Below are 144,179 nucleotides of genomic sequence, written 5' to 3' on the forward strand. Positions count from 1 at the left end.
TTGTTACCATTGGGGTGGTGGTTGTTGTTGTTGGGGTTGCTGTTGTTGTTGTTGTTGCGGTTGTTGTTGTGGTTGTTGCTTGGGCGGTATGTCTGGGCAGGGGGCTTGTTGTATCTTGAGGCAAATCCTCCAGTTGAGCTGTTGCGGTACTTCTGGGCGTTGTTGGGTCCATTCTGGTTCATCATCCGGCGCTTGCGGTTCTCATTGGCTTGCTGCAGTTTGCCTTCCATCTGGATGGCTGAGTCCACCAGGGCTTCGAGGTCAGCAAACGGAATGTTCACTAACACAGTTTGCATCTCATCGTGCAGTCCGTTCAGAAATCTTTCCTTCCTCTTCTCGTTGGTGTCGGTTTCATCCGGGGCGTACCTTGACAGAGTGAGGAACCTGTCGCGGTATTCCACCACGGACATTCTTCCTTGCTTGAGTTCACGGAACTCGTCTCTCATCTTCTTGATCAGTCCTTGAGGCATGTGATACTTGCTAAACTTTAGCTTGAAGTCTTCCCAGTTCATTATTTGTCCGGCACTCTTTGCGGGGGCACTCGTCCACCAGGCTCTGGCAGGTCCTGATAGGTAGTGGGTGGCAAACAGTATTTTTTCTGCGGCTTCCACTCCCGCAACTTCAAGGTTGTTCTCCATGGTCTAGAGCCAGTCATCAGCGTCAAGTGGCTCTTCAGTCTTGCTGAACATCGGAGGGTTGGTGTTCTGAAAATTCTTCAGCTTCGATCCAGGGTGATCATGGTTTCCATGGCCGTGATTGTTCTGAGCGATCTGCTGCAGTGCGGCAATGTTGGCTTGTCGTTCAGCTCTCTCGGCTTCGCGGTCTTCCATCATCATCTGGATCATCTGCATCATTGCGTCTTGGTTGGCGCTGCGGGTTGGTGGGGCCATCTGATCATTGGGGTAAATGATAAGATAAGAGGGAAATTTCTATGGTTTGTTTGAGTTAAAGTTCACAAAGTTTCAAAACTTGAGTAGTGTTGAGGGGGTACAATCAACAACACTTTTTCATTCATACCAAACATCCCACATTACAAAGCTAACACACCGTTGGTTTTAAAAACCATTCATCGCTCTACGATACAAGGCGATCCTGATACAAACTCACACCTACACATGTGATCAAGTGAAACTACTACTCACTATCCACATCTATCGGGGTGTGGTTATCTTCTCCGGCTTCCAGAAACTCGTAGTCTTCCAGATCAGTGTTCTCATTTTCTTCAAAATCCTCATCCTCACTCAGGAAGGCTTCTCCTCCCTGAAGGTCTTCACCTTCCTCTTCCATCTCAGTCAGCTGGTCCTCTTGGGCCTTGACAGTTGCCTCCAAGGATACTATCTTTGTGCGGAGGCGCTCAATGGTAGCGTCCTTCTTGGCACGCTGTTTGCGGAGTGTCTTGCGCTCATAAGCAAGGATCCTGACGGTATCAGTCTGCCGCGCTAGGTGGGCGCGAATCTGGTTGGCGTAGACGCAATAGTTGTCCAGCTCCTTCTGGGTGTCGTGCAACATAACATCCAGGTGTTCCACGTGATTCTTCAGCTCCGGGTGGGGTGACAGTGCCCTGGGTCCTCCGATGGAGTCATGCCTTGCAAAGTGAGCAAACCGAGTCCCATACAGCTCAGTCACATGCTGCCCACACAGACGGGCAAGTGCTTCCTGCATGGCTCTAGCTAGTCCATCTAGCCAGTTGCTTTCCATGACAGAGAAATGGATCCTCATAGAAATAGGAGACTCCCTCTTGCCTCTGAGATCCGCAGTGATAACCCACTGCAGTTCCCTTCCGGGCTGGTGGTCCATTTGAGTTCCAAGGAACTCCGGGTGCGGGCGTCCGAGATACTCAGACAAAGCGTCTAAGTCCTGCTCGAAGCTCATGTTGCCACCATTCCCCAACCGGTAAAACTTGGTGTTGTGGGGCAACACCATCTGAAAGAGAATTGGATGAGTAAGTTAGAGATGTGAACAAGTGTGGCAAAATTTTATGTAGATTCATAAGGAAGAGTCTGGCTTCTTATTTCAACAAGATCTCAAAGAGAAGAAAGTGACTAAGTTTTTCAGAAATATTCACTTCATTTGTTTTTGAAACTAGGTTTTGTAGACGTCCATTCTAACTAGGTCTCCTAAGGTCAACAATGGCTCTGATACCAAGTTGTCAACACCCAGATTTTTAAGTCCAGATGCCTATTATGCCATGCATCGCAATCCCAGGAATATTGTTTTTGCGAGACATAATAGATTGATATCACAACACATCATTCATTACAACACATAATCGTCTTACCACAAAGGATCACATGATCCAGTCTTAATACAACATAGTGGATCTAGAGATCCAATTACAAAACACATATAGCGGAAGCGAAGTAGCGGTTTTGGTCCATCTGTTCCACAGGCAACTGTTGACGTCAGGAGTAGTCCTAGTTATCATAGACGTCCTGCTATCCATCTTCCTCGTACTGCTATTCTCCTTCATAGTCTGGCCATTTGAATAGCCAGGGACAAAGCCATGAGTACTTTAAAGTACTCGCAAACTAATACTAATGTAAGCACTATCAACTATAGTAAGGGGGTGCTAAGCTCTAAGTTTATTTGCATAAATCCAATTTTAGTTCAAAAACATTTAAGAAAAGCCTCTTCATTTGCTAACTAACTCAAGTGGGAACATTAGTGTCATTCCCACAACTCTGTTGTGATTCAAGTCAAATTCACCTTTCACCTTTCAAGTTCAAGTCATAAGTCACATGGCACATTTTTGAAAATGATCTGATGACGGAACAGTATGGCCTTTCCAACCGTCCATAACCGTGGACGCGGCTATTCGAATAGTTTTACACTCTGCAGAGGTTGCACACTTGTGCCACAACATTTGATTACATCCGTCAGGGATAACCCTGAATAATCGTAACTCAGTACGCGGATCATCAACCTAACCTTTCACTGACATATCCTAGTATAGGCACCTCTCCCCATGAGCTTGGCCTCCCAGTGAAGACAGACAGTCAGCCTGGGAACTGCACAGGGCTTGGGCCGTACATTCACCTCATTTCACGTCATTTCTCATCTTCTTTTGTTGTAGAGGCAGCTTTCGGCATAACCCCGATGACGCTTGTTTAGAGGGAACCCATACTAACACACATAAACTTCCGGTTAAGCCCTACCCATAATCAGGTATTGTGGGGGTACTTGTAAATTGGAATGGTATCGCATCCGAACCCAACCATCAGTTTTTGTAAAGTTCACCTTGTCATTCACCAGTCATATTCACTTTCAAAATCTTTCAATAGAATGACTCATCATTCCAAGGTTTTCAATATCATTTCATTTCACATGTTCCCATCTAGAGTAGTCAATTTTATTTGTTAGCACTAGCAACTAGTCATGAGGGGTGCTAACTAGCTTATAGCTTTCTAGGCTAAGTTTGATGCTCTTGTTCTACTCTATATCTATACCAAGTGAATCATGAATCAAAAAGTAACTTTGATAAATCAAAACCAATAAAGCTTGTAAAGTAAAAACTTGGGATAGGACCATTAAGCATAAAGTGAAATGTGGTGATGTCTTGCTCTTGTAGAGCTTTGCACTTTGCAAGAATATTAGCTTGCCTTGGTTGGCGTACTGATCAAAGTGGTCTTCTTCTCCTTGGAAGTAGACCTCATCCTCCTCTTGATACTCCTCGGTACTAGCGTCTAAAAACGAATACGATACATACCATCACCACACAAAGCTTAAATACTGGGCTAAGCACACACATGAGTCACACAAGCTAAACTAACAACACACATGCTTATTATGTTGGTTGTTTTTATTGTATTCTTTAAGAAAAATAATTTCCTCTCATTATGAATATTACTTAGTGTTTCCATTTAATTCTTGAGAGAAATCATTTCCTCTCATTGAATCTTGTTAAGATTTAATCTCCTCAAATAATACTATATGACCTAGGTTGACCAAAGTCAACCTCTTCACAATTATCACTTGGGAAAATGATTTAAATGAGGTGATGCACCTCATGCATTTTAATAACACATGGTAATGATTTAATATCACCAACTAATTCAATATGAGATTTAATTGACCATGGTCTCTACCTCCTGTTGAATTAGTTGAGACAAGATTTAAATGAGAGAGAAGCTCTCATACATTTTAAATAATTAATCTTGTATATTTAAAATGAACTAGAAATAGTCATAGGGCCATTTTTAAACTAGGCCATTATCATACAAACAACTATGTCATATTTTTATATATTCTGATAGATAATGTGAAATATGACTTTTGAGAGTTGGAATCATCTTAAAAGCATTTTTATTTAATTTTTAATAATTATTTGAAGTTGCAAAAGGCCCTGCTTTGTTATTTTTATCACATTTATTCTACATATAATCTAGAGTTCAGATCAGTGTAGTTTTTTAGATAATTTAACAAGCTTTCCAAATATATAAAATTTGTCAAATTTGGTTTGGTGGATTTTGTTTTATTTAAATTTGAAAACAGCATGTGTGAGTAATTCAGGAAATTCGAAAATCACGTTTGAATTAATGGGCTTAGGCGGGAAAGTGAAACGGACTGCACAGGGGAAAAAGAGGTGGGCCGGCCCAGTAGTGCGTCTAGCGCAGCGGGCCGCCTGACGAATGGGGGCCACACGTCAGTGGGTTTTACTCAGCGAAACGGTACGCGTAATGTGAGCGGTTGGATTAGAAGTGGATCGAACGAACGACAAGCGTCGTCGTCTCCGGCGAGAGAGGAGGTCACTGGCGGCGACGGTGGGGGGTCGGAGACTCACTGGCGGCGCGGCGATGGTCGGAGAGGGGTTGCGGCGAGGTTGTCGACGATGGTGAAGCAGATGGAAGCAGCGGCGACGCCTGGGGTGCACTGCAACGGCGGCGCCCTTCTCAGCACCTCCGCGGGCACCGAGCTTCAAATTCCGGCGAGGCAGCGACGAATGTGGAGGGGGAAGTGGCTAGGAGTGCTCAGTAGTGAGAGGGAGGAGTGGTGGTGTGGCGACGCGGGTAGACGACGTCCTGGCGATGACGTGAAGCGTGATTGCGTTGAAAACGAGGGACTGGCTCGTGCGTGAGCTTGACGGGAGCTTGCAGGGCCGTGGCGGACATCGGTGAAGTGGGCGTCGTCTACGGTGTTCCCGCGGGCCAATGGTGGTGTCTGGGCGGTGCACGGTGACGTCGTGAAGCGGTTGGCGCAGAGAGCAAGGGCGGAGGTGACGTGAGCTGGTGGGGCGACGTGTGCTCTGGGCGTGCCCGTGGCGCTCGCCGTGCACGCTCTGGCGCGTGCGTGCACGCCTGGGCACGTCTGGGCGTCACGTTTTCTGGCCAGTGCGGTGCACGAATTCGTCGAGGCTGGTGTCCAGATTGATCAGGGGAGTGTGGAGCACACGTATGACATGGTGGTGCATGCTGGAGTTGACCAGAGGAAGAAAGGGCATGAGCACATCCATGCCATGCCACGGCATGGCATGTTCTGGTACAAATGGTGACGATGCCATGGCTCTCTCCTTGTCTGGGGTGCTTGGCATAGCTCAGTGTGGTCAGAGAGGTAGCAAGGATGACATAGGGTCGATGGGGGAGGCTAAGAACTGTTGGACATTGCAATGTCCCGAGTTGGCAGATTGGTGCTCACCACCTGTTCGATGAAATGGCCGCAAGAAACCTTTTTGCAAATTTTTGAATGAATTTTGGTGGGTTGCATTCATATATTATTTGCAGTTGTTTGGTGGTGCTGGTGGTCAATTTTGAAGTGATTTGCAAAAAATCAAAATGCATGTGATCTTGCATATGCTTCAAGGTCCTCACTTTGGTTAATTATATCTTTGAATCCAATGAGAGTTTGCAGAGGAGTTCTTGAGCAAAGTTGTTCACTTTTATGTTGTCTTGGATGAGGTGCAAAGAGTTGGCAAAGTTTAGTTTAGAAATCTTCCAAAACAGGGGCTCAAAGAGGGCATCAGGCTAAGATTTGCCATTTTGACCATAATTGTATGTGAGCTCAAATTGGTTTCAAATTTGATTTGATTTGAGTTTCTTTGATTCCAAAAGTGTTAATAAGTGTCTAGTAACCAGAAAAGAAAAGCAGAATTGCACGGGGCTGCGCGTGGGGTAGAGAGGAGCGCGGGGCGCTGAAGTGCTTGAGAGCTGCCCATGGGGGTCTTTATATAGTCTCTAGGCAGGAGGCAAATTACTTATCGTGGCGGTGTGGGACTAAACAGAAAAGAAAAATGCGGGGGCGACCTACGTGCGCGGGGCGAGCACTGGCTCACGCGGAGGCGGGGCTCGCTGGGCCGGGGCGGCCTGGGACGGTGCGGCCGTGCGGGCTGGCCGGGCTGGCCAGGGGGGCGTTGGGCAGGGGCAGGGCGAGCTGGGCCGAGCGGTGCTGGCTACCGCGCGGGCGGCGCTGGCTACTGGGCCGGTCGGCGCTGGATGCTGGGCCGGTCAGCTCGGCTGGCCTGCCCGATTCTATTTATTTTTTTACTGAAATTGAAAATACACTTTGGGGCTTTAAAAAAATCAGAAAAATGCAAATAAGGTACAGTTGGATTCATTATGAAAAATACTTCAATATGTGACTAAATTTGGAACAAAAATATAAACTTTATAAAACCAAAATTTGACATACATATCTATGTGGCTATATTTCCTTTTTAGGGTTTAATGTTTTCTCAAATAAAATATTTTATAAGTTTCAAAAATCTCCGAACAAAATAGAGTATTGTTAGAAAATATTTTGAAACTAAGGTTTATGAAAACTACTATATTTTTGCAACAACCCTTTTAATATCCATTTGTGAAAATAAAATATACATTTGGCCTATATTGCTACTTAGTCATTATTTTGCAAATATAATTTTCTAGGGTTTTGTTTTCTAGTAATACAAATCCATTATGAATTTGAAAAATTTGAAATCAAGGATATGTTTGATTTTGAAAATACTTTAAAACCACAACTCTTTGAAAACACTATTTTAGAATTAACTTGTAAATAACTTTAAAAAGTTTTAATTCTTTGTGAATTTTCAATCAAGTTCACACAATCAAACATTAAAATTATTTTTATTTTTCATTCCAAAATTTAGAAAATTTCGGGATGTGATAGACTACCACCCTTAAAAGAAATCTCGTCCTCGAGATTTGAGAAAGGCTAGAAAGAAAAGGTTTTGGGTTCAGGTCTTCCAGTAGGTTCATACTCACTATTGCTTCTTTTTCGAACATCTCCGAGGAAATTTCGAAAGTTAACATTGGGCTTTGAAAACGTTACACTACACCATATGTGGTCATACCATCAATGGTATCCATTCTTATGAGAGTACTCATCCCATGGGTATTATCTTTTACACGACTATACTCAAGGGGAACTCCTTGTGATTCCTTCTCCAAATACCATCTCATGTGGCATCTGGTGTAAATCCATAATCCAAGGGTATGGCTTCTACCACCATTAAAAGCAACTTTTGTTAGGTAGTCTTAGGTCTTGGGTTTAGGCTAAGCTTATCTTGGATATGACTTGGCATTGGGTCATGGTTTGAAACACCTATGGCATATGGCTTCTGAGTTAAAATCCAATAGGCGAACGTTTATTCACCTATAGTGAACAACATATCTCTTCAAGGTGAGTCAATAGGTTTCCTTCATAGTAGGGCTTCTAATCCAAATGGTTGCTTGAACTAATTTTGATACTGATGGGTCACTCCTTGGATCAATCAGATTACTTCAAGGCATCCTTCATTTTCTTACTTGTCGGTGTCCTCGACGGTCTTCCGCTATTCTTCATCTAGTAGTTGGATGTTCATTCTTCTTGTAATCCTACGCTTGGCAGCACTTGCCTACTATAAGGGTATAATATTTATCCACCCTAAGGTTTAGGCTTATTCGTCGACATCTCTTTTGTAGGTATGTCTCTCTAGATTCGTAAAGTCTATATTACGAAAGCGAATAATAAGAGTAGTAGGAATGGTGATCAATCCATCCTGCACCCAAATCATTACTCCGTAATTGATTTATTGAATCTCGTATTCTAACACTTGGTCAACCTCACAAGTTTGATAAAAATTTCCATGGAGAATTGAATCAATGTTTCAATCCCCATTATTAAATTGTTTTCAAAATAGTTCTATCGATTCCTAACTAGGGTTTCGCGTATCTCGCACTCTATACTTCTTCATCTTGATAGGAAACATCTAGGTTGGTTTCACTAATGTTGTCTTCATGGCGAGTTGCCGAGAAAACATTCTCTGGGTTGGGTGTAGATGAGAATAGATAGAAAGGTCTAAAGAAGATTTCCTACCCAAACACATCAGATCAAGGCAAAACATCTTACAAACAACATCTAACAAGCATCAAGCAATATGTTTCAAACATAAACAAATTAGTATGGTCATACCTCAATTTGGTATGATCAATATTTTGTTACTTTATCGTTGATTCGCTAAAAGAGAACTAATGGTGGTCTAGTCTATTTCTATACTGGATGCATCAAGTTTCTATTCTAGTCTTTCGGTGTATCTTCGTGTGTTGTGCAGTCTGCATCAAAGTCTTCCTTCAAGATCTTCATTGGTCTTCCATGAAACACTTCTTGCGGAGTCAAAGAATATCACATGAAGCAACAGTCCCTCACTCCAGGCACAAGGTCATCATCGGTCCTTGTTGATAGTTTTGATAAAGTGGTCATCTAAAGTGAGAGGAAAACAATTTTGAAGATGGAATAGATGAGAATACAAGAGGTTCACAAAATAAACATCTTTTTAATTGAAATAGGATTAGACAAAATTTTCATCCTAGGGTCTTCCTATTTATAATCCAAACCTAGGGTCTCGATCCTACAGGCAACACTATGCTCTGATACCATTCTGTAGCACCCTACCTTTTAATAAAGGCAAGATACGTGTGTATAGTGCTATTCCCGGGATCACTGATAGCACACACATTACAAAATATAGTAATCATTGCAATAGTATCAAATTACTACATCGTTGATCCAGAGGGTATAGTAAAACCTTACAAATTGCATAGTCACATGGACTAGCTCAACAATGTTCAGAACAAACACAGCGGAATGTAATTCATCAATGAGCCTTCATCATCTTCATGTGCCACAGGCAGTCATGTTGGAATGTAGACTCGAGATCCTACCACGTACTTCTCCTCAGAAAATCCTGCACGTTTGAATATGCAGCCCCACGAATGGAGGTCAGTACAATGATGTACTGGCAAATGACACTTATATGGTGGCAGTTTTTAGGCATGACTATCTACATGATATTTGGCTAGTGGAGTTTAGGAAAATTTGCATAAAGCCAATTTTATCCTACATTTTATTTAAAACAAAACTTTTGTAAAACTTGTAATGTTGTCATAAACAGTACCATGGTTACATCTCCCAGGTACCATTCGACAGTTGCTACTCAAATTTTAACTCATTCAGAAAAGGTGATGAGATTCTTCCGTACATTCCCTGCCTAGAAAGCTCAAATTGTCCATAACCGGAGACACGGCTAAGATCTTAGGTTTAACTCTCGAGAGGTTACGCTCTTTACCCACAATTCACAACCAAGCCTTTTTGCCAAAATTCTTCTTCTTCATTAAGGCCAGGACGAGGTCACTACAAAGCTTTTCCTTAGTAGCCCCTCCACCTACCGGATCCGCCCGTACCCAAAACTCCTCCCACTGGCGGTACCCTAGGCGAGGTTTCCCACTAAGTACTTAGCCAAGGCAGAGCCCATATTGTATTGTGGTTGCACTGGAAGCTATCTAACACATGGACGACATAATAATCTCTTTAATCCTGGGTGGCAACCACTATTCAACCGCGCGCTCTCAGGCACCCACCCGTCCACTGGTCCATCCCCAGGGATCGGAGCCCTGAGCAGCCGCCTACCACTCAACCAATCCACCCAGGTGATTCATTAAGGTTGTTAATTTTAATTCTCAATACTCACAATAAAAAACAATCAAAAATAGCAGTGTCATTTTGTTATTGCTAGGCACACTAAGAATACTAGCAAGGGTTCATGCATGGCTACACACTACTAGGATTGATAAGCATAGCATAATTTTCGAAAACAAAATCCTACCATGCATTCTAGTTTCAAAAACACTAATGCATAATTAAAATAAGTAGGATTTGAATGTCACTTGCCTTTTTGGTAGTCGAAGCGCGTTCACTTCTCTTAATCAAAACACGTCGCTCTTCACACGAACTATAAGATAAATATAGCACAACATAAACACACCATTCAACAACAACAACCAAATCAAACAAGACAACAATCGATAATCGCTCTATGGTACTAAGGTATGGCATGAGGTTTGGCTTGCAAGATATGAATTGGAGATATTGAATGGATGGGTCAAATACTTGAAAAAGGAAATGATTATCTAAGTCAAGTGCTTAGAAGAAAAATGATTGATAAGAACTTATGGTCAATGGTTGTTTTCTACTCAAGATTGGGTAATTGAAATGATCCATGTGATGAGATTACATGAGTCTCAAATGACGCAACTCAAAATACTATTTGGTAAAGTGTGACAACACTTACTAAGATAGTATGAGTTACACATAGGCTTGGGTATGGATTTTTGATATGTTGAATTACTCAATTAACTCATTTTAAATTTAATAGTTCAATATAATCCAATAAGATTAAGTGAGCACGAGGTTGAATATGTATGAACGATATTTAGAATATGATGGTGGCTGCTTCGACTCTAGATTTCCTTGGACAAAGGGATTAACTTGGACCAGGGTTGGATTTGGAAGATATGGTCATATCAAAGTTTTAGATTTTTCTTTCAAGCATTCAACTAGTCTCAAATGCAATTGACATAGTGTGACAACACTTATCAATGTAGCATAAGATCACACCTAGCATTGAGTATGAACTAATGGTATATTGAACTACTCAAACAGCACATTTGAAGTTGAGTAGTTCATACTAAGTGGAAGGGTTGAATGTCATGAGGTTATATAGGCATGAATGATATCGGGATTTGATTCAAGGAGCCTAATGGATAACAAAGGTTCATTACATGTGATATGGGGTAGAGTATCTCCACCCTATTAAAGCAAGGTAAAAATATAAACTTGGACAAGTCACACTTTACTCAAACAACTCAATTGTTATTTGAATTTTGAACTAGATAACCCGGGGTAAGCTATGCATTATCTTTGAACATGATAAAGAATTATAACTAGTCCTAGAAGATGGGTATGATCATAAGGATCAATTTGGCTAAAGGAACTATGTTGAAACCAGTTATGGTACTGCACTTCTCATGAAAAGTCATTAGAAGAAGTTTTTCAGATGGAAGAACTTTCTACATGGAAGTTGTAGAGAATTCCATTACAAGCGTATCGCCAAAAGAATCTCTCGAAAAAAGTTTATAGGATTTATTTTGGAGACAATGTTGCGGATCAAAGGGATACCGCGAAAATAAAGTGGGCGAAACTGCCACGCAAAATGTCTAACATGATCTACGTGATTTGCTGATTCCAACGGTATAGGGTTTGTCGAAATCCGATGGATAGAACTTAAGATATGAATTTTACAAAACTAGACATAATTGGTTATAGTTCTAATGATGTACGAAAAGTTGTCCGAACAGGTTGCTCGGATGGAAAAACTTCGTACATGAAAGTTGTAGAGACTCTAATTACAAACTTAACGAAACAACTACTATTCTAAACGAAGGTGTGGATCTAAGAAAATAAAATTAAGAACTTACGCATAACAATCTACATAAAAAGGGCGGAAATAGAATTATTACCGAACGAGATGCGTCGGGTCGCCGTTTCCCAAATAACGTTGCGGATGTTACGTCGCAAATAGCTGCGTCGCCAGAAAAGAAAAGCAGAATTGCGCGGGGCTGCGCGTGGGGTAGAGAGGAGCGCGGGGCGCTGAAGTGCTTGAGAGCTGCCCATGGGGGTCTTTATATAGTCTCTAGGCTGGAGGCAAATTACTTACCGTGGCGGTGTGGGACTAAAAGAAAAGCAAAAGGCGGGGGCGACCTGCGTGCGCGGGGCGAGCGCTGGCTCACGCGGAGGCGGGGGTCGATGGGCCGGGGCGGCCTGGGACGGTGCGGGCGTGCGGGGCTGGCTGGGCCAGGCTGGGGGCGTTGGGCAGGGGCAGGGCGAGCTGGGCCGAGCGGTGCTGGCTGCCGCGCGGGCGGCGCTGGCTGCTGGGCCGGTCGGCTCGGCTGGCCTGCCCGATTCTGTTTATTTTTTTACTGAAATTGAAAATACACTTTGGGGCTTTAAAAAAAAATCAGAAAAATGCAAATAAGGTACCGTTGGATTCGTTATGAAAAATACTTCAATATGTGACTAAATTTGGAACAAAAATATAAACTTTATAAAACCAAAATTTGACATACATATCTATGTGGCTATATGCCTTTTTAGGGTTTAATGTTTTCTCAAATAAAATATTTTATAAGTTTAAAAAATCTCCGAACAAAATAGAGTATTGTTAGAAAATATTTTGAAACTAAGGTTTATGAAAACTACTATATTTTGCAACAACCCTTTTAATATCCATTTGTGAAAATAAAATATACATTTGGCCTATATTGCTACTTAGTCATTATTTTGCAAATAGAGTTTTCTAGGGTTTTGTTTTACTAATACAAATCCATTAAGAATTTGAAAAATTTGAAATCATGGATATGTTAGATTTTGAAAATACTTTAAAACCACAAGTCTTTGAAAACACTATTTTAGAATTAACTTGTAAATAACTTTAAAAAGTTTTAATTCTTTGTGAATTTTCAATCAAGTTCACACAATCAAACATTAAAATTATTTTTATTTTTCATTCCAAAATTTAGAAAATTTCGGGATGTGACATGCTGCCCGATTGTGGCACCGTCAAGATATTCTACGCGCTTTTGAAAGCAGCAAGTGATCGTCTACATCCACCACGAGATTTATCTCGTTAACGCTTAGTGATCTTCGAGGGTATGTTGATCTTCACCTCGTTGCTACCATCTACTAGATTAGATCTTGGCTTGTTATTCGTTCTTGCGGTAGGAATTTTTTTTTCTATGCTACGAATCCCAACAGTAGATGTGCTTCCTTTTAGAACAGTCGAGCTACCGCGTCGGTGTTTTTTTCGTTGCTCGGATTGGTTCAGTGTCCGCCTCTGTGCGACATTTTTTCAAACGATCAGCAGGCCTATTCAATTTGTTAGCTATCTAAAGGTATAATAGATGCCCCTCCATGGGGCTTTCACAGCGGCTAGTCGATTCTGGCCTTTGGATCGAGCTCTTAGTGTGCATCTCACCCATTGATTTGCGGTAAGACGGTTTTACCCAGGTGAGAAGTGAGTCGCTAATTGCTCCACGTACTTGTTATTGTACCCACTTGTCCACGCCTCTCAGCAATAGATGCCTTTCATTTTTGCTAGTCCCACTTGTCAGCCACACTTGCATAGTTTTATTGTGTAGCTGTGGGGTATGTGAGTATTGGACCAGTAAAAAATATCCCTCCACACCCGCTGCTCACCCAATCCCCTTCCATCGCTCCCCCTCACCAAATCCCCTACCGCGTTCCTCCCCAATCACATCCCACGTTCTCCTTCCAAACCCTAGCCGCCATCAGCCTACGACCTGCTCGCCCGAGGTGAAACCATGGGGAAAACCGCGGCCAGCCTCCTCCTCATGCCCCTCCTCCTCCGCTGACTCGCCTCTCCCTCCTCCTCACGCCCCTCACACTTCCACCTCCGCGCATCCACAGTCCGGTCGTCATAACAACGAGAGCAACAACAGCATGCCATGGGCCAAACGGTTGATGCGGGAGACAAGTGACGCTGCAAGGAGGAGAAGCATGTGGAGGCAGAGGCGTAGGAGGTGCAGCAGGTGGAGGCAGAGGCGTAGGAGGTGCAGCAGGTGGAGGCCGTGGGTGGAACTATGGTGGAAGGAAGAGATAAACAAGAAGATCGCCTCCCGAGCCCTCTCCACCCCCTCTCCCGCAAGCCCACCAAGGCCGTCCTCGACAAGTGCAAATCAACCCTCAAGGCATGTCCTTCTCCATTTCGTTGATCTGTAGCCCTCTTAGTGTATGTATATATCACCACTGGATCCCATTGATTGTGATCACGTTTTTGTTCAGGATCCTCTCATGATGTAAAAGTAGGTTTTCCCTAATCATGAATCCATGGGTCAACCGAAGGTTATCTTTTCTTTTGTTCTGATTTGTCTCATCCTCTCTCTTTTACTAACCATAATTTCTCATATTTTTTCCGTGTACACGATTTTGTATATATGACTATAATGTGTTCATGAAAATCTAATCAGTCTCTACAATTTACTCAATAATTCTTTACTTCTGAAATTTAGCTCCAGTTAAGAATCACTTGGCTGCAGAGTATCTTGGTTATGGGCCTGGTATATGACTGAAAATATTTGAGATAAGATTCAGTACATGCATTTAGTGGCCTGCAAACTATATAGCCATATATTTCAGGCCGTTGTATTTCTTTTAACTAAACAAGAGCACATTGCTTTTTTTACTGTTTATGGTCACTTTCATCACATGAAAATTTCTTTATTTCATGTTAGTCTCTTGTATTTATGATTTATGACCCAAATATGCTCATGAACTTTGACTGGCATTCATGATTTTTCAGTATTATTTCTGTCATACAAAGTATTCAGGTTCTTTTGATTATTGTTTACTTTGAATTGGATTTTGTTGGACAGGTTGGGAGAGTCGGTGCCCATCACCCAGATTCCTTTGCTTGTTATAGAGTATGAGCCACCAAGGTTTGTTTCACACGCCATCTCATATCTTAGTGCCTATACTACATGCTTAGGATGATGTAATATCGTAGAACAAGATACTCATCATTTAACAGCAGTGCCAGATCTTTAAAACTGAAGAATCGTTACTCTGGGTTGATGATGTGGCTAGAGTTGGCTATCTTGATTAAATAAGGTATAATGTCATCTCATATCTCGCACTGCTCATACTCACCATATATATGTTTTGAATGATCCTTGACCTTCTGAGATATACTTGATGGTGTTGATTTTCTTAGAGCTCAAAACAGAGTAACCAAACATAAGATTCGCCAGAATGCATACAAAACAATATATGGGCATAATATGCTTTGATGTTCATCTGGTTTGTGTCCTAAAACATAAATTGGTCATCTATACAACACTTTACACATCTGCTAGCCATGCCGAGGGAGCGCGAGCACATGGCAACATAGAAGCTCATGTATTTTCATCGCCTCGTGTGTCTCTAAAATTTGTTAATTCCTACTGCAGCTACAACTTGCACTGTAAGAATAATCATACAGATGTGATTTACTTATGATTGAACTAATCTAGCTTGGTTATCTATTTAATTTATGTTTGGTCAGCCATTTCTTTGATTTTATTATTGTCTCACCTTGGTTATTTTCATATCAGCATTTTGAGAAGGAAAAAGCTGTCTATATAATGGGTGTACCAAAATGGAGTTCACGGTTCAGCTAAACTGATGTTTTTGCTAGATGTGCATCCATTGATGGATCTTACCTGATGGCCTGGCTAGATAGCTAGGTTGGTTCCACTTGAAGTGAAGGTAGAAAAAAGTAGAAAACAAGTGAATTCTGAATTGGGAGATGCACGGTTATGGTTCAGGTCATTTTGCCACTGAAGATTAGGTAGACCACTTGACACAGACGCATCTTTCTTTTGTATAGGATAATAATAGGTTTTTTTGTCTGATAATGATTTAATGCATTTGAGCTCTCTTCTCAGCTGCAATCTGCTCAATGCTAAAAGACTAATCAGGCATGGTCAAGGAAAAGTGTAAGGAATACATTCTTAACTGTTGATTTACTAATTCTTGTTTCTACCACATGCAGTTGTATGGCGGTGGCTTCCTGGTTCAGAATCTCATGGTACAAAGGCAATTTTAACCCTTTGGAACATGTGACGTTATGCAAGGCACAATAGTGATACTTGATTCCACTTAGAAGCTGACCTACCTATAATCATTTTATGGTACAGCATGGTTGACCTCTATGTTTTTTTTTCTATTTGTAATGCTACACATCTCACTAATTGTGTTATCATGTAAGCATCAAAGTTCCCATCTTGATGGAACTGCTCTTACATTCCCTGGAGAAATGACAATTGCTGGGAGATGAAACCTGATTAGAATCGTAATTACTTTTCTTATAGGCTAGCTAAGCATCATTTAAAATATTGTTCTTGCATTAAATTTTGATTCTTTATTTCTAGAAATTTATTCTTTATTTCTAGAAATTCCCCGAAGAAATGACATGTCCCTATGGGATTCATTCTTTATTTCTAGAAATTTATTTATGGCGAAGCATGGATTCTTCTCTCATCCATCTAGCACACCTGGATGGACTTGCAAGCAGCAGAAGATACTTCTCTGAATGGCAATTGATCCTTCAAAGTAGCAGTGTTACTTTCACAAGATATGTTTTTACTGCACAGTAGTTCTCTATTGGGGCTTAGGCCTCTCTTTGGTTCATGTAATTTAATATTTGATCCGCACAGAGTGCTATTGTCATTCCATTTATGAATTTACTATTTCTAAATGAATCCACCCTAAGACATTCCGAGTTTTTGTTGAACATTCAGATCTATTCTGAATGTCATTTGGTCACGCAACACAGTTTTGAAGGTTCTCACAACCATTACTCATCAGTTTCCAGGTGAAGAAGTAGTTATTCCGGAATTTCTTGACTATCACATTATTTGGTGCTGTTGGGACAATGATATCCGTCTTCACGATATGTTATGGTTGATCAAAACAATTTCTTTAGAAATTCCGACCAGGTAGTATAAGATGTTGTTATGCCAGAGGTAAATAGTTATATGCATCACCGTAATGTTCATCGATGCATGCATCCAGAGTTTGGTAGATCGAACGTGTAGGTTGGCGATTTATGGTCGCATAATTTTTGTTAGTACATAATTTCTATTCTTCAGATTCTTGCTCAGCGCTTGCGACTCTACCTTTTTTCACAGGTACCCTGCACTTCTAATAACATAACCAGAGCTGGAAACTTTCTTTAGTCACTGGCCGTTTGGAGTCCTGGCTGTGAGAGCTCCAACCTGTTTGTTTTTGCAAGTCCTATTTATCTATGCATACAAGATGTTCGGAAAAAATCCAAGCGTTTTCATATATAGGTGACACTTCTGACTTCCCATTTGCAAAAATATCTTGCTCTTTATCTGAATGGATGGCCTTTGGCCACTTTATCTTCGATCGGTTTTTATTATCATTGCTCAACATTTCACGTGTCTTCTCCTATTAGTGGTGGTGAACCAAAGAAACCATTTAGAACTACATAGCAGTAAAAAAAGGAGAGGAGTGAAAATAGTTAGGATCTAGGCCTGATTATATTGAGATGTCAAGAAATAATCTTTCAGCCTGCACAACAGATACTAAAATGTCAATTTACCTGGCTGATTTCTTCCTTCTATTGCAGTACAAAGTAGTACAATTGTGCTACCAATTTTAGATATGCACTGAAACTTATGCTTTTCAATTTCAGAGACTAATTGAGATTGAGTATGAACGAAGAGTTCATGTCATATCATACATGCTTTTCTGAATATAACTAAACCTATGTGTTCTAACCTGTCTGAACTCATGCTTTTCTGAATATAACTGAACCTTTGTGTTGTAACTGACTTCCCTATCTTTTAAGTTGCAAATCTGCACCCCCTCCTCCATTTCAGTGACATAGTAGATGTTTACTTCTATTAGAAAAACATAAGGAATTTGCCCAGTGCCATACGCAGGTAGTTGGAACTCTTTTGTAACTGTTTTTAGCACTACCGACTGGTTTTATGTGCCATATGCATGTTGTTAGAACTTGGTGTTGGAGATATGCCCAAGAGGCAATAATAAAAGTGGTTATTATATATCTTTATGTTTATGATAAATGTTTATATACCATGCTATAATTGTATTAACTGAAACGTTGATACATGTGTGTTATGTAAACAAACAAATGAGTCCCTAGTAAGCCTCTTAACTAGCTTGTTGATTAATAGATGATTAGTTTCATAATCATGAACATTGGATGTTATTAATGACAAGGTTATATCATTATATGAATGATGTAATGGACACACCCAATTAAGCGTAGCATAAGATCACGTCATTAAGTTATTTGCTATAAGCTTTCGATACATAGTTACCTAGTCTTTATGACCATGAGATCATGTAAATCACTTATACCGGAAAGGTACTTTGATTACATCAAACGCCACTGCGTAAATGGGTGGTTATAAAGGTGGGATTAAGTATCCGGAAAGTATGAGTTGAGGCATATGGATCAACAGTGGGATTTGTCCATCCCGATGACGGATAGATATACTCTGGGCCCTCTCGGTGGAATGTCGTCTAATGTCTTGCAAGCATATGAATAAGTTCATAAGAGACCACATACCACGGTACGAGTAAAGAGTACTTGTCAGGAGACGAGGTTGAACAAGGTATAGAGTGATACCGATGATCAAACCTCGGACAAGTAAAATATCGCGTGACAAAGGGAATTGATATCGTATGTGAATGGTTCATTCGATCACTAAGTCATCGTTGAATGTGTGGGAGCCATTATGGATCTCCAGATCTCGCTATTGGTTATTGGTCGGAGTGAGTACTCAACCATGTCCGCATAGTTCGCGAACCGTAGGGTGACACACTTAAAGTTGGATGTTGAAATGGTAGAACTTGAATATGGAATGGAGTTCGAATATTTGTTCGGAGTCCCGGATGAGATCCCGGACATCACGAGGAGTTCCGGAATGGTCCGGAGAATAAGATTCATATATAGGATGTCATTTTATGTGTTTGAAAATGATTCGGAAGGTTCTATGGAAGGTTCTAGAAGGTTCTAGAAAACTCCAGAAGAAACCACTAAGGAAGGAGGAGTCTCGGAGGGACTCCACCTCCCATGGCCGGCCAACCCTAAGGGGGAGGAGTCCCAAGTGGACTCCCCAAAGGGGGCCGGCCACCCCCCCACATGGAAGGGGGGAATCCCACCTCAAGTGGGATTCCCACCTTGGGTAGGTTTCCCTATCACATGGAAGGTTTTGGGTTCGGGTCTTATTCGGAGACTTGTAGTCCAACACTTGGGGCTTCCACCTATATAATGAGGGACCAAGGGGAGGGGGCAGGCCACCCAAACACCACAAGGTGGCCGCACCCCATAGTGGCCGGCGCCCCCCTCTCCCAAACCCTAGCCGCCCCACCTCCTCCACCTCTTCCGCAACGCTTAGCGAAGCTCCGCCGGAGTTCTCCATCGCCACCGCCACCACGCCGTCGTGCTGCCGGATTCAAGGAGGAGCTACTACTTCCGCTGCCCGCTGGAACGGGGAGAAGGATGTCGTCTTCATCAACAACCGAACGTGTGACCGAGTATGGAGGTGCTGCCCGTTCGTGGCGCCGTGATCAAGATCTTCTACGCGCTTTTGCAAGCGGCAAGTGAACGTCTACCGCAGCAACAAGAGCCTCCTCTTGTAGGCTTTGGAATCTCTTCAAGGGTGAGACTCGATAATCCCCTCGTTGCTACCGTCTTCTAGATTGCATCTTGGCTTGGATTTCGTGTTCGCGGTAGGAAATTTTTTGTTTTCTATGCTACGTTATCCTACAGTGGTATCAGAGCCGTGTCTATGCATAGATGGTTGCACGAGTAGAACACAATGGTTTTGTGGGCGTTGATGCTTTTGTTGTCTTTAGTTTGAGTACTTTGCATCTTTGTGGCATAGTGGGATGAAGCGGCTCGGGCTAACTTTACATGACCGCGTTCATGAGATTTGCTCCACGCTCGACATGCAACTTGTATTGCATAAGTGGCTTTGCGGGTGTCTGTCTCTCCTACTATAGTGAAGATTCAATTTACTCTTCTATTGACAACACTAGTATCACCGTTGTGGTTGATGTTCGTAGGTAGATTGGATCTTACTCGAAAACCCTAAACCACGTAAAATATGCAAACCAAATTAGAGAACGTCTAACTTGTTTTTGCAGGGTTTGGTGATGTGATATGGCCATAATGTGATGATGACTATGTATGAGATGATCATTATTGTATTGTAGCAACCGGCAGGAGCCTTATGGTTGTTTTTAAATTTCATGTTGAGTAGTATTTCAAAGTAGTTGTAATAGTTGCTACATGGAGGACGATCATGAAGACGGCGCCATTGACCTTGGTGCTTCGCCGACGATGATGGAGATCATGCCCGTTGATGATGGAGATCATGTCCGTGCTTTGGAGATGAAGATCAAAGGCGCAAAGACAAAAGGGCCATATCATATCACATATGAACTGCATGTGATGTTAATCCTTTTATGCATCTTATTTTGCTTAGATCGCGACGGTAGCATTATAAGATGATCCCTCTCACTAAAATATCAAGACAATAAAGTGTTCATCCTTAGTAGCACCGTTGCCAAGACTTGTCGTTTCGAAGCATCTCGTGATGATCGGGTGTGATAGAATCAACAAGTGCATACAACGGGTGCAAGCCAGTTTTGCACATGCGGATACTAAGGTGGCCTTGACGAGCCTAGCATGTACAGACATGGTCTCGGAACACGTGATACCGAAAGGTAGAGCATGAATCATATGATTGATATGATGAACACTTTGAGTGTTCGCCATTGAAGTTACATCTTGTCTCGTGATGATCGGACTTGGTGTGGTGGATTTGGTTCGTGTGATCACTAAGACAATGCGAGGGATATTGTTTTGAGTGGGAGTTCACCTAGTTTTTAATTATATTGAATTAAAATTTGAACTCAATTTGTCATAAACATTAGTCTAAACTATTGCAAATATGTTGTAGATATGGCGTCCCCAATCAATTTTAACCAGTTCCTAGAGAAAGAAAAGCTTAAGAGCAACGGTAGCAACTTCACCGACTGGTTCCGTCATGTGAGGATCTTCCTCAATGGCGGAAATCTGCAATATGTGCTTGATGCACCGCTAGGTGACCCTCCTGCAGAAACTGAAACCGATGAAGTAAAGAATGTTTACGCGACTCGGAAAACTCGGTACTCTCAAGTTCAGTGTGCCATCTTATGCAGTCTGGAAGCCGATCTTCAAAAACGTTTTGAGCACCACAATCCACATGAGTTAGTCAATGAGTTATCTTTGAGACTCATGCGGCCGTGGAATGCTATGAAGCATCGAAACACTTCTTCAGCTGCATGATGGAAGAAGGCAGCTCCGTTAGTGAGCACATGCTCGCCATGACCGGGCATGCGAAGAAACTCAGTGACTTGGGAATAGTGATTCCTAACAGACTGGGGATTAATCGTGTCCTTCAATCACTGCCACCTAGTTACAAGAACTTTGTGATGAATTACAATATGCAGAACATGAACAAAGAGTTACCTGAACTCTTCGCCATGCTAAAATCTGCTGAGATTGAAATTAAGAAAGAGCACCAAGTGTTGATGGTCAACAAGACCACCAGCTTCAAGAAACAGGGCAAGTCTAAAGGCAAGAACAAGAAGAGTGGCAAGAAAGCTGCCACGCCTCCTGTGAAACCTAAGACTGGCCCTAAGCCTGATGCTGAGTACTATTACTGCAAGGAGAAGGGACACTGGAAGCGTAATTGCTCCAAGTATTTGGCGGATCTGAAAAGCGGCCTTGTCAAGAAGAAGAAAGAAGGTATATCTGATATACATGTTATAGATGTTTATCTTACTGGTTCTCGTACTAGTACCTGGGTATTTGATACTGGTTCGGTTGCTCATATTTGTAACTCGAAACAGGAACTAAAGAATAAACGAAGACTACTAAAGGATGAAGTGACCATGCGCGTTGGAAATGGATCCAAAGTCGATGTGATCGCTGTCGGCACACTTCCTCTACATCTACCTTCGGGATTAGTTTTAAGCCTCAATAATTGTTATTTTGTACCCGCGTTAAGCATGAACATTATATCTGGATCTTGTTTAATGCAAGACGGTTATTCATTCAAGTCTGAGAATAATAGTTGTTCTATTTTTATGAATAATATCTTTTATGGTCGAGCACCTGAAAAGAATGGCATATTTCTATTAGATCTCGATAGTAGTGATACACATATACATAACATTGATGCTAAGTGAATTAAATTGAATGATAATTCTACTTATATGTGGCACTGTCGTCTTGGTCATATTGGAGTGAAACGCATGAAGAAACTCCATACCGATGGATTACTTGAATCACTTGACTTTGAGTCACTTGATAGATGCGAAGCATGTCTAATGGGAAAAATGACTAAGACTCCATTCTCTGGTATTATGGAGCGAGCTACAGACTTGTTGGAAATCATACATACCGATGTGTGCGGACCAATGAGTGTAGCCTCGCGCGGTGGTTATCATTATGTTCTAACCTTCACAGATGATTTGAGTAGATATGGGTATATCTATTTAATGAAACATAAATCTGAAACTTTCGAGAAGTTTAAGGAATTTCAAAGTGAAGTAGAAAATCAACGTAACAAGAAGATTAAATTTCTACGATCTGATCGCGGAGGTGAATATCTGAGTTATGAGTTTGGCATGCATTTAAAGAAATGCGGAATACTTTCACAATTGACACCGCGGGGAACACCACAACGAAACGGTGTGTCCGAACGTCGTAATCGAACTCTCTTAGATATGGTTCGTTCTATGATGTCTCTTACTGATTTGCCGTTATCATTTTGGAGTTATGCATTAGAGACAGCCGCATTCACTTTAAATAGAGCACCATCAAAATCCGTTGAAACGACGCCGTATGAATTATGGTTTAATAAGAAACCTAAGCTGCCGTTCCTAAAAGTTTGGGGTTGCGAAGCCTATGTAAAAAAGTTACAACCGGACAAGCTAGAACCCAAAGCGGAGAAATGCGTCTTCATAGGATACCCTAAGGAAACTATAGGGTACACTTTCTATCACAGATCCGAAGGCAAGATCTTTGTTGCTAAGAACGGAACCTTTCTTGAGAAAGAATTTCTCACTAAAGAAGTGACTGGAAGAAAAGTAGAACTCGATGAGATTGATGAATCTTCACTCGTTGATCAGAGTAGCGCAGTACCGGAAGTTGTTCCTGTGCCGCCTACACCGGCAACAGAGGAAGCTAATGATAATGATCATGAAACTTCGAACGAGATAGCTACTAAACCTCGCAGATCGACAAGGGAACGTCAAAACGGCAATAGCTGCATTTTTCGATTATGAGATTTGGCAGATGGATGTCAAAACGGCATTCCTTAATGGAGACATTGAGGAAGAGTTGTATATGGTACAACCCAAAGGTTTTGTCGATCCTAAAAATGCTGAAAAAGTATGCAAACTTCAGCGTTCAATCTATGGACTGAAGCAAGCATCGAGAAGTTGGAACCGACGCTTTGATAAGGTGATCAAAGACTTCAGGTTTATACAGTGTCATGGAGAGGCCTGTATTTACAAGAAAGTGAGTGGGAGCTCTGTAGCATTCCTGATATTATATGTAGATGACATATTATTGATTGGGAATGATATAGAACTATTAAGCAGTGTAAAGGGTTATTTGAATAATAGTTTTTCAATGAAAGACCTTGGTGAAGCATCATATATATTAGGCATCAAGATTTATAGAGATAGATCAAAACGTCTAATAGGGCTATCACAGAGTACATACCTGGACAAGATTCTAAAGAAGTTTAGAATGGACGAAAGTAAGAAAGGATTCTTACCTATGTTACCAGGCAAGGTCTTGAGTAAGACTCAAGGTCCGGCTACGGCAGAAGAAATAGAAAGGATGAGTCAGATCCCCTATGCCTCGGAAGTAGGCTCTATCATGTATGCCATGCTATGTCCAAGACCGGATATATCACATGCTGTTAGTTTGACTAGCAGATATCAAAGTGATCCAGGAATGGAACACTGGACAACGGTCAAGAATATCCTGAAGTACTTGAAAAGAACTAAGGATATGTTTCTTTGTTATGGAGGTGACCAAGAGCTCGTTGTAATAAGTTACACCGATGCAAGTTGGAACACTGATCCTGATGACTCTAAGTCACAATCTGGGTACGTGTTTATATTGAATGGTGCTGCAGTAAGCTGGGCAAGCTCGAAGCAGTGCACGGTGGCGAAATCCTCAACAGAATCGGAGTACATAGCGGCTTCAGAAGCTTCATCAGAAGCGGTATGGATGAAGAGGTTCATTGTAGAGCTCGGTGTGGTTCCTAGTGCATTGGACCCACTAGTCATCTACTGTGACAACATGGGTGCCATCGCCAATGCACAAGAACCAAGGTCACACAAGAGGCTGAAGCATATCAAGCTGCGTTATCATTCGATTCGCGAGTACATCGAAGATGGAGAAGTAAAGATTTGCAAAGTACACACTGATCTGAATGTAGCAGATCCGTTGACTAAAGCTCTCCCAAGGGTAAAGCATGACCAACACCAGAATGCCATGGGTGTTAGGTACCTTACAATGTAATCTAGATTATTGACTCTAGTGCAAGTGGGAGACTGTTGGAGATATGCCCAAGAGGCAATAATAAAAGTGGTTATTATATATCTTTATGTTTATGATAAATGTTTATATACCATGCTATAATTGTATTAACTGAAACATTGATACATGTGTGTTATGTAAACAAACAAATGAGTCCCTAGTAAGCCTCTTAACTAGCTTGTTGATTAATAGATGATTAGTTTCATAATCATGAACATTGGATGTTATTAATGACAAGGTTATATCATTATATGAATGATGTAATGGACACACCCAATTAAGCGTAGCATAAGATCACGTCATTAAGTTATTTGCTATAAGCTTTCGATACATAGTTACCTAGTCCTTATGACCATGAGATCATGTAAATCACTTATAACGGAAAGGTACTTTGATTACATCAAACACCACTGCGTAAATGGGTGGTTATAAAGGTGGGATTAAGTATCCGAAAAGTATGAGTTGAGGCATATGGATCAACAGTGGGATTTGTCCATCCCGATGACGGATAGATATACTCTGGGCCCTCTCGGTGGAATGTCGTCTAATGTCTTGCAAGCATATGAATAAGTTCATAAGAGACCACATACCACGGTACGAGTAAAGAGTACTTGTCAGGAGACGAGGTTGAACAAGGTATAGAGTGATACCGATGATCAAACCTCGGACAAGTAAAATATCGCGTGACAAAGGGAATTGGTATCGTATGTGAATGGTTCATTCGATCACTAAGTCATCGTTGAATGTGTGGGAGCCATTATGGATCTCCAGATCCCGCTATTGGTTATTGGTCGGAGTGAGTACTCAACCATGTCCGCATAGTTCGCGAACCGTAGGGTGACACACTTAAAGATGGATGTTGAAATGGTAGAACTTGAATATGGAATGGAGTTCGAATATTTGTTCGGAGTCCCGGATGAGATCCCGGACATCACGAGGAGTTCCGGAATGGTCCGGAGAATAAGATTCATATATAGGATGTCATTTTATGTGTTTGAAAATGATTCGGAAGGTTCTATGGAAGGTTCTAGAAGGTTCTAGAAAACTCCGGAAGAAACCACTAAGGAAGGAGGAGTCCCGGAGGGACTCCACCTCCCATGGCCGGCCAACCCTAAGGGGGAGGAGTCCCAAGTGGACTCCCCAAAGGGGGCCGGCCACCCCCCCCCACATGGAAGGGGGGAATCCCACCTCAAGTGGGATTCCCACCTTGGGTAGGTTTCCCTATCACATGGAAGGTTTTGGGTTCGGGTCTTATTCGGAGACTTGTAGTCCAACACTTGGGGCTTCCACCTATATAATGAGGGACCAAGGGGAGGGGGCAGGCCACCCAAACACCACAAGGTGGCCGCACCCCATAGTGGCCGGCGCCCCCCTCTCCCAAACCCTAGCCGCCCCACCTCCTCCACCTCTCCCGCAACGCTTAGCGAAGCTCCGCCGGAGTTCTCCATCGCCACCGCCACCACGCCGTCGTGCTGCCGGATTCAAGGAGGAGCTACTACTTCCGCTGCCCGCTGGAACGGGGAGAAGGACGTCGTCTTCATCAACAACCGAACGTGTGACCGAGTACGGAGGTGCTGCCCGTTCGTGGCGCCGTGATCAAGATATTCTACGCGCTTTTGCAAGCGGCAAGTGAACGTCTACCGCAGCAACAAGAGCCTCCTCTTGTAGGCTTTGGAATCTCTTCAAGTGTGAGACTCGATAATCCCCTCGTTGCTACCGTCTTCTAGATTGCATCTTGGCTTGGATTTCGTGTTCGCGGTAGGAAATTTTTTGTTTTCTATGCTACGTTATCCTACACTTGGAATATGCACTTGATCCGTGAGCTCTACAAGACCTTCCGCGGCTTCAGAATCGTCACTTCAGAATTCAGATTATGTACGCTACAAAAAAGATAACTTCTAACATGAATGAACCCTTTCCAGATGCTACATGAGATAAACTCAGTGTGTGATTTAGTTTTTTCATATATATGCAGGAGTGATGCCACATTTATTATTTGCTATGAAGCGATGACCACATCAAAGAAGCTGCTTTGTGGGCACTTGTTCCATGTACATTGTCTTAGAACTTTGTTGGCACTTTTTGTGAACAAAGGGTGTGCAACATCAAAACAACATGGAGCTCAACCAGGTGGTTAGCCTTGTGAGCCTCTCTTGGTTTTATCACACAATTAAACCATTTTTATGAGTTAGTAGTTGTTTACGATGGACAACAGCTGCGGGTTTTGGTTCTTCAACTTCAGAAGGAGCAACAAGTGAGAACGTGAACATGCGCCAAGCAAAACTTGACGATACTGCTTCAGCTGCTTCCTTATATGGGAGAACATTTTCTTATCCCAAGCAAGTGCACAGAATAGCTATATTTTCTGGAGTAGTTTAAAGGGAAAACCTCTTCTCTATATCAAATAATTTATCTTTGGCAATTTGACATAAATACTACAGTATGTATCAACTGTTCCTTCTATATATGGTAGCTCCTGGTATTCCTTAATTATTATAGTTACTACCTTATGGCTATATCAGAGCTGTATTTCTTTTTTCGTAACTAGGCGTGCGATGCCTTTTCTATGACATATATACAGTTCCTTTTTTAGCTGTACTACCTAGAGTTCACAGTCAAATCAGTGTATAGTTTTGTTTTCAGGCTCTAGAACATAATATAGGAGAAGGACCATCCATTGTTGGTATTTTTTCATATGATCATTATTATGTCTTTTGATGTGTTGTGTGATCTTCGTTGTGCCTAGGGGCAAACACGGATTGTGATGCCTACTTTAACTACTACTTCGTGGAACCCTGACGCTCACTAAGTCCAATGATATGTCCCAAACTAAACCTCAATCTCTAATGTAGTATTAGAGGTCAAAACTCAGTTAGTAGTATCCTATTGTTCTATTGGCCAAACTGTCAACATACTTTAGTCCTGATCGCCAACTACTATCAGCATAAGAACAGAGCTGAAAAAATTTCTGTGTGAAGGTCTGTCCAGGAAAAGCGAAGGACTGATGCAAGACTTCAAGACACATGATATGTTCTGTTCCTTTGCTCCTCTTCGTGAACTGATAATTCTTCCCTGGCTCCTCTTCGTCAACTGATAATGCTTCCCTGTATCCAGTTAAATAAAACACATAATTATTTATTTTTATTTAATGCTTGCTTATGATCGATGTTCACAAATGTGTATAAAATGACATTGGCAAAAACTTCACGGGATGGTGCGCCAAGGCGCACGTTAAAATCTAGTGAAAGAGTTGCCGGAAGCCAATCCGGTTTTTCTAACGGGGAAGATGTCTGTTAGGCTAGCCCGTACGTGCATAGGTCAGTTTTAGCCCAAATAAAAACTGGCCCATATATGTGACACCAGGCACCTATTGTAATTTAATAGTAAAGATAGTAATATTCTTGGGTACAAAGAAAGGATCAGGAAAGGAACCCAGCCAAACATGTTTGTAAAGCTACTGAAAAAGTTGCAAAATTATGAGCTTCAACATTAAAGGTCCTTCGTTCATAAATAACAGTGGACCTATTGAACTGGTGTCAACGCTCCTTGATCTCCATCAAAACAGGGCTATAAGAAGCCAGACTTCCCTCATCGATGGATCGCGAGATAACCAGACAATCTGTGGTCACCTGAACATTTTTAAGTGAGAGATCATGAGCCAAGGCAAGCCCCTCCGAGCAAGCAAAAGCTTCCAAAGTTGCAGGATCAGAAATGCCTTCGAAGACACGAGCTGAAGCACCTAAATAAACATTGTACTCATCTCTACAGATCGCACCAGCTGCTCCAGCAATTCTAGTCTTCGGCAACGCTGCATCAACACTTACTTTGTACATTCCTGGTGGTGGAGGAACCCAGCCATGCTGATGGTTTGGCCGGCGAGTAAGAGGGCATTTTTCAGTCTGAACACCATCAGTTAATTTGAGATCAGCCAGAAATGAATTGACAAAGCCAAAAATTGATAGAGGACTCTGAAAAATCTGCTCATGTATCGCTTTCCTTCTTGCAGTCCAGATCGCCCACAACGTCACAGATACTTTCACAAAATCCTCATGTGACAAATTTTCCAGCAAGAAGAACAACCATTCTTTAGCATTTCCACAATTGTTAGCCAACAAATGCTCGACAAGCTCTTCATCAACAAGAGCCCAGGTGCTCGCAGCCATGTTGCACTGTAATAAAGAATGTCTCCATGAGTCATTAGAGGCATGACATAAGCTACACGAGCAATTGTTAGACATCTGACGTCGGTGAAGAACATTTCCCGTGGGGAGAGATTGGTGTGAGAGTCTCCAGAGAAAGACCCTTATCTTTGATGGAACTTTAGTATGACACATGGATGTCCAGTTCTTATAGTTATTACAGCCACTAGAACTAGTCGTCCCATCCAGCCAAGCCCCCCTCTCATTCTTTGTTTTAGATAACATCCTGTAGTAGACCTTACTGAAAAATTTCCATGTTTCTCGAAATGCCATGCCCAAAAATCCTCATGGTTTGCCGAACCCAGCGGAATGGAGCTGATGATTTCTATATCCATTGGAAGGAAGTTTAACCTGAGCTACTCCATGTTCCAAGGTCTGTTAGTATGGTCGATGAGTTGGGGCACCCACACAAGCGGGTACTCATTAATGTTGGAGATATGCCCAAGAGGCAATAATAAAAGTGGTTATTATATATCTTTGTGTTTATGATAAATGTTTATATACCATGCTATAATTGTATTAACCGAAACATTGATACATGTGTGATATGTAAACAACAAAGAGTCCCTAGTAAGCCTCTTAACTAGCTTGTTGATTAATAGATGATTAGTTTCATAATCATGAACATTGGATGTTATTAATAACAAGGTTATATCATTATATGAATGATGTAATGGACACACCCATTTAAGCATAGCATAAGATCACGTCATTTAGTTATTTGCTATAAGCTTTCGATACATAGTTACCTAGTCCTTATGACCATGAGATCATGTAAATCACTTATACCGGAAAGGTACTTTGATTACATCAAACGCCACTGCGTAAATGGGTGGTTATAAAGGTGGGATTAAGTATCCGGAAATTATGAGTTGAGGCATATGGATCAACAGTGGGATTTGTCCATCCCGATGACGGATAGATATACTCTGGGCCCTCTCGGTGGAATGTCGTCTAATGTCTTGCAAGCATATGAATAAGTTCATAAGAGACCACATACCACGATACGAGTAAAGAGTACTTGTCAGGAGACGAGGTTGAACAAGGTATAGAGTGATACCGATGATCAAACCTCGGACAAGTAAAATACCGCGTGACAAAGGGAATTGGTATCGTATGTGAATGGTTCATTCGATCACTAAGTCATCGTTGAATATGTGGAAGCCATTATGGATCTCCAGATCCCGCTATTGGTTATTGGTCGGAGAGAGTTCTCACCCATGTCCACATAGTTCACGAACCGTAGGGTGACACACTTAAGGTTTGATGTTGTAATAGTAGAACTTGAATATGGAATGGAGTTCGAAGTATTGTTTGAAGTCTCGAATGGGATCCCGGACATCACGAGGAGTTCCGGAATGGTCCGGAGAATAAGATTCATATATAGGAAGTCATATTCCAAGTTTGGAAATGATCCGGTGCATTTATGGAAGGTTCTAGAAGGTTCTAGAAAAGTCCGGAAGAAATCACTTTGGAAGGCGGAGTCCCGAAGGGACTCAACCACCCATGGCCGGCCAACCCTAGAGGGGTGGAGTCCCAAGTGGACTCCACCAAAGGGGCCGGCCACCCCCCCTCATGGAAAGGTGGGAGTCCCACTTGAGGTGGGAATCCCACCTTGGGTAGGTTTCCCTACACATGGAAGGTTTTTGGTTGGGGTCTTAATCGAAGACTTGTAGTCCAACACTTGGTTGTTCCACCTATATAATGAGGGGCCAAGGGGAGGGGGCCGGCCACCACAACACCACCACCTTGGCCGCACCCCAAGGAGGCCGGCCACCCCCTCTCCCCAAACCCTAGCCGCCCCACTCCTCCACCTCTCCCGCAACGCTTAGCGAAGCTCCGCCGGAGATCTCCATCGCCACCGCCACCACACCGTCGTGCTGCCGGATTCAAGGAGGAGCTACTACTTCCGCTGCCCGCTGGAACGGGGAGAAGGACGTCGTCTTCATCAACACCGAACATGTGACCGAGTACGGAGGTGCTGCCCGATTGTGGCACCGTGATCAAGATCTTCTACGCGCTTTTGCAAGCGGCAAGTGATCGTCTACCGCAGCAATAAGAGCCTACTCTTATAGGCTTTGGAAATCTTCAAGGGTGAGTCTCGATCATCCCCTCGTTGCTTCCGTCTTCTAGATTGCATCTTGGCTTGGATTGCGTTCTCGTGGTAGGAATTTTTTTGTTTTCTATGCAACGAATCCCTACAATTAATGGACACTACAGGGAAGCGTCTTGAATCTCGTGGCATCCAATTATCAGACCAGATCCGAGTTTGTTCACCTGAACCAATACGTTTGATAAGCCCAAGTTTTAAAGCATCTCTACGTTAACTAATAGCCCGCCAGATCTTGGAGGGCCTTGGACCCAGATCAGCAATCAAGATATCATTCTCTGGATAATAAAGAACCTTGAGTATTCTTGCACTAAGAGAGGTATGATTAGAAAGCAATCTCCATGCCTGCCTAGCCAGAAGCGCAATGTTAAAAAGCTCCATATCTCTAAATCCCAAACCGCCATCAAATTTTGGTTTTGTCATATCGCTCCAAGAAACCCAGTGAGTTTTTCTCTTACCCTGGCTAGAACCTCACCAAAAGCTTCTTCTCGCTGAGTTTATATGTTCACACAACCCTCTGGGCAGCTTAAAACGGGACATAGAGAAAGTGGGGATAGACTGAATGACTGATTTAATTAGAATGCCCTTACCACCAAAAGAAAGAAACTTTTCCATCCACCCAAGAATATTCTAGATCCTTTCCTTGATATATTTGAAAGAATCATTCACTGAATTCCCAATCTCCGTGGGCATGCCCAGATACTTCTCAGAAAGTGACTCATTGGATACCTGAAGAATCTATTTGACATCTTCCCTAATCAGCCGTGGACAACCCTTACTGAAATGTATAGATGATTTCCTCAGATTTATTCTTTGTCCCGAAGTTTGAAAGTAAAGTTGCAAGACTTCAGATAGCTCCATTGCTGCATCAGAATTTTCCTTGAGGAAAAGCAAGCTGTCGTCTGCAAAAAGAAGATGATTGACCCGGGGTGTAGTAGGCGCCACTTGGATGCCCACCAAATTTTCTGACATACCCCTGCTCCTTAACAAGCAAGACAAACCTTCAGCTTCTAGCAAGAACAAATCAGGTGAAATGGGGTCTCCTTGGCGGATCCCCCTAGAGGGCTTGAAATCATCAAACTTACTACCATTGAAAAGGACAGAAAAGCAAACCGATGTAACCACACTCATAATAGAGGAGACCCAAGAATGATCAAACCCAAGTTTCAGCATAATGGCTTGAAGATAATTCCACTCCATCCGATCATATGATTTCATCATGTCCAGCTTAAAAGCACAAAAATGTTGGTTCTGTGGACGTTTCTTTTTCATGAAGTGAAGGCATTCAAAAGCAGAAATGATGTTGTCAGTAATCAGCCTTCCTGGGACAAAGGCTGACTGCTCCTCAGAAATAATGTCAGGTAAGATCACCTTAAGTCTGTTAGCCTGGGCCTTTGACACAATCTTTAGAATGACATTGCATAAGCTTATTGGAAGAAATTGAGACAGCAGGGTTGGATGACATACCTTTGGGATGAGAACCAGAACAATTTGATTGATATTCTCAGGCGACACCCTTTTATTAAGAACATCTAACACTATTGTAGAAACCTCAGGGCCGCATAAATCCCAATGTTTCTGATAAAAATTAGCAGGCATCCCATCAGGACCCGGGGCTTTGTGGGAAACATTTGAAACAGAGCAGATTTGACTTCACTCTCAGAGTGAGGAGCAATAAGAAAATCATTCATTTCCCTGGATACTTTGCAAGGAACCGTGTTGAGAACAACATCCATATTATATGTGCCTTCCGCCTCATATAGAGACTTGAAGAAATCATTAGCCATGCCTCTCATCTCCTCAACATCCTCAGTTATAGACCCATCAGCTTTAGAAAGCTGCTCAATTTTGTTCCTCCATTTCCTCTTAGATGCCTTTTGGTGGAAATTTTTTGTGTTATTATCACCTTAACGTAGCCATTGAACCCTTGACATCTGACGCCACATAACTTCTTCTCTATGGTTCAGTTCCACAATTCTATCACAGATCTTGATTTCTTCATGAGATGGGCCCAAACGATGAGGATCATCCCTAAGCTCAGCTAATCTTGACATCAGCAAATGAATTTCCTTTCTCACATTGCCGAACACGTCGGTACTCCAGCTAGAAAGCTCACCTGACAAATTCTGGAGCTTAGATGTCACTTCATGTAAAGACATTGCTGTTCCTTTTTCTTTCCATTTATCTTCCAAGAAATAGTGAAAAGATTCGTGGGCTTCCCACGTTAACTCATAATGAAACTGGCGATGTCCCCTAACATGGCTGCTTTCAGTACGATCCAAGACGACCAACAAAGGGCAATGATCGGACTTTGCTGCAGTGAGGTGACGAACAACAGCATTCGGGAAACGTTCCCACCATGGAAGAGAGGCCAAGCCACGATCGAGACGAACTCGAGTGTAAGATCCCCCAAGGACTTTTTCTCAAAATTCCAATCACGGGTAATGTAACCCAGGTCAATGAGGCTACAGACATCGACCGCTTCACGAAAGCCACGCATTTGCAAAGGATCCCTTTGACCAACTCCCAGATGTTCTTTAGGATGGAGAACTTCATTGTAGTCTCCAACAGAAATCCAAGGAAGGTACTTCAAAAGGTCCCAGGTTTTGTGTCTGAGTTGCGTCTGAGCTTCACCATATATACAAGTCAATCTCCACTTTTCCTTTCCTGCTCCAGAGAAAATCATGTCAATATGATACTGCGAAAAGTGGATCAACTCCATACGTAGGTTATTATTCCAGTACATAGCTAAACCACCGCTACGACCATCACTGCTGACAGCATAGCAATTATCAAAGCCAAAAGAACGAGACAGGTTCCGAGCTCGGCCACTCTGAATTTGAGTTTGTACAACACAAAGAACCAAGGGGCGGTTTTGTGCAACTAACTTGCACAATTCTCGAATTGTCGCGTCGTTGTCCAAGCCGCAACAATTCCAGAAAAACAGACTCATTGATCCCGGTGGTACCTCTTAACGTGACTTTCATCAGCAGCATTGATGCGTGCAGTTGACACACGTCCGTTGGGAACCCCAAGAGGAAGGTGTGATGCGTACAGCAGAAAGTTTTCCCTCAGTATGAAACCAAGGTTATCGAACCAGTAGGAGTCAAGGAACACGTGAAGGTTGTTGGTGACGGAGTGTAGTGCGGCGCAACACCAGGGATTCCGGCGCCAACGTAGAACCTGCACAACACAATCAAAGTACTTTGCCCCAACGAAACAGTGAGGTTGTCAATCTCACCGGCTTGCTGTAAACAAAGGATTAACCGTATGGTGTGGAAAATGATGTTTGTTTGCGAAGAACAGTAAAGAACAAGTATTGCAGTAGATTGTATTTCAGATGTAAAGAATGGACTGGGGTCCACAGTTCACTAGTGGTGTCTCTCCCATAAGATAAATAGCATGTTGGGTGAACAAATTACAGTTGGGCAATTGACAAATAGAGAGGGCATAACAATGCACATACATGTCACGATGACTACTATGAGATTTAATCAGGGCATTACGACAAAGTACATAGACCGCTATCCAAAGATGCATCTATGCCTAAAAGTCCACCTTCGGGTTAGCATCTCGCACCCCTTCCAAACATTAAGTTGCAAACAACAGCACAATTGCATTAAGTATGGTGCGTAATGTAATCAACACAAATATCCTTAGACAAAGCATTGATGTTTTATGCCTAGTGGCAACAACACATCCACAACCTTAGAACTTTCTCACACCGTCCTGCATTCAATGGAGGCATGAACCCACTATCGAGCATAAATACTCCCTCTTGGAGTTACAAGTATCAACTTGGCCAGAGCCTCTACTAGCAACGGAGAGCATGCAAGAACATAAACAACATATATGATAGATTGATAATCAACTTGACATAGTATTCCATATTCATCGGATCCCAACAAACACAACATGTAGCATTACAAATAGATGATCTTGATCATGATAGGCAGCTCACAAGATCTAACATGATAGCACAATGAGGAGAAGACAACCATCTAGCTACTGCTATGGACCCATAGTCCAGGGGTGGACTACTCACACATCGATCCGGAGGCGATCATGGCGATGAAGAGTCCTCCGGGAGATGATTCCCCTCTCCGGCAGGGTGCCGGAGGCGATCTCCTGAATCCCCCGAGATGGGATTGGCAGCGGCTGCGTCTCTGGAAGGTTTTCCGTATCGTGGCTCTCGGTACAGGGGGTTTCGCGACGAAGTCTTTAAGTAGGCGGAAGGGTAGGGTTGGAGGCGGCGCGAGGGGCCCACACCATAGGGTGGCGCGGGCCCTCCTCTGGCCGCGCCGGCCTATGGTCTGGCCACCTCGTGGCCCCACTTCGTATCCCCTTCGGTCTTCTGGAAGCTTCGTGGAAAAATAAGACCCTGGGCGTTGATTTCGTCCAATTCCGAGAATATTTCCTTTGAAGGATTTCTGAAACCAAAAACAGCAGAAAATAGCAACTGGCTCTTCGGCATCTCGTCAATAGGTTAGTGCCGGAAAATGCATAATAATGACATAAAGTGTGTATAAAACATGTGAGTATCATCATAAAAGTGGCACGGAACATAAGAAATTATGGATACGTTTGAGACGTATCAAGCATCCCCAAGCTTAGTTCCTACTCGCCCTCGAGTAGGTAAACGATAACAAGGATAATTTCTGAAGTGACATGCTATCATAATCTTGATCAATACTATTGTAAAGCATATGAGATGAATGCAGCGATTCGAAGCAATGGTAAAGACAATGAATAAACAACTGAATCATATAGCAAAGACTTTTCATGAATAGTACTTTCAAGACAAGCATAAATAAGACTTGCATAAGAGTTAACTCATAAAGCAATAAATTCTTAGTAGAAAGCTTTGAAGCAACACAAAGGAAGATATAAGTTTCAGCAGTTGCTTTCAACTTCAACATGTATATCTCATGGATGATTATCAACATAAAGCAATATAACAAGTGCAATAGGTAAACATGTAAGAATCAATGCACACAGTTGACACAAGTGTTTGCTTCTAAGATAGAAGGAAGTAGGTAAACTGACTCAACATAAAGTAAAAGAATGGCCCTTCGCAGAGGGAAGCATGGATTACTATTTTTGTGCTAGAGCTTTTCATTTGAAAACATAGAAACAATTTTGTCAACGGTAGTAATAATTCATATGTGTTATGTATAAGACATCGTATAAGTTGCAAGCCTCATGCATAGAATACCAATAGTGCTCACACCTTGTCCTAATTAGCTTGGATTAACATGGATTATCATTGCATAACATATGTTTCAACCAAGTGTCACAAAGGGGTACCTCTATGCCGCCTGTACAGAGGTCTAAGGAGAAAGTTCGCATTGGATTTCTCGCTTTTGATTATTCTCAACTTAGACATCCATACCGGGACAACATAGACAACAGATAATGGACTCCTCTTTTAATGCTTAAGCATTTAACAACAGATAATATTCTCATAAGAGATTGAGGATTTGTGTCCAAACTGAAACTTCCACCATGATTCATGGCTTTAGTTAGCGGCCCAATGTTTTTCTCTAACAATATGCATACTCAAACCATTTGATCATGAAAATCGCCCTTACTTCAGATAAGACGAACATGCATAGCAACTCACATGATATTCAACAAAGGTGTAATAGTTGATGGCGTCCCCAGAAACATGGTTACCGCTCAACAAGCAACTTATAAGAAATAAGATACATAGCAACATATTCAATACCACAATAGTTTTTAAGGCTATTTTCCCATGAGCTATGTATTGCAAAGATAAAGAATGGAATTTTAAAGGTAGCACTCAAGTAATATACTTTGGAATGGCAGAGAAATACCATGTAGTAGGTAGGTATGGTGGACACAAATGGCATAGTTTTTGGCTCAAGGATTTGGATGCACGAGAAGTAAATCCCTCTGAATACAAGGCTTAGGCTAGCAAGGTTGTTTGAAGCAAACTCAAGTATAAACCGGTACAGAAAAACTTACATAAGAACATATTACAAGCATTATAAGACTCTACACTGTCTTCCTTGTTATTCAAACACCTTAACCAGAAAATATCTAGACTTAGAGAGACCAATCATGCAAACCAAATTTTAACAAGCTCTATGTAGTTCTTCATTAATAGGTGCAAAGTATATGATGAAAGAGCTTAAACATGATCTATATGAGCACAACAATTGCCAAGTATCAAATTATTCAAGACATTATACCAATTACCACATGAAGCATTTTCCGTTTCCAACCATATAACAATGAACGAAGCAGTTTTCAACCTTCGCCATGAACATTAAAAGTAGCACTAAGAACACATGTGTTCATATGCAACAGCGGAGCGTGTCTCTCTCCCACACAAAGAATGCTAGGATCCGATTTTATTCAAACAAAAACAAAAACAAAAGCAAACAGACGCTCCAAGTAAAGCACATAAGATGTGACTGAATAAAAATATAGTTTCACTAGAGGTGACCTGATAAGTTGTCGATAAAGAAGGGGATGCCTTGGGCATCCCCAAGCTTAGATGCTTGAGTCTTCTTAAAATATGCAGGGATGAACCACGGGGGCATCCCCAAGCTTAGACTTTTCACTCTGCTTGATCATATTGTATCATCCTCCTCTCTTGACCCTTGAACACTTCCTCCACACCAAACTCGAAACAAACTCATTAGAGGGTTAGTGCATAATTGAAAATTCATATATTCAGAGGTGACATAATAATTCTTAACACTTCTGGACATTGCACAAAGCTACTGAAAGTTAATGGAACAAAGAAATCCATCAAACATAGCAAAACAGGCAATGCGAAATAAAAGGCAGAATCTGTCAAAACAGAACAGTCCGTAAAGACGAATTTTTCTGGGGCACTTAACTTGCTCAGATGAAAAAGCTGAAATTGAATGAAAGTTGCGTACATATCTGAGGATCACGCACGTAAATTGGCAGAATTTTCTGAGTTACGTACAGACAGGGCTGCTAAATTTCGTGACAGTAAGAAATCTGTTTCTGTGCAGTAATCCAAATCTAGTATCAACATTACTATCAAAGACTTTACTTGGCACAACAATGCAATAAAATAAAGATAAGGAGAGGTTGCTACAGTAGTAACAACTTCCAAGACTCAAATATAAAACAAAAGTGCAGAAGTAAAATAATGGGTTGTCTCCCATAAGCGTTTTTCTTTAACGCCTTTCAGCTAGGCGCAGAAAGTGTGAATCAAATATTATCAAGAGATGAAGCATCAACATCATAATTTGTTCTAATAATAGAATCATAAGGTAACTTCATTCTCTTTCTAGGGAAGTGTTCCATACCTTTCTTGAGAGGAAATTGATACTTAATATTACATTCCTTCATATCAATAGTAGCACCAACAGTTCGAAGAAAAGGTCTTCCCAATATAATGGGACAAGATGCATTGCATTCAATATCCAAGACAACAAAATCAACGGGGACAAGGTTATTGTTAACCATAATGCGAACATTATCAATCCTCCACAAAGGTTTCTTTATAGCATTATCAGCAAGATTAATATCCAAATAACAATTTTTCAATGGTGGCAAGTCAAGCATATCATAGATTTTCTTAGACATAACAGAAATACTTGCACCAAGATCACATAAAGCATTACAATAAAAATCATTGACCTTCATCTTAATGATGGGCTCCCAACCATCTTCCAACTTCCTAGGAATAGAAGTTTCAAGTTTTAATTTATCTTCTCCAGCTTTTGAGAGCATTTGTAATATGTTTTGTAAAGGCCAAATTTGTAGCACTAGCATTGGGACTTCTAGCAAGTTTTTGTAAGAACTTTATGAATTCAGAGATATGACAATCATCAAAATCTAAACCATTATGATCTACAGCAATGGGATCATTGTCCCCAATATTTTGAAAAATTTCAGCAGTTTTATCACAAACAGTTTCAGCAGTTTCAGGCAATTTTGCACGCTTTGCACTAGGAGTAGAAACATTCCCAACACCAATTATTTTATCCTTGATAGTAGGAGGTGTAGCAACATGTGAAGCATCAACATTACTAGTGGTGGTAATAGTCCAAACTTTAGCTACATTACTCTTTTTAGCAAGTTTTTCGTTTTCTTCTCTTTCCCACCTAGCATGGAATTCAGCCATCAATCTAATATTTCATTAATTCGAACTTGTATGGCATTTGCTGTAGCAAATGACTTAATATCTTTATCTTCATTAGGCATAACTTTCAATTTTAAAAGATCAACATCAGCAGCAAGACTATCAACCTTAGAAGCAAGAATATCAATTTTAGCAAGCTTTTCTTCAACAGATTTGTTAAAAGCAGTTTGTGTACTAATAAATTCTTTAAGCATGGATTCAAGACCAGAGGGTACACTCCTATTATTGTTGTAAGAATTACCATAAGAATTACCATAACCATTACCATTATTAGAAGGATATGGCCTATAGTTGTTACCAGAATTATTACTATAAGCATTGTTGTTGAAATTATTACTTTTAATGAAGTTCACATCAACATTCTATTCTTGAGCAACCAATGAAGCTAAAGGAACATTATTAGGATCAACATTAGATCTACCATTCACAAGCATAGACATAATCACATCAATCTTATCACTCAAGGAGGAGGTTTCTTCAACAGAATTTACCTTCTTACCTTGTAGAGCTCTTTCAGTGTGCCATTCAGAGTAGTTGATCATCATATTATCAAGAAGCTTTGTTGACGCCCCCAAAGTAATGGACATAAAAGTACCTCCAGCAGCTGAATCCAATAGGTTCCGCGAAGAAAAATTTAATCCTGCATAGAAGGTTTGGATGATCATCCAAGTAGTTAGTCCATGGGTAGGGCAATTCTTTACCAAAGATTTCATTCTTTCCCATGCTTGGGCAACATGTTCATTATCCAATTGCTTAAAATTCATTATGCTACTTCTCAAAGATATAATTTTAGCAGGAGGATAATATCTACCAATGAAAGCATCTTTACATTTAGTCCATGAATCAATACTATTCTTAGGCAAAGATAGCAACCAATCTTTAGCTCTTCCTCTTAAGGAGAAAGGAAACAATTTCAATTTTATAATGTCACCATCTATATCCTTATACTTTTGCATTTCACAAAGTTCAACAAAATTATTTAGATGGGCAGCAGCATCATCAGAACTAACACCAGAAAATTGCTCTCTCATGACAAGATTTAGTAAAGCAGGTTTAATTTCAAAAAATTCTGCTATAGTAGCAGGTAGAGCAATAGGTGTGCATAGGAAATCATTATTATTTGTGCTAGTGAAGTCACACAACTTAGTGTTTTCAGGAGTATTCATTTTAACAGTAGTAAATAAAGCAAACTAAATAAAGTAAATGCAAGTAACTAATTTTTTTTGTGTTTTTAATATAGAGAATGAAAACAAGACAGTAAATAAAGTAAAACTAGTAACTAAATTTTTTGTATTTTTGATATAGAGAACAAACAAAGTAGTAAATAAAATAAAGTAAAGCAAGACAAAAACAAAGTAAAGAGATTGGATGTGGGAGACTCCCCTTGCAGCGTGTCTTGATCTCCCCGGCAACGGCGCCAGAAAAAATCCTTGATGCGTGCAGTTGACACACTCAGAGGAAGGTGTGATGCGTACAGCAGAAAGTTTTCCCTCAGTATGAAACCAAGGTTATCGAACCAGTAGGAGTCAAGGAACACGTGAAGGTTGTTGGTGACGGAGTGTAGTGCGGTGCAACACCAGGGATTCCGGCGCCAACGTGGAACCTGCACAACACAATCAAAGTACTTTGCCCCAACGAAACAGTGAGGTTGTCAATCTCACCGGCTTGCTGTAAACAAAGGATTAACCGTATGGTGTGGAAAATGATGTTTGTTTGCGAAGAACAGTAAAGAACAAGTATTGCAGTAGATTGTATTTCAGATGTAAAGAATGGACCGGGGTCCACAGTTCACTAGTGGTGTCTCTCCCATAAGATAAATAGCATGTTGGGTGAACAAATTACAGTTGGGCAATTGACAAATAGAGAGGGCATAACAATGCACATACATGTCACGATGACTACTATGAGATTTAATCAGGGCATTATGACAAAGTACATAGACCGCTATCCAGCATGCATCTATGCCTAAAAAGTCCACCTTCGGGTTAGCATCCGCACCCCTTCCAGTATTAAGTTGCAAACAACAGACAATTGCATTAAGTATGGTGCGTAATGTAATCAACACAAATATCCTTAGACAAAGCATTGATGTTTTATCCCTAGTGGCAACAGCACATCCACAACCTTAGAACTTTCTCGTCACCGTCCTGCATTCAATGGAGGCATGAACCCACTATCGAGCATAAATACTCCCTCTTGGAGTTACAAGTATCAACTTGGCCAGAGCCTCTACTAGCAACGGAGAGCATGCAAGAACATAAACAACATATATGATAGATTGATAATCAACTTGACATAGTATTCCATATTCATCGGATCCCAACAAACACAACATGTAGCATTACAAATAGATGATCTTGATCATGATAGGAAGCTCACAAGATCTAACATGATAGCACAATGAGGAGAAGACAACCACCTAGCTACTGCTATGGACCCATAGTCCAGGGGTGGACTACTCACACATCAATCCGGAGGCGATCATGGCGATGAAGAGTCCTCCGGGAGATGATTTCACTCTCCGGCAGGGTGCCGGAGGCGATCTCCTGAATCCCCCAAGATGGGATTGGCGGCGGCTGCGTCTCTGGAAGGTTTTTCGTATCGTGGCTCTCGGTACAGGGGGTTTCGCGACAAAGACTTTAAGTAGGCTGAAGGGTAGGGTTGGAGGCGGCGCGAGGGGCCCACACCATAGGGCGGCGCGGGCCCCCCTCTGGCCGCGCCGGCCTATGGTCTGGCCACCTCGTGGCCCCACTTCGTATCCCCTTCGGTCTTCTGGAAGCTTCGTGGAAAAATAAGACCCTGGGCGTTGATTTCATCCAATTCCGAGAATATTTCCTTTGTAGGATTTCCAAAAATAGCAAAAAACAACAACTGGCTCTTCGGCATCTCGTCAATAGGTTAGTGCCGTAATATGCATAATAATGACATAAAGTGTGTATAAAACATGTGAGTATCATCATAAAAGTAGCATGGAACATAAGAAATTATGGATACGTTTGAGACGTATCAAGCATCCAGAAAAACAGTTTCGTTTACGAGGCCCGCCGATCCAGATTTATTAAGGTGACTTTCATCAGCAGCATCCGAAACTCCAGTCATGTGATACGTCCCAAACGTATCTATAATTTTTGATGCTCCATGCTTGTTTTGTTCTTATATGTTTTATGTGCACTTTTCCACACTTTTTAGCATTTTCTGGGACTAACCTATTAACGCAGTGCCGCAGTGCCAGTTCCTGTTTTCTGTTGTTTTTGTGTTTCAGAAAAGTTGTACATGAAAGTTTCTCGGAATTGGACGAAACAAAAGCCCTGTCTTATTTTCCGGGACGAAGACGGAACCAGAAGGACACGCGCAGGAGAGCTGCCATGTGACAATACATAGGGTAGGCGTGGCCCCACCCTTGGTCGCGCCTGGCCCATGTACTAGCGCCTCGTCACCTCGTTTGCTCCGCCCTTCCACCTATTTATTCCTCGTATCGGGAAAAACCCCAGAGACGAGAGCCTCCATCCATGAAAAGTTCCGACGCCGCTGTCAACCGAAACCCTAGTTCGGGAGGGTTCTGCAGTCCATCCCGGCACCCTGCCGGAGAGGGAAATCACCGCCGGAGGCCTGTACATCGCCATGTCTTCATCCGAGGTGATGCGTGAGTAGTCCTCCACGGGACCATGGGTCCATAGCAGTAGCTAGATGGCTGTCCTTTCCTTGTTGTGCTTCATGTATAGATCTCGTGAGCTGCCTAACATGATCAAGATCATCTATTTGTAATTGCCACATGTTGGTTTGACGTGGATCCGATTTATAGAGACATTGCTCTGGTTGAGATTATGTATTATTTTATTATGATCTTGCATGCTCTCCGTTTCTAGTAGATGCTCTGGCCAAGTAGATGCTAGCGACTCCAAGAGGGAGTACTTATGCTGGATAGTGGGTTCATGCCTTTATTTAACCATGGGAAGTAACCTTGTTCTCTACGGTTGTAGATGAGCTGTTGCTACTAGGGAGAAAACAGCGGTGTTCTATTTAAGGGTAGTTTCATCGTTTACTTTACACACATTGCTTAAAGGATAGTCCGTTGCTTGCAACTTAATAGTGGAGGGTGTCGCAGATGCAATCCTGAAGGTGGATTATTAGTCATAGATGCAGTTGGATTACGGTCTATGTATATTGTTGTAATGCCCGCATACTTTCATAGCATGTATTCTGCACCAACCATTAGCGTAGAATCTCTGTTTATCAATTGCCCATCTGTAATTTGTTTACCTAGCATATTTATTTTATTGGGGAGGTGCCTCTAGTGAACTGTGGACCCCGGTCCTTCTTCTTTTAATTGCAATCTTCTACAACATTTTCCTTTTATGTTCTCTCAAACAATTCTTCTTCCACGCGGTTCGTTTAATCCTTTGTTTTCAGTAAAACCAGTGAGCTTGACAACCTCGCTGAAAGTTGGGGACAAAGTACTTGGTTGTTTGTGTGCAGGTCTGAATGGATCGTAGCGAACAAGAGGGGGGTGAATGGGCGCTACATCAAGTTTTAGTCTTTTTCAATTTTTAGTGCAACGGAAGATAAAGGTGATAGCTTTAGCGATGGGGGTGATCCTACAATGATCCTAGACGAGTACAACAAGCAAAGGAACAACACAAGGTAGTAAGAGTAGGGAGCGGGACAACCGGAGGGCGCGGAGACGAGACGAGGTTTGTTGTCGCAGTTCCTCCCACAATAGGAAGTACGTCTGCGTTGAGGAGGTGCTAGCCTCACACAAGAGGCTAGACGGCCACACCACGAAGGAAGGCCTCACCTTCTTCCTCGAGAGAGCTCCACAAAGGTGCTCCCCCTTCTCCACTAAGGCACCGGTCGAGGCGGTGATTCCTTCACAAGGTTGGGGCGAGCTCCACACCACAAGGAGGCTCCCAACAACCCATGGGGCTAGTACAACACCAAGCTAGCCTCCATGGATGCACTTCTTCCAAGATTCCACAGTAGGAACTCTACCACCAAGATCCACTAAGGACTACCACGAATTGGTGAAATTTCCCTCGGTAGAACGATAGATCGGGGTCTCCTCCACCACTCCTCAAAGTATCAGCAAGATTGATTGGGTAGGGAGGGAGATCCTCTAGGTTTGAGCTCAGCAACAATGGAGGAGAGGGAGAGAGAAGAGCTAAAAAACGAGCTGGGGAAGAAGGGGCCTTTATATAGGTCCCTCCAAATCCAACCGTTATGTGCAGTTTCTGCCTAAGCGGTACTACCGCTTGTGGAAGCGGTACTACCGCTCTGGATTCGAAATCCCCACAGAACTTGTCCACGTGGAAGCATAGCGGTACTACCGCTTGCGGTACCGCTCGAGGTACCGTAATGGCCTCCAGAGCTTACTGGATGCCAGGCGGTACCAAGGTGGTACCAGATCGGTACTGCCGTAACTTAAGTTACGGTACCTAAGCGGTACCAGGGCGGTACTACCGCTCGAGGTACCGTAACGGTACCGTAACACGTTCTGTGGGACATTTTCAGTGCAATCTCCAGAGCGGTACTGCAGAGCGGTACCAGTAGGGTAGCGGTACTACCGCTCCTGGTACCGGTAGTACCGGCTTGGCTGAAACTGCTTTTTCCTCTTTTCCTCTCCTACCATGTCACCTCGCGACACACACACAAAACCAGAAAACCTAAGATCTACGCTTCAGTCTTCCGATCATAGTATGTTCAGCGAGGGCACCGTACATCTGCAAATCCATCAAAGATAGGTTAGAATTATTCAAGTGTTGTCATCAAGCACACAAAACACGGGATATAGATCTTGCTCTTTCAGTCTCCCCCTTTTTGGTGTTTGATGACAACACAAGAATTTGCAACATAGCATATGATATTATGATAAGGCTCTTGATTTGTAAGAAGTAGATGGAGCTCCCCCTAGATGCGTGCATATTTGAAATATGCATTTGTATACAAATGCATGCATCCTAGAGAGAAACTCCCCCTAGATTCTACAAACCTAGCACAAGTGCTAAGGAGAATATATGACAAGATCATATAGCACAAGCACACTATGGAGGCAAGAATAGTGCATATAGTAGAGTTTGGGTGAAACTTTTCATACCTTTGCCTTGAGAAAACCCAAACTCATAATAAAGAGAGCCTCCATAGGATTTTATGTAGCCAAACAAAGGATAAATAGTGAAGACCATTAATCTACGAACGATTAAGTCTTAATACAAACCGGGGGATCGGGAGATCCACAAATAATAGAGTAGCGAGCACGAATAAGTTCAAAGTTCCGAATAACTAGGGAAAGATATGATGCCAAGGCCGAAAGAACCAAAAAGAAGCACCAAGCCCTTGGCATCCCCATGCAAATTCCCGTCCTAATAGATCAACTTCTCCCCCTTTGGCATCGAGACACCAAAAAGGGAGAAGGAGCGTTCTAACGTCCCGGGGTGAATCACTCGTCATCCTCCTCGTCATCATCATCGTCCTCATCTTCATCCTCGTCGCCGTCGTCCTCAACGTCCTCCTCCTCTTCATCTTCGCCTTCATCATCATTGTCTTCCTCTTGAGCATGGCCTTTGCCATGAGGTGGCTCGGGGATGGAGTCCTCGGAACTTGACCACACGAGTTTCGACTTCCACTCACCGGGAGGAGTGATGTTGTCCTCGGAGCCCTCGGAGACAGGAAGCTGCATGTGCCTCATCATTGCTTTTTGGCGTTGGCGGATCTTCTTGTTGTCGTGATGAGCTTGATACATTCTATCCTCAAGATCCCTCTTGAAGCAAAAAGACTTCTTGAGGCGAGCGGTGAGCTTGGCGAAGAGGCCCTTGGTCTTGACGGAGTTAGGCACAAAGTCGGAGTCATCACTATCGGCTTCTTCCTCCTCGATATCCTTGGGTGCATTCTTGCCAAACCTTGGGAGATCATGTTTCTTCTCCTTGGGGCTCTTCTCCTTGTGGATAGTGAGGGGGCGGCATTGCTCCATGAGGTCCCAACGACCCGTTTGATTCCATTTGTGGCAAATGAGCTTCATGATGTATGGAGCATATTGGGGAAGCTTCCGGAGGAAGGCACAATCATGCATCTCATGCCATATGTAGTCCATGATATCCAATTGTTTGCCGCTTCCCCTCATCTCATCAGTGCGCACAAGGAGATTGACGAGAAAACCATGCACTTCATCATGATTTGTGTCCTTGGGATTGATGGTGCTGCGGTAAATGCGGTTCATGATGTCATAGACCGGAAGAAGGTTGTAGGCGCTTCCACATAACATCCTCCCGGGAATATAGAGATTGGCCATCTTCTCCTTGGCCATCAGCTTGGGTTGAAGGTGAATCCGGAAGAAGTTGGAATCATCATCGGGAAGATCATAGCCAATGCCCCTAGCAAATTCCTCCCATGTGGCCTCCATCAAGAACTCCTTGGTCATCCACTTTAACGTGCGAAAGCCGTCTTCATCCTCAAGAAACACAACTATTGCATAGAACTGGCATATCACTTCCTTGGAGAAGTTGTGGGAGAAAGTCATCAACGGAATCAGCCCTTGCTCTTCGCAAATCTCGAGTGCTTCCCCAAAGTATTCGAGCTTGGATTGAAGCTTCTCCATGTTGATGCAGTATTGCGGACAACACTTGAACTCCTTTGCCCCATAGATGTCATTGTAGATCCTCTCTTGATCAATGTGGTGGAAGTGATTATTGGGACACTGACGAGCATTTCTTGGCAACAAGTATGGATTGACCCCTCGTACTCGCAAGAATTGATCCTTTTTGAGAGCAGCCATAGACTTTAGAGGACCTTGGGCTGCCCTTTTAGCTGCTGCAGCCTCCCTTTGGCGCTTAGTGGTCCTTGTTGGTACGATCTCATCTTGCTCTTCTTCTTCTCGAGGACGACGAGAAGGAGGCTTGACCTTGGCACCACCATGGGGCTTGGAAGGACCTGTGAATTGCATAGGTTTGGGAGGGAATAGGGGATAAGTGCACAAGCCATGGAGTTAAAGATCAAAGAGGACACTAACAAGCAACATTGGTGACTTTAGACAGAGCGGTAGTACCGCAGTATAATCCGGTAGTGCCGCTTTGACCGGTAGTACCGCCCGAGGACAAGCGGTACTACCGCTTAAGCTCCGCACAGCCAAATCAAGATCGGGTTCATGGTAAAATCGATCTAGAGTCACACATTGTTGCTAGCTAGTATCCCTGGACATGAATAGCTTCCAAGAATGCTTCTCCACCATAAAACTCCAACAAACCCTAGCATATGCATCTAGGGAGTTCAACACACCCTAGAGAGAGAATTTAGGGTTCATACCGGAGGACATGGTGGAGAAGGAGTTGGGGAAGCTTCTCCACGGAGGAGATTTGGCCGGCGGCGGCTGGAAAAGGAGATCGGGGCCGATCTGCTCGAGGTCCTTGAGCTTGGAGGAGCTTTTGGCTTGAGGTGGAAGAGGAGTTGTGGTGATTTGGGTTAAACCCGACCCCAACCGGTACCTCTTGTCAAAAGATGCAAGCAGTAGTACCGCTCCTCAAAGCGGTAGTACCGCTTACCGGTACTGGCCCGGTACTTAGAGCGGTAGTACCGTTCTGAGGATAATTGTTCAGTTTCGTCAGAGAACTGCCCCAGAGCGGTAGTACCGGCCCAAGAAGCGGTAGTCCCGTCCTCCAAATTCAAAAATCTCAGATTTTGGTGTAGACTTGTGCTTTTAGACTGAGTTGGCTCAAGAGGTGGATGATGGCTTGGGATTAGATTACGGAGCTGTTAAGGTACTACCCAACCAAGCTTGCAAGAATCAAAACATTAAAAGCCAAGCTTGGGTGAATCTCCCATGAAGATCATGAAGGAAAGAAGAACAAAGAAACAAAGAAAAGAAATCAAAAGAAACAAAAAGCTCCTCAAGGAGGAGGTTGGTGGCCAAAGCCACCGTGTAAGAGTTTAGTAGTGTGAGGTCGCGTAGATGTATCAAGGACTCATGGCTACAACTCAACATGAAGCTCATTAGTCACTTAATTGACGAATAGCATATGCTTTGGATTTCTTTATGCATTATGGGGGGAGGGATAGCTCAATAAGTTTAAACCGCACTCCCCCTATGTTCATGCATGCTCTACATCGAGACATGTAGTACAAAAGTGGTGTTATGCACTCTTGACACGACGTCCGGATGAGAAGCACAAGGGTAGAGAGGCAAACCTTGACGTCGGTCGGTAGAGAGTGAATCCATTGCTTTGTCGGTCTCATTGAAGCTTCTATAGGAGCTTGGGGTTTCTATACCGTTGGACCCCTTCATATCTTGCTCTTGAGTATATCTTGATGTACTTTGCTTGAGTCATGAAGGAGTCTTGATGCTTTAGAACCCCGGCGAGAATGGTCCAATAGAATAGATCCTTGTGTGGTCCCTTGATCTTCATTATGGTTTAGGTCCTCGCCTTGACCCTCATTGTTGTTGATGCCGAACTTGAAGTTGTGGACGAGGTGATCTTTCACTTGGTTGTTCAATGGAAGAAACTCGGCCTTGTGGTGTAGATAGCTCCATATAGATGGAACTTCGTCCTTCCCCGGAACTCATAGAAGGTAGCTTTTGAGGTTGACGAGTGCCAACACCCATCCTTCCTACGGTAACCGGGGGAATTGCATCTCCTTTCTCACAAGAAGCACTTCGCCCCCTCCAAGGAACTATCATCTTCATCAAAAGAGTCTCATCACACAAATCTCAACCACACAATAGACTCACACTCCATCATCATGCTTGAGTGTCTCCAACTTAGGTTTGTCTCTCAATTCTGGCAGCCCCAAGAAGTTGGGAAGAATATGGCAAGGAGTATAAAATGACTCAAGCAAAGTACCATTCTTGATTTTCTTCAAGATAACCCTTCTTTGCCTTGAGCTTGTCCACCAAATTGGTGGAGGAGATCTTGATGTTGTCATTGTTGGAGGAAAGCTTGGAGAGCCCTTTGGAGAAAGATTTACACCCACTCTTGCGAACGAGCATTCCATTATTTTCGTCCCTTCTCTCAAAGATACATTCCGCAACAAGGTGCCTTTTGTCACCACAATTGTAGCAAGATGATCTCTTCCTTTTCTCATAGATACACTCCGCAGCCTTGTGTCGCCACAATTATAGCAAGCTTTCTCCCTTTGCTCTTCCTCTGGACTTGTGGGAGAGTAACTTCTTAACTTTGAGCTCCATGTCTTGTTCCCACTCCAAAAGCTCTTGGTGGCAAGGGCCAAGTGCTCATGATACTTTGCCTTGAGGTAATCCGGACTCCACTCGATGGGATCCTCATCACTATCACTAGCCTCATGCACCTTCATCTTCAACGCAAGATTGGGCTTACGGACGTTGTGAGCACGAGCAACAAGATCTTCCGCATTCTTCTTGGAGATGTCCAAAGCAATGACTTCACTAAGGACTTCATCGGATGTCATAGCACGGAAGGAGGCATTTTGGCGGATGGCCATCAACTTCACTTCCTCATAAGGAAGAAGAGCATTATAGAACTTTCGCTTGACCCAAGAGTCATCCACCAATGTTGCTCCAAGATCTTGCAATTTCACGGCGAGAGCGATAAGGTGCCGGTACATCTCTTCGGGTGATTCTCCTTCATTCATGACGAAGTTGTCCGCCACATCGTTCACTTCATCGAAATGAGAGCTTTGGATGCTCGCATTTTCGAGAAAGAGCTTGTCGAGTTTATTCCATGCTTCCTTGGCGGTCTTGAGCGAGCGGATATGAGCGTAGTCCTTGGGTGTGACGGCCATGTGAATCATGTTGATGGCGATGGCGTTGAGTTGATCATCCATGACCTCTTTTCTTTTCAAGTTCTTTGGGTCAATTGGTGAATAACCTTCCTCAATGATGCGCCAAAGTTCGATAGACGCGCTACATACAGAAGATTTCATCAACAATTGCCAATTTTCAAAGGTATTGAAATCGAGTAGCGGTGGTGATCCATGAGTCAAGATACGAGGCATGGGTATTGGGACATTTAGGGAGTAATCACTTGGTGGGGGCACCGCATGATAACCTCCTAATTGTCCCTCAACCGGTGATTCGTCCTTCCCTTTTGATGAAGTGCCAATGTCCTCAAGTTCCCCTTCTCGAGATGGTTTTGTCGATTGCGCGACAAAATCAACAAGAGGAGGAGTGTTGACTTGTAGTGGAGGAACATCGATACTAGCATTAGGATTTATAATGGGGGTTGATTTGGGAGCAATCAACTCCATCATCATAGCCTTCATTTGAGATACAATGGATGACTCCAATTTCTTGAGGTCATCCAAAGTAGCCGGAGTGTTATCGACTATTGATGGGGGAGGTGATTGCTCACCGGGAAGGAACCCATTCTCTTCATTCTCTTGTTCGGCCATTTCTTAGGCGGTAAAGCCCGAGCAAGAAAACCTTGCTCTGATACCAATTGAATGGATCGTAGCGAACAAGAGGGAGGGGGGGTGAATGGGCGCTACGTCAAGTTTTAGTCTTTTTCAATTTTTAGTGCAACGGAAGATAAAGGTGATAGCTTTAGCGATGGGGGTGATCCTACAATGATCCTAGACGAGTACAACAAGCAAAGGAACAACACAAGGTAGTAAGAGTAGGGAGCGGGACAACTGGAGTGCGCGGAGACGAGACGAGGTTTGTTGTCGCAGTTCCTCCCACAATAGGAAGTACGTCTGCGTTGAGGAGGTGCTAGCCTCACACAAGAGGCTAGACGGCCACACCACGAAGGAAGGCCTCACCTTCTTCCTCGAGAGAGCTCCACAAAGGTGCTCCCCCTTCTCCACTAAGGCACCGGTCGAGGCGGTGATTCCTTCACAAGGTTGGGGCGAGCTCCACACCACAAGGAGGCTCCCAACAACCCATGGGGCTAGTACAACACCAAGCTAGCCTCCATGGATGCACTTCTTCCAAGATTCCACAATAGGAACTCTACCACCAAGATCCACTAAGGACTACCACGAATTGGTGAAATTTCCCTCGGTAGAACGATAGATCGGGGTCTCCTCCACCACTCCTCAAAGTATCAGCAAGATTGATTGGGTAGGGAGGGAGATCCTCTAGGTTTGAGCTCAGCAACAATGGAGGAGAGGGAGAGAGAAGAGCTAAAAAACGAGCTGGGGAAGAAGGGGCCTTTATATAGGTCCCTCCAAATCCAACCGTTATGTGCAGTTTCTGCCTAAGCGGTACTACCGCTTGTGGAAGCGGTACTACCGCTCTGGATTCGAAATCCCCACAGAACTTGTCCACGTGGAAGCATAGCGGTACTACCGCTTGCGGTACCGCTCGAGGTACCGTAATGGCCTCCAGAGCTTACTGGATGCCAGGCGGTACCAAGGCGGTACCAGAGCGGTACTGCCGTAACTTAAGTTACGGTACCTAAGCGGTACCAGGGCGGTACTACCGCTCTGGAGAGGTACTACCGCTCGAGGTACCGTAGTGGTACCGTAACACGTTCTGTGGGACATTTTCAGTGCAATCTCCAGAGCGGTACTGCAGAGCGGTACCAGTAGGGTAGCGGTACTACCGCTCCTGGTACCGGTAGTACCGGCTTGGCTGAAACTGCTTTTTCCTCTTTTCCTCTCCTACCATGTCACCTCGCGACACACACACAAAACCAGAAAACCTAAGATCTACGCTTCAGTCTTCCGATCATAGTATGTTCAGCGAGGGCACCGTACATCTGCAAATCCATCAAAGATAATCTTTGTGCACGGTTAGAATTATTCAAGTGTTGTCATCAAGCACACAAAACACGGGATATAGATCTTGCTCTTTCAAGGTCTCCACGTTGCTGCTGATGCCGGCAGTGCGCCCTGCCACGAGTTGGTTAGCAACACCTCGGGAGAGAACGTTTTTCTCCTACTGGTCGATAAACCTTGGTTTCTTACTAAGGGAAAACTTCCTGTTGTGCTCATCATACCTTCCTCTTGGGGTTCCATTTAACGTTGCGCATAAATTCTCCTTCATCAACTTCACACCAGCAAGACTTTTTCTGGCGCCGTTGCCGGGGAATAATCAATACACTACATCAAGCCCCGTCAAGCACCATCAAGAATTTTCTGGCGCCGCTGCCAGGGAGAAAAGCATCTCTTCTGCGAGGGCAGTCTCTCACTCTCAACTCTTTTACTTTGTTATTGTTTTGATTGCATATTTTATTTTTATCTTGTTTGCATTTTATATTGAAAATACAAAAAAATAGTATAGCTTTTATTTCTGTTGCTTGTATTATTTTTATTAAATGGCTACTCCTGAGAATACTAAGTTGTGTGATTTTACTAGCACCAACAACAATGATTTTATTTGCACACCCATTGCTCCACCTGCTCCTGAAGCAGCTTTTTATGAGATTAAGCCTGCCTTGTTGAACCTTGTTATGAAAGAGCAAATTTTCTGGTGTTAGTACTGATGATGCTGCTTCTCACCTCAACAATTTGGTTGAGCTATGTGAGATGCAAAAATATAAGGATGTAGATGGTGATATTATTAAGTTGAAATTGTTTCCTTTCTCATTAAGAGGTAGAGCTAAGGAGTGGTTGCTATCTTTGCCTAGAAATAGTATTGATTCTTGGGTTAAATGCAAAGATGCTTTTATTGGAAAATATTATCCTCCTGCTAAAATTATATCTTTTAGAAGTGATATTATGAACTTTAGATAATTTGATACTGAGCATGTTGCCCAAGCTTGGGAAAGAATAAAATCTTTAGTTAAAAATTGTCCCACTCATGGACTGACTACTTGGATGATTATTCAAACCTTCTATGCAGGACTAAATTTTTCTTCAAGGAACTTATTGGATTCAGCTGCTGGAGGCACTTTTATGTCTATGACCCTTGGAGCGGCTACAAAACTTCTGGACAATATGATGGTAAATTATTCGGAGTGACATACCGAGAGATCTCCACAAGATAAAAAAAGGTAATTCTGTAGAGGAAACTTCTACTTTGAGTGATAAGATTGATGTTATTATGTCTATGCTTGCAAATAATAATGCTCCTATGGATCCAAACAATGTTCCTTTGGCCTCTTTGGTTGCTCAAGAAGAAAATGTAGATGTAAATTTTATTAAGAGCAACAATTTTAATAATAATGCATATAGGAATAATTTTGGTAGCAATAATTATAGGCCGTATCCTCCCAACAATGAAAGTGGTTTTAGTAACTCTTATGGTAATTCTTATAACAGCAATAGGGGTGCTCCCTCTGAACTTGAGGGTATGCTCAAAGATTTTATTATTAAACAGACTGCTTTTAATAAATCTGTGGAGGTAAAGTTTAGCAAAATAGATGCTCTTATTTCTAAAGTGGATAGCCTTGCTCTTGATGTTTATGTTCTTAAATTAAAGGTTGTTCCTCATGATAATACTCAGAATAAAACTTGTGCTCAAGCAAATGCTATTCAAGTTAGAATTGATGACAATATGAGGTTGTTAGCTGAATTGCATGCTAGGTGGGAAAGAGAAGATGAGATGGCTAGAGAAAATAATTTAGCCAAGGTTTACACAATCACCACCAATAGTAATACTGAACCTTTGAATGCTATCAAACCTCCTACTACTACTAGCAAAATCAAAAATGTAGGAAAAGTCCCCACTCCACATAGAAAAGTGTATAAACCTATTAAAACTGTTCCCAACAAGCGTGCTGAAATTTTTATAGGTGTGGGAGATAATTGTCCTTTTAATTTTGATAGCAATGATTTTGATTTTGAAAGTTGTACCATTACCGAAGTTACAAAGTTCTTCCAAAAGCTCGCTGAAACGCCCAATGCTAGTGAACAAAATGTTGCTCTTACAAAGCATATTGCTAGTGCTATTATGAAAATGAGGGAAGAGAAGTTGAAACATGAGGCTTCAATTCCTAAAAAGTTAGAAGATGGTTGAGAACCTATTATTAAGATGAGAGTAGAAGAATTTGATTGTAATGCTTTATGTGATCTTGGTGCAAGTATTTCTGTTATGCCTAAAAGAGTTTATGATATGCTTGACTTGCCACCGTTAGAAAAACTAGCATAGTGGCCCGCGCACATGCGCGGGCAACTTCTAAATTGCTCATTTCAGTCTCACTTTAGTTCATTGAAATTGTTTTTAGGACCTATAAAATTTATTGTGTCTAGTTTTAATGCAGTAACAAAGGACCTATAAGATTGGTTATGATAAAGTCCATTTTTCGAAAATTGATGAAATATTATTTATGTTGTAAATGTCGGGAGAAACTATTAATTATATTTACTATTTATGCGAGTTCATATGAAGTTTAGATCATCATTGATAGTGATCAGGAAATTAGAGTGACCTAAGAATAATATGGTGTTTTATTTTAGTTCCAAATATATAACGGCCAAGTTGGAAGTTTCAATTTTTTTCTTGTGTCAATTTATAATATAAGAAACTAATTGGACGTAGCATTAAAGTCTCAACAAATGCCTCGCTTCAAAATAGACCTTACTAGCAATGATCGGCGCGGCGGCACGCCGCGCCATATGGTGCTGACTCATGGTAATTTTTTGCTATTCGTGGGCTTCTGTTGTGTTTGAATAATGTAGTTAATGGTTTTGCCCATTCGAAATTGTGTGTGTTCAGTTTTTTCATTAGTCAGATGGTGTGTGTTTTGTTTTTGTACTGAACTGAATACTCGGCTAGTTTTATGTGCTCATACGCGAATAAGTTCATATTGTCATTTGGCCGTGGGTTTACCTCCGTGTATGTTTTAAAAACAAAGGTGAGGGCGAGTTTAGACAGATTGAGTGTGTAGGACTAAGATGTTTTATTTGCTTACATGCGAGTTTCTGCAGATTGTCACTGGGCATTGGATGCAGATGGTGAGTGGTTGTCATTGAGATGTGGGTGATTCAGAGTTCAAAGACGCAGCTGTAGAGCGTTACAGCCTTTCGTGTTTGCCTGTGCAATTTTGGGTCTTTGTAGCGTGCGTTTAGATAGCTAGTGAACTGGCTTTGGTTGATGCAGATAGGAAAGCGTACCAATTCATGAAAAGATGTGTACCTGACAATGGAGCTCGGTAAGTTAAAGAAGGAGAAGAAGCTTTTGCTCTTCTTTTGTTCAGCATATGTTTGCAGCTAATGTCTGTTGCTATGTGTTATGGCAAAACTTGATCAAGGCCATGCAGTGAAGCTAGCCCTGCTGGCAGTTTTCAATTTTCTTTGGCCCTTTGGTTGTCAAGGACTCATGGTACTGCACTGCTGTACATAGTTAGATGGTAGTGTTGCTGGGATGTAAAGCTGCTAGTTTATAAGCGCTTATGGACGGTTGTATGTAAGGTCCTGAAGTCATGCAGATGTGACAAATTTATGAATGGAATCAGACTGTTGAATGTTCCAAATTAAATAGAATCAGATGGTTACATGGTACTCCGACATCAGTGTAGAGCATAATTAATGCAACCTATTTCCTGTAGGATAACGTTGCATAGAAAACAAAAATTTTCCTACCGCGAACACGCAATCCAAGCCAAGATGCAATCTAGAAGACGGTAGCAACGAGGGGTTTATCGAGTCTCACCCTTGAAGAGATTCCAAAGCCTACAAGAGTAGGCTCTTGTTGCTGCGGTAGACGTTCACTTGCCGCTTGCAAAAACGCGTAGAAGATCTTGATCACGATCGCTTCAGGCGCCACGAACGGGCAGCACCTCCGTACTCGGTCACACGTTCGGTTGTTGATGAAGACGACGTCCACCTCCCCGTTCCAGCGGGCAGCGGAAGTAGTAGCTCCTCTTGAATCCGACAGCACGACGGCGTGGTGTCGGTGGTGGTGGAGAAATCCGGCGGAGCTTCGCTTAAGCGTGCGGGATGTGGTGGAGGAGAGAGACCGCTAGGGTTTGGGGAGAGAGGGGGGTTGGGCGCCGGCCCTCTAAGGGGTGCGGCCAAGGCTGAGCCAAAGAGTGGCTGCCCCCCTCCCTCTCCTCCTCATTATATAGGTGGAAGCCCCAAGAGTTCTAGTCCAAGTCTTCGAATAAGACCCCAACACTAAAACCTCCCATATGTGGGAAACCTACTCAAGGAGGGAGTCCTACCCAAGGTGGGACTCCCACCTTTCCTTGAGGTGGGTTGGCCGGCCACCCTAGGGGAGTCCACCTTGGACTCCTCCCCTTTAGGGTTGGCTGGTCATGCAAGTGGAGTCTCTTCGGGACTCCACTTTCCAAAGTGCCATTCTTCCGGACTTTTCTAGAACCTTCTAGAACCTGCCATAAATGCACCGGATCATTTCCAAACTTGGAATATGACTTCCTATATATGAATCTTATTCTCCGGACCATTCCGGAACTCCTCGTGGTGTCCGGGATCTCATCCGGGACTCCGAACAAATATTCGAACTCCATTCCATATTCAAGTTCTACCATTTCAACATCCAACTTTAAGTGTGTCACCCTACGGTTCGTGAACTATGCGGACATGGTTGAGTACTCACTCCGACCAATAACCAATAGCGGGATCTGGAGATCCATAATGGCTCCCACATATTCAACGATGACTTTAGTGATCGAATGAACCATTCACATACAATACCAATTCCCTTTGTCACGCGATATTTTACTTGTCCGGGGTTTGATCTTCGGTATCACTCTATACCTTGTTCAACCTCGTCTCCTGACAAGTACTCTTTACTCGTACCGTGGTATGTGGTCTCTTATGAACTTATTCATATGCTTGCAAGACATTAGACGACATTCCACCGAGAGGGCCCAGAGTATATCTATCCGTCATCGGGATGGACAAATCCCACTGTTGATCCATATGCCTCAACTCATACTTTCCGGATACTTAATCCCACCTTTATAACCACCCATTTACGCAGTGGTGTTTGGTGTAATCAAAGTACCTTTCTGGTACAAGTGATTTACATGATCTCATGGTCATAAGGACTAGGTAACTATGTATCGAAAGCTTATAGCAAATAACTTAATGACGAGATCTTATGCTACGCTTAATTGGGTGTGTCCATTACATCATTCATACAATGACATAACCTTGTTATTAATAACATCCAATGTTCATGATTATGAAACTAATCATCCATTAATCAACAAGCTAGTTAAGAGGCATACTAGGGACTTCTTTGTTTGTCTACATATCACACATGCACTAATGTTTCGGTTAATACAATTATAGCATGATATATAAACATTTATCATAAACATAAAGATATAAATAATAACCACTTTATTATTGCCTCTAGGGCATATCTCCTTCAGTCTCCCACTTGCACTAGAGTCAATAATCTAGTTTACATTTGTAAAGATATAACACCTTGGCCTTCTGGTGCTTTATCATGTTTTGCTCACGGGAGAGGTTTTAGTCAACGGATCTGACATGCTCAAAAACGTATGTATTTTGTAATTCATTTGCGTCTCAACGCATCACTCATTTCCAAATGAGTCGGCATTAAATATGTTTGGTCTTCTGGTGGAACCTTAATTCCGCGGTCTGAAATATGTCACTAATATTGTCACACACAATATAGCTTCAAAGTTCTGACACTATCGGAACTACACCAAGTTCTCAAAGAACTTCTTGACTTAACATCCTCAGTCATTGTCAAAACAATGACATACTCTGCCTTTCGTTTGTAGAATCCGTCACAATATTTAGAACTCTTCTAAATCTAACATAGACAACTTCTAGCTCATTGTGCTACCTTTAAAACAACACTTAGTCTAATTTGAGATTGAAATTCTATTTTTTATATGTGACAAAACAAATATCGGTGTAATCACATTACAGCGATTTGTTTGTCATTTCTCCATACAAAACTATATATATACCCCTGGTTCTTCTAAAGTACTCAAGGATACTCTTACTGTCGTCCAATGATCATCTCATGAATCATTCTGGTATATGCTCATAACATTTTAGCGCACAGGACATCTGATTGTGTACATATTATTCGTGATCCATAATCACTCATGTGTTTTTACTCATTGAGTATCAGATACACTCAAGTCTTGTTAAAACTTCACATGACAAGAACATTTTCTTAATATTTCTATAATGAACTATTTCAATATCCATTCTATGTACTTTGACTTAAACTTATTTTGTGTTTCAATCTATCTTCATAGATCTTGACACTAAATATGTTTCAGTCCAAATCCTTTCATTGAAGTTAATTTTCAATGAAACCTTTTAATCAAGTATATAATTACATCATTTATAACCAACTATATGTCACCTACATAAAGTATTATAAATGTGTCTTAGCGCTCCCACTTAATTTCTTGCAAATGCAAGCCTCTTCATCGTCTCTGATGAAATCAAAAACTCTTTGATTATTTCATCTGCTGAAGATTCCAACTCCGTGATACTTACTTCATCCAATTGAAGCTTGTATACCTATCTAGTATTCCATGGACCAGCAAAACTCTTGGTTGTATCTTGTATACATACTTCTGTTAAGTAGTGTATTTTGCCATCCTACTAGCATATCTCATAAAAGAAATATGTAGTGATTACTAGAATAATCCACATAAACTATAAGCATTGCTACGGAAGATCTAATCTTATCGTATTCAACTCTTTGAACTTTGTCGTAAACAATTTTTCGATAAGTCAAGCTTTCTTCAAGGATATTTCATCCAAGTCTATCAATTTCATAGATCCATTTACTTTCATAAAGTATTCATCTATCTTGGATTTCATGGCGCATGGCCATTTTAACGGAGTCAGGGTCCATCATAACTTCTTTGTTTTGTAGTTGGTTTATCATTGTTCAAAATCAATCCTTTGTCCATAAATCATTTATTTGATCACAAAGTAAACCATACCTACAAGGTTCAATATGTACTTCGATCTCCATGGCTAAAACACTTTGTAGTCATGAGAGCCATGATCGTCGTGGCCGCTTCCGAAACCAATTCCGATGCTGCGCTACTCTGATCATTATGCTCAGGTTCATAAACCTTATCAAATTATATTGTCCTCCCACTCAAATACTTCACTCGAAACAATTTCTCGAAAATAAGAAACATTGACAAACACTTTTGTCTTTGTCTCGTGGGAAGAATTCCCAATTAAATCTCTGGAATAACCAACAAAGACATTCATCCGATTTTGGATGACTATTAGGGTTTATACCCATGCCATAACTTGTATGGTGTCATTTGAACGGATCATGATGATGCTCTATTCAGTGTAAAAGCGGTAGTCACTAAAGCATAATCCACAAAAATATAATGGCGTCATAATATTTTATCTCATCATTAATCCAACAAGGTTTGGATACATATCTCGGATACTATATCATCATTATGATACTCCAAGAAATGTGAGTTGTAGAACAATTTCATAACTCTCTTAGATGTTCGCTAAAACTCGTAATTCAAATATTTCCACCATGATCCAATCATAGATATTTCACTTTTCTATTACGATGATTTCCACTTCATGCTGAAATTTATTTGAATCCATTCAAATGTTTCAAACTTCTTCCTTATTGAATATATTCACATATATATACTCAATTCATTGTTGAAAGTTTTCATGAAGTAGAAGAATCTCCCGCACACAACTATGCCCAGTGAACCACATACATCATCATGTATTTTTCCACTAAGTTAGTTGCCCGTTCAACTTTTGGCCTATGAACGGTATTTTAATCATTCTCTTTAGAAAAGATTTGCAAGCGCCAAATGATTCAAAAATCAAATGACTCCAAAAATCCATTTGCATGGAGTTCCTTCATGCGTTCCTTTCTAACATGACCTAAATGGCGGTTCCACAAATAAGTGGAATTCAAATCATTTGCCTTATGGCATTTTAGCGTCAGTGTTATGTATGTGTGTTTCACCATTAAGATTTATAATAACTTATCCATCGTATATGGAGTAATGTCATAATTTGAACAACTCATTGTTTTCATTTGACCAGAGCAAAATAACAATTATTAAGTTCTTTATTATAAATTCTAAGGGCTAGATAGAATGCTAACGACGAACATAATAACACTTTATTTTGTTCCAGTCGTGCATTCCTATCATATTCCTTGTCAGTCACTTAGGCCATTGTATTCTTGTATTGCGTTGTTTTGTATGACACTTCATACCAACCAATATAGTACTAATACCCAAGAATTTCTTAGTGTGACTTAACTAGGAATACAACCATAACATGTATATCATTTATATACACCTGAGCTAGACTTTCTAGTCTTTTCTTTTCTTTTTGCCAAAATATCTTTTGCAGTTTCTCTTTTAGCTTTCCTCATTATTCAGAAAAACACTTCAACATCAATAACTTCTAGGTTTGTTGGTCAAATACCAATAACCTTGAGGTTCTTACTTTGAAGTTGATCATCATATGACAAGTGTTCTAGATTTCATTTATTAGTAACTTTGTAATACGATGAACAATTTCACTCATAATTTTATCCATCAATTCATGACAACTTTTTGAGACCATGTCTGTACATGCTAGGCTCATAAAGTTTAACCTTGGTATTCGCATGTGCAAATCTGGCTTGCACCCGTTGTATGCACACGTAGAATCTATCACACCCGATCATCACGTGATGCTTCGATACGACGAGTCTTAGCAACGGTGCATACTAAGGATGATAACTTCATGGATATGCGAATATTGTTAGTGCCCCAATAGTTGGAGGATTGGGACGCCTTGCGTCTTCAACCTTCGTACATTCCCATAAAACTTATGAGTTTATGTAGTCTCACCAAATTATATTCTGTCATCTTGCAATAAGGTCTTAGATATCACATATATCTCATACCTTGATTATTTCTGAAAACTAAATTTTTCAGCTCCTTATTTTTCAAACAAATTTGAACTTCAAGTTTGACGGAGACAAGATAACTTTAGGTACTAATTGAAACCATAGCTTTTTGAATCAACAATGTGAGGTTTACTAAAAGTTTGCAATAGGACTTTAATCAATTCTTGATTCTTTAACAATACGGTACCAATCCGTAAAGTTTCTTGTCAGATTTTAACAGTATTTCTATCTCAATAACAAGACTAGCACATGGTAGAAAACGGATGCCAATACTACAAAATTAATTCAAAATACTACTCAGACTATGTTTATGATAATTAGTTCATGTTTTAATCTAATTACTAATGAACTCCCACTTAATACAACATCCCTCATAGTTGTTAAATGGTACACGATCCAAATCCACTACACCAAAACCGATCATCACGTGAGATGATGTAGCTTCAATGGTGAACATCAACATGTTGATCATATCATCCATATGACTCGTGTTCAACCTTTCGGTTTCCGTTGTCCCGAGGCCATGTCTGTACATGCTAGGCTCGTCAAGCAAACCCAAGTATTCCGCGTGTGCAACATGGCTTACACCCGTTGTATATGAACGTTGAATCTATCACATCCGATCATCACGAGATGCTTTGAAACGACGAACTTTGGCAACGGTGCATACGAGGGGAGAACACTTTATTATCTTGATATTAATGTGAGGGATCATCTTATAATGCTACCGTCGCGATCTAAGCAAAATAAGATGCATAAAGGATTAACATCACATGCAATTCATATGTGATATGATATGGCCCTTTTGTCTTTGCGCTTTCGATCTTCATCTCCAAAGCACGGACATGATCTCCATCATCAACGGGCATGATCTCCATCATCGTCGGTGTAGCGTCAAGATTCATGGCGCCGTCTTCATGGTTGTTCACCTCATGTAGCAACTATTACAACTACTTTGAAATACTACTCAACATGAAAATTAAAGACAACCATAAGGCTCCTGCCGGTTGCCACAATACAATAATGATCATCTCATACATATTCATCATCATATCATGGCCATATCACATCACCAAACCCTGCAAAAACAAGTTAGACGTCTCTAATTTGGTTTGCATATTTTACGTGGTTTAGGGTTTTCGAGTAAGATCTAATCTACCTACGAACATGAACCACAACGGTGATACTAGTGTTGTCAATAGAAGAGTAAGTTGAATCTTCACTATAGTAGGAGAGACAGACACCCGCAAAGCCTCTTATGCAATACAAGTTGCATGTCGAACGAGGAACAAGTCTCATGAACGCGGTCATGTAAAGTTAGTCCGGGCCGCTTCATCCCACTATGCCACAAAGATGCAAAGTACTCAAACTAAAGATAACAAGAGCATCAACGCCCACAAAACCATTGTGTTCTACTCGTGCAACCATCTATGCATAGACACGGCTCTGATACCACTGTAGGATAACGTTGCATAGAAAACAAAAATTTTCGTACCGCGAACACGCAATCCAAGCCAAGATGCAATCTAGAAGACGGTAGCAATGAGGGGTTTATCGAGTCTCACCCTTGAAGAGATTCCAAAGCCTACAAGAGTAGGCTCTTGTTGCTGCGGTAGACGTTCACTTGCCGCTTGCAAAAACGCGTAGAAGATCTTGATCACGATCGCTTCCGGCGCCACGAACGGGCAGCACCTCCGTACTCGGTCACACGTTCGGTTGTTGATGAAGACGACGTCCACCTCCCCGTTCCAGCGGGCAGCGGAAGTAGTAGCTCCTCTTGAATCCGACAGCACGATGGCGTGGTGTCGGTGGTGGTGGAGAAATCCGGCGGAGCTTCGCTTAAGCGTGCGGGATGTGGTGGAGGAGAGAGACCGCTAGGGTTTGGGGAGAGAGGGGGGTTGGGCGCCGGCCCTCTAAGGGGTGCGGCCAAGGCTGAGCCAAAGAGTGGCTGCCCCCCTCCCTCTCCTCCTCATTATATAGGTGGAAGCCCCAAGAGTTCTAGTCCAAGTCTTCGAATAAGACCCCAACACTAAAACCTCCCATATATGGGAAACCTACTCAAGGAGGGAGTCCTACCCAAGGTGGGACTCCCACCTTTCCTTGAGGTGGGTTGGCCGGCCACCCTAGGGGAGTCCACCTTGGACTCCTCCCCTTTAGGGTTGACTGGTCATGCAAGTGGAGTCTCTTCGGGACTCCACTTTCCAAAGTGCCATTCTTCCGGACTTTTCTAGAACCTTCTAGAACCTGCCATAAATGCACCGGATCATTTCCAAACTTGGAATATGACTTCCTATATATGAATCTTATTCTCCGGACCATTCCGGAACTCCTCGTGGTGTCCGGGATCTCATCCGGGACTTCGAACAAATATTCGAACTCCATTCCATATTCAAGTTCTACCATTTCAACATCCAACTTTAAGTGTGTCACCCTACGGTTCGTGAACTATGCGGACATGGTTGAGTACTCACTCCGACCAATAACCAATAGCGGGATCTGGAGATCCATAATGGCTCCCACATATTCAACGATGACTTTAGTGATCGAATGAACCATTCACATACAATACCAATTCCCTTGGTCACGCGATATTTTACTTGTCCGAGGTTTGATCTTCGGTATCACTCTATACCTTGTTCAACCTCGTCTCCTGACAAGTACTCTTTACTCGTACCGTGGTATGTGGTCTCTTATGAACTTATTCATATGCTTGCAAGACATTAGACGACATTCCACCGAGAGGGCCCAGAGTATATCTATCCGTCATCGGGATGGACAAATCCCACTGTTGATCCATATGCCTCAACTCATACTTTCCGGATACTTAATCCCACCTTTATAACCACCCATTTACGCAGTGGTGTTTGGTGTAATCAAAGTACCTTTCCGGTACAAGTGATTTACATGATCTCATGGTCATAAGGACTAGGTAACTATGTATCGAAAGCTTATAGCAAATAACTTAATGACGAGATCTTATGCTACGCTTAATTGGGTGTGTCCATTACATCATTCATACAATGACATAACCTTGTTATTAATAACATCCAATGTTCATGATTATGAAACTAATCATCCATTAATCAACAAGCTAGTTAAGAGGCATACTAGGGACTTCTTTGTTTGTCTACATATCACACATGCACTAATGTTTCAGTTAATACAATTATAGCATGATATATAAACATTTATCATAAACATAAAGATATAAATAATAACCACTTTATTATTGCCTCTAGGGCATATCTCCTTCATTTCCTACCCTCTTGATATCAGTTTTGACAACATTGTATAGCAAAAATACTGCTTGGATGCAAATTTCGTTGTAGATATCTAGTCTTCTAGAAAGTAACAGCCCAAGTAGAATAGAACACCAATTCAGCTGGCTCACATTGAACCATCCACAGACATCTATCTTGTAGTAGTAATATGTAATACACATAAAAATTTGTTCGCATGATAAAAAAAAGATACATATCTTGTCTCTTTAAGAAGGACAAAAGGTAAAATCAAGATGACTGAGCATCCCAAAAGATAGTAATTCATTCAAGACAAAAAATGGCGTGACTTAAAAATAAAAGAACTCCGATATTCATCGGAAGGCCCCTTCCACCAGAAGGCCCCTTCCGATCTCTTATTGAACTGCAGTCTGAATAAGTACAAGGTCATGCTTGCAACAAATCACTTATATGTAGACACTTCGGAGAAGATCTAACTGTACTTTTCTATTGTAAGGAGAAATTCTCAGACCCAAATAAGTCTCCAAACATATGAATCTTCTTCTCACTCCCTACACCATCTGATGTATGCAATAAAGTAGTAACATATACATATGAAAGGTGACAGCTAAGAACTGTTAATTCAAGAAAGGCCTAACCAGTCGATTACATTGCACATACCCAAATAGCTTTATTTCTTATCATTGTGCATACTTGTGGGTATGAGCAAAACAAACTCAAATCTCATGAAGCCAGCAAATGATAAGTCAAAACTATAGCCGACCAGCAACACCCTTACATGTCTGAATCATAGAAATGAAGAATTTTCAAAAGAAAAATCAAAACACATGATAACACAATTACCATAATAGATACTGAAACCTTTTAAACTCAAATAATAGAAAGATAACCTGCACAGGATCTACATAAGATGATCAGGAGAACATCTTCGGGTAGCATCTCTGCAACGTACAAAGAGGAAATAAGCTAATATAGCGAAACCATCTCCAAAATAAAAATAGGTTCAGCATTCACAACTAACAGAGAACTGTTTGCTTTCTAGGTTTCTGATATTTATGCATACTCGTATCATAGTTGTCATACATAGAGAAAATAATAAGAACAGACCAGCAGTTTTATGTTGCACAATGCAGATTGACTGCCATTGGCGAGAGCAGCCTACTGGTTGACATATAATTTATAATGCCTTGATACAGACAGAGTTAATTATTTGTTTCCAATCTGCATATGCTGGCTATACATGATAAGCATCCATATATTAACATTTTTAATAACCAAGAAGTCCTCTCAAATCCTTACACTTATATCTTTGTCACTCCCTTGACTATCTGCCCTAGATTAGATGGTATTTTATCCTCCATCATAATAACAGTAACAAATAAGTAATAAATTTTTGAGCGCACTCCATGTATGAATGCAAATTTCTCCTATAAATGTTCTAATACTACCCGGGCATGCAAGGGCTCTGAAGGGGGCAAATTCATCGTGAGCGTTGATTCGTCATGCGAACAGTAAAATTCCTCCCGCTTTTCACCCTAGCCATTGGATCTGTAGATATTTTTTGCACTTTCTCAGCTTCCCATCGATTCTATGACAGATGGGACCTTGTACGTGCGGGGGCCGCCAGTCGGAGGCAGCCACACGGGCTCGTTCGCGTCACCCGCCTTCTCTGAGGCAGTGAAAACCTAGATCGAGATCGGGGCCGTGTGCTCCCCCACTCGTCTCCCCCCGCGTCTCATACCCTTCTCCACAGGCGGCGGCGCGACGGGATTGACGCCCTCCTCATCCTCTTCGTTATCCCACTTCCAACGGCGGAGTCGGCAACGGCGGAGCCGGCCGGGGGGACGCGGACGAGCCGGAGCACGGCGGCGTTCGAGAGAGGAGCAGCTGGCCGCGGGGAGGTCGAGGGCGACGGGCGGTTGGAGAAGGCCCGGCGCGGTGCCGCCGGTGGTCGCGGGAGAGCAGGCCGCGGCCGGCGAGATCGTGCACGGGATTGGCCCAATCCCCACCTCCCACGCCCTCTGCTGCCTCCCCGGCTCGTCTCCTTCCATCCTCGTTCTTCGGTTTTAGCCATGGAGGACGCGGATCAAGTGGCAGCGCAGCACGGGGCTAAGATTTGTTCAGGTTTGGTTTTTCCTCCTCTCTATGTCTCTTCCACTCCGTCTCTCTCTATTCCCACTCTTGTTTCTGCCATGATGAACGGAGGGGGTCGCTTGCAGGGAACGGAGTAGGAGGGCTGGGCCACCATACGTGCTTCCACGACTGCCTACACCACTTCTCGTCTTCCTCCTGGCCAAAATCATGCCTAAAGGTTAGCACTTCAGATTCTCCAGAACCCTATCTTGATCCTCTTTCCTATGGCAGATTTACCTCACTCTTGCCTTTTGAGTTGGTCATGTGCTTGCAGTGTGTATTATTTGCTAGATCTGAAGTATTCTTCACCAAATCGTTCTTTTCTTTCTAGCAAAAAATTTCATGCCTGCATTTTTTATGATTTAGTTCACACACATGAGCATGCATCCCATAGTTATACTGAATTTTTTATTTACACATCTACTTTGCTAAATGCTAAAATTTCCTTATAATATTGACTTGGTTTTCTTACTGAATGTGTTCTTTGTAGTCTAGAAAGATGCATGTAGGTTGTACAAAAACATATACAAATTGATAATACATATCCACTCATTAGAAAGTTGGTAATGTAATCTAGAGTAGATTTATTTGGTGCTGCAGCCAATAATCTGATTTTCTATATATTTGCATCGCTTTGTGCAGTGATGGACTGCTCCCGGAAGAAAGAAGCATCAGCGGGCAGCGCGTAGAAGAGGAAGCGGGTCGGCGGCGTGGAGGTTGCAGGCTGGCGCGGAGAAGAGGCAGCGGCGGGCGGCGTGGAGAAGAAGAAGCGGGGCGGTGGGTAGCAAGAAGCAGCGGTGCTGCACGGAGAAGAGGCAGCAGGGCGCGGTGCGGGCAAGAAGCGGCAGCGCCGCCCTGTCTCTTGAACAGGCTGGCCCTGGATGCGGTCAAGAAATAGTGGGGGCGATGCAGACGCTGCCCACGAGCTCGTCCTCACGGAGGGATGCAGTCAAGAAACAGTGGGGGCGGCGCAGACGCCGCCCACGAGCCCGTCCTCACGGAGGACGCTGTATGCCACGAGCTCGTCCTCACGGAGGCCGCCGTACGCCTCGTGCTTGTCCTCACAGAGGACAGGTCAACTCCGGCGGCCTTTGGCACTGTGCAGGAGATTGAGCCGGCGGTCTACTGGCTAAGAGGTTCGGTTTCCCTATCTCCGTCGGTACCATCCACACCTCCGCGTCAGGCTGGACAGGTGGACGGTAATGTTCCTTGGCAGGTTGGAGGCTGGGTTTCTAGGATGTGCACTTGGGGTTAATGACAATACCCAGTTTGGTTGATTTCCTTTGGTTTTTATTGCAGGCAGTGGACGGTTCGGAATGGGGATGGATTGAGCAACAATAGAGTGTTTTCATTGTCCTAGGTGAGCGCTCAGGTTTTGTCAGATTCCTTTCATAGTTATTGCACAAATTTCATGCTTCAAGGAAATAGGAACAATATGGTTTCTCTCTCCCAGATTTGTTACTACCGAGAATGGAATTGTAAAAGAGATGCTATTGTTGTTGTCACTGTCTAATAGATGACACAATATACAGGGTGGTTTGGGCTGGAGCATTGGAGCTCCGACGCTTGTGCCGCTGCGCCCCAAAGTTGTGAAATGGCTTCTACTGGTATTCCCTCTCTATTCTTTCTTATCAATATCTATCAGGTTGCTGCTATGTATGTCTCACCACTTTGTTTTTTGAGTCAATCACTCTGATATATGAGGTGCAAAATGCGGTGAGAGCATAGTAGTACATGTTGGAAGGTTATCATGCCTAATTTGTGGGTGGGTAGATATCTACAAACTATGGAATAGATTAAGTTAATTAGACACTAGAATAAATGAATTGGCAATGATGTCCTGCTTTCTAATTTGGTTCACAAGGCTTGTATTCCGGTGTGTAGGTCAAGTAACGCTCTGAACGTATGTAATTAGTTCTACATTGGGTCTTTTATTTTTTCCTTGCTTTATCCCTCGACTCTGCTGCAGTATATTTTGTTCTAATTTATGGTGGCATGATCAGTGAATAATAGATGTGCTTAAATTATGGTGTGGGTGATAAGAAAAATTTGCGAATGTAATATATTGGTACTAATGGAAGTTTTTTTTGCAAGTTTAGAGATTGGTTGGTACCTGCCTAATGTTTACACAAAACCCAGAATGTGTACTTTGCATAGACTGGTACTTCATCATTGTATTAATCTGCCGGCTTTGATTTGTTCTCTCCATCGAATGAATTAATTGTTCCACCATCAAAATAGGCAATAATGCATGCAAATCGCCAAATGAAATGAATAAATGTTGTGATATATTCTAGCTACAGATGTGTTCACTTTCATAGTAAACCAACTTTTTTTTGTTTCCATTGCAGGGGCTTAGAAAAGAGCAAGCAGGTCAAGTGACTGATTTTTGTAGACATATGTTCATGGGGCTAGAAGGTAAATATGTATGCCCATTTATTTTGCTTTTTTGTTCCTCCAGTAATTGAGGTGTTGGAGGAGCACATTATTAGTTTGATTTCGATGGTATTTTTAGGTTAAGCCAGGAACAACCTTAGTTGGGGCATTACTGCATAAATATGAAGGTAAATGATCAGGCAACTTTTTTTATTGTATGGCAGATAATATTGTATTTCCGGTTCCTTATATTTACATCACTTTTTGCCTCTGCATCTGCACTGTAGTAGATAGTGCCTAACTATATTGCGGTTCTTTTGCATAGGTACTTTTGTCAGAAGGGTAGTGAGAGTGATAGTGGAGCTTGAGAAATCCTTTACGGGAGGGATTTACAACCATAAATCAATGGTCGTCAAATTGTACCACATGCGACATCTCCATTTCATAGATCTTGCTTAAACTATTAGGTGGCTGAATTTACAGACAAGAAGCCACGGGGCAGCGCGGACATGAATCAGCAGGGGCGGCAGTGCTCCGCTTAGAGGAGTTACAGGGGAGAGGAAGGAGGCTGGCGACAGGAGGGAAGAGCAAGCGGCCTTAGTTCATCATGGAGAACGACTGATGCCCATCCGGATCCCCTCTACCTTCTTCTTTGTAAGTCATCTGGTCTAATTTTACTCATCTTTTCATCATGTTTGCACTGCAGATCCTCACAATATTTGTTTTCAAATCTAAAATGTTCTGTCACTGCAGGATGAGAAGCTCATCTTGCCTGGTTGGCTGGTTCGCTTGTCTTCTCCTTTCCTGCTGCATCCCTTGCCACTTCACTCCTCTTCATCCCCAAGAACTTGGTACCTTACTCACTTGGTTGTTTTAGTTTGGAGAGTTCTGATTCATTCTTGAAGAATGTAAAAAAACTGCATTAGCAGGCAAGGGAGGCAGGGAAGAATTGAAAGCCTTGCAGAGAGATTTTTCGCAATCAATCGCCCATTTTCCCCCAAATTTGTTTCTCATCCCATAAATATATCTCTGAAGTCCTCTCAATAGATTGAGAAGATTTAGGCCATTACTTTACAAAGTTCCCCTCCACGAGATCTGCTCAGACAAGTCTAATTTTGAACAAAATCTCTGCTCGTGTTGCTCCCGCAAAATCTCAACTCAGTGCACTTCCTACTTGCTGAGGTTTTTATATATAATTAGGCCTCTCCTTTTTCTTTTATGTGTAATTGATTTTCTTTGCATTATGCTAGCTAGCCCAGCCTCTTTTTCTTCTACATGACAGTGCCGATTTCTCTGAACACTGTCTGGACATAGATCAGTCATAGCAAGCAGAAACATGGCTGCAATTGTCCATGAAACAGTCCAGCTCCTATCACCTTGTTGAAGTGCTTGCACAAGATCTATTGCCCCAGGTTACATTGATGGGTCATCCAGGTGTAGATTATGGTAATATCATGTGTGTTGGATACTTTCTAGCTCTCGGTTTTTTTGTTCTTTGGGTTATCCCCCAAAACGGCATGCCAATTGAAAACTGCATTAGTTTTCTAATATTGGTTTTAACCTAAAAATTCAAGTATGAGCTTACATGCATTTGGTGCGACAGAATTTGATGTTGATCCTTGTCTTGTGTTTAACCCTTTTTAAATTTTGGATATAGCTCTCTGTTATGTACCTCCAGCCGTTAAATCATATGTCATAGAGCCCTCTAGAGAATCTTTGGTATTAGTAAGGTCACGTGTGATGATTTAATATAAGTTTCTCTGTTAGATCCAACATTTGAATGTTCGTTCCTCATGCTAATTTCTGAACAAGCTCAATGGTTTGAACTACATGATTATTATTTAAGAGTTAGCATATAACTCACTTAATTTGATGAATAGTTATTGTGCCCAACTCAAAGTGAGATTTATTTTATACCTTGGGTGAATTTAGTTACTATGGTACTGTGAATATCTTTTTTCACAGACTTCGTAGGTCATTTACGATGATAGGCTGCCTCATATGATTCAAATGTACTGTTCTGCTATAAGATATATGTGCTGACGTTTTTTTTTATTTGGCTGCTTTGCAGATGTTGGGCTATGACTTGTAATGTTTGGGTTTGGGAGGCGGTAGACTATTCCACTAGCCGTGACAACACCCAACATTGGTGCACGGAGATTCAGTGGTTGTTTCTGCCGTATTATTTATGCCTATGTCGATGGTATCATCGTATTGACATGCTTTACTCTACTGACGTCTTCGTCCAAAGGTGGATACCTCCTCCTTTTTACTAATAACTTAGTGTTTGTGTTTTTTGAATACGGATTGCATTAGTTGTTCCTATTTTTAAAGATAATTGAGTGGCATGGCTGTAGTTTGGTGGTACTTTGTATGGAAACCTCAATTATGTACTCGTAAGCATAAAGTTGAGGTGATATTAGTTACCGGATCGTCAAATAGTTGAATTTAGCATCAGGATTCATCTTTCCTCGATTTTTCATTATGGAATAACTATTTTTCTGAACATGGGAATTGGCTTATTTGATCTATATGTAATTAACAAGTATGTAGTGTTTAGATTAATGCATAGATTTTAGTAGGAATGATTGAATCGATTTTCCTGTTGGAGAGTTTGCTGGCTTTGTCGATCTATCTGTTTATTATGATCTTCATACAGAACCTGTACAATGACATGTAAAACTGATAGGCATGAGCGGCATAGTGTGATTCCAGATCACCGGTAGATGCAAGGGATTGTCATCCGATACATCATATAGAATGGCTTTGAAACATTGGCATCAGTATTCGAATATTGAAAGTTAGTGTTGCGATATTCTGTCAAATGTTATTAGATAGGCCAGTGTATTCATATAATATTTTCTTTTCAGTTCCATCAGTGTTTGGAAATTACATATTAGTCTTGAGATCTTAGTGTGTTGAATATTAACAATGGTAGTGCTGAGATCTTAATGGCATTTGTTCCAAAAATTAGGTACTGCAAAGTGGTTCTGCATAGGTTTCATATTGAGCCTGTATAATACCATAAAAAAGTAATAGGCATAATTGGTATGGTTTCTTGCTTTATATCATCCCAAATGAAGCCATGATTTGTGATTATAAAGCAAAAGTTCCTAGGTGGATGCAGATATAAGATTTATAAGCCAATGTAATTCAGTGCAAGTTGTATACTTTTGCAAGTTACCATAAAAAGTAATAGACATAATTGGTATAGTTTCTTGCTTTATATCATCCCAAATGAAGGCGTGATTTGTGATTATAAAGCAAAAGTTCCTAGGTGGATGCACCAAAGCTCAATGTATTACAATTTGAAAGAGGCAGCAAGAGATTTATGTATAGGGTTTAGGATTCATCTAATTACTTGATGTATATATATAGTTTTCTATTTTTCCGTTCTGCTAGCTTACAGTGCTCTGTTTCTATATGTTCCGTTCTTTTCATAGCCCTCCTTTTGTTTCCTGATACAGTGAGATGGTTTTCTTCAATATCACTGTGTTATACTGTTTTGTTCCCTTTCTTGTCTCTGTCTACCAGGTTGTTCTCTGTAAGGTCTTATCTTCATGTATGGTTCCTATTACGAGCTTAACTCGCTGGCACCAGCTGAAGAGCTTATCCGTCCAAGAGACCAGGAGTGGATGCGTTTTGGGATCATCCTGGTTGTGTATTCTGATCGGTTGAATATGGTAAGTTTGTCAAGGTTCTTTACTATTTAGATTGTATGTTTTAGCAAAATCTAATTTAAGTGAAACTTTACTACATGTGTAGAACATCAATCCATGTCCGACGCAGCCTTGCTCACTTGCAGAGATTGATACCTCTGATCGTGTGTTATAAGTCATAACAAGTACACCAGTCAGTTAAAAAAAGCAAATACATTAGTTAGGCACAAAATCCCATTCCCAAGATATATTTCCATCATGCCAGGTTTTGCAGTGTGTCTATGTCCATAATGAATATGCTATTGCTTTCAAACTTCTATCCTAGAGATTTATTCCCTTTGTTTTTTGAACATAGCAAACTACCACAGAAGATGCTACAAGAATTTATCGACCAAACTCAGTGTAAATATTGGTTCTCCCGTTACACTGACACTTTTCAGGAAAACATTTACCTTGAAATAATTCAGATAGGACTACGACACCAAACTCAGTGCAAGTTTCTTTTTTTCGGAGATAATAAAAAACATCAATAAGATAAATCTACTTTTTCTTTTTAGCTTACTTTTAACTTTTAACACCACAGTTGTAAAGTAGTTTCGTTGAAACTGTTTCAAATATTTTGCTTTCTTTTATAGTCAGATTCAGTATATACGCGAATAATTTTCTACTAATTTTCTAAAAAAATTCATCACTTAGTTTTGCATTAGGGAATGGAAGTCACTCTTCACTAACTAAGATGATTGGATTACCAGGTCTATATGCAATGAAAAAGTCTGTACTGCTTACCAGGTTAGTAATGTTATGTTGTTAGCCAAACTATTGTTTCCTTTAGGTTTATTTTGTCTCCTTAGGTGGAAAGCATGGTGTCTACTTATATGTTTTGTTCCCAATTTTGTATCGCGCAGATAATTCTGTCAGTTTGGACAGTGAGTTCTTGGGATCTGACAGTACTCAAAACCAGTGTGGGATCTGGGATGATTATTTTGTCTCTTTGTCGCAAATGTTGGAGACTCCCGGGATGATTATTTTGTTATTAATAGACCTTTCTTAAGGTCTTAAATGTTTTCCTTTGTTTTCTTAAGTCTTTACCCCGTAGAAACATTTCTTCTTTCACGATAAATTATGCAATAACCTAATGAAGATTTGACATACTTTGATGGGTAACATATGCACCGGGAATTACATTAGAGAAAATACTGTGTAACTATTCTGTTTCTCTTCTAATTGTAAGAACCATACTCAGGTTGGTTTCTTCATGACTGTAGGACGTGGTATGGATGGATGAAGGCATAGAACAGGCGCATCCCAGCCTTCTCTTACCCAAATTTGTGAGGCAAGCATCCTTCCATCGTTTTATGGATTGAAGAAGGCGCACAATGAGATCGGTCCACCCTTCTCTTACCCGGATCAGCCAAGGGAGCATCCTTCCATGACAACGGCCAAATCATGTACCGATGTACGAAGTCAGTTTGCTCTTCCTCCACTTGTATTTTCAATCTTTGTGTACACTAATGGAACTGGTTCATGTGCAATATTAATTATCAGCGGCTGATTTTCTATTTGAGTAGACTTGATATTGTATATATTGCTAATCAGTGCTATGTATGCATGTGCTTCACAATTTTTAGACAATACTGTAAATTTGCAAATAAAGTGACAAAGGATGGAATCAAGCTAGGGACATCGCATTATTTTTTTTCATTGTTTGTGCTTACCAATTTAAACAACTATCCTGATTGCTTTAGACTCATTGTGAGCATATGATGCTTACATCAAAATGCCTAATAACCTGACAGCATCTGTAAATCTGTTACAGCAAAGAATGCTCTGATTACAGCTCTAATGTTGTTGATGTTGTCGTCGACATAGGGCCTCTCGACGGCGTCGTGTACGTCTAGGTCAACACATTCGCCTCAGGGGTTATCCTGATGGAGCTGAGAAGCGGCTCAGCCTCACTCTCCAAAGATACAAGAGATGTGGTGAACTGCGTAATGTATTATTCATAGCTCATGATTATACTGTTTGGGGCCTGCTTGATTATGCACTGTTGGCCTGTTGTTAAACTTTACTCGACTTATGGCCTTTCTGAAGTTTTTTTTAAAGATATCGTGTTTAGACTGCACTCTGCTATAATTTGTGCTTAATATCTCCTTGAGTTCTATTCCATTTTCTGTTGAATTAACAAAATCACTCACTTATATAGTAATAGATTGTAATTTGCATCTATGACATCGTGGGAACCATTTAAATTCAATCGTGTTCAGTTCTCCGTGGCCACTAAATTATTGGTGGATTATATATTTTAAAATGGATTTTCTAATAAACCGATTAATCTTAAAAGATATGGTCAATCTGTGGTCAATTGTTCGAAAGTGAGTGGGACATGCTGCCGATGCCATCGCCTCAGTTTGAAAGTGAGGTCAATCCGTTCGAAAGTGCGCGGGATACGCTGCCGATGCCATCGCCTCAGTTTGAAAGTGAGGAAACTTGAAGTAAACAAACATCAGCTTTAGTTATAGAAGAAATTTATATTTGCATTCACCATTGACTTTAGAAGCTTTGCCATCCTCCTGCATGTCGCCACCATGGCGTCTCCCTCCACAACATCTCCCTGTAGCTGCGTGCCTTCATGGAACGGCTGACCACCGCCTGATGCGTCGCCGCCCTCGTGTCAAGCGGCTCCTCGAAGAGGATGATCTGAAATACATTTCTTTAAAATTTCCTACTGCTATCTTAAGATTCTTAAATGTTCAATATGGTTTGTCCTCTATCAAGTGTTAGGTAAGCCTTGTGGCGAGCAACGGATGTCGTGGATGGGTGGAGAGAATGGAGGGAGGTGGTCGAGAGATAGGTTAAGAGGAACAACCGTTTTAACGCAAATCGGGATGGAGGTGAGGGGTATCAGGTGAGAATAGTGATGCAAATTGTTTATGTGAGGCAAACATTTGTAATAGTTTTGGTTCCCGTGGTATCGGTTAAGGGGCTTAAAATCTCAAACCGACTTCTTGCAATAGTAATTATCCTTTTATGCTTCTTTTGTGATGCTACCTTTTTTTGGTACAATAACCATAATATGGTGGAGCAGCTTATACAAAAGCATAATAGCTGAGAAAAATAGTGTGATACCGTAATAAATTGTCATATCTTCGTGCAACACATCGATGGAATAGTGTTTATGTGATATACTAAACCAGTAATTTTTTTTGGCTAATTCTTAATATTAAAATAAACTAAAACTTATGATTTTAATCCTGACCTAATTCCGCCATTTGCGCGATAGCGCAACCGGTCATCTAGTATTAAATAAGTGGTCATTCACCAGAAGCGAATGTCAATGTGAACTAACCTCCACCACGGTTTTTCATTGTGTGCTTACAACTATAGCTTCCATCCCCACTACCTTGACATATAAGAACAATCTGCAGAGTTAAGAAACAAAACGCTGAAATGCATAATGATGAGTGATGGCCATGAACGTCAATAAAAAGAACACATGGAGTATAGGCTGCACAACATCATACCTTGAACATCCAGTCCACAATGTTCAGGCCTAACCCTGCAATTTGTGTTGTCAATGGTCAAGTTCTCTGAAACCAAATAAATAGGAGGGCAGCAAGCATAAATTAGAAACAATATCAGGCGAAGGAGTTTGTAAATACGGACAATAAGGAAGGTAAACAACTTATCAAACATAGCCTGAAACACATAAATGAAAAGAGATTCATCAAGCCTCTCCAGAAACACAATGATATCAAATGATTTGCATTTGACACAATGTATATTGAGTCAATTTGGCAATACAGAGCTATACCATCAGAACTCAAATTTGCAAGGAAGATTACCTACTGTCATTTTTAGAATTTTTTGGCATGCAGTGAGGAAACCTTGATGTGTAAATTTTCTGTACTTAAAATTTTCAAAAGAAATAAGTTAAAGGATTGGTGCTCTCTCTTAGGAAAGATAATAATCTGATGGGGAAAAGAAATTATAGATAGCATTCTTGCAATATTTGACATGGAGGAACACTCATACAAACTCACAGATTAAGTAGTTCATTATCCTTTATCAATCTTCGTTGTCTGAAACTCTGAACTTCACTATTTATCATAACAGATAAACCATGAAGACGCTTTGTTTGATGGACGACAGCAGCACTGTTTTTAATTTCATTAAGAGGCCTGCCAACTGACCGACTATAACCTGATGATTTAGCCTGAAAGTCTACGTCTAATACAAAATCCACTGGTGTAGAAACAAAGATGGTCAAATTGTCCATCACAATACTGAGGTCCTAACAGGGTAAAGATCGTTATAACAAATCTAACGATGCAGATTGTTAAGAAACATAATTCAACCAGAAAGTGGAGATAGGATAAATAAAAAAAACACAAGATTTGACACATTTTAACATAAGCTGGTCATGTTCTAGCTCATTCTAGCTGGAGCGGACACGACACTTACCATTTTCATTATATCCAAAATTCTAAAGAGCTAGCTGTGAGAAAAAACACAGAAAACACCACACATCAAAACAGGAATGTGGATATTGGAACATATCTAGTTCGAGGCTGGTGGTGGAGTGGTAGCATACCTGGGAGCGGAGTGGATGTATTGAGGTTGCCAACATGAACGACCTGATCTGGCCGAGGACAATCACCCCAAGAAAAATGGCAGCACAATTTTAATTTTCCCACAAATGCCTGCAATGGACTCGATGGACACTATGAATGGGCCAACAAACCAGGAAAAAAAATCAAAACACATAAAACCGAAAAAGCCCAAATAGTAGCTGAAAGATCGATCTGGCTGATGGGTGCATACCTAGCTTGGCCCAAGTGTCAACACCCGGATTTTTAAGTCCAGATGCCTGTTATGCCATACCTCGCAATCCCAGGAATATTGTTGTTGCGAGACATAACAGTTGAATATCATAAGTCATCATTCATTACATACCATAGTCATCTTACAAATAAGGATCACATGATCCATATTACACAAATAGTTGATCTATTGATCAATATAAACAAAGTTCATAGTTTCATAGCGGAAGCGTAACGTAGAAGGGACTCGGGAGTCCACAGGCCAACGTCTGACGTCAGAAGGCTCCCTAGTTGTCGTGGGCGTCCCGCGGGTCGTCTTCTTCAAACTGTGGTTCTGCTTCAAAATCTGGCCATTTGAATAGCCAGGGACACAGCCGTGAGTACTTTAACGTACTCGCAAACTAATACTACGGTAAGTGCTAACAATTCGAGAAAGGGGGTACTAAGCTCTAGTTTCTTTTGCATAAAGCAAATTTTATTTCACAAACATTTTTGTAAACCACCCTTTGAATGCTATCTAACTCCAGTAGGAACATTAGTGTCATTCCCACAACTCTGTTGTGATTCCAAGTCCAAATCTCTGTTCAAGTTCAAAAATCATACGTCACCCTTCACCATTCATAGTTTTCGAAAAGTTCTGATGACGGAACAGTATGGCCTTTCCAACTGTCCATAACCGAGGACGCGGCTATTCGAATAGGTTTAACTCTGCAGAGGTTGTACACTTGTGCCACAACAATTGCAATAGCTCGTCAGGGGTAACTGGCCCTGATTTATCGTACGCAGTATGCGAACTACCAATCATAACCTTTCATTTACATACCCTAGTATAGGCACCTCTCCCCATGAGCTTGGCCTCCCAGTGAAGACAGACAGTCAGCCTGGGAACTGCACAGGGCTTGGGCCGGACATTCACCTCATTTCGCATCATATCGGATCGTTTCTTTTGTGGTAGAGGCAGCTTTCGGCATAACCCCGATGACGCTTGTTTAGAGGGAACCCATACTAAGACACACAAACTTCCAGTTAAGCCCTACCCAGATTCAGGTATTGTGGGGGTACGGTAAAAATTGGAATGGTATCGCATCCGAACCCAACCATCAGTGTTTTTGTAAAATTCACCAAGTCATTCACCAGTCATATTCACCTTCAAAAATTCATTCAATGGAATGCATCTTCATTCCAAGGTTTCAAAACCCCTTCAAAATCTTTCAATAGAATGACTCGTCATTCCAAGGTTTTCGAAATCATTTCAGTTCCCGGTTTCCCAAATGGAGTATTCCCTTTCAAAACAGCACTAGCATCTACGTATGAGGGTGCTAAGTATTTTGCTTTGCTTCTAGGCTAAGTTTGATACTCTTGTACTAGTCCAATACTAGCCAAGTGAATCCTGAATCAAAAAGTACTTTGATAAAACCAAAAGTAAAATAGCTTGTAAAGAAGAAACTGGAAAATAGGATCATAAGTATAAGGTAGATAAAGTAATGCCTTGCTCATAGTGAGCTTTGCAAGTTACAAGATTATCATCTTGCATTGGGGGTTGACTTGCAAAGGTCTAGTTTGGATTGGTAACAGCTGGCTAACTTTATTATTCTAGTAACCAACTTGTACTTTGACCAAAGTTAACTATAAAAGTAACTCATTTAGAAAACAAGTAAGAATTTGCAAAGTCAAAACTTGGGATGGGTTCGTATAATAAAAGGTAAGAAACATAGTGCTTTGCCCCAAGGGGCTTTGCACTTTGCAAGAATAAAAGCTTGCAAGGGTATAGCTTGCAAACAATATCATTGATACTAGCTTGCAATAATATCAGCTTGCAACAGTATCATTGATAATAGCTTGCAACAGCTAACTGGAATTGGTATTGGCTTGCCTTGGTATGAAGTGAGGGTCTCAGTTCTCTTCCTCTCCTTCCTTGTTGTAGAAGTCCTCCCCTTCCTGATGGTCTCCGGTACTAGCGTCTAAAATACGAATACGGGGTACACCATCATTCTACCAAACTTACAGACTACACTAAGAACACACATGATTCACACAACTTAAACTAGCATCACACTTTACTATTAAGTGGGTGGATGTGTTCCTCTTATTTAAGAAAAATAATTTCCTCTCATACTACTTAGGTGTTTTCTTTTAATTAATTAGAGGAATAACTTCCTCTCATTATCTTATTAAGATTTAATTTCTCTCATGAACCAAATATGACCTAGGTTGACCAAAGTCAACCTCTTCATACCCATCATGTAAGAAAATGATTTAAATGAGGTTCCAACCTCATACAATTTGATACTAACCTGGTAGTTATTTAATGTCACCAAATACTCAACATGAGATTATATAGACCAAGGTCCATACCTCATGTTGAAATACTTGAGAACAAGATTTAAATGAGAAGGAAACCTCTCATAGTGGTAACTAGGTTCACCACTATTATTGAGGTGATTTCACAATATTAACTATTCATTGGCTATTCTAACATTACTTGTACCCACACCCATTTATTTTATGTACACCAATATTGCAATTGGGGTGCATGGGTTGTGTGGCTTGAGGAAAAGTAATTTCCTCACCTTTCATGTGTAACAGATAATTTCCATGTAGTTCTTGAGAAATACTTTTCTCTTCTTGAAAATCTTCTTAAGATTTAATTTCTCAAACCATCATACATGAAATCATGTTGACCCAAGTCAATCCTTCACTATCATTATTTGAGAAATAGATTTAAATGAGATAAAATACCTCATACCATTTAATAACACTACATATGATTTAAATCTCTAAGTAATTCATATAAGTGAGTTTGGCCAGGGGTCCAACCATCACATGAATTCCTTTGAGACAAGATTTAAATGAAGCACAAAACTTCATATGACTTACTTAATAGTTTTGGACAATATCAACTAGTTAAACTAGCCATATTGCACACTACTAAAACTAGGGCATGATCATGCAAAGTGACCACACCATTTTCTTGCAGAAACAATTAGTGTAAGTCAAATGTGAGCTAAAGGAGTTGGAATTAACTTAAAATCCTTTGTGGTTGATTTTTAAGAATTAATCTAGGGCAGACAAGTCCCTACCTTGTTATTTTTGTCAGATTAATTCTACCAAGAGATTGACCATGAGGCCAGTGGCATTGGATAGATATTTTCCTAAGCTTTCCGAATATATAAAATTCATAAATTTTGGTTCAGCAGATTTGAAACTATTTAAAAATCAAAGTGGGGTGCAGTATTGGAAAGTTTGAATTAGATTTAAATGAAATCAACTAGGCGGGCTGGCGGGAAACTAAACGGGCCGAAAGATTTGAAAAGCCAGGGGGCAGCCCAACTAGCGCTGCGGGCCAGCTGACAAAGGGGCCCACGCATCAGTGACGGTGGCTTACCGAATCGGTACGCGCGAGTGGTGGCCGTGCGATCAGATCAAGATCCAACGGCGGGTGGTCATCGTCATCGACGACGCGAGGACGGCGCTGGCACGGCGAGGCACGGGGGTCGGCGGCGAGCTGGGACGTCGGCGAGCGGCGGCGTTGATGCAGGTAGACGTTGTAGACGACGGCGAGTGCGCTGGTACCGGTGGCGTCGTCGATGGTGCTCCAATTCGTCGGCGATGATCTCAGGTCCTCCGCGGCTCCGGCGACGAAATTGGAGGGTTCCGGCGAGCAATCGAGGAGGAGGAGTGGATGAGGAGATCGAGGAGAGGGAGGCGACGATGATGGTGTGAAGAAATCGGTGTGAGGGGGCTTCCTTTTATAGCGACGCGAGGTGGCCAGAGGTCTGCGGCGGAGTCGACATGGCCGCGGCGTTTCTGGCGAGTAATGGGGATGGGTGAGGGCGGCGCTAGGTAGGTGACATCCAGGCGAGGCTAACGCGCGTGATGGCGAGGTGGGGGACGGTCTGGCGACGACGCATTGCTTCCTGGTCTGCGGCGGCGTCCGCGGGAAAATGTCGACGGTGTCGACGGCGGCAGGCGGCGCGAGGACACGGGACCGTGCCAGGTGGGTCGGCGTGATGACGGCGATGCTCAACGTGCTGAGAGGGGGGGGGCCAGGGCTACGTAGGTTGTCGGGGCGGCAGGTGGCCGTGGTGCGCGCTGGGGCGTGCCGACGCCGTGATCGGCATGGCCCGGGCCACTCTGGGCGCGCGAATTCCGGCGAGCCTTGGCGTCCTCTCCGACCAGGGTTTGCATAGGTTGACATAGGGAGGTGAGGTGGAGCTAAATGGCAGCAGGGCCATGGCTGGAGGTGAAGGAGAAAGGAGGGAGCACGGCATGGCCGGCATGCCCTTGGCATGGCCATGGCTAGGCCATATCTTGCCCTTCCCTAGGGTTTCTGTGGGGGTGTGAGGCAGAGAGGGGGCAAGAAAACATGTAGGGTTGGTTTGGGTAGGTTAGAGTTAGGATAGAACACTATTTCAAATAGTGTGTGTTGTTCCCTATTTATGTTTCATCAAATTTTGCCCAAAATTGATTTAGCTAAAAAGGTTGACAAATTTGAAAAGGGTGTGTTTGGTTGGGTTCAAAATGACCAGAGGCAAAGAGAAGTGGTGGTGGAATTTAGAAAATCGAAAGATAGCAATTTTCCCTAAGTGGGAGATTGTTCCACTTAATTAAAAGTGTCAACTTTGGATGAGCAAAGCAATTGATCAAGAAGGATTTTGGCAAGGTGGTCTTTACACAAAGTGTTCATCTTGATGTCCTCTTGGATGACATGCAAAGAGTTGAGAAAGTTTAGTTTGAAAAACTTGACATAGAGAGGCTCAAAGTAGTGACCAGAATAATAATGGCAGATTTGACCATTATTGTATGTGAGCCAAAATTGAGTTTGAAAAAGATTTGAATTGGTTTTCTTTGATTCCAAAAGTTGTAATAAATGTTTAGTAACATTATTCAACTCATGGTGAAGGCCAAAGTGGTCTAGGGTTAAAATTTATAAAAATGGCATAAGCCCTATGTGAGGGTTTTGTGATTTTCTCACCTTTACTCTTTTATTTTTCTTTGCTTCAAATTGACCAGAGGGAGGTTTGTTTGTTGCTAGAAGAAGTTGGATGAAAGGATCCAACCATTTTGGGACAAGGTTGGTGCCTAGGTCAAGATTTGATAAATTGGCCCTAAGTATATGTGAAGGAAGAAAAATGGAATTATCCCACTATTGGGTTTCTCTCCATTTGATTGGACTTGTCTTGATTCTAAAGTCATTCTTATTAGTTTAGAAACAATTTCAAACCATTGAAACCATTCCAAAAGGTCTAGCTCAAAGATTTGTAAAATTGGCCAAAACACATAGGAGATGACAAGTCAATTCCTCTTATTCTTGTCAGGTGCTCCCCTTGCTTTACTTGAGCAAGGGTGAGGGTCAATTTAGGGTTAGCTTGGGTTCAGAGATGGTTTCACACCATTTGGTAAAAGTAGAAGTGCATAGGACAAGAATTGGTGAAAATGGCTAAGGGTCACATATGCCTCTATGCATATGTGGCATTAGATTTTTACTTTAACTAGGCTTGACTCAAAAGATGTTGTTGAGAGTTGAGATGGTATACTAGGAGTGATCCAACCATTCAACTCCAAGTCTAGGGTTAAGATCCTCAATTTCACAAATTTGATATTTTGCTCTCATATGCCTCTATGGCATTATTACTCTCTTTTTGAAAACCTTGTGTTCCACTTTGGATTGGGTTGGAAAAGTACTAGATAAGGTTTAAGAATACTTTCCAATTCTCTACATAAAGTAGAAAGGCCTAGGGAAAGTTTTTACAAAATAGCCATAGGCCTATATGCTTCTTTCTTAAATAAGATTTTTCCCTTTTTATTTCTCAAGAAGGATGAGGTTTTGGGTTTAATAGGTTTTCAATGGTTCACCAACATTTAGCAAAACGAGAAGGGTAGGGTTCAAGATTCACATATTAGGGCTATAGGCCCACATATGGTTTTTCCTTTATTTTAGGTTTCTTAAAACAGATCCAAATGTCTTTCGAAAAGGTTAGGGTTTAGGGTTCTTCTTATTTGATTTCTTTCTCTTTTCATTTTTATTTGGTTGGTGATCTTCACTTGATCACTTTAGGGTTTATCACAAAAGTATACTACACTCATCAAGGCAAAAACACAAGTAATAGGTAGGAGCACTAAGCATGATACCTTATATAAGAAAAGTTTTTGTTGGCTCTCATTTTTGGAAAAAGGAATTTCATTTTTGGCTTTGTTTTGAAATTTGGGGTGTTACAAACCCTTCCCCCTTAAACAAATCTCGTCCCGAGATTTTAAGAAGAGTTAGGTTTCCTAGAGAGATTGGGTGATAGGATTTAGCAGGGAACATACTTGGCATATTCTGAGATGTTTCTTGTGCTTTGGTGGCCTTCAGGTTGTAGTAGCGACCGTTGCGGTTGTTCGGGTAGTTTGGAACAAACTTTCTTCTAGTTGCGAAACGGCGCTGCTGCTGTGCAGGTGCAGCGGGGTTGGCGGCGATCTTGGCAAGCTTCTTGTGGCATTCATTGGGGTAATGACCCACAGTTCCACATGCATAGCAGGTTACCGTTGACTTGTCCTTTTGTGTAATGGGTACAGCGTTGCTTCCAGTCCTGGGGGCATTGTTGGCGGCTCTCACCGGACACTTGTTAGAGTAGTGACCAGTAACACCACATGCGTAGCAAGTCACGTTGGACTTGGTTCTGGGGGCATGGTGGGGTATTGGGATCAGCCGTTCTAGTGATGCTATCTTCACGCGGAGGCGGGCAATGAGGTAGTCCTTCTTGGCGTGTTGATGGCGAAGTGCCTTGCGCTCCATTGCAAGGATGTTGATGGTGTCAGTCATCTTGGCGTGCTCAGTGTATATCTGATTGGCTTGGGCCTGGGAGTTGTTGCGGGTAGGAGGGGCCATCTGAACATTGGAAGTAGATGATAAGATAAGAGGGAAACTTCTATGGTTTGTTTGAGTTAAAATTCAAGAATTTAAAACTTGAAAACTTGAGGAGTGTTGAGGGGGTAAAACCCAGCAACATTTTTTTCATTCATACCAAACATCACACATTACCAATCTAACACACCGTTGGTTTGAAGAACCATTCATTCGTTCTACGATACAAGGGGATCCTGATACAACTCACACCTACTTAAGTGCTGGAGTGATACTACTCTTCCGGGTGGATTCTTCTTCTTCACGGGTGAGGTGCTTGACGAGAGGCGAGGGCGTTGTCCAAATCCCTGCGGGTTTTGTACTGCCTGAAGTCCTGAGGTGCTTCAGAGGGGTTCATCTTTGGTTGTGGTGGGGGCAGGGTCATTGATTCTCCCCAGGGGTCATGTCTTGGGTAGTAGATGAAGCGAGTGTTCTTGATCTTGTCCTTATTTTGTCCACACAGACGAAAAATTGTTTCTTGCATCGCTTCGGCTAGTCCTTCCTTCCAAGTGTTTCCCGTTACAGAAATCCAAATGGTTTCCCATACCGGGGCATCAAGCTTCTTTCGTAGATCAGTAGAAACGTCCCACTGAGGTGGTTCTCCTGCCTTAGCCTTGAGTGGCATTCCGAAGAACTTGGGGTACGGGTGTCCTAGATAATCCACTAGTTGCTTCAACTCTTTTTCGAACTTGAGGTCGCCTTCGGGACCAAGCTGATAGGACTCCCATTGGTACGTCATCTGTGAGCAAAGAGAAGTAAATTAGAGAAGTAGTCAAGTGTGCAAAATTTTATGTAGGCTTGCAAAGAAAGTAGAGTATAGATTTCTCATCTTTTTGAAAAAGGATTTCAAAGATAAGAGTAAGAACAAGTTTTCACAAATATTCACTTCATTGGTTTTTGAAACTAAGTTTTTCAGACGTCCATTCTAACTAGAGTCTCCTAAGGTCAAACAATGGCTCTGATACCAACTTGTCAACACCCGGATTTTTAAGTCCAGATGCCTGTTATGCCATACCTCGCAATCCCAGGAATATTGTTGTTGCGAGACATAACAGTTGAATATCATAAGTCATCATTCATTACATACCATAGTCATCTTACAAATAAGGATCACATGATCCATATTACACAAATAGTTGATCTATTGATCAATATAAACAAAGTTCATAGTTTCATAGCGGAAGCGTAACGTAGAAGGGACTCGGGAGTCCACAGGCCAACGTCTGACGTCAGAAGGCTCCCTAGTTGTCGTGGGCGTCCCGCGGGTCGTCTTCTTCAAACTGTGGTTCTGCTTCAAAATCTGGCCATTTGAATAGCCAGGGACACAGCCGTGAGTACTTTAACGTACTCGCAAACTAATACTACGGTAAGTGCTAACAATTCGAGAAAGGGGGTACTAAGCTCTAGTTTCTTTTGCATAAAGCAAATTTTATTTCACAAACATTTTTGTAAACCACCCTTTGAATGCTATCTAACTCCAGTAGGAACATTAGTGTCATTCCCACAACTCTGTTGTGATTCCAAGTCCAAATCTCTGTTCAAGTTCAAAAATCATACGTCACCCTTCACCATTCATAGTTTTCGAAAAGTTCTGATGACGGAACAGTATGGCCTTTCCAACTGTCCATAACCGAGGACGCGGCTATTCGAATAGGTTTAACTCTGCAGAGGTTGTACACTTGTGCCACAACAATTGCAATAGCTCGTCAGGGGTAACTGGCCCTGATTTATCATACGCAGTACGCGAACTACCAATCATAACCTTTCATTTACATACCCTAGTATAGGCACCTCTCCCCATGAGCTTGGCCTCCCAGTGAAGACAGACAGTCGGCACTGAATCGCACAGGCTTGGGCCGGACATTCACCTCATTTCGCATCATATCGGATCGTTTCTTTTGTGGTAGAGGTAGCTTTCGGCATAACCCCGATGACGCTTGTTTAGAGGGAACCCATACTAAGACACACAAACTTCCAGTTAAGCCCTACCCAGATTCAGGTATTGTGGGGGTACGGTAAAAATTGGAATGGTATCGCATCCGAACCCAACCATCAGTGTTTTTGTAAAATTCACCAAGTCATTCACCAGTCATATTCACCTTCAAAAATTCATTCAATGGAATGCATCTTCATTCCAAGGTTTCAAAACCCCTTCAAAATCTTTCAATAGAATGACTCGTCATTCCAAGGTTTTCGAAATCATTTCAGTTCCCGGTTTCCCAAATGGAGTATTCCCTTTCAAAACAGCACTAGCATCTACGTATGAGGGTGCTAAGTATTTTGCTTTGCTTCTAGGCTAAGTTTGATACTCTTGTACTAGTGCAATACTAGCCAAGTGAATCCTGAATCAAAAAGTACTTTGATAAAACCAAAAGTAAAATAGCTTGTAAAGAAGAAACTGGAAAATAGGATCATAAGTATAAGGTAGATAAAGTAATGCCTTGCTCATAGTGAGCTTTGCAAGTTACAAGATTATCATCTTGCATTGGGGGTTGACTTGCAAAGGTCTAGTTTGGATTGGTAACAGCTGGCTAACTTTATTATTCTAGTAACCAACTTGTACTTTGACCAAAGTTAACTATAAAAGTAACTCATTTAGAAAACAAGTAAGAATTTGCAAAGTCAAAACTTGGGATGGGTTCGTATAATAAAAGGTAAGAAACATAGTGCTTTGCCCCAAGGGGCTTTGCACTTTGCAAGAATAAAAGCTTGCAAGGGTATAGCTTGCAAACAATATCATTGATACTAGCTTGCAATAATATCAGCTTGCAACAGTATCATTGATAATAGCTTGCAACAGCTAACTGGAATTGGTATTGGCTTGCCTTGGTATGAAGTGAGGGTCTCAGTTCTCTTCCTCTCCTTCCTTGTTGTAGAAGTCCTCCCCTTCCTGATGGTCTCCGGTACTAGCGTCTAAAATACGAATACGGGGTACACCATCATTCTACCAAACTTACAGACTACACTAAGAACACACATGATTCACACAACTTAAACTAGCATCACACTTTACTATTAAGTGGGTGGATGTGTTCCTCTTATTTAAGAAAAATAATTTCCTCTCATACTACTTAGGTGTTTTCTTTTAATTAATTAGAGGAATAACTTCCTCTCATTATCTTATTAAGATTTAATTTCTCTCATGAACCAAATATGACCTAGGTTGACCAAAGTCAACCTCTTCATACCCATCATGTAAGAAAATGATTTAAATGAGGTTCCAACCTCATACAATTTGATACTAACCTGGTAGTTATTTAATGTCACCAAATACTCAACATGAGATTATATAGACCAAGGTCCATACCTCATGTTGAAATACTTGAGAACAAGATTTAAATGAGAAGGAAACCTCTCATAGTGGTAACTAGGTTCACCACTATTATTGAGGTGATTTCACAATATTAACTATTCATTGGCTATTCTAACATTACTTGTACCCACACCCATTTATTTTATGTACACCAATATTGCAATTGGGGTGCATGGGTTGTGTGGCTTGAGGAAAAGTAATTTCCTCACCTTTCATGTGTAACAGATAATTTCCATGTAGTTCTTGAGAAATACTTTTCTCTTCTTGAAAATCTTCTTAAGATTTAATTTCTCAAACCATCATACATGAAATCATGTTGACCCAAGTCAATCCTTCACTATCATTATTTGAGAAATAGATTTAAATGAAATAAAATACCTCATACCATTTAATAACACTACATATGATTTAAATCTCTAAGTAATTCATATAAGTGAGTTTGGCCAGGGGTCCAACCATCACATGAATTCCTTTGAGACAAGATTTAAATGAAGCACAAAACTTCATATGACTTACTTAATAGTTTTGGACAATATCAACTAGTTAAACTAGCCATATTGCACACTACTAAAACTAGGGCATGATCATGCAAAGTGACCACACCATTTTCTTGCAGAAACAATTAGTGTAAGTCAAATGTGAGCTAAAGGAGTTGGAATTAACTTAAAATCCTTTGTGGTTGATTTTTAAGAATTAATCTAGGGCAGACAAGTCCCTGCCTTGTTATTTTTGTCAGATTAATTCTACCAAGAGATTGACCATGAGGCCAGTGGCATTGGATAGATATTTTCCTAAGCTTTCTGAATATATAAAATTCATAAATTTTGGTTCAGCAGATTTGAAACTATTTAAAAATCAAAGTGGGGTGCAGTATTGGAAAGTTTGAATTAGATTTAAATGAAATCAACTAGGCGGGCTGGCGGGAAACTAAACGGGCCGAAAGATTTGAAAAGCCAGGGGGCAGCCCAACTAGCGCTGCGGGCCAGCTGACAAAGGGGCCCACGCATCAGTGACGGTGGCTTACCGAATCGGTACGCGCGAGTGGTGGCCGTGCGATCAGATCAAGATCCAACGGCGGGTGGTCATCGTCATCGACGACGCGAGGACGGCGCTGGCACGGCGAGGCACGGGGGTCGGCGGCGAGCTGGGACGTCGGCGAGCGGCGGCGTTGATGCAGGTAGACGTTGTAGACGACGGCGAGTGCTCTGGTACCGGTGGCGTCGTCGATGGTGCTCCAATTCGTCGGCGATGATCTCAGGTCCTCCGCGGCTCCGGCGACGAAATTGGAGGGTTCCGGCGAGCAATCGAGGAGGAGGAGTGGATGAGGAGATCGAGGAGAGGGAGGCGACGATGATGGTGTGAAGAAATCGGTGTGAGGGGGCTTCCTTTTATAGCGACGCGAGGTGGCCAGAGGTCTGCGGTGGAGTCGACATGGCCGCGGCGTTTCTGGCGAGTAATGGGGATGGGTGAGGGCGGCGCTAGGTAGGTGACATCCAGGCGAGGCTAACGCGCGTGATGGCGAGGTGGGGGACGGTCTGGCGACGACGCATTGCTTCCTGGTCTGCGGCGGCGTCCGCGGGAAAATGTCGACGGTGTCGACGGCGGCAGGCGGCGCGAGGACACGGGACCGTGCCAGGTGGGTCGGCGTGACGACGGCGATGCTCAACGTGCTGAGAGGGGGGGGGGGGCAGGGCTACGTAGGTTGTCGGGGCGGCAGGTGGCCGTGGTGCGCGCTGGGGCGTGCCCACGCCGTGATCGGCATGGCCCGGGCCACTCTGGGCGCGCGAATTCCGGCGAGCCTTGGCGTCCTCTCCGACCAGGGTTTGCATAGGTTGACATAGGGAGGTGAGGTGGAGCTAAATGGCAGCAGGGCCATGGCTGGAGGTGAAGGAGAAAGGAGGGAGCACGGCATGGCCGGCATGCCCTTGGCATGGCCATGGCTAGGCCATATCTTGCCCTTCCCTAGGGTTTCTGTGGGGGTGTGAGGCAGAGAGGGGGCAAGAAAACATGTAGGGTTGGTTTGGGTAGGTTAGAGTTAGGATAGAACACTATTTCAAATAGTGTGTGTTGTTCCCTATTTATGTTTCATCAAATTTTGCCCAAAATTGATTTAGCTAAAAAGGTTGACAAATTTGAAAAGGGTGTGTTTGGTTGGGTTCAAAATGACCAGAGGCAAAGAGAAGTGGTGGTGGAATTTAGAAAATCGAAAGATAGCAATTTTCCCTAAGTGGGAGATTGTTCCACTTAATTAAAAGTGTCAACTTTGGATGAGCAAAGCAATTGATCAAGAAGGATTTTGGCAAGGTGGTCTTTACACAAAGTGTTCATCTTGATGTCCTCTTGGATGACATGCAAAGAGTTGAGAAAGTTTAGTTTGAAAAACTTGACATAGAGAGGCTCAAAGTAGTGACCAGAATAATAATGGCAGATTTGACCATTATTGTATATATGTGAGCCAAAATTGAGTTTGAAAAAGATTTGAATTGGTTTTCTTTGATTCCAAAAGTTGTAATAAATGTTTAGTAACATTATTCAACTCATGGTGAAGGCCAAAGTGGTCTAGGGTTAAAATTTATAAAAATGGCATAAGCCCTATGTGAGGGTTTTGTGATTTTCTCACCTTTACTCTTTTATTTTTCTTTGCTTCAAATTGACCAGAGGGAGGTTTGTTTGTTGCTAGAAGAAGTTGGATGAAAGGATCCAACCATTTTGGGACAAGGTTGGTGCCTAGGTCAAGATTTGATAAATTGGCCCTAAGTATATGTGAAGGAAGAAAAATGGAATTATCCCACTATTGGGTTTCTCTCCATTTGATTGGACTTGTCTTGATTCTAAAGTCATTCTTATTAGTTTAGAAACAATTTCAAACCATTGAAACCATTCCAAAAGGTCTAGCTCAAAGATTTGTAAAATTGGCCAAAACACATAGGAGATGACAAGTCAATTCCTCTTATTCTTGTCAGGTGCTCCCCTTGCTTTACTTGAGCAAGGGTGAGGGTCAATTTAGGGTTAGCTTGGGTTCAGAGATGGTTTCACACCATTTGGTAAAATTAGAAGTGCATAGGACAAGAATTGGTGAAAATGGCTAAGGGTCACATATGCCTCTATGCATATGTGGCATTAGATTTTTACTTTAACTAGGCTTGACTCAAAAGATGTTGTTGAGAGTTGAGATGGTATACTAGGAGTGATCCAACCATTCAACTCCAAGTCTAGGGTTAAGATCCTCAATTTCACAAATTTGATATTTTGCTCTCATATGCCTCTATGGCATTATTACTCTCTTTTTGAAAACCTTGTGTTCCACTTTGGATTGGGTTGGAAAAGTACTAGATAAGGTTTAAGAATACTTTCCAATTCTCTACATAAAGTAGAAAGGCCTAGGGAAAGTTTTTACAAAATAGCCATAGGCCTATATGCTTCTTTCTTAAATAAGATTTTTCCCTTTTTATTTCTCAAGAAGGATGAGGTTTAGGGTTTAATAGGTTTTGCAATGGTTCACCAACATTTAGCAAAACGAGAAGGGTAGGGTTCAAGATTCACATATTAGGGCTATAGGCCCACATATGGTTTTTCCTTTATTTTAGGTTTCTTAAAACAGATCCAAATGTCTTTCGAAAAGGTTAGGGTTTAGGGTTCTTCTTATTTGATTTCTTTCTCTTTTCATTTTTATTTGGTTGGTGATCTTCACTTGATCACTTTAGGGTTTATCACAAAAGTATACTACACTCATCAAGGCAAAAACACAAGTAATAGGTAGGAGCACTAAGCATGATACCTTATATAAGAAAAGTTTTTGTTGGCTCTCATTTTTGGAAAAAGGAATTTCATTTTTGGCTTTGTTTTGAAATTTGGGGTGTTACACCAAGCATCGGAGCCATCGACGACAAACTGCAAGGGCTGGAGTTGGAGCACCTCCCCCTATTCCAAAAGAGCAGCTGTGGCGTCGACTGCCGGTCGAAAGGAGACTCTGCATACCCAATAACGGAAGCGATTAGGACGCGATGGAAGGAATAAGATCCACGCAGCGCAGCCATCGAGCGGAGTAGCACACCGGCGGCGAGAGGGCGGCGCGGGTAAACCAGGGACGAACCATCTTCTCTGCAACAGCTTCATCCCCGCTAAGCAGCGTCCCATCGCGCCGGCCGCGGGCCAAATCAGCACCGCCATCCATCCGTAGGAGACGGACATTGGGAAGAAGAATGGTAACCGCCGCCCCATGTCGCTCTCTGATTTCCCCAAGCTGGCAGGGGATCAGGGGGAAATTCGTGTTGGCAACGGATCTCCATGTCTCTCTCCTCGATCCTCACGGCGTCGCATCTCCATCAGCCGCCGATCTTGACCGTTCTCCACTTGAATCCGCCCCTTCCTCTCCCAGGATAGCCTCTCCACCAGCGCAAAGCACACCGGGTGTCGGCCGGAGCAGCGCGGCTGTCAAAGCACACGAAGAGAGGGGATGGCGGTAGGGAGCAAATCCTGCAGGGATTGCCAGCGGCGATTCATTGGAAAAATAATGAGGACAGAGGTGGAGATAAGTACGGAGTAGAAGACACTGGAAGGTAGCACGCGTCGGGCGTCAGGAAACACAGCCACAACGCCGCTTTGACCGCCCAAGCTCCAACGCTGCGCCATCCTAGACTCTTCCTAGCTATGGGCACACCGATGATACACCAAGGCAGCCCACCACACAAATACCAGGAAGGAAAAATGGAAAATTAAACACGTGTTGGTACGAAAATGAACTGAGCTTCATTAAAAACGCTACCGAGACCAGAAACTGAACACAAAAGAAACAACGGGAGGTATATATCATCTCAAACAACACGTGTTTACAACTTGTTAATCTCAAGAAGGGCTCAAAATTCTATCAAAAATCGAACTTGTTCAGCTTTAGTATAGTAATTGCAGTAACAAAGGACCTATAAGATTGGTTATGATAAAGTCCATTTTTCGAAAATTGATGAAATATTATTTATGTTGTAAATGTCGGGAGAAACTATTAATTATATTTACTATTTATGCGAGTTCATATGAAGTTTAGATCATCATTGATAGTGATCAGGAAATTAGAGTGACCTAAGAATAATATGGTGTTTTATTTTAGTTCCAAATATATAACGGCCAAGTTGGAAGTTTCAATTTTTTCTTGTGTCAATTTATAATATAAGAAACTAATTGGACGTAGCATTAAAGTCTCAACAAATGCCTCGCTTCAAAATAGACCTTATGTGGCTCATGTTTAATATGGTGGACGCCGAAGAAGTGGCGTAACATGTGGATTTCTAGCTATTTTGAAATAACTACCGCTAGTTTACTCATTATAATTAGTGGACATTATTTTTATTCGAGACATTGCACGTCAAGTTTTGAATTAATGCCTCGAGCAAATTTTAGTCTGGAACACATATGTGGAATCATATAACCGTAGTTTTGGTCATAGCCCATTAAGATTAACATTTTGATGTAAGAACATTCTTAATATTTTAATTTTCTTCCTGTAAATGGACCATTAAGCTACTTTAAAAATATATTCATTTAAAACCATTGAAAATTATAACCCATTATTACTCTAATACTGTTTAAATACTTTTATTGTTTTAACATAGGACCATTCTAATTCAGTATTACAAACTGTGAAACTGGTTCAGAATAGTCCAGATATTGGGACATGTATATACTTTCTTGGCAACATGTTAGATCCGTTAAATTACTAAAATAGTAAGTAACGTTATGTTACATTGGTTCCGCAAACTTACATGAACACCATTTGAGAACAGATGAATACATCAACTTCATAATGTGCCAATATACCACACCAGTATTTTAGCTTATCTACTTGAATGTGCTTATTTAGACTGAAAAATAGGAACTGATATAGTTATTACTCCTACTAAATAGAGTAATGCTGTTGTGATTCAAGCATTCTCAGAGCTTTGCCGGTGCGGGCATCGTCGGGTGGGTCAGCCTATGTGTGGGCCTCCGTACGTGTGTGGGCTACCGCTTTGTTTTGGCCTGTTGCTGCATGTTTGACGCGTGGTGATCTGCGTGGTGGTTCTTTCAGGGGTTTGAGTTTGACCGGAGGAGACCTCTCGATTGGATCTCTTTCAGTGTGTGCTGCCGATTTCTCGGGGTGGTTCTTCCTGGCTGCCGGCGGCTCTTCTTTCTACTCTGGTCTCTCCTCGCTCTCTGCTGGTGGATCTTGCTTGCTGCCGTCATGTGATGGTTCGTTCTCCTGCGTTTTTGGTTTGGAGGGGGCGCTTCTCTCGTGGTTGGGTTGCCCGAGTACCGAATAATGGCACGATCCCAGGCCCCGTGGTCAAACCACAAAATTCACACCCTCACAGCCTTTCTTCTCTCCCCCGAGCTAGGGTTTCAGGCCGGCGGCGACCGCGCACCCAATCAGCGCCGCTGCTCCAGCGCTGCCGCTCCATCACCTCTCACACCTCCTTCTCCCTTCCGGCGCCGCTCGGGGGTTCGTGGGGCGACGAAGGAGGACCGGTCGTAGAGCTGGGCCTGTCCGATGACACACCGACCGGAGACACTGGCTAGCGTGCCACCGTCCCATGGCTCAGGTCGCGGCTCGAGGGGGCTGTGCGGGGAGAAGGGTGTGCAGGATGTCAATGTGGTGAGGAGCCGTGGGAGTCTGCCACGGGCCGTGCGCCGCGCCGCCGAAGGCCGCCGAAGATGACGTGATGTGACGGCGTGCAGTGGCGCTGGACAGGGACGTTGAGGGCGCGTCCACACCTCGGCCAAGCTTCGCATCCGCCGGCAGATGCTCGACGCCGGCCAAGCTCCGGTGGTTCCCCTGTCTCCGTGCCGTCTCGAATCGCTCTGCATTATCGAGCCCATGCTCAACTGCGGCGGCCTCCGCTTCCCTGAAATTCTTCATCCTCTGCGTCCGTCAGGTTCAGGTCGCGGCCGTTGTCTAGGCCTTTTCATTCGTGCCTACACCTTGTTAACAACACACAGAATCCAACTGATTTTGTTCCTTGCAGATCCATCATCGTGTCCTTGGTCCACATCAAAAGCAACGCGCTCCTGCATCTTTCAATATCCAAGCAGCTGATGTCTTGGTTCGTTCCTTTGCCCGGTTGTATCTGATCGTGAGCTCCGATTCCAGTTCAGTCTAATTGTTTTGCTCTTTTGTTTCATCAGCGGCTCACATGTGGGACCTTCCGTCGGTGACCGTCTCTCGACAAGGTCTGCATCCCTTCATCCGTTCCTATCTCGGCCTTCTTCATGTGGATCTTGCTCACTCGGCAGATAAACCTACGAGCTACCGGATGATTTGCAGGTTGTCATTTTCTCTCCTCTCACAGCTCGCCCTAACACTGGTGATTCGATTTTCATGGACATCATGGTCACAGGCAAAGCAGATTGTTTTCCCCATGTTGTTCTTGTGCTCTGCTGTTGTGATTAATAGGCCATGAACTTCTTAATGTTCCACGGAGTTTCCTGTAATCGGTATGTCCCCTTGACCTCTGCTCTGAATTTGACCCCGTAATTGTAGAACCATGCATCATAAGTAATCCATATATCATAGTTTGGCACATCACATATTGCTGTCTAGATTGGGGTCCCGCAGTTCACTACCATAGATTTTGATTGTGGGTTGCAACATGCATTAGAGTCTATATGAAAGAAGGATGTTCTAATATGATTTTTCAGTCCGAGCGAAAATCATCCTTGGTTAAATATTGCAAGTATTTGTATTTTCAGTTGTGTGATGTTCTTGATAGCTCGAGCACCAAGGGTAATGATTTCAGTATTCGCTCACCATTGCTAAGAAGAAGGGTCTTAAGTTCAGTATTCGCTCGTGATGCCCAAGAAGAAGTGACATGAAGAGTTTTAGTAGGTGGAACAAAAACTAAGCGCCTGTCATACAGCAGGTTAGTATATGAACACCTTCTATATCTAATGGAATGTCGTTGCCTTGTTGGAATTCTTAATGGGAAAATTTTAAAAAGTTTGAATGGTAGTTTAAACTAATAAGTGCAGCCTTCTGATACATGCACATCAGAATAATGCATTTTATCGCAAATGGTTGCCGCCTATTTATCATCCTGAATGTATAGAGCGAGTACTTTGCCATAGTGCCAACTTCTATTCAGTAACATAGCTAATAGGGGCGTTGGTCTTCTTTAGATAACTGCCACAAGAGGAGAACAAATGTTCGATAATAAGATAACAAGAGAAAACCGTGTCCACCATAATATATAAGAAATTTGTTTCACGAAATGAATTAAGTTGTTACGTGTTAGATTGATGTTGTTGTTTTATTTTACGAGAGATGTATCCATTACATAATCCCTTCTGGTAATTTTGAATATGCTACCTTTGATCCTTCAGCTATTTTTCATGCGAAAACTATGTACTTTGTTGCCTCATGTATGATCTGCACTTCCTTTGCACTTTCTTGGTACTGTGCTGTTTTATACCGATATTTTTTCTATTTCCTTGAGTAACTTTTCTCTGCTAGAATATGGTAGTGAACTGCAGGACCCCAATCTAGACAGTATATGTTATATGGTAGTGAACTGCGGGACCCCAATTTCCTTGAGTAACTTTTCCCTTTCCATAGCATTGTTCGATCGAGAATGATTTATATAGTTATATATCCATTTTAGTGTAATATTATCTCTTGTGGTGATTGCAGAAATCCAAGCATATATATATAATACGATTTAGACTAGATATTATCTCTTGGAGCGATTGCAGAAATCCAAGTAACTTTTCTCTGCTAGAATATGATTTAGACTAGATAATACATAATATTAATAATGAGTTTTTTTCTTGTGGATTTTTTTGCAGATCAGATATAATGGTTTCAACGTACTTCCTTCTGACTCAACTTATAGCTACAGGATAATTGGAAATTTTGTCTCATTTTATATTGTCTCATAGATGAATGTGGTATTTCTCTACTAATTGATAGTAAGACCTTAAGATGACCTTCTGACTCAACTCATTTTTGTGGTCTGCTTTGTAAGAGGTTTCCCTCTCTACCTTGTATCGGTTTGGCCGTGTGTGGCTTTATTTATAAAGCGGGGCAAAAGCCTATTTCGAGGAGACCTTAAGATGGCTGGTTCTGTATACCAAGTTCATGAATTTAATGAGTAGGTGCTTCTTTTCTTCCAGAATTGAGGTGTCTAATGTACTACCATCAGTCACCTGTATGCATTTTCTTATCTCAATTGTGCTACAAAATTTTTAATCTCCCGTAAAAAATGTACAGGTTGTGCAACTACGCGAGTCATCTATACCTCTAAAATATAACAGTGCTATCGCCATAACTATTATGAGTTAATACCACATTCCACTTCACTTTGAATCTAACCATGTTCCTCATTTGTTAATAGCGATACATTAGGGATCTTTCACACATTGAATTATCTCATTGTCTTGTGAAGTATCCTTTCACTCATGTGGTGTCTTGCTTAGCCATCGCGTTCTTTATGTTTTCTTTTTTTACTGCTGCTCGCAAGTTCCTTCAAAAAAATTATTGGGTACCTTTCCTCTCACTAAGAGGCTTTGGAGTATCATATGCTTGGTGTTCTCCTCCACATAGGCGATGGTGAAGGTCTCTGGCTTTGAAGATTCTGGCGACCCAATTCAGGTCTTTTGCCTAGAACAGTCTCCTCTCGGCCATGTTTCTACCATTCTCCCTTCGCTGGTGAGCACGCCCGGTTTATTTCAGTAATATTGCATTTGTTAATTTCAGCATTTATAAAATTTATTTCACCCATGGTTAAGCAAAATGCTCCTGATTTGGCAGTACTCAAAAAAATAATATGGCATCGGTTGTTAATATTGGATACATGAACTTGCTATGGTGAATAAATCTAATGCTTGGATCTTGCATGTGCTTCCAGTATTTTTTATCATGTTTTCCACAGTTATTTTTGAAATAGGTCTTGCATATTTTTCAATGAAATCAAATAAGGTGAGTAGCCATGCATAATTTGAGATATTTGAAGGATGGATAGACTTAGAATATGTTTTTTCTTGGTTTCCCTCTTTGTGGTTGAAATATCATCTGCTCATGTTACATGGCTTATAAGGCTTTGTTAACGACTGATCCGATGAAGTTCTATTGGTGTAAGATGATGAACTTCTACTTCTATGAGTTAACATGTCTATATAACCATATCTAGACAAACTCGATGTTATGGTCGGTCTGACCTATACACGTAGGAAGCCCACTAGTGGCTAGTTATGGGCTTAGCCCAAGTAAATTAGGGGCTTAGCCCAAGTAAATTAGGGTTTCGAGGAGGCCGTCCTCCTATATAAACACTTGTATCCCTTCAAGATTAATCAGACAATAATTCAGTATCATTACTGTCTCGTCTCCTGAAGGGAGACGGGAGAACCCTAGCCCCCGCCGCACCAACCCTAGCCGCCTCCTTCTTCCTCCGCGACGGCGCCGAGCTCCCCAACCTCTCCGCCCTCACTTCCACCCTTACAACCTCCGCCCTAAACCCGGTAGAACCCTAGTCCCTACCACTTTGGTATCAGATTGCCTAGGTCTCATGGGTTCCAACAGCCCCCCCGTCGACACCATCGCCGCCACGTCCACCGCCGCCACCAACATTACTTCCGCCGCCATGACCGGCGCCCACGCGCTGCAGGGGGCCGCCGCCGCCAACGGAGACCAGGCTGCCGCCGTCCCCACGGGCCTCGACCTCCTGCCCGCTACTTTGGCGGACCTCGCCGACAGCCTCCGCGCCATCCGCTTCGAGCTCGCGGAGATCAGGGCCGGCTAGCACCCGCCGCCCCCACCGTCCGCCGTTCCGCCGCCGCCCCCACCGACCGCGGTTCCGCCGCCGCCGCTACGCCGCCGCCCCCACCGACCGCCGCTACGTCGCCGCCCACCGCCCGCGCCGCCGCTGCCAGCCAGGGCCGGCCCGCGTGGTGGCCGCCGTCGCCCTCGCCGATGCCCACGTGGACCGACGCGGCGCCCGTCTACACCCATACTGCGCCGCGGACGACGGTCCAGCCGCCCGCCCATCGCCCTGGCGGTCCTGGCGGGTTTGCGGGGCCCTTCGCCGCAAGCACGTCCGTCAACCCAGGCCGCCAGGCGGACACCCCCGAGGTCCCGCCCGTGGCACCGCAGCCGCCCCGCTTCACGAAGCTGGAGTTCGCCACCTACGATGGCGCCACCGACCCCCTGAACTGGCTGAACCAGTGTGAGCAGTTTTTTCGGGGGCAGCGGACGCTCAGCACCGACCGCACATGGATCGCCTCCTATCACCTACGGGGCGCCGCGCAGACTTGGTACTACGCCCTCGAGCAGGACGAGGGCGGGATGCCGCCTTGGGAGCGTTTCCGCGACCTGTGCCTCCAGCGGTTTGGGCCGACCCTCCGTGGCAGCCGCCTCGCCGAGCCGGGACGCCGCCTTCACCACCACGGTCCAGGACTTCGCCGACCGCTTTCAGGCGCTCGCGTGCCATGCCCCGGGCGTCTCGGCACGCCAGCGCGCCGATCTCTTCGTCGGCGGCCTCCCCGACTACATCCGCGTCGACGTCGAGATGCGCGAGCTAGCGGATCTGCAGACGGCCATGTACTACGCACGAGCCTACGAGCAGCGCGCCCTCGCTATGCAGCAGGTCTACGCGCAGCGTCGCAGCGCTCGTCCCGCGCCCCGCCCCGCTCCGACGCCCACCGCCCCGCCACGCCCCGCCCCGGCCGCTGCGCCCGCAGCCCTCCCGCGCCAACTCGCCCTTCAAACGGCTGACGGCTGCGGAGCAGCTTGAGCGGCGCCGCCAGGGGCTGTGCTTCAACTGCGACGAGAAGTACGCGCCGGGCCACACGTGCGCCCGCCTCTTCTACTTGGAGACCGTCGACAACGCCGACGTTGAGGCCCTCACCGCCGAGCTCGCGGCCGCCACCGTCACTGAGGCCGGTGTCACGACCTACGCGCCAGTCGACGCGTCCGCCTTCGTCGTGTCTCTCCATGCTATGGCGGGCATCAAAACGGCAAAGACGATGTCGCTTCCGGTGACGATCAAGGGGAGCGTCTCACCGCGCCGGGTGGACACGGGCTCCACGCACAACTTCTGTCCTACACCGCCATGCGCCGCCTCGCTCTCCAGCCGGCGGGATCGGAGAAGTACAGCGTCACCGTCGCCAACGGGGATCGTCTTACGTGCCAGGGCGTGGCGCGACAGGTTCCCGTGCTCGTAGGCGACGAGCCGTTCTCCATCGACTGTGTCGGCATCGACTTGGGCTGCTACGACTTCATCCTCGGCCTCGACTTCCTGAGCACCTTAGGCCCCATCCTGTGGGACCTCGACGTGCTGTCCCTCATCTTCTGGCGCGAGGGCGGCCGCCGTGTTCACTGGACGGGCGTGGGCAGCACTGGCACATCCCCGCAGCTACACCTGATGGCCGCCGCGCGACGAGGCGCATCCGCTCCCGGCCGCCCTATCGCAGCAGCACGGCGACCTCTTCGACGAGCCGCAGGGCCTCCCTCCTCGCGACCCCGTGACCACCGCATCCACCCGCTGCCGAACACGGCACCCGTAGCCGTGCGGCCGCACCGGTACCCCCAGCTGCAGAAGGACGAGCTCGAGCGCCAGGTGGCGGTCATGCTAGCACAGGGCATCATACGGATCTCGACGTCACCATTCTGCGCCCCCGTGCTCCTGGTGCGCAAGACCGACGGCACGTGGCGTTTCTGCATCGACTTCCGCGCCCTCAACACCGTCACGTCCAAGGACAAGTTCCCCATCCCCGTCGTGGATGAGCTCCTGGATGAGCTGCATGGCGCGCGCTTTTTCACCAAGCTCGACTTGCGCTCGGGCTATCATCAGGTGCGCATGCACCCGGACGACATCGCCAAGACGGCGTTCCGCACTCACCATGGCCACTACGAGTTTTTGGTGATGCCGTTCGGCCTCTCCAATGCGCCGGCGACCTTCCAGGCTCTGATGAACGACGTGCTCAGCCCCTACTTACGCCGCTTTGTGCTTGTTTTCTTTGATGATATTTTGATCTACAGCGCATCCTGGGCGGAGCACCTGCAGCACGTGGCCATCATCTTCAACGAGCTTCGAGCGCATCGTCTTCACCTCAAGCGCTCGAAGTGCTCGTTTGGCACGACCTCCGTCGCATACTTGGGCCACGTCATCTCCGCCGACGGTGTCGCGATGGACGCGGACAAGGTCGCTGCCGTCGTCGCCTGGCCAACGCCCCAGTCGCCACGAGCTCTTCGCGGATTTTTGGGCCTCGCCGGATACTACCGGCGCTACATCCAGGACTTCGGTCTCATCGCCGCACCCCTCACGCGCCTGCTTCGCCGCGACGCTTTCTCCTGGGACGAGGAGGCGGCCACGGCCTTTGCCGCCCTGCAGCGGGCACTCACGACGGGTCCCGTTCTTCAGATGCCGGACTTCGACGAGCCGTTCGTGGTGGACTGCGACGCCTCCGGCATCGGCTTCGGCGCCGTCCTTCACCAGGGCGAGGGTCCACTCGCCTTCTTCGCCGCTCTTCGCCGCGCGCCACCACAAGCTCGCCGCATATGAGCGCGAGCTGATCGGGCTGGTCCAGGCAGTGCGCCACTGGCGGGCGTATCTTTGGGGCCGGACATTCCGTGTGCGCACGGACCACTACAGCCTGAAGTTCTTGCTGGATCAGCGCCTTTCCACCGTGCCGCAACACCAGTGGATCAGCAAGCTCTTCGGCTTCGACTTCACCGTCGAGTACCGCCCCGGCCGCCTCAACACAGTTGCCGACGCCCTGTCCCGCCGAGACGTTGACGATGCTGCGGACGCACCCACAGTCGGTGCAGCCCTCTGCATCCACTCCGGGCCATCTTTCGCCTTCATCGATGAGGTTCGCCGCGCTACTGCCACGGCTGCGGATGCGCAGCAGCTGCGCCAGCGCCTGGTCGACGGCGAGCTGGCCGCGCCCCGGCGCCAGGCCGAGGGACTACTCCTCCATGGCCGCCGCATCTTCGTGCCGGATCATGGAGACCTGCGCCACCAGGCCTTGTCCTTGGCGCATTCTGCAGGTCACGAGGGCGCCCAGAAGACCCTGCACCGTCTCCGCGCTGATTTTTACATTCCAGGGGATGGCGCCCTGGTGCGAGACTGGGTGCGGGCGTGTGTCACATGCCAGCGGAACAAGACGGAGACGCTCCGTCCGGCAGGCTTGCTACAGCCACTGGATGTGCCGTCCCAGGTGTGGGCGGACATCTCGATGGACTTCATTGAGGGGCTGCCGAAGGTTGGCGGCAAGTCCGTCATCCTCACGGTGGTTGACCGCTTCTCCAAGTACGCGCACTTCATCGCCCTCGGCCATCCCTATACGGCGGCGTCCGTGGCACGCGCTTTCTTCGACGGCATCGTTCGCCTCCACGGGTTTCCATCCTCCATCGTCAGTGATCGTGATCCTGTGTTCACGGGTCACGTCTGGGAGGGACCTTTTGGGTTGGCGGGCGTGACGCTCCGCATGAGTACGGCGTTTCATCCTCGACGGACGGCCAGTCCGAGGTCGTCAACAAGATCATCGCCATGTACTCGCGTTGCATCACCGGGATCGTCCACGAGCTTGGGTGGACTGGCTGGCATGGGCCGAGTATCCGCTACAACACGTCCTACCACTCGCACCGCACGCTACTCCCTTTGAGGTGGTCTACGGGAGGCCACCACCGGCGATGCTTCCCTATACGGCCGGCACGGCCCGCACCGAGACGGCGGATGACCCGCTGCGTACCCGCGACGAGATACTGGCCGAGGCGCGCTGGGCCGACTTCTTCGTGCTCAGCAGCTGGCCAGGAAATACTATGATGCACACCATCGCGAGGCGGAGTTCGCGGTGGGCGATTGGGTCTGGCTACGCCTTCTTCACCGGACGACCCAGTCCTTGGACCCACGCTCCAGGCGCAAGTTGGGACCTCGTTACGCTGGTCCTTTCCGTGTGGTGGAGCGCATCGGCACGCTCGCCTACCGCCTTGAGTTGCCTGCAGGCTCGCGCCTCCACGACGTCTTCAACGTCGGCCTCCTGAAGGCCTACCGGGGCGACCCTCCTTCTGCACCACCAGCTCTTCCACCTACTTCGGATGGGCGTCTAGAGCCTGCCCCGGCGAGTGTGGCTCGCGTGTTGAAGGCCCAGCAGCGCCGTGGTGTTTGGCACGTCTTGGTGCATTGGACCGGCCTGCCCGAGGACGAGGCGACTTGGGAGAAGCTTGAAGATCTCCGCCGCGCCAGCTTCAGAAGTTCAGCTCGAGGACGAGCTGTTTGGGAAGGCGGGGAGAGATGTTATGGTCGGTCTGACCTATACACGTAGGAAGCCCACTAGTGGCTAGTTATGGGCTTAGCCCAAGTAAATTAGGGGCTTAGCCCAAGTAAATTAGGGTTTCGAGGAGGCCGTCCTCCTATATAAACACTTGTATCCCTTCAAGATTAATCAGACAATAATTCAGTATCATTACTGTCTCGTCTCCTGAAGGGAGACGGGAGAACCCTAGCCCCCGCCGCACCAACCCTAGCCGCCTCCTTCTTCCTCCGCGACGGCGCCCAGCCGCCGGCGCCGAGCTCCCCAACCTCTCCGCCCTCACTTCCACCCTTACTACCTCCGCCCTAAACCCGGTAGAACCCTAGTCCCTACCACTCGAGCAGCTTATTGATGGATTAGTTACAATGGTTGCGTTGAGCTTTACTTTCCATTTCCAGTTTTAATACTGAAGGAAACATAGTAAATTAACAGAGCATTTGATGGATCTACTGTAGCTGGATGTTATCTGTCACACTACTTGAGTTTTTGGATATTACTTATAATATAACATAATGAGTTTTTTTGCATAATTACTTACACTCTTGATTTTGTTTTCATGTGGTTCTATCGAAAACCATCTGTTTCTTGACTGGTCACACAGACTTTTATTGGGATTGGTTTCTCGATCTTAATAGGCAAGATATATTTCTCTGACAGCCAGATTTTCTTTTCATGTGGTTCCATTGAAAACCATCTGTTTCTCGACTGGTGACGCAGACTTTTATTTGGATTGGTTGCTTGATCTTAATAGGCAAGATATATTTCTTCGACAGCTAAGAGCTTTATTGAATTAGCTACTTGATTTCTTTCTCAGTTTTTATGAGTTATGTGCAGACCTTTATTGTTTCAGCTTGATATCTGAATAGGTGGTTTTCCTGGACCAATGGTGATGGCGCATTCTCCGTTGTATTTGTGATTTGTGACTAGCTTCTGGCTGTAGACTGTGTGCAGTGTAAGCAAGTAACGGTGTATAGATCTGAAAGATGTGTATACATTTTGACCAAAACTGTATATGTTTACTCCATCATACCTTAATCGAATAGGTACTCAAGTGTTGCTTCAGTGACTGCTGTCAAAAGTGCTGTTCTTGCTAATGGAAAATGGAGTGGAAATTATTAGTAAGGTTGGTTACTCCCTTTTCCATTGATTTATTTTAGTTGGATATTTTTGTTCTGTTACTTGGTAATATACTGGTCCTGGTTTAGGTCAAATAGGGGTTAAACTAATCTGACATGCGACGTTTCATTTTTCTATCTGATGGGGAAGAAGCATGCGAGTAGTCGCAGCATTGTTGATCAGGTTGAGGGGATCTTCTGGAAAAGTAAAAAAGGACACATGTATTACGATTTTTATTCTAAATTCTTATACAAGCATTATACTTTGATCTTTGGACTTATCTGGAATTTATATTTTTATACCAACACACTTGATAATTCTAAAACTCTAAATAACAATTCTAATCTGGTTTGTGTTGCCTTTCCCTAAATAGGAGTTTGATCTCTATTATGGTCATTTTCGTGTTCATGTTGTATTGTTAAAAATATTGGGTGCGGAAACCTTGACAAAATAAGTATGTTGTTATTCAGCATTGATGTATAAATCTATTGTTCTTGGCATTATGGACACTGCTTCGAGCATTCTGGTATGTGATTTTCCCATATACCTAGCTGGCGTCAAATTCCGACAGCCATTCCCGTTCCGCCTGCTGTCGACATGTCCACCTGCAGCCAGAGGGCAAAGCCAAGAAAGCGGCCGCATCGGGGGATGAGCGCCTAGGGGCTGGATGGTAAGGATGGGGATGCCGCAAATGCGGGTGAGGACCACACTTATGGCATTGGTGGTAAGAGGGGCGGACTTCTTTGAGGCGCTGAAGGTGACATGCAGCCATCAACCCATCTAGCCGTTGTTGTTGTCCATGCAACTTCACTCTTGGTTGATAGGGGCTACCACAGTACACTAAAAATTATCTGCTCACTTAGGCGGTGTTGATAAACCACTTTCTCATTGTTCGTGCTGAAAGTACCATGGTTACACGGCTCAATGCTTTTATAGGCGCCACTATCCTTGCACTTCTGAATTCTATTTTGGATATTCAAAAGTAAGATGAAAGGCAAATTTGAGCATTACTGTTGTAAATTGCAAGTCTGTCTTGATATGGTTGTACGTTGGTATCTGTTTGAGATTAAAAAATAGGTGTGAAATTATAAAATGATCTGATAATTCCTTCTTATTGAGCTGTTATTTCTCTTCTTGATATTTTTCATGTACCTGCATTTCATTACATTCCACGACTGCATCAACAAACCTTGAAAAGTATACCACACAATGCTCAAGTAATGCTCTGTTTGGAGCAAACCGAACGCTTCAATGTATTTTCACTATTATGTATATGTACCTCTTTCCAAGGAAATTGATAGTAACTTTTATACATACTGATCTTGAAAAATCTTAGCTCTTAACTGGAGTCTCTAGGAATGTGTTTTATTCGTTGATTGCCTAACTAGCTACAAAATCGTGTTTTATCCTTTGATCGTCCTTCCAGACAGAAGGAGGCGGCCATTGAGAATCTACTTCTGCTAGAGAAGAGATGGAGTGCCACCATGTATAGTAATATTTTCAGGCTATGTTACATATCACAACCCTCTTGGGTGCTGCAACAGTGACTACATGTGAAAATCTTATGCAGGCGGCGAGGCGAAGCTCGCTGTTCATCTAGTTCATTTATAAGCTTAAAACGTAGGTGCTTCACATACCAAAATCTCAATTGATAACGTACTCATCATCTATTATTCTCTGAAGAATAATAGACATATATGTATAATGCAAGATATGCCATTTTCTTGTTTTTTACACATCCATCTCCCTCCTTTACTTTTTTGTACCTTTCCATTCCAGAGTTCTGCATTACGGAAATGATGAAAACTGAAAAAAAATTATATATCAATAAAAAAAAGTATAGGCTTCGTTAAAAGTTAGTCCCACTATTATCCACAACCGGTATCATTGCAAATATTAAATAATACTATAACTACTTGATACAATCAAAGGAAAGTAAGCAAGTTATATATGATTTTAGCTACTTACTTTGATATTTTTTGGTTCATAGCATGCAACCAACAATGTATGATATACAATACATAGTTTTGAGCATCATTTTAAAAGGCATATAGTGCAAATAAGAAAAGATAAAATATTTTTTTAAGATGAAGATTGGAGCAATAATGGAATAATTAAAAAAAATTAAAAAAACATTATTGCTCTGAGAAATGTTATTTAATCTGTAATAATGAAATATAAAGTATTATACCAGAAAATGTGACAGGCATTAATAGCATATAGTTGATAGGAGTTAGCTAACCCTACACACAAAAACATATCACGTTTAAAATAAATTTCATTGTTCATCATAGAATCAAAAAATCTGTCACACACGGTGGGGGGGATTATTAGAAGCACAACACAACACACATTGATGGAGGCAGAGTTGTCTAGCGACATGATATCGGAAGTGGGAGGCCCCACGGAGGAGTTCTTGCTGCTGTTTGGGAACTCCTTATCTTGGTTTCCATGGAGCTTTCATCATAATATAATCTGCACATGTAATATTCACCATGAATTAGAGAGTCTCAGTTGATTTGGATAGAACGATGTCCCATCGAATTTAGCTCACTATCATATTTGAAGCGCATTTGTTCTTGTAAAAACTATGGATACATGTAAAGAATGAAATACACAAACATGTGTATAATTTCCAAGGAAGTAATATCGTGTACACAACACAAATTTTCTCATATATACTGAATTGTTTTAACCCTGCTCGATTTCTAGAACGACAGAATTGGATCTAAAAGTTTCTCAATAAAAATTGGAACAATTTATGCATGTATCTTATGGGCTGATTTATATATGCGTAAAGAATGCAAATTATTCTTAAAAACTGATATTAGTAAACATAGCCAATAACAGAGATTCTGGTTCGATCTTGTGTGTACCGGCCCTATTCATAATATATTTGTGATCACGCTAAGGGATTCCATCTTCAATTACCATTCCCATGCATCGGTGATACCTCTGTCCTTGCCTTTTGTGTGTATGCCAGCCGCTGAAGATTCTTTACTGGTGACAACCACACTGTTGCGTGGCAGCATGACAGAGAGAGGAGGATGCATAGAAACATTGAGGCAAAAACAAATGGACGGATGTTTTGTTTTTTGTGAGATTTCGAGCGCATCTTCCTATATTGCATTTGTTTATTACATTTTAGTATACAATAGATAGAATTGTGTCTATCACTTGAGGTCAGATTTTTTTCTCTTCTGGTATTTCCGATATCTCGCCAAAAACGGGCTATTCTAATTTCACCCAAGAAAACTACTATAGGACAAAATCTAGAGTTATTTAAATAATTTGCTCATATTTATATAATTTTGATACATTTTGAGGAATTTATAAATCTGTTTGAACAACCTGATGCTGTATTATGACAGGTATTGCCATATTTCCGAAAGCCGGTATAGTAATACTGTTGCCCACTGGTATTTTTTCACAATAGAGAAGAAAAACGCATGAGTTTGAGGTGTGGTGCCACCTAATTTAAATTAAATCTCGAGGCTGTAATTTTTTGTGTATAAAGCAAAGAAGCTGGGATCGGTCGATTTCTCTAACAGTATGCACGTACGAAAAATACTCTGATGAAGTGTATAGAAGTTGGATGAATAGTTATGAAAGGAATGGTACAACTAAATTAGAAAATGAAAGCGGGACAGTGTACATTAATACCTGGCTTTCTCAATGATCAGGGTGATATCAAGATGAGTTGTATCGGGAAAATTTCCTTCTTTTAGAAAAATCCATATGTTCAAGTAACAACCACATGAACCCTGCTGTGTGTAAATTCAGTTTATCATGTTAGATACTAACCGGTACACTACATGCCTGTCCTTCCATATGAGCTCTTACATCGCCAGCCATTCTGTTTATTTTCGCCAGCCATTCTGTGATGTTAACATTTGTTCGATCCACACGTATTTCAGATCTATCTTCATTGAACTCTTGCATTAAAGAAAATCATGGGCAGAGTGATAGTGTCCCTTTGGTTACTAAAAACCTGCAGTTACCAAACACGATTCGTTGCACTGCTCCAACTTGTCATTAACTTAAAGTTATAAATTATTTCATTACAAAGCTGTGGAAAATCATCTGTACGTAATCTTCAGAAATTTGAATAACCTAGAATACTATCCCAAGTTGACACGCCTGATCAGGTCCTCAACAACGCAGTGGCGGAGCCGCTCGGGCTCTGCCCGCAAGAATCCTTTCGAAATATGTGGTGTCTTAGGAAATTAAGCTACTGTAGCGAGAACCAACCTGAGGTTGGGTGGTTAGGAGGGTGGTTGTACCCCCAGCCCACCAGAGTTCAAACCCCAGGTTTGACATCTGTGTGTCTCATAAAGGCGGAATATTCATTCAGTGGGAGGCGACGTTCCCGTCGACAGCGAGGCGCCTGTGGTGACTTCGTCAATTTCAAGATCCAATTCGTCGGCTCAGTCTTCCGGAGGTGCTCATAGGGGTAGGGGTGTGCGTGTGTGCGTTCATAGGGGTGAGTGTATGCGCGTGTATGTGAGCGTCTGCGTTTGTACTGTGTTTCTTAAAAAGAAAAAGCTACTGTAGCAAAAACTCGCTTACGTGTTTAAAATCTAATTCTGCCCATGCTTTATAGACCAGCTGCCTCCGCCACAACGGGAACCCATTTACCTAGATTTTCCTTTTGCCTGTGTACGTAGGTCGCCGACGTCGAGAGACAGACACGAAGATTCCCTGCTGCGACTGCCCGCGATGCTAGGCTGCAGTTCTAGACTGATCGCCTCTCGACCTGCATCATAAGAGCATCTCCAGTCGCGTCCCCCAAACCGTCCCCCAAAGGGATTTGGGGCGCGTCGGACAAAAAAAGAGTTCCAGCCGCGTCCCCCAAAGCCCATTTTTGTCCGGCGCGGCCCGATACGGTGTCCGGCGCCCCGAGCCCGTCCCCGTCCCACAGGGGACGCTCCGGGGACGCCGGACACAACGAAAAGCGAGGCCAACCGACGCGGGCCCGATCCGTCAGCGGCACGGAAGGCTAAAACCCCGTCGCCTACCTTTGGTCAAGCGACGTTAATGGCGTCACTGTTTTCCCAGGCGACGCAGGGACGCGTCTCGTCGTGCATGGCCGCGTGGCCGTTCGCGCCGGAGTTATTGCGTGCAACCACCCGCTGCCGCCGCTGTTTTAAGACGCCCTGCAGTTATCGCCGCTCACCATAATCCTTCTCGTCGCCGCCGCCTCCCCCCTCCCAGATCCTCTCCTCGCCGCTCAAAAAATATCGAGCTCGTCCTCCCGCAAGATCGCCGCGGCGAACGGCTTCGGACGCGGCAGCCTCACCGTGGCGGAGGCGTGGGCGCTGTACCACGCCCGGTATCCAGTCCCGCCGGACATGCGGCTGCCAAGCAGCGGCGGCTGGAAGATGGCCGTGAACGGCATTGGCGTTCCGCCGCCGCCGAAGCCGAAGACGGACCAATGGAGGGACGCCATCAAGGCCCGTCGGGCTCAACTCACCGCCGCGGAGCGGTTGGATCCGACGTGGGCGGTCAACGACAACGACGCCTGGTGGACGACGTACTTCCAGGCGAAGTACGACGTCGAGATGCACAAAGACCGACAACCTCGTCGGCGGCCCCAACAGCTGGAACAGGAAGGCCGCGCCTGTTCGGGGGCGTTCCGGGGCGCACCCTCGAGAACGTCATCCGCGGCCTCCGCAACGGCGCCTCCAAGGCTGGAGATGCCGCCGCCGCCGCCGCCGTCTCCTCAATGGCAGCCGAGGAGGACGACGTACTCGTCCCTCCTCGCACTCTTCTTCCTCGGGACCGGCGCGATCGACGCCGTCCTCGCTGCACCGGTCGGCGCCTACACCGTCCCCAAACGGGTGGTCAAGGAGGAGCCGGCGACGCCCGTCAACACGAGGCGTGGCGGTAGCGGCAGCGGCGGCAGCAAGGGAGGCGCGGCGGCGCCTCCTCATCCCGGCCGGAGGTGAAGGAGGAGCCGGAGGAAGCTGCCGCAGCGGCGCTGCTGGCGGAGTACGAGCGGCAGCAGCGGCTCATCGCCAGCAGCGACGACCCCGAGGACTGCCCAGGGCTGCGGGCGGCGTTCTTGGCGTCCATGGACGACAAGGACGCCTGGAGGGGCGACCTGGACGCGGCGATCGCCATGTCCATCCGCGACTCCGGCAAGCCGCTGGTGGACCTCACCGACGACGGCGAGGCAGGACCAAGCGGCTTGGTGAAGGACGAGCCCGTGGACGAGCCCGTCGACGAGCGCGTCAAGCAGGAGGTCGTCACCGACGAGATGTACAACTTCCAGCAGTACTACGACGCCTCCGGCCGCCGCAAGTGGTTCTAGATTAGGTTTAGTTTTAAAGTTAGTCAAATTTCGTTCGAATCTATGTAAGTTTGGACGAATCTAATCGAATCTAGTTAAGTTTAAAATTTGCGAAATTTTGTTTGGGGGACGCGACTGGGGAGCGACGTCCCCCAAATGCAGCACGAACGAAACACGTCCCCCAAACGCTCAATCCGGCGCGGTTTGGGGGACGGTTTGGGGACGCGACTGGAGATGCTCTAACAACACCAAGATCAAACATATATCCAGTTAGCTAGCTGTGTCCGGCGCCTAACTTTGAAAAGTTGTATGCACCAGGTCAAATTTATTAGCTCCTGCAGATCCTATCAGGTTTGCACTTCCGTATGATTTCCGAGAAGATCTTGAGTATTCACCTGTCGGGTACGTGTGCTTGCCTTAGCATAATCCACCTTCTAATATAATCATCTCATGCGCTGCATGTTGAGAATTGAAAAAACTGGGAACGAATTGGCCATCGAGATATCATGTACATGTGTGCTGCATGCAGCTTAAATACGCTGTGTAGCTTATAGCTGTATATACGGTGATGCATACGCGAGCCCGGCGGATCAGCATCTCCATCGATCGTCCGCGTTCCTCCGTGAAGTGGCCCCTTGGCCCAGGTTTTTCTAGCGCCGGATTGCAGGGCGAAGATTTAATCATGAATCATCTCTCGTAGAGCTGATTTTGTTACCGGCGGCGCCGACGCATGACCTAGGTCTCCAGGTCGCGCATTACGTCTAGAAGAGTTCGTAGGGCTTCTTCTTTTTAGGGAAAACATTTTTTAAAGGAAAAGTAAAAGATAAAACTCAGTTGTTAATTGCTAATTGCTAATGGCAAAGGTGGGTAATTTCTTCAAAATCTAATCTAATGGTTGTGGGTTGTTAGTTAATAAGATGGATGGTCCGATGTTTCTGATTTTTGTGAGATTTTCTAGTAATTTCTCTAATTTCTGGTGAGCCCATAATTTATTTTTAATATATAATAGATAGATGTTATTTGGATGTTCTTCTCGTTGATGTTGCTGCAAAGAAACCTTTGGGGAGAGTTGATAATGTTCTTATACAAATGAATAATAATTATGTCCCCGTTGATTTTGTTGTTTTGGATATTGAATGCAATGCTTCATGCCCTATTATTTTTGGGAAGACCGTTTCTTAGAACAGCAGGTGCTATCATTGATATGAGAGATGGAATAATTCATTATCAATTTTCACTCAAAAGAGGTATGGAACACTTCCCTAGAAAAAGAAAGAAGTCACCTTATGACTCTATTTATAGGACAACTTATGGTGTTTATGGGCCACCTCTTGACAATACTTGATTTGCACCCTTTATGCGCCTAGCTCAAAGGCGTTAAAGAAAAGCGCTTATGGGAGACAACCCATGTTTTATTTCTGTTGTTTTTGATTTGTTGAGTCTTGGAAGTTATTGCTACTGTAATAACCTCTTCTTATCGTTTTTATTTCGTTTTTGTGTCAAGGGTAGTCTCTAATAGAAAGAAAGCAGTGTTTGGGGTATTTGCAATTCTGAAACAGATTCTGTGCTGGTCACGAAAAACATTTTTAAAAATCCCCAGAACGTTATTTTCAGCTGCAAATTTTTGTGCTTATGACCCAGTATATTAGCTAACTTTCGTTAGTTTAGCATTTTTCGATTTGAGCAACATAATTATTTCTTTAATTTCGATCTCTGCCTGCTGGTCTATTTTGACAGATTTCTGCCATGTTTTGCATTTGCGTCTTATGCTTCGTATTTTGAGTTCTTTTGTGAAAAAGAGCTTTGGGAAAAAGTAGATACAGTAGCATATGTTAAAATGAGTGTTTGAGATGTGCCATTAGTGAAGCCTTGCTGGTTTGATATATTTTTATTTGCACTAATGTTGCTAATCAATTGTGCTGAGTTTTGTGTGAAGGAAGTTTTTAAGTGTAGGAAGAGAAGAATGATGTAATAAGATGAAGCATGGACAAGAGCTCAATCTTGGGGATGTCCCCTGGACCCCCCAAGAAATATCCAAGAAGTACAAGCGTCAAAACTTGGGGATGCCCAAGGCATGACCTCTTCATCAACAAAAAGCACCAGGTCATTTTTCAACACGCTATATTTCTATTACTTCATGTGATATGTGTTATCCTTGGAGCGTCTTTACGTTTTGCTGTGTGTTTACTTTCAATAAAGTTGGATCCCATCATTCATGTTTACTTTGGAGTGAGACATGTTGGAGATATGCCCAAGAGGCAATAATAAAATAGTTATTATAATATATCTTTGTGTTTACGATAATGTTTGCATACCATGCTATAATTGTATTAACCGAAACATTGATACATGTGTGTTATGTAAACAACAAGGAGTCCCTAGTAAGCCTCTTGTATAACTAGCTTGTTGATTAATCGATGATCATGGTTTCGTGATCATGAACATTGGATGTTATTAATAACAAGGTTATGTCATTAGGTGAATGATGTAATGGACACACACCCAAATGAGCGTAGCATAAGATCAAGCCATTAAGTTCAATTTGCTATAAGCTTTCGATACATAGTGGCCTAAGTCCTTCGACCATGAGATCATGTAAATCACTTACACCGGAAGGGTACTTTGATTACATCAAACGCCATTGCGTAAATGGGTGGTTATAAAGATGGGATTAAGTATTCGGAAATTGTGAGTTGAGGCATATGGATCAATAGTGGAATTTGTCCATCCTGATGACGGATAGATATACTCTGGGCCCTCTCGGTGGAATGTCATCTGATTAGCTTGCAAGCATATGAATGGTTCATAAGAGATCACATACCACGGTACGAGTAAAGAGTACTTGTCGGTAACGCGGTTGAACAAGGTATGGAGATACCGATGATCAAACCTCGGACAAGTAAAATATCGCGAGACAAAGGGAATTGGCATCGTATGTAAATGGTTCAATCGATCACTAAGTCATCGTTGAATATGTGGGAGCCATTATGGATCTCCAGATCCCGCTATTGGTTATTGCTCGGAGAGGAGTCTCGACCATGTCTGCATAGTTCACGAACCGTAGGGTGACGCGCTTAAGGTTCGATGTCGCATAAGTAGATTCGGAATATGAGATGGAGACCGAATGTTGTTCGGAGTCTCGGATGGGATCCAAGACATCACGAGGAGGACCGGAATTGTTCTGGAAGAATTCTGCTGTTTTGTATTTCAAGAAAAGTTGTTCTGGAAACATTCTCAGAATTGGACGAAATAAAAATAGAAGTTCTTATTTTTCTGTCACGTAGACGGAGTCCAAAGGGGAGAAGGAGAAGAGCCAGGGGTGGGCCACACAGCAGGCTAGCGCGGGTCCCCCCAGGCCGCGCCAAGGTGTTGTGTGGGCCCACCAGGCGCCGACACTAGATGGGTTTTGTGAAACCCTAACCCTAGTTCCCGACTATATATAGTGGGATAGTTTGGCCGGCCAAAGCTGCTCCGTACGCAACCCTAATTTGCCACCTCTCCTCCCTCCCAGTTTCTCCTGCTCCGGCTTAGGCGAAGCCCTGCAGGAATTCTTCTCCACCACCACCACCACGCCGTCGTGCTGCTGGGATTCCGTGGAGATCTACTACACCTCCGCTGCCCGCTGGAACGGGGAGAGGAAGGAGCTTCATCGACACCGTACGCGCGACCGAGTACGGAAGTGCTGCCGGATTGCAGCACTGGGGATGATCGTCTACACCAACAACGAGATCTAATCTCGTAGGCTTTGAAAATCTTCGAGGGTTAGTCTCATATCAATCTCGTTGCTCCGATCTTGTAGATTAGATCTTGGATTTATTCGTCTTGCGGTAGGAAATTTTTTGTTTTCTATGCTACGAACCCCGTCAGTGGTATCAGAGCCATGTCTATGCATAGATCTGTTGCACGAGTAGAACACAATGTTTTTGTAGGCGTTGATGCTTTTGTTGCTTTAGTTGTGCACTTTGCATCTTGCGGGATGGTGGGATGAAGCGGCCCGGGCTAACTTTACATGACCGCGTCTCATGAGACTTGCTCCACGCTTGACATGCAACTTGTATTGCATAAGTGGCTTTGCGGGTGTCTGTCTCTCCCACCATAGTGAAGATTCCAATTTGCACTTTCTATTGTCAACACTAGTATCACCGTTGTGGTTCATGTTCGTAGGTAGATTGGATCTTACTCGAAAACCCTAAACCACGTAAAATATGCAAACCAAATTAGAGGCGTCTAACTTGTTTTTGCAGGGTTTGGTGATGTGATATGGCCATGATGTGATGATGATTATATTTGATGTATGAGATGTTCATTATTGTATTATGGCAACCGGCAGGAGCCTAATGGTTGTCTTTAATTTTTGTTAAAGACCTGCGTGTCTATTCATCTTGTAATAGCTTTATTTCAAGTAGTTGTTATACACTACAAGAAAAGTTGCCATGGCCGACGAAGTTGAAGTCGCGCCGTGGTTGCTGGTGTACCATGGCCGACGATTTTTGGTCCCTCCGTGGTTCATGTCAAAAAAAAAAAATTCTCGTTTTTGAGGCCACCTAGCCCGACGAAAGCGGCCAAAACATCGCGTATGGTGGCCCGGGACGTGGTGCATCGCGAATTCTCGGGTTCGCCGGCCGAGTCAACGCAAATCCGCACCGCCCAGGGATGTAGAGCCCAGATGGCAGCCTCTCTAGCATTGTTTTTTTTCTCGATCGCTCCATCTCGTTCAACGCTCTCCGATCGAGCCGTTTACGATGCAGGATCATGGGTTCCGCATGTCATCCTCTATGAACCAAAATTCCTTCTTTTCTTGGATTTTTTTTTGACCCCCTGATTTTTGGCTACTTCCTTTTTCTTTCGATCCCCTGCCGCCTCTCAAACGGTGATACCGCTACTGCTAAATGGGACCCGCATGTCATCCTCTATGTACTATAAAACTTTATTTTCTTGGATTTTTTTTGTCACCTCATATTTGGTCACTTGCCTTTTTCTTTCGATCCCCTGCCGCCTCTCAAACGGTGATACCGCTGCTGCTAAATGGGACCCGCATGTCATCCTCTATGTACTATAAAACTTTATTTTCTTGGATTTTTTTGGCACCTCATATTTGGTCACTTGCCTTTTTCTTTCGATCCCCTGCCGCCTCTCAAACGGTGATACCGCTGCTGCTAAATGGGACCCGCATGTCATCCTCTATGGACTATAAAACTTTCTTTTCTTGAATTATTTTTGGCTCCTGATATTTGGTCACTTGCCTTTTTCTTTCGATCCCCTGCCGCCTCTCAAACAGTGAGACCGCTGCAGCTAAATGGGACCCGCATGTCATCCTCTATGAGTAATCAACTTTCTTTTCTTGGAGTTTTTTTTGGCACCTCATATTTGGGCACTTGCCTTTTTCTTTCGATCTTATGCCACGTTTGAAACATTGAGGAACATGCTGGCTCATGGGACCCGCATGTCATCCTCTATGTGCTATAAAAGTTTCCTTTGTTGGATTTTTTTCACCCTCTGATTTTTGGCTTGCCTTTTTCTTTTGATCCCCTGCCCCCTTTGAAACGTTGAGTAAGCTGTTGGCTCAAGGGACCCGCATGTCATCCTCTATGTCCATCAACTTTCTTTTCTTGGATTTTTTTTCACCCCCTAATTACTAGCTACTTTCTTTTTCTTTTGATCTCAAGCCGCATTACAAACATTGAGACCGCTGCTGCAAAATGGGACCCACATGTCATCCTCTATGTACAATAAAGTTTCTTTTCTTGGATTATCTTTTGCTCCTGATATTTTGTCACTTGCCTTTTTCTTTCGATCTCATGCCGCCTTTGAAACGTTGAGTAAGCTGCTGGCTCATGGGTCCCGCATGTCATCCTCTACGAACAATAAAAGTTTCCTTTCTTGGAGTTATTTTTGACCCCTAATTTCTGGCTATTTGCCTTTTTCTTTTGATCTCCTGCCCCCTTTGAAACAATGAGGACGCTGTTGGTAGGTCGGTCCCACAAGTCATCCTCTATGAACAATAAAAGTTTCCTTTGATGGATTTTTTTTGAACCCCTAATTAATTTCTGGATATTTCCTTTTTTTTCTTTGATCCCCTGCCGCCTTGGAATCGTTGAGGATGTTGCTGCCTCATGGGTCCCGCATGTCATCCTCTCAGAACGGTAAATGTTTCTTTTCTTGGATAATGTTTACCAAATGATTTTTGTATTATTTTTTCATTAGATATCCTGCCGCCTTTAAAAAGTTGAGGACGCTGCTGGCTCACGGGTCCCACATGTCAGCCTCTATGAACAATAAACACTGAGGATGCTGCTGCCTCATGGGTCCCGCATGTCATCCTCTCAGAACGAAAATGTTTCTTTTCTTGGATTTTTTACCAACAGATTTTTGGTTTATTTTTTCTTTCCATCCCCTGCCACCTTTAAAACGATGCTGCTGGCTCATGGGTCCTCGATGTCAGCCTCCCCGTACAAGAAACATGTGATATCTTGTTTATTTTGCAGACAATAAACAGTGTATTGCGCTCTGAGCTATTTCGACGGATAAATTAAATCTTTATTTTTACATAAACAAATTTATATGCTGAATCTCCTTGTTTTTTGTTTTTGCGAAGCATAGGACTTTCCTGTTTTTTTTAGAAAAATCCGAACTATCCTGTTTTGGAGTGGGCTGAAATTGTACGAGTCAAAAGGCCCACAGGATAGTTCGAATGCCTGTATGTCCACATGCAGCCCAATTGAAATCGTTCTTTTTTTTGGATTTTTTTCACCCCCGATTTTTGGCTACTTCATTTTTCTTTTGGTCCCGTGCTGCCTTGGAAACGTTGGAGACCGTCGGGCCGCAAAATGGGACCCGCATGTCATCCTCTATGTATAGTAAAATTTCTTTTCTTAGATTATTTTTGGCTCTTGATATTTGGTCACTTGCCTTTTTCTTTCGATCCCGTGCAGCCTCTCAAACGGTGATACCGCTGCTGCTAAATGGGACCCGCATGCCATCCTCTATGTACAATCAAGTTTCTTTTCTTGAATTATTTTTGGCTCCCGATATTTGGTCACTTGCCTTTTTCTTTCGATCTCATGCCACGTTTGAAACATTGAAAAACCTGCTGGCTCATGGGACCCGCATGTCATCCTCTATGTACAATAAAACTTTCTTTTCTTCGATTTTTTTTGGCACCTCATATTTGGTCACTTGCCTTTTTCTTTCGATCCCCTGCCACCTCTCAAACGGTGATACCGCTGCTGCTAAATGGGACCCGCATGTCATACTTTATGTACAATCAAGTTTCTTTTCTTGAATTATTTTTGGATCCTGATATTTGGTCACTTGCCTTTTTCTTTCGATCTCATGCCACGTTTGAAACGTTGAAAAACCTGCTGGCTCATGGGACCCGCATGTCATCCTCTATGTACTATAAAAGTTCATTTTCTTGGTTTTTTTTTCACCCTCTGATTTTCGGCTATTTCCTTTTTCTTTTGATCCCCTGCCGCCTTTGAAACGTTGAGGACTCTGCTGGCTCATCGATAAAACTTTCCTTTCTTGGAGTTTTTTTACCCCCTAATTTCTGGCTACTTCCTTTTTCTTTTGATCTCAAGCCGCATTTGAAACGTTGAGACCGCTGCTGCTAAATGGGACCCGCATGTCATCCTCTATGTACAATAAAGTTTTCTTTTCTTGGATTATCTTTGTCTCCTGATATTTTGTCACTTGCCTTTTTTCTTTCGATCTCATGCCACCTTTGAAACGTTGAGTAAGCTGCTGGCTCATGGGTCCCGCATGTCATCCTCTACGAACAATAAAAGTTTCCTTTCTTGGAGTTATTTTTGAACCCTAATTCTGGCTACTTCCTTTTTCTTTTGATCCCGTGCCGCCTTGGAAACATTGAGACCGCTGCTGCTAAATGGGTCTCGCATGTCATCCTCTATGTACAATAAAATTTCTTTCTTCGATTATTTTCGGGTCCTGATATTTGGTCACTTGCCTTTTTCTTTCGATCTCATGCCTCCTTTGAAACGTTGAGGAAGCTGCTGGAGCATGGGTCCCGCATGTCATCCTCTATGAACAATAAAAGTTTCCTTTCTTGGAGTTATTTTTTACCCCTAATTTCTGGCTACTTCCTTTTTCTTTTGATCCCCTGCCGCCTTTGAAACGTTGAAGACTTTGCTGGCTCATGGGTCCCACATGTCAGCCTCTATGAACAATAAACACTTCCTTTCTTGGAGTTATTTTGTACCCCTAATTTCTCGGCTATTTGCCTTTTTTCTTTCGATCCCCGGGCCGCTCTTCTAAACGTAGAGGATGCTGCTGGCTCGTGGGTCCCAGATGTCAGCCTCCATGGACAATAAACCTCTCCTTTGTTGGATTTATTTTTCACCCTCTGATTTTGGCTATTTCCTTTTTCTTTTGATCCACTGCCGCCTTGGAAACATTGAGTAAGCTGCTGACACATGGGGCCCGCATGTCATCCTCTATGTTCAATCAACTTGCAAGATCTTCGAGCGAAAGAGCTTGTATTAGTGGGTCCCATATGTCAACCTCTATGTACAATAAAAGTTTCCTTTCTTGGATTATTTTTAGCTCCTGATATTCAGTCACTTCCCTTTTTCTTTCGATCTCAAGCCGCCTCTGAAACGTTGAGTAAAGTGTTGGCTCATGGGGCCCACATGTCATCCTCTATGTACAATAAATTTTCTTTTCTTGGATTTTTTTTTACCCCTGATTTTTGGTCACTTGCCTTGACGCTGCTGGCTCATGGGTCCCACATGTCAGCATCTATGAACAATAAACCTTTCCTTTGTTGGATTTATTGTTTACCCCTAATTTCTGGCTATTTGCCTTTTTCTTTTGATCCCTACCGGCCTTTGAAAACGTTGAGGAACCTGCTAGCTCATGGGACCCGCATGTCATCCTCTATGTACTATAAAATTTCTTTTCTTGGTTTTTTTTTCACCTCCGATTTTTGGCTATTTCCTTTTTCTTTTGATCCCCTGCCGCCTTGGAAACGTTGAGTAAGCTGCTGACTCATGGGACCCGCATGTCATCCTCTATGTACAATCAACTTTCTTTTTTTGGAGTTTTTTTACCCCCTAATTTCTGGCTACTTTCTTTTTCTTTTGATCTCAAACCGCATTTGAAACGCTGAAACCGCTGCTGCAAAATGGGACCCGCATGTCATCCTCTATGTACAATAAGTTTCATTTCTTGGATTATTTTTGGCTCCTGATATTTGGTCACTTGCCTTTTTCTTCCGATCTCATGCCGCCTTTGAAACGTTGAGTAAGCTGCTGGCTCATGGGTCCCGCATGTCATCCTCTACGAACAATAAAAGTTTCATTTCTTGGAGTTATTTTTTACCCCTAATTTCTGGCTACTTCCTTTTTTCTTTTGATCCACTGCCGCCTTTGAAACGGTGAGGATTCTGCAGACTAATACAAGCTTTTTCTCTCCAAGATCTTGCAAGTTGATAGATTAAATCATGGAATTATTAGGATATGTTTTAAATTTCAAATCCACTTTATGAATTATTAAAAATACCGTTATCCATGTGGGTATGGAGCGAACAAGGATTTTCATATTGGGCATGAGCAGTTTCAAAAATTGGAACCCAATAATTCAAAATAAATAAAAACAACTTTTATGTAGAATCTCCGCATTTTTTTCTTTTGCCATTCATAGGATCTGTGTTTCATTAGAAAAGGGCCGAAATTGCATGAGCAGAAAGGCCCATTTGTAGTTATTGGGCTTCGACAGCCGGAGCAAGTAGGCCGATAGCAATTACCATGTAGATGGCCGTTGGCAACCCAAAGTGAAATATTGGGCCCAACAGGGGAAGGCTGAACAGTACTATTTTCTAATTGGAAGGTGGTACATGGCGTAATCCTGCCAAAAAAAAGATGGACACGGGTTGCTGAAATTTGCCCATCTGCGCCTAATATCGCCGCCGCGGCTCCGCTTCCGCCGCCGCCGCCATGCCTCGTCTCGCGTCGAGCTCGCGGTACTGCCGCGTCTCAGGCACGGGGTACCGCGACGTCCGCGCGCGCCCCAAAGGTACGTATTACGCGGAGATACGTGACGGCGGCGAGCGCATCAGCCTCGGCACCTACGAGACCGCGCACGAGGCCACGCGCGCGTACGACGCCGTGGCGTGGTGGCTCGGGCGCCCGCGATCGTCGATGAATTTCCATGACGTGTGGACACGCCAGCAGGCCGAGGATCTCGCGCCACCGCCGTACATCGTTAGACAGGAGGAACAGCGCCGCCGCCGCGAGACGGAGCACCGTTTGCGCATCGCCGAGCGGGACGAGCGCGCGGCGCGCGAGTGGGCAGCCCGCTTCCCCGAGGACATTGCCGCCGAGAACGAGCACTTCCGCAGACGGAGGGCGGAGAAGGCGACGAGGCGGGCAGTGAAGAAGGAGGACCGCGCACGACGGAGGGCGAAGAAGGTGACGAAGCGGGCCTTCATCGAAGCGCAGCTCGCCGGGTCGACCACCATTGGCGAGGACGACCCCCGTTGGATTGACCTCTTCTCGTCGGATCCGGTGTCGGGCACGACACCGGACTCGTCAGATGTCGAGTTTTAGTTTAGTTTTATCGCACTACTTTGTAAAAATATGAACTACGGAGTATCTATCAAGCTAATTTTATCCTATTTTATGTCTATTTCTAGTCTTTGTTTGATCTTCTGTTTTACTGCACTCTATTTTTCATTATATTCTGTTTTTGGCGCTGCATTTATAGGGCCTCTGAAAATACGCTGTTTCAGCCCTGCATTTGGCCGCCACAGTTTGCAGCTTCCGGTGAAGCTATTGCCGGCTCCATGCGCAGCATCAGCCATTCAGCCCACAACGCCAAAATATAGAGCCACTGCTGGAGTTGCTGTAATATGTTTGTCAGCAGGAGCTTACCTAATTAGTTAAAAAAAGATGTTCAGCGTGGAATTCGAAAAAAAGATCTTCATGTTTTTTTCCTAGCTATCCTAGTTCGGACTTTTTATTGTGTTGGCTAGTGCATGAAGCTTGACACCTGTATTATGTGATCCTGATATGAGGATAAGAACACCTTCAGCTTGCATTGCTAATGGTGTCTACCGCAGCAAAGTGGCGTACATTCAATGGAGACCGATGCAAGAGAGTTGGTACCGGTGAGCCTGCACTTGACATCATCGTGCCACCCAAGTAGGTGGTGTATTGGGATTAGACTGATAAGCATAGCACCTTGCAAAGAACAAGATGATGCTAGTGTTGGTTAACGTGATTTTACGCCAAAAGTCATGTATGCTCAACAGGTGCCGTACCTAGTTTGGATATTGTGTTGTTACCCTTTTGTGGTTTGGTGTTTGTCCAACAGAGAAAGCTACTCTTTTCCCGTGTAAGTGTTATTATGTGAACAAAAGTTGTGTGTACATATATATCGGTCAGAGAACCAAGATTGCATATTCTTGCCTGGTTATAACACATAAGTCATAATAACAATTAAAGAGAAAAGGAACATTTGCCTTTGCAATGTGATTGTGCCAAGTAGATTAGACAACCAACCACAAACATTACAGGTCAACAGCCAAACGCATGCGAAAGTCCTAAGGTAAGCTCCATAATACATGTTGAAACCAAAAGCCTAGAAACCATAAGAAAGGTAGCTCCACATCACGTTCCACGACAAGAAGATACTGATCATAAAACATATATCAAGTCAGGACAGCTGCACCACTGGGTAAGCATCCATGGGGTCAGGTTCAAGAGCGAAGACTGTGTGAATGCTGCAAAATGTGGCTCTTGCCTCACCCCACCCATACATCTTATCATGGAACCTTACCAAATCAGCATAAATCATCTTGACATAAACATAGCTCCTCTCTCCATGCTGATGGGATTGAACAATGCGCCGCTTGCAAGGTGCTTCAGCTTGTCAAACAAGATGCAGGAGATGACGAAGCATGCCGGCTGGTCTTTTGTAGTGACAATGGCTTGGAGTAGCTGGTCCCGTGAACCACCCAATGGATCTTTAGAGCTTGAAGGACAGTCCGTGCTATATAAGCTACCGTTGCCGACTTCAGCTCAGTTCGGGTGAATGACAAATGACATCTTGTCCTAGAGATGCAGATCCTTCTTGATCAGATTCAGCGGAATCATCACCACTACTTACAAAGGCCAGTTCTACAGAAGGCACATCAGGTACATGCTCCAGTTCATAGGAGTCGGGTGGGACAGCACCGTTTGCTGAAATCTCTACAATACCTCTCCAGGTAGACCACCAGTCTCTACAGAGGGTAAACCACCAATATCCACTTCAGAGGATTCTCGTGGCACGACACCTTTCGCTAGAGGCTCTACCCTACCAGCTCCAGGTCCACCACCAACAAGATTGTGGGCATAGTCATGACGGGTTCTACCAATACAAAACCTCCTTCGGGTGCAGGATCATCGCAGCAACTCCAGCATCGCGCCGCTTAAATCGGTCTTGACAATAGGTAAACCGTTTTGCTCCAGCTTCGTAGAATTCCCGTGGCACGACACCGTTCACTAGAGGCTCTACACTAGCAGCTCCAGCCTGCACCACCGCTTTCTACAGCAGGGGTAAACCCAATCCACAACCTTCTTCATGTGGCACGATGATGCTGTATAGGCTCATCGCACCAGGTCTAGCTGCATCGCCTCCATAGACAAGAAACAAGGTGGCGTCGGAGGTTTAAAAGATCGGCATGCCATTTCACCTTTGTCATCGACAATATAGAGTTTTCTTCAACTCTATGTTTCTCGCAATAATAAGCACATGAACAGAAATTAGACCAGAGCATCTAGCCATCTAACAGGGCAGCGGCAAAACAAGCGTCGGTCCATATGTTTACCTTGTCATCCTGGGATATCGTAACACACAGATTTAGAAGTCATTTCACATAGCATCCGCTTTTTCGTTCCTTCCCCTACGTCCATCTGGAATAAGTAATACTATTGATCACATAAAACTAATTAATCAAATATATGCATATGTTGAGAAGTTTGCACGACAAATTGTGGATTCTGCTTTTATCACCTACGAATCGTCGTTCTATATATTTACCTTGTTATCCTGGGATATCGAAGTCGCTGAGAATGAGAAGTCATCTCACTAAGTATCGGTTTTTTCGCTCTTTCCCCTCCATCCATCTGCAATAAGAAGTACTATTGATCACATAAAGCCAATTCATTGAATATATGCATATGTTGAGAAGTTTGCACAACAATTGTGGATTCTACTTCCAATCACCAAGTAATCTCGTGAGAAATGCATGATCAAGATATGTTTCTCCCTCTTGATTAACATCTGCATCTCCATTAAGACTAATCATCGTGCGATGGTGCTAGCGCATACACTTCCAATCACCAGACAAGCAAAAAATTGTTGATTCTAGTAATGCTTAATCAGCAGTGGCCATGGAACGACCACAGATCGACCAAGCTAAATAATATTTCATCAGCCTACTGACCACCAGGCAAAACAAACTAGGCCCATACATGGCCTCACAAATCATCATCAAACGTCGATCAAACTAGCAAGTTTGAACATGGATTACTAATTTATTTTCTGATAAAGTGAGTATATTAATATCGAAAGATATTGATTACACTGAGCCTCTGCAACAACGCAATACCTTACTGGTAGTACGCATGCACATGGATTCCTAATACTCCCTCTGTTCGGTTTTAATTAGTCGACGCGAGGGAGAGAAGAAAATGAACTGTCGATGCTTTCAACTAGAGTCAATTAAATACGAACGGAAGAAGTACGTAGTAGTATTGACAAATATCTGGATCTAGTCTAAAAACAAATTGGCATGTAAATCCTAGTAGTCTACTAAACTAGGATCAATACCCTAGATTAGGGTTGCAAGCGGCGTCCGCGAATCGTCCCGCAAAGCACAAAATTAGAGCAAATAGTGGTTAAGATTAGAGCAGATTTAAAGCACTCGCACTGAAACTAGCTAGCCCGCTACCCACCCCGCTTGACACCCTGCCCTAGATGTGAGTCTACACCAAATATTCAAACAAGGATGAGCAACCGCCAATAAAATTTTATCCGCACATCATCATCTCTACCATACACAAGGGTATGGTGATTTCACATACAGCCATTGTTGCCGCGGGACGAGGATGAGTGATGTGCCGCGGAGAAGGTGCCTCACGCCTCTGTCACCACCGTCGTCGAAGAGGAAGTCGAAGCCGCGCGATTGTGGTCCGTCGCCGATATGGAGGTGGAGCTACTAGGGAAGAGATGGAGGTGGAGGTGGAGAGGGAGTGATGGTTTGTACTAGTGGCGGCCGGTGAGGTAGTTATAAATACAGCCTCTCTCTCTTTTTTGGCAAGGAATGCAGCTTCTCTTGGAAGGCAACGAGGCAACGCACTCCAGATTTCGTATATTACTATAATAATATGGGCGGAGAAATTTGGACGCATCTGTGTTGTCTTGTCAAATGAATCACCAGGATTTGCTTTTAGTACTCCAGATTTGGGCGACCCAAGGAAGTAGAGATAGTAATGTACGCCATCTAGCTGCACGCTATCAAATCAAATAAATGGTCATGCCATTTACTTTTAAGATGGTGCAGCAGTTATTCTGACCAAAGAAACATGCACATCTGCTGATTATTTCTGATGGGTATACATTTACCGTCCGCTAGCAAAGATTGTTTGGCACATTGTTCTTATGGCTTTCAACATCACGCCCCTTAATAATATTATTAATCAATGTTTGGGCAATCAATTGAGTGTGTTAATAAAAAATTAAAACCCACAAATCCAACTGTACTATTTTTAGGGCCATATGAAGGACAAGGAATGATTTTAAATGCCATATGGAGTACCTCCAACCATGTGAAATATGGTTCTCATGCATGTGTGATACCCATGGCTTCGCATTGGATCCGTATGTTGTCCTACATACAACAACTATGAAGTACCACGATTTGGTTTTTGGGTGCAACCGGCTAGAGAATGATGCACGGGTTTGTACCGCCAAGACAATTCACATTAAGATTTTCTCGATAGGATGTTGATGTGTATATGTAAGAATCATACACTAGAATGTCTTCTATGTTTAGATGGTTGATCTACGTTTATACTTCGTGAACCATGAGGTTAAGACCTTTGTACCGTAATAAAGATTGCTAAATAACAAGATATATGTATGCCTCTAGGGACACCGAAACAGCCAAACAACCATGCATGTGCATAGACCGTATTTGATCAAATTAAAAGAAGCACCTCGGTTCATGCAAATAGCATCGCTTAATCACCTAAGTCCATTAGCTATAAATAGTTAAATAGGAGTCAAGACCAATCGAGCTAGCTAGTAGTATGATCCTACTATTACATAAATATCCCTAACTCGATTGTCTTTGTTCCCAACGTTGCGTTGGTGTAGCTTGGGATGAACCAAAACCCCGTATGCCGCTGGCCCCCGGACCGCTGCTTGAGAAAGAGATGCTTTGGTGGTCTTCGCCATTTAGACTGAAGCGGAAAATTTCTTGATGTGATGTGTCAAACTGAGAGCCAATGGCCTGAGGCGTGGTGTAGATGCAGTTTCTTCTTGTCAAATATCCTGGGGGAAATGTTGCACCACCCACTGGCATGAAAATCGGATAGTTCAACCCAAGGAACATAGAATAGTCTCCAAGATTAGTAACCCTTTCCCACGGGTTGGCTGGAAGTAACCGACTAGTGTCATTCGAGAATACAATGCAGGTATACCCCGAATAGTCGTGGAACAGCGCGACCGCAATGGACAGAAGGGGTACTATCATAATAATAAATTGGAGCACCGTCAGCGTCAAAATCCATTACGCCACGTGCATAGACCAGGAGAAGTCTAGAACGATCTTGAGATCTTGCCAGCCACCACGTACAGCTATTAGAGTCAAAATCATCATAGCCATCAAATCCAGCCGTCCACGGAATGAATGGAGCAGGGAGCACTATAGGACCTTGAAAAAGGAAAGAGCACGTCACATGAAAATATATTTCATGATTTATCTACTAGTGATATTGATTTGATATTGGGATGCCAATACTAGTACTTTATAAAATCATGGTCGAACATAAGATGGTTTGAAATATATTTCGAACATCTTGGTAAAACTTCATATGGATTTAAAACATGTTCCCCAAAATATTGGTCCAAATTTTAGATGGTTTGAATATAGTACTCCTTATTCTCTAGAACCGGGGGAATATAAACAAATGAAAGTCTTTATCAATATTGCATGGCAGCTTTATTGATTCTATTTCTACTCTACCTTAAATTCTAGGGAGTAATAATAAAGAAACTTAATTACTAGGGGGCCTTTTTCCTAAGGAACAACATGCACATTAGACCATACTAAAATTCCTATAGATTTTAAATTCTATATATGTCCATACCACAAGAGGGTTATGGTGTGCGCCTATGGAATTCCTTTAAGCCAAAAGATGCCAAGACAGTTCAACAAATAAGAGGTGAAATACTATATAAGTTACGTATATAAAAAAGATAGGGAGGAAATGTTACCAAATTGATTAGGATCCCATGCATAAACATTTCCAAGCTCAGTAACGGTGAACACAAGTCCGTTATGTATAATTGCATCGCAAAGATATGGCGCCGCATCGAAACTGGTTTTCAAGAAATATCCATGTACGAGGATATTCGCCATGGAGGTAGGCAATTGCAAAGTCGAAGATTGCGACAAGGGAGAAATCTTTATACCCCCTAGCAGCTGTAGGAACTTGGCAAATAGCTATCTTCTGCAGTTGAATAGCAGAACGCTGATACTCGAATATAAGTGGATTGCGTGTGGTTTCCAACTTCTTCCTCAAAGATGGAAGCTTAATCTTGCGATGAGTGTAGACATTGAGGAGGTTCCACTTGCCTTCGGGGCCAACCATGGCGATCCAATCTCCATTGGCGCCTGCCCGCTCCTCATCCTTACCGTGTGGAATTAGGCCATCATAGGAGAACCTGTCCAGCGGTAGTAGTTTGCACTTGCTGTGCACCGGAAAATCCTCCTTGAACACCCATGGTTTATCCGCCGGGTCACAACAGAGAACACACGGAAGGCCAAACGGCTGAGAAGCAGGCAGAGTGGCAATGTATTTGGCTGACTGAAGAATACTTTTGGAGGAACCGACTAGGGACGCGGCGGTGATGGCGTCGCACTGGCTGATGAGCACTTCAAGGGGGCCTTCCGTAAACACCTTGTGAAACAGCCCAGATCCACAGACCCTGCTCGATTTCGCCATCGCAATGAGGCAGGTGGTACAATGGGGTTGGTATTTTCTTGGGAGATCTACTGATTCGAACTTTGGGAGAGAGATGGCGATCAATGGTGGCAGGTGGGGGTTTGAGTTGGAGAACAGAAGCTCTCAAACTGGGCACTGCTGGATAGGATAAGAAAGCGCCATGGCGGAGATGCAGGCGCGTGCTATGGAAGCTGGGCGGAGTGGGGATAGACGACGGAGGTGAACCGAGACGCTCCTCCTCTTATGCATATACTGCCTACTGCAGTTTCGAGGAGAGTGTGAATGTGTTCAAAAAAAGAGGAGAATGTGAATGTGTTCAAAAAAAGAGGAGAGTGTGACTGTGACCCAACACCCGAGTAGGAGCAGACGGACTATAGGAGTAGCCCCATCATTACAGAACATTAATCGTGCTTCCTACAATAAATAAGTGAAACATCCCAGGCTTGTGTTGTCTAATCAAATCGATCCATGTCAGTATTATGGTGAACAAATAAAACAAATACACACCAACCTTGTTCTTTTTGCAACGTACACCAACCTAGCAAGGCATCAACCTTCTCGCCATCAACTACGACTCCGTGGCTCCGTCCCACCAAAGTTGTCTCAACTTTGTAAAAAAAAACGGTTTTGCTATGTCTCGCTCAATCGAGATTTTCTTAAGTCTAAGTCACTTACAAAAAAGTGCTTTGAGTTGCACTTTTCTGTTAAAAAAGTGCAATTGCACTTTTCTACCAGAAATGTGCAACTGGACCGAGTTGCACTTTTCTTTGAACTGCAGTTGCACTTTTCTGAGGTGACCGAGACTTAAGAAAATCTCAGTCAACTGAGACATAGGCACACCCAAAAAAAATACATCTATCCATCTAAATTTTAACAAAGGTGAGACACTTTTGGTGGGACTGAGGGAGTACAAAAAAACTTTACTACTCCATGCTAGTATCGGCCACTAATTCAAATTTCAACTGAAGGCGTGCTATTTTATGGTCCTGAAAATTGCCAAAAAAAAAATACAACCCAAAAATGCAACAGATCCATGTTAAGGGGGTACACCCTACGCAATATACATTAAGAAACTTCGAAACTTCAGCGACCTTGTAAGAATGCCCATGACAGTGCAGTTTTGCCAAATTAGGAAGAGACGAAATATGAATTCAACCAAAGAAATCTAAACGAATCCTTAGACAATAGCATAGTTAACACGTTCAGAAAAAAATGATGACTCCAAAAGAACAACATTAGCAAGAAATACTCCATTTTAGTTTGAATTTGCAGTCACATACATATACTAGTAGTACTGCCAAAATACTATAATACTCCGAGCTGCATTCTAGCACTCCAACTAGCTAGCTAATAGTTCTGGAGTAGTAGTACTACTATACAAGTCCAAAATACATCCGAACGAACCCTACTTCGAACTAAACTACTCCCTCTGATCTTCGAGTAACTACATTGCAGTATGACTAAACGAAGATTATTGTATAACCTTCTTGTTGATGCAAACGCAGATAGGCAACACACGCTGCCCTCCATTCTGCTTCGTGTAACGGGGCGGCACCGCCAGGAAAGAAGTGAGCTGCTGCAACATGATCGAGCTAGGCTTCGGGGAGCTCGTCGGCTCAATTACCGCCATCAAGGTGTCCGTCGAGAGGTCACTGGTCCCAGCCGTCGCCGGCGCCGGCGGACCAATCACCAGCAGCTGCGCCTTGTACATCGGAAACAAGCACGCAGCCGACCTGATGCACACACAGGACACAATGGTGGTCGGGCCGAGCGCGCCAACGGTGATGGCGAACACGCTACCGTCTTCTTCCCCACTGCCGATGAACAGGTGTCCCCCGGTTGTACCAGAACACGAACTATGCACCAGGCGGGTATGCCATACTGGAACGTAAACACTGGGATGGAGTGGGATGCTTGGAGGTGTACCAGGAGCTCCCGCGGCGGGCCGGTGAAGCTGCAGCCGGTATTGATGGCCTCTGTGCAGCCGCACGGACCATGCGGGCACGCGATATAGTGCTTGTAGGACTCCGTGGAGGCGACCAAGCTCCGGCAGCCGACGCACTTGACCATTGCCCTGCATCGATTCGACGGCGGCAATCTTGCCCAGATCGATTCGACGGCGGCAACCTCGCCGGCTGCTCGCACTTCTTGCACGGGTTCGGCGCAAGCTCGCCGACGCAGCGCCGATGCCCATATGACCGCCCTTGCACCGCACGGAACAACGTACGTGGCATCAGTTGTCATTGACATTTCTCACAGGTGAACCTAAGAATGAAATCGGAAGGGAGCGACCTTGGATATGGGGGGTTTGAAGGGCAGCAGGCAGAGGGGGCACAAGAAGAGGGCCTCCTCCATCTTCAAAGAAGAGTGATCGGGAAAACGAGAACGGGATGGGTTCTTTTTTTTATACATGCCTTGGAGTGGAGTATGGATACTACTACTTATAGGAAGAACTTCCTTGCTAAGAATCGGCGTCGGCCGTACGCAACCATAGATGCACCAAATGGCTCAGCTTTGTAAAAATAAAAGGACAGAGCTGCAGTGACTTGAAGTCTCCAAATCTCATTGTGACTTGGTGCCACCATCTACCAACCATTTGAGATCCAACGTTCCAAACTATCTCTTATTTCGAACCTAAAAACAAAAATTATGAAAAAAATCCAGTAAAATGTAGATGCCTTGTTCTAAAATCTGTGAATATTTCATCCCACTCGGACGATTAGCTTGTGATTAAAGAGCTTTTTACGTATACGAGCACCCTCTGATTCATATTAATTGACTTCAATATGGATGTATCTAGAACTAAAATGTTTCTAGTACATCCATATTAGAGTCAATTAATATGAACCGGAGGGAGTATATATTTGCTCACAAACCTTTGATTCAAATCGAATGAAACTTCACCAAAATATAAATCGAAATATGCACGATTAACTGGAAGTTCTTGAAATATTTCTGAGCAATTATAATAATTATTTAGTTTAAATTCTAAGTCGATCGCATACATTGGATCTGAGATGGATGGTGGATGGTGGCACCAAGTCACTGTGAGACTTGGAAGTATAAAGTCGCTGAAGCTCTATCCCAAAATAAAAGCTTCGTGAAGGGGGCGCTTTGGTTCAAAAAAGAAGACAAGCAAGCAAGCAGTTGTCAAACAATACTCATATAGTCAAATGTACTCCCTCTGATTCAAATGAATTGACTCAACTTTGTCTAGATATATGGATGTATCAAGTCACTGAAGCTAAAATAAAAGCTTCATGAAGGTGGAAGTTTGGTTCGAAAAAAAATACACAAGCCAAGCAGTCAAATAGTACCATAACGTCAAATGTACTCCCTCCGATTCAAACGAAATGACTCAACTTTGTATTTTGCATGTTAAAGGTTTTTCGTAAAACTTGGCCAATCTTAACATAGTTTGCCTTTCTAAAAAAAGATATAAGCCCTAAGGCTCCTTTGATTCATAGGATGGGAAAACCATAGAAATATGAAAAACATAGGATTGAGATTTAATGGCTGGTTGAATCATATAGGAAGATGAGTTGTGTTTGATTGTCCCAAAGGAAATTTTCCATGAGGTATGACCTAATGTTTTATTCTTATAGGATTTGCACTGCAAGATTCCTATAGGATATGTTCCTATGAATCAAACAACTAGTGTGGGGAAAATTCACATGTGATCTAAATCCTACATAATTCCTATACAAATCCTATATATGAATTTTAGTTGTTAGGTCACTTAAAATGACTTCACTTGAAGGGTTACATTTTTGTTTTTTCTGAATTAGTAGTGATGCCTAACCATATATATACCTAAACCAAGAGAATCAGCATAAACTTATGTATATTAATAGTAAGCGCATATATGAATGTTTTTTATCTACAAACCCAGGGTCATATATATGTACATAGAAACATGCATATATGCTAGTTTTTGTACCTTGGTGTGTTCCTCTTTTGGGCTATCTCTTTTTTGTTCACCGATTCACAACCAACGCCCTAGATTAATTTGGCACTTAGAAAATAACATTTTGTTTTTGGCGCACTAACACAAATAGTAGTAGCACGGTCAACACTGTAGAGAAGTACAAAATAAATGTGTGTGGAAAAAATGACTTAAAGTGACCATTACATTGAGAAAAAGGGTAGAACCAAGCATTGCACAGGGAAAAAGCAGTGTAGTGCCCAGAAGAAAAAAAACAAGTTGGGCTATACTCCCTCCATCCTGAAATAATGGGTGTAGAGTTAAAATTTGTCCATAAAAGAGTGTACTTCTCGTTTTGCAATGCACTTCAAAATTTGTCCACAAAAGAGTGGTAGTAAAAAATATTTCTTTCTAATCACGAGGGATATAGTTTCTTCACGACTAGTACGTACTACCTCCATCACAAAGCTTAAGTCTTTTTTTAAGAGTCAAAGCAAGTAAAGGTTGACGAAAATTTAGAACAATCTATCAACTAATATAATATTTTGTAGATACCATACCAAAAAAATCGTTGTCTATGTATTGATATTAATTTTGTATTTTGCATGATAATGATTTTTGGTAAAATCTTAGTTTACCTTGACATAGTTTGAGCTTTTAAAAATAATATAAGCCTTACGCTTTGGGATGGAGGTAGTACTTAGCATAATATGGTTTTCTTATTTACTACATTCATTTAGTTCATTGGAGGTGGAAAAGTTGAAGAGGAAAGTGATGGTCGATGACAGTTTCCCAATGTAATAATAAAATCCTTAATATGCCTTGAAAACCCACACGTACGCTCTTTCTAGGACAGAGGCAGTATGAGGTAATGCACCCACGCGCTGTCATCTGCCCGTTCGTGCTATGTCTCCCAAATCTTGAAATATCGTCAGTTATCCATTTCACGTCCACACTTCTCCCTCTCTCCACGGACTAGGAAAAATCCCTCTCTTCACTTCCCCTTCCCATTCCACCGATGGAGAGCCCAACCGACGCCGTCAACGCAGCGAAAGCGAAAGCCGCGCGGCTGGCCTTAGCCGCAGAGGAGGCGTCCAGAGCCGCGACCGCAGCACGCATGGCCGCAACGGCGGCGATCATCACCGCAGCAGATGCCAAAGACGAAGCGGAGGCCATTGCCGAAGGTCGGGCCATCGGTCGCTCATCGGCATCTGATGCTGTTGGTAGATGGGTCCACTCTCTTGGGAAGCATCCCCTAGATGACGAGGACGAGGTTGAACTCATCTTTGAACCGCCGCCGCCGACCTTCGACGAGAATATCGTCGACGAGGGGGAGGAAGTATGTTCCGATTCACCTCTCTCCCTTATTCAACATAGCCCTGTATCGATTTGCGCTATGGTCTCTCCCTCTTTTTTTTGCGCTATAGCGTTTTGAATTAGCGTCAGAATCTTTTTAGATTCATATTCAGTATTAGTTGCAACTGCTACATATTTGCTTCACATTCGATTCACCTCTCTCCCTTATTCAACATAGCCCTGTATCGATTTGCTCTATGGTCTCTCCCTCTTTTTTTGCGCTATAGGGTTTTGAATTAGCGTCAGAATCTTTTTAGATTCATATTCATTATTAGTTGCAACTGCTACATATTTGCTTCACCTGTTTATTTGGCATGTATCAAAGTTGTTATCGATGAGGTTGACAGCGATGTCGAGTCGCGTCATAGGAAGGCCAGGGCCACTCTCAACAAGCTTAAGGCGGGGAAGTTCGACAAGTATTGGAGTGAACCCTAGACTAGTGCCAGGAACAGCTGCCCCTTCTGCACAAAGAGCATAAAGGTTGACTTTCGAAGCGTCCTGCAGCATGCCGAAGCCGGTGGGTCCGGCTGTCTCAAAGTTGGGGAAACTGTTAACCGATCCGGCTTCATCACTCCTACTTCTTCAAAAGCAGCATCTTTTGTTGAACTCTGTTTATGTTTGCTGCTCAGCAGCGTTTGTGGTGAACCTATTAGCTTAATTAGGGGTTGTTGAACTATGTCTGTGTTGAACCTTGCTTAATTAGGTTGTGTTGAACTCTGTTTGTGTTGGCGTGGGAAGGGGGGCATGATGCTACCCTGAATTTGCGGGACCCCCAAAAAACTTGCAAATACGAGTGATGCATCCAAAAGGAACAAACTTTTACATGGTAGACCCCAGTCTGAAAGCAAGAAAAGCGATCGGGTCCTTAACAGCCACCGCCCGGATTGATCGGGTATTTTGCCTGCCTACCGCATGTGACTTGTGCTCACTGAAGTTTGGGACCTCACGCATGGGCACCACACGTAAGTGACAGACCTGTTGGTGTAAAAACTCGGGTGATTATTATACTGCATTAGTACAAAGTTTCCTATGGATTCAAGGGTTGGAAAGCCAAGTTAACTCATTTTCATGACTAAGAAGGAGCCAGGCTTACTTTTTCATTTTCATGTTTTAACTTGTTTAAATCTTGGTCAAACAAAGGATTTGACCAGGATTCAAATGGGCATAAAAATTCAAAAAAGAAATAAAAAAAAACCAAAGCACATAAGCTTCTTATGTCATATAGTAAGCATTACAGTTGATCAACGAAGTCTAGACATATTCAAACCAGAAAAATCATGTATATACCCCCTAACCCTAAACTCTGTCTTATGAAGTCAAGCATGAAGAAAAGTGGTTTTGGGTTTCAAAAATTGGAAATTGAAAAAACTCCCAAAAGCTTCATTTTGGAGTGACTAAGAAGAATCCAGGCTTACATTTTCATTTTCATGTTTTAAACTGGTTTAAATCTTGGTCAAACCTAGGATTTGACCAAGATTCAAATGGACATAACAAATTCAAAAAAATCAAAACCAAACACATAGTCTTTTGATGTCATATAGTAAGCATTCAAGTTGATAAACAAAGTCTAGACATATTTAAACAAGAAAAATCATGTATATACTTGGCCCCTAACCCTAAACTGTGTCTTATGAAGTCAAGCATTAAGAGAAGTGGTTTTGGGTTTCAAACATGGAAATTTAAAAAACCTCCCAAAAGCTTCATTTTGGAGTGACTAAGAAGAATCCAGGCTTACTTTTCATTTTCATGTTTTAAACTGGTTTAAATCTTGGTCAAACCTAGGATTTGACCAAGATTCAAATGGGCATAACAAATTCAAAAAAAACCAAACACATAGTCTTTTGATGTCACATAATAAGCATTCAAGTTGATAAACAAGGTCTAGACATATTCAAACCAGAAAAATCATGTATCTACCCCCTACCCCTAAACTTTGTCTTATGAAGTAAAGCACGGAGAGATATCATTTTGGGTTTCGAACATGGAAAATTAAAAAAACCTCCCAAAAGCTTCATTTTGGAGTGAATAAGAAGGATCCAAACTTACTTTTCATTTTCATGTTTTAAACTTTTTCGGGTGATGATGTTGACTGTTGTGCAGGGTTTGTCAGAGAGCAGGAGGTGCGAGCGAGCGAGTCGAGCGAGGCCGAGAATGAGAGAGATTTGTTTTTTTTGTGAGAGGGACAACCAAAGGATCCTGAAGGACCCAGAGACTTCCAATACGCATCCTGATGCGTCTTCTCTTGACAAAGAAAATGGCTGGGAGTTTGCGTACCTATTGCACGTGACTTGTGCTCACTGAAGTGTGGGACCTCACGCATGGGCACCACACGTAAGTGACAGACCTGTTGGTGTAAAAACTCGGTTGATTATTATAGTGCATTAGAACAAAGTTTCCTATGGATTCAAGGGTAGGAAATCCAAGTTAACTCATTTACATGACATTATTTTTTCCATGAAGCAAAGTTAACACATCTATCAATTGGTACATTTTGGAGTGACTAAGAAGGATCCATGCTTACCTTTTCGTTTTCACGTGTTAAACTTGTTTAAATCTTGGTCAAACCTAGGATTTGACAGAGATTCAAATGGGCGGAAAATTCAAAAAAAAACAGAAAAATGAAAAACCAAAGCACATACGTAGTTTTCTTATGTCATATAGTAAGCATTCAAGTTGATAAACAAGGTCTAGACATATTCAAAACATACAAATCATGTATGTACCCCTCACCCTAAACTATGTCTTATGAAGTCAAGCATGAAGAGAAGTGGTTTTGGGTTTCAAACATGGAAATTTCAAAAACCTCCCAAAAACTTCATTTAGAGTGACTAAGAAGGATAAATGCTTCCCTTTTCATTTTCATGTTTTAAACTTGTTTAAATCTTGGTAAAACCTAGGATCTGACCAAGATTCAAATGGGCATCAAAAATAAAAAAATCAAAAAAATGAAAAACCAAAGCACATAGTCTTCTTATGTCATATAGTAAGCATTAAAGTTGATAAACAAGGTCTAGACGTATTCAAACCAGACAAATCATGTATCTACCCCTAACCCTAAACTCTGTCTTATGAAGTCAAGCATGAAGAGAAGTTGTATTGGGTTTCAAACATGGAAATTTCAAAAACCCTCTCAAAGAGCTTCATTTTGGAGTGACTAAGAAGGATCCATAGGAAACTATGTACTAATACAGTATAATGATCACCCGAGTTATTAGAGCAACAAGTCTGTCACTTATGTGTGGTTCCCATGCGTGAGGTCCCACACTTCAGTGAACACAAGTCACGTAGTCTTCTTATGTCATATAGTAAGCATTCAATTAAGTTGATAAACAAGGTCTAGACATATTCAAACCAGAAAATTCATGTATCTACCCCCTATATATCCCTAAACCCTGACTTATGAAGTCAAGCATGAAGAGAAGAAGTGGTTTTTGGTTTCAAACATGGAAATTTCAAAAACCCTCCCAAGAGCTTCATTTTGGAGTGACTAGTTAAGACGCATACATGCTTACTTTTTCATATTCATGTTTTAAACTTGTTCAAATCTTGGTCAACAAACCTACGATTTGACGAAGATTCAAATGGGTATAAAAAAAATTAAAACCAAGGTCTGCTCATGTCATATAGTAAGCATTCAATTAAATTGATAAACAAGGTCTAGACATATTCAAACTAGTAGGAAAATCATGTATCTACCCCCTAACCCTAAACTATGTCTTATGAAGTCAAGCATGCATGAAGAAAAGTGGTTTTTGGTTTTCAAGCATGGAAATTTCAAAAACCCTCCCAAGAGCTACATATTGGAGTGACTAAGAAGGATAGATGCTTAATTTTTCATATTCATGTTTTAAACTTGATTAAATCATGGTCAAACCTAGAATTTGACCAAGATTCAAATGGGCAAAAAAATTCAAAAAAATGAAAAACCAATGCACATAGTCATCTTATGTCATCTAGTAAGCATTCAATTAAGTTGATAAACAATGTCTAGACATATTCAAACCAGAAAATTCATGTATCAAGCTACCCCTAACCCCAAACTCTGTCTTATGAAGTCAAGCATGAAGAGAAGTACGTGGTTTTTTGGTTTCAAACATGGAAATTTCAAAAACCCTCTCAAGAGCTTCATTTTGTAGTGACTACGAATGATACATGCTTAATTTTTCATATTCATGTTTTAAACTTGTTTAAATCATGGTCAAACCTAGGATTTGGCCAAGATTCAAATGGGCAAAATTTAAAAAAAAATCAAGGCACATAGTCTTCTTATGTCATATAGTAAGCATTCAATTAAGTTGATAAACAAGGTCTAGACATATTCAAACGAGAGAAATCATGTATCTACCCCCTAACACTAAACTCTGACTCATGAAGTCAAGCGCACGTATGAAGATATGTGGTTTTTGGTTTCAAACATGGAAATTTCAAAAACCCTCCCAAGAGCTTCATTTCGAAGTGATTAATTAAGAAGCATACATGCATGCTTACTTTTTCATATTCATGTTTTAAACTTATTCAAATCTTGGTGAAACCTAGGATTTGACCAAGATTCAAATGGGTATAAAAATTAAAAAAAACAAAAAAGGTCTTCTTATGTTATATAGTAGGCATTCAATTAAGTTGATAAACAAGGTCTAGACATATTCAAACAAGAAAAATCAAGCATGTATCTACCCCTAACCCTAAACTCTGTTTCATGAAGTCAAGCATGAAGATATGTGGTTTTTGGTTTCGAACATGGAAATTCAAAAACCCTCCCAAGAGCTTCATTTTGAAGTGACTAAGAAGCATACATGCTTACTTTTTCATATTCATGTTTTTAACTTATTCAAATCTTGGTGGAACCAAGGATTTGACCAAGATTCAAATGGGTATAAAAGTTCAAAAAAAACAAGGTCTTCTTATGTTATATAGTAAGCATTCAATTAATTTGATAAACAAGGTCTACACATATTCAAACCAGGAAAATCATGTATCTACCCCCTAACCCTAAACTCTGTCTGATGAAGTCAAGCATGCATGAAGAGAAGTGGTTTTTTGTTTCAAGCATGGAAATTTCAAAAACCCTCCCAAGAGCTACATATTGGAGTGACTAAGAACGATAGATGCTTAATTTTTCGTATTCATGTTTTAAACTTGTTTAAATCATGGTAAAACCTAGGATTTGACCAAGATTCAAATGGGCATAAAAATTCAAAAAAAAACAATAAAATGAAAAACCAATGCACATAGTCATCTTATGTCATCTAGTAAGCATTCAATTAAGTTGATAAACAAGGTCTAGACATATTCAAACCAGAAAATTCATGTATCAAGCTACCCCTATCCCCAAACTATGTCTTATATATGAAGTCAAGCATGAAGAGAAGTACGCGGTTTTTTGGTTTCAAACATGAAAATTTCAAAACCCCTCTCAAGAGCTTCATTTTGGAGTGACTACGAAGGATACATGCTTAATTTTTCATATTCATGTTTTAAACTTGTTTAAATTATGGTCAAACCTAGGATTTGGCCAAGATTCAAATGGGCAAAATTTTAAAAAAATGAAAAATCAAGGCACATAGTCTTCTTATGTCATATAGTAAGCATTCAATTAAGTTGATAAACAAGGTCTAGACATATTCAAACCAGAAAATTCATGTATCAAGCTACCCCTATCCCCAAACTCTCTCTTATGAAGTCAAGCATGAAGAGAAGTACGCGGTTTTTTGGTTTCAAACATGGAAATTTCAAAAACCCTCTCAAGAGCTTCATTTTGGAGTGACTATGAAGGATACATGCTTAATTTTTCATATTCATGTTTTAAACTTGTTTAAATCATGGTCAAACCTAGGATTTGACCAAGATTCAAATGGGAAAAATTTTAAAAAATGAAAAATCAAGGCACATAGTCTTCTTATTTTTGGTTTCAAACATGGAAATTTCAAAAACCCTCCCAAAGAGCTTCATTTTGGAGTGACTAAGAAGGATCCATAGGAAACTATGTACTAATACAGTATAATGATCACCCGAGTTATTAGAGCAATAAGTCTATCACTTACGTGTGGTTCCCATGCGTGAGGTCCCACACTTCAGTGAGCACAAGTCACGTACGCTAGGTAGGCAAACTCCCAGCCATCTTCTTTGTCAAGAGAGAGGCATCAACACACACACTCTCTCTCTCTCCAATTATCCACCTCCGTTGGCTGCCGGTTTTGGCAGGTCGTTTCTAGCTCAGCTCGTAGGCCATGGTGTGCAGGCTCTGTAGCCATGGCGATTTGGTCGCGCCAAGTGGTTCGTCCCCGGCTGCGACGAGGATCAATCCGGACGGTGCCTATTAAGGACCCGATCGGATTTCTTGCTTTCAGCATGGGGTCTACCATGTAAATCTTAGGGATTTAGACGTAATTTCCTGTTTATTTTGTGTCCTACTGTAAACTGCGCTCTGATGCGTATTGGAAATCTGGGTCCTTCAGGATCGTTCGGTTGTCCCTCTAAAAAAAACATCTCTCTCATTCTCGGCCTTTCTCGCTCGCTCGCACCCCCCTGCGCACTAACAACCCTGCACAACAGTCAACATCACCAGAAAAAGGATAGACACCATAAATAAGTGGGGCCCCGTGACTGCTCTCCCTTCGTCTCCTCCCGTGTGATCCCTCTTCCTCCGACTCCCGACCTTGCGGAAAAGAAAAATGAAATGAAAGAGTTTCACTGGACGGGCAAACACATGTGCTGCCTAGTAATAATAATAATAACGTAAAAAAATCGACCTACGAATCTATTATTAAATAAGCTAAACTAGGGTTTTGCCCAGTACTACGGATCAATTTCTGAAAATCCAACTACGGGGTTCGATTTTGGCCTGCTAATATAAAATTATATAATCTGAACTAGTATTCCTCTAAAAAATCATTTTGGTATGCATCGTTTGGTACTTTTCATAGCTAGAGTGCTTACTCCCTCCGTTAGCAAATAGTCTTCGTATGTCATATAGTAAGCATTCAAGTTGAAAAAAAAGCTCTAGACATATTCAAACCAGAAAAATCATGTATCTACCCCCTATATATCTCTAAACCCTGACTTATGAAGTCAAGCATGAAGAGAAGTGGTTTTTGGTTTCAATCATGGAAATTTCAAAAACCCTCCCAAGAGCTTCATTTTGAAGTGACTAATTAAGAAGCATACATGCTTACCTTTTCATATTAATGTTTTAAACTTGTTTAAATCTTGGTCAACAAACCTAGGATTTTACGAAGAATCAAATGGGTATAAAAAAATTAAAACCAAGGTCTGCTCATGTCATATATATAGTGAGCATTCAATTAAATTGATAAACAAGGTCTAGACATATTCAAACTAGCAGGAAAATCATGTATCTACCCCCTAACCCCAAACTCTATCTTATGAAGTCAAGCATGCATGAAGAGAAGTGGTTTTTGGTTTTCAAGCATGGAAATTTCAAAAACTCTTATGTCATCTAGTAAGCATTCAATTAAGTTGATAAAAAATGTCTAGACATATTCAAACCAGAAAATTTATGTATCAAGCTACCCCTAACCCCAAACTCTATCTTATGAAGTCAAGCATGAAGAGAAGTACGTGGTTTTTTGGTTTCAAACATGGAAATTACAAAAACCCTCTCCAGAGCTTCATTTTGGAGTGACTACGAAGGATACATGCTTAATTTTCATATTCATGTTTTAAACTTGTTTAAATCATGGTCAAACCTAGGATTTGACCAAGATTCAAATGGGCATAATTTAAAAAAAAATGAAAAATCAAGGCACATAGTCTTCTTATATATGTCATATAGTAAGCATTCAATTAAGTTGATAAACAAGGTCTAGACATATTTAAACCAGAGAAATCATGTATCTACCCCCTAACCCTAAACTCTGTCTCATGAAGTCAAGCATGAAGATATGTGGTTTTTGGTTTCAAACATGGAAATTTCAAAAACCCTCCCAAGAGCTTCATTTCGAAGTGATTAATTAAGAAGCATACATGCATGCTTACTTTTTCATATTCATGTTTTAAACTTATTCAAATCTTGGTGAAACCTAGGATTTGACCAAGATTCAAATGGGTATAAAAATTAAAAAAATAACAAAAAAGGTCTTCTTATGTTATATAGTAGGCATTCAATTAAGTTGATAAACAAGGTCTAGACATATTCAAACAAGAAAAATCATGCATGTATCTACCCCTAACCCTAAACTCTGTTTCATGAAGTCAAGCAAGAATATATGTGGTTTTTAGTTTCGAACATGCAAATTCAAAAACCCTCCCAAGAGCTTCATTTTGAAGTGACTAAGAAGCATACATGCTTACTTTTTCATATTCATGTTTTTAACTTATTCAAATCTTGGTGGAACCAAGGATTTGACCAAGATTCAAATGGGTATAAAAGTTCAAAAAAAACAAGGTCTTCTTATGTTATATAGTAAGCATTCAATTAATTTGATAAACAAGGTCTAGACATATTCTAACCAGAAAATTTATGTATCAAGCTACCCCTAACCCCAAACTCTGTCTTATGAAGTCTAGCATGAAGAGAAGTACGTGGTTTTTTGGTTTCAAGCATGGAAATTTCAAAAACCCTCCCAAGAGCTACATATTGGAGTGACTAATAAGGATAGATGCTTAATTTTTCATATTCATGTATTAAACTTGATTAAATCATGGTCAAACCTAGGATTTGACCAAGATTCAAATGGGCATAAAAATTCAAAAAAAATGAAAAACCAATGGACATAGTCATCTTATGTCATCTAGTAAGCATTCAATTAAGTTGATAAACAAGGTCTAGACATATTCAAACAAGAAAATTCATGTATCAAGCTACCCCTATCCCCAAACTCTGTCTTATATATGAAGTCAAGCATGAAGAGAAGTACGCGGTTTTTTGGTTTCAAACATGGAAATTTCAAAACCCCTCTCAAGAGCTTCATTTTGGAGTGACTACGAAGGATACATACTTAATTTTTCATATTCATGTTTTAAACTTGTTTAAATCATGGTCAAACCTAGGATTTGGCCAAGATTCAAATGGGCAAAATTTAAAAAAAATGAAAAATCAAGGCACATAGTCTTCTTATGTCATATAGTAAGCATTCAATTAAGTTGATAAACAAGGTCTAGACATATTCAAACGAGAGAAATCATGTATCTACCCCTAACACTAAACTCTGTCTCATGAAGTCAAGCACATGCATGAAGATATGTGGTTTTTGGTTTCAAACATGGAAATTTCAAAAACCCTCCCAAGAGCTTCATTTCGAAGTGATTAATTAAGAAGCATACATGCATGCTTACTTTTTCATATTCATGTTTTAAACTTATTCAAATCTTGGTGAAACCTAGGATTTGACCAAGATTCAAATCCGTATAAAAATTAAAAAAAAAATAAAAAAACAACGTCTTCTTATGTTATATAGTAGGCATTCAATTAAGTTGATAAACAAGGTCTAGACATATTCAAACAAGAAAAATCATGCATGTATCTACCCCTAACCCTAAACTCTGTTTCATGAAGTCAAGCATGAAGATATGTGGTTTTTGGTTTCGAACATGGAAATTCAAAAACCCTCCCAAGAGCTTCATTTTGAAGTGACTAAGAAGCATACATGCTTACTTTTTCATATTCATGTTTTTAACTTATTCAAATCTTGGTGGAACCAAGGATTTAACCAAGATTCAAATGGGTATAAAAATTCAAAAAAAAAGGTCTTCTTATGTTATATAGTAAGCATTCAATTAATTTGATAAACAAGGTCTAGACATATTCAAACCAGAAAATTTATGTATCAAGCTACCCCTAACCCCAAACTCTGTCTTATGAAGTCTAGCATGAAGAGAAGTACGTGGTTTTTTGGTTTCAAGCATGGAAATTTCAAAAACCCTCCCAAGAGCTACATATTGGAGTGACTAAGAAGGATAGATGCTTTATTTTTCATATTCATGTTTTAAACTTGATTAAATCATGGTCAAACCTAGGATTTGACCAAGATTCAAATGGGCATAAAAATTCAAAAAAAATGAAAAACCAATGCACATAGTCGTCTTATGTCATCTAGTAAGCATTCAATTAAGTTGATAAACAAGGTCTAGAAATATTCAAACAAGAAAATTCATGTATCAAGCTACCCCTATCCCCAAACTCTGTCTTATATATGAAGTCAAGCATGAAGAGAAGTACGCGGTTTTTTGGTTTCAAACATGGAAATTTCAAAACCCCTCTCAAGAGCTTCATTTTGGAGTGACTACGAAGGATACATGCTTAATTTTTCATATTCATGTTTTAAACTTGTTTAAATCATGGTCAAACCTAGGATTTGGCCAAGATTCAAATGGGCAAAATTTAAAAAAAATGAAAAATCAAGGCACATAGTCTTCTTATGTCATATAGTAAGCATTCAATTAAGTTGATAAACAAGGTCTAGACATATTCAAACCAGAAAATTCATGTATCAAGCTACCCCTATCCCCAAACTCTCTCTTATGAAGTCAAGCATGAAGAGAAGTACGCGGTTTTTTGGTTTCAAACATGGAAATTTCAAAAACCCTCTCAAGAGCTTCATTTTGGAGTGACTATGAAGGATACATGCTTAATTTTTCATATTCATGTTTTAAACTTGTTTAAATCATGGTCAAACCTAGGATTTGACCAAGATTCAAATGGGCAAAATTTTAAAAAATGAAAAATCAAGGCACATAGTCTTCTTATTTTTGGTTTCAAACATGAAAATTTCAAAAACCCTCCTGATACGTCTCTGACGTATCGATAATTTCTTATGTTCCATGCCACATTATTGATGTTATCTACATGTTTTATGCACACTTTATGTCATATTCGTGCATTTTCTGGAACTAACCTATTAACAAGATGCCGAAGTGCCAGTTGCTGTTTTCTGCTGTTTTTGGTTTCAGAAATCCTAGTAAGGAAATATTCTCGGAATTGGACGAAATCAACGCCCAGGGGCCTATTTTTACACGAAGCTTCCAGAAGTCCGAAGACGAAACGAAGTGGGGCCACAGGGTGCCCAAACCCTAGGGCGGCGCGGCCCCCCCTGGCCGCGCCGGCCTATGGTGTGGGGCCCCTGTGCCCCCTCCTGAGTTGCCCTTCCGCCTACTTAAAGCCTCCGTGAGGAAACCCCCAGTACCGAGAGCCACGATACGGAAAACCTTCCAGAGACGCCGCCAACGCTGATCCCATCTCGGGGGATCCAGGAGATCGCCTCCGGCACCCTGCCGGAGAGGGGAATTATCTCCCGGAGGACTCTACGCCGCCATGGTCGCCTCCGGAGTGATGTGTGAGTAGTCTACCCCTGGACTATGGGTCCATAGCAGTAGCTAGATGGTTGTCTTCTCCCCATTGTGCTATCATTGTCGGATCTTGTGAGCTGCCTAACATGATCAAGATCATCTATCTGTAATTCTATATGTTGCGTTTGTTGGGATCCGATGAATAGAGAATACTTGTTATGTTGATTATCAAAGTTATATCTATGTGTTGTTTATGATCTTGCATGCTCTCCGTTACTAGTAGATGCTCTGGCCAAGTAGATGCTTGTAACTCCAAGAGGGAGTATTTATGCTCGATAGTGGGTTCATGCCTGCATTGACACCGGGACAAGGATGAAAGTTCTAAGGTTGTGTTGTGCTGTTGCCACTAGGGATAAAACATTGATGCTATGTCTAAGGATGTAGTTGTTGATTACATTACGCACCATACTTAATGCAATTGTCCTGTTGCTTTGCAACTTAATACCGGAAGGGGTTCGGATGATAACCTCGAAGGTGGACTTTTTAGGCATAGATGCAACTTGGATGGCGGTCTATGTACTTTGTCGTAATGCCCAATTAAATCTCACTATACTCATCATGATATGTATGTGCATGGTCATGCTCTCTTTATTTGTCAATTGCCC

General features: G+C 42.7%; 2 protein-coding genes and 1 long non-coding RNA gene across 19 annotated transcripts; 2 read left to right on the plus strand and 1 right to left on the minus strand.

Annotated features, from left to right (window-relative positions):
- Nucleotides 1-64,541: 64,541 nt before the first annotated feature.
- On the minus strand, nt 64,542-65,300 carry LOC139830652 (uncharacterized). The gene is made up of 2 exons (XR_011743620.1): nt 64,775-65,300; nt 64,542-64,666 (listed from the first exon to the last, which is right to left on the minus strand). It is a non-coding gene; the product is annotated as an uncharacterized lncRNA (long non-coding RNA).
- Nucleotides 65,301-65,731: 431 nt separating this feature from the next.
- On the plus strand, nt 65,732-74,195 carry LOC127295460 (uncharacterized). Of its 17 annotated transcripts, XM_071819186.1 has the most exons (15): nt 65,732-66,008; nt 66,104-66,195; nt 66,660-67,233; nt 67,317-67,377; nt 67,550-67,624; nt 68,369-68,435; nt 68,533-68,581; nt 68,877-69,047; nt 69,147-69,244; nt 69,323-69,575; nt 69,676-69,839; nt 70,465-70,644; nt 71,928-72,076; nt 72,805-72,841; nt 73,318-73,751. In XM_071819186.1, exons 3-4 carry the CDS (start codon nt 66,961-66,963, stop codon nt 67,356-67,358), a joined length of 315 nt encoding a protein of 104 aa, XP_071675287.1. In that variant the 5' UTR covers nt 65,732-66,008; nt 66,104-66,195; nt 66,660-66,960; the 3' UTR covers nt 67,359-67,377; nt 67,550-67,624; nt 68,369-68,435; nt 68,533-68,581; nt 68,877-69,047; nt 69,147-69,244; nt 69,323-69,575; nt 69,676-69,839; nt 70,465-70,644; nt 71,928-72,076; nt 72,805-72,841; nt 73,318-73,751. The 17 variants fall into 17 exon arrangements, with proteins under 17 accessions (XP_071675287.1, XP_071675285.1, XP_071675286.1 ...); XM_071819184.1 differs by lacking the exons at nt 69,323-69,575; nt 69,676-69,839 and adding an exon at nt 73,869-74,195 and having other exon boundaries at nt 73,318-73,515; XM_071819185.1 differs by lacking the exons at nt 69,323-69,575; nt 69,676-69,839 and adding an exon at nt 73,869-74,195 and having other exon boundaries at nt 73,318-73,508.
- Nucleotides 74,196-98,004: 23,809 nt separating this feature from the next.
- On the plus strand, nt 98,005-108,202 carry LOC139830158 (uncharacterized). The gene is made up of 8 exons (XM_071818157.1): nt 98,005-98,392; nt 98,442-98,631; nt 98,678-99,068; nt 99,164-99,883; nt 100,148-100,535; nt 100,624-101,297; nt 101,841-102,308; nt 108,131-108,202. The coding sequence occupies exons 1-8, from the start codon at nt 98,005-98,007 to the stop codon at nt 108,200-108,202; spliced, it is 3,291 nt and encodes a 1,096-aa protein (XP_071674258.1).
- Nucleotides 108,203-144,179: the final 35,977 nt, after the last annotated feature.

This window comes from Lolium perenne, chromosome 4, assembly GCF_019359855.2.
Source record: "Lolium perenne isolate Kyuss_39 chromosome 4, Kyuss_2.0, whole genome shotgun sequence".
In the NCBI taxonomy this organism is placed as follows: domain Eukaryota; kingdom Viridiplantae; phylum Streptophyta; class Magnoliopsida; order Poales; family Poaceae; genus Lolium; species Lolium perenne.

What these genes read in the sequence shown, in the direction of transcription:
- LOC127295460 (XM_071819184.1), top strand. Translation starts at nt 66,961, where the DNA reads ATGCAGTCAAGAAACAGTGGGGGCGGCGCAGACGCCGCCCACGAGCCC. An exon ending in ACGGTAATGTTCCTTGGCAG is followed by an intron (nt 67,234 to 67,316) that starts GTTGGAGGCTGG and finishes TTTTTATTGCAG; the next exon opens with GCAGTGGACGGTTCGGAATG.
- LOC139830158 (XM_071818157.1), top strand. Translation starts at nt 98,005, where the DNA reads ATGCCCACGTGGACCGACGCGGCGCCCGTCTACACCCATACTGCGCCG. An exon ending in GCGGATCTGCAGACGGCCAT is followed by an intron (nt 98,632 to 98,677) that starts GTACTACGCACG and finishes GCTATGCAGCAG; the next exon opens with GTCTACGCGCAGCGTCGCAG. An exon ending in CAAAGACGATGTCGCTTCCG is followed by an intron (nt 99,069 to 99,163) that starts GTGACGATCAAG and finishes CTCGCTCTCCAG; the next exon opens with CCGGCGGGATCGGAGAAGTA.